Source organism: Salmo salar, chromosome 01, assembly GCF_965601325.2.
Source record: "Salmo salar chromosome 01, fSalSal1, whole genome shotgun sequence".
NCBI classification, from domain to species: domain Eukaryota; kingdom Metazoa; phylum Chordata; class Actinopteri; order Salmoniformes; family Salmonidae; genus Salmo; species Salmo salar.
In genome coordinates this window covers 89,091,146-89,210,408 of record NC_138291.1, presented here as the reverse complement: position 1 = coordinate 89,210,408, position 119,263 = coordinate 89,091,146, and the positions used below count along the sequence as shown (strand labels likewise).

At 43.3% G+C, this 119,263-nt stretch overlaps 3 protein-coding genes, 1 long non-coding RNA gene, 1 other non-coding gene and 1 pseudogene across 8 annotated transcripts; 3 read left to right on the top strand and 3 right to left on the bottom strand.

The window, feature by feature from the left end:
• The first annotated feature begins 10,182 nt into the window (after nucleotides 1-10,182).
• LOC106609006 (eukaryotic elongation factor 2 kinase) lies at nucleotides 10,183-38,210 on the top strand. The gene is made up of 18 exons (XM_014207331.3): nucleotides 10,183-11,201; nucleotides 11,679-11,962; nucleotides 12,502-12,570; nucleotides 17,928-18,028; nucleotides 25,051-25,111; nucleotides 25,290-25,327; nucleotides 26,080-26,251; nucleotides 32,175-32,324; nucleotides 32,576-32,708; nucleotides 32,832-32,959; nucleotides 33,212-33,434; nucleotides 33,767-33,831; nucleotides 33,932-34,045; nucleotides 35,111-35,245; nucleotides 35,323-35,511; nucleotides 35,609-35,733; nucleotides 35,946-36,124; nucleotides 36,244-38,210. Exons 2-18 carry the CDS (start codon nucleotides 11,714-11,716, stop codon nucleotides 36,351-36,353), a joined length of 2,241 nt encoding a protein of 746 aa, XP_014062806.1. The 5' UTR covers nucleotides 10,183-11,201; nucleotides 11,679-11,713; the 3' UTR covers nucleotides 36,354-38,210.
• Nucleotides 38,211-46,522: 8,312 nt separating this feature from the next.
• LOC145880044 (uncharacterized) lies at nucleotides 46,523-54,385 on the bottom strand. Its single transcript, XR_014392943.1, has 2 exons — nucleotides 54,292-54,385; nucleotides 46,523-47,608 (listed from the first exon to the last, which is right to left on the bottom strand). It is a non-coding gene; the product is annotated as an uncharacterized LOC145880044 (long non-coding RNA).
• Nucleotides 53,105-80,479, top strand: LOC106609017 (RNA polymerase III subunit E). Of its 3 annotated transcripts, none has more exons than XM_014207354.3 (20): nucleotides 53,105-53,341; nucleotides 61,759-61,856; nucleotides 61,996-62,046; nucleotides 62,158-62,235; nucleotides 64,839-64,954; nucleotides 66,925-67,007; nucleotides 67,144-67,301; nucleotides 67,439-67,558; nucleotides 67,654-67,739; nucleotides 69,321-69,365; nucleotides 69,455-69,546; nucleotides 69,730-69,850; nucleotides 70,057-70,138; nucleotides 70,326-70,385; nucleotides 72,331-72,488; nucleotides 72,602-72,663; nucleotides 72,749-73,230; nucleotides 75,023-75,100; nucleotides 78,700-78,825; nucleotides 79,065-80,479. In XM_014207354.3, exons 2-20 carry the CDS (start codon nucleotides 61,818-61,820, stop codon nucleotides 79,119-79,121), a joined length of 2,094 nt encoding a protein of 697 aa, XP_014062829.3. In that variant the 5' UTR covers nucleotides 53,105-53,341; nucleotides 61,759-61,817; the 3' UTR covers nucleotides 79,122-80,479. The 3 variants fall into 3 exon arrangements, with proteins under 3 accessions (XP_014062829.3, XP_014062821.3, XP_014062836.3); XM_014207346.3 differs by lacking the exon at nucleotides 53,105-53,341 and adding an exon at nucleotides 53,368-53,650; XM_014207361.3 differs by lacking the exon at nucleotides 53,105-53,341 and adding an exon at nucleotides 53,410-53,650 and having other exon boundaries at nucleotides 61,764-61,856.
• Nucleotides 53,213-53,294, top strand: trnal-aag (transfer RNA leucine (anticodon AAG)). The gene has a single exon. It is a non-coding gene; the product is annotated as a tRNA-Leu (tRNA).
• A 2,795-nt stretch (nucleotides 80,480-83,274) lies between the features above and the next one.
• On the bottom strand, nucleotides 83,275-98,427 carry LOC123744633 (protein NLRC3-like; annotated as a pseudogene). The gene is made up of 6 exons (XR_014382622.1): nucleotides 98,401-98,427; nucleotides 96,210-96,408; nucleotides 90,456-90,628; nucleotides 88,293-90,328; nucleotides 85,396-85,442; nucleotides 83,275-83,582 (listed from the first exon to the last, which is right to left on the bottom strand). The product of XR_014382622.1 is annotated as a protein NLRC3-like (transcript).
• A 165-nt stretch (nucleotides 98,428-98,592) lies between these two features.
• On the bottom strand, nucleotides 98,593-108,063 carry LOC106609027 (cerebellar degeneration-related protein 2). Its single transcript, XM_014207370.3, has 6 exons — nucleotides 107,678-108,063; nucleotides 105,938-106,050; nucleotides 103,708-103,856; nucleotides 103,280-103,450; nucleotides 101,987-102,212; nucleotides 98,593-101,848 (listed from the first exon to the last, which is right to left on the bottom strand). The coding sequence occupies exons 1-6, from the start codon at nucleotides 107,757-107,759 to the stop codon at nucleotides 101,183-101,185; spliced, it is 1,407 nt and encodes a 468-aa protein (XP_014062845.1). The 5' UTR covers nucleotides 107,760-108,063; the 3' UTR covers nucleotides 98,593-101,182.
• Between the last annotated feature and the right edge of the window lie 11,200 nt (nucleotides 108,064-119,263).

The following is a 119,263-nucleotide window of genomic DNA, read 5'->3' as shown; positions in this document are numbered from 1 at the left end:
ACCACTCCTCCCCCTTAACCAATCTTCCTCTACTTTCTTCACTGCCTCAGCATATGACAACTTCTGCACTACTCTAACCCTGGAAACCTCAACCTGCCTCTCTCGCACAGGATATTTCTGATCCCCAGCTCCATGGGCACCCCTACAATTAACATATTCCACTACTTTCCCAATACTACACATTCCTTTGTCTCATGCCCTTCTGCACATTTCTCACACCTTGGACCCTCCCTCCTACACACTGCTGCCACATGCCCATAAGCTTGACACTTGTAACATCGTAATATATTCCGCACATACGCTCGTACAGGATAACTTATATATCCTAATATTACTTTGTCGGGCAAAGACTCAACTTCAAAACTCAAAAGAACAGACAATGAATCTCCTGTTTCCCCAGTCTCGCCACCCTGTCTGTATCGCATCAAACGACGATCATCACATACACCGGGAATCTTTCCCCTCAGCTGGTCAACTTTTATATTTACCGCTACCCCAGTTATCACTCCTTTCATTGGTGCCCTTTTCTTGAGAACGAAACAATTCACTTTTCTTGCCCCCATTCGTTTTACTCCAAGCGCATTCTCCCTCTGACCAGCAGAAACACAAACAATTATCACAAGACCACTTCTGGTTACCCTCACCGATTCCACATGACCCAACTCTTTTTTCACCCACCGTGAAACCACAAATGGATCAGCCAAAAGGCAAGAGTCCACTTTTTCCATAAACTTCACTCCTACTGTCACAGACTCTTCTTTTCCTGATCTTGGAGCATACCTCAGTCTCCGATAACTTCACTGCACCTACCACCTCCGATACTTCACCCTTCTCCTGTCTTCAGCTCCCTCCGCTTACACTTTCTACCATTCTTCTTTAACAAACCATCTCCCTTTTTTTCCACCATTTTTATCCAACTCAAGCTCACCTGCATCTTCCCTCTCTCTCTTAGACCTCTTCTCCCTCTCTTTTTCCCTCCATTCCTCCTCCGTTTTCCAAGTATACGTCTCCTTATGATAATACTGCTGCCCCACTCCTGACACCCATCTAGTTTGTGCTTTCTCTAGGGACTCCATTTCCACCTCCTGGAAACACAAACAGGTTTTACTACTGAAAAGTGTCATAGCTCTCATTAGCCCACGCACCGTTTCTTCCCAGCTGAGCAGCTAATTTACTAACTTTAGTACTAGCTAACTTTCTAGCTCGTTCACTCGGTTGGTCATCAGTAGTCTGAGGATTTTGCCTCAGAATTCTGTTATCCTCCTTGCCAGTTGTTGCATCCTAAGGTACTGGACCGTGGTAAAAACAGTTTCAGGTTGGATATTCAACGGATATGCGAGCTTTCAAACCACTTGAGCCACAGACTCCAAATATGATGATGTTTGAAAAATTGCGCACAACATTACACAGGTCTTATTTTCACAATTTGGACATTAATTTGCTTTCCAAAGCTAATAAACATGTGGAAATGTGAGCAGCATTGTGTATTCCTAGTTTAATTAGTTAGGGAGTATAAACAACGTACAAACATTTTTTTACATTCAAATTTCAATAGCTCCTTGATCATGTGACCTACTTGACTCAAACAAGGTTCAGATGTCCACTGCCTATCCTTCTATACTGCACACTCTTTAGTTTGTCCATTTTCATCTCACACGATTTTACATGAATGTTTCAAAATGTTACATTTCAATAGCCCCTTGGTCATGTGACCTACTGACTTCAAACAAGGTTTGGAATGTCCACTGATTACCTTTCTATATTGCACACCCTTTGGTTTGTCCATTTTCATCTCACAGGTTTTTACATACATTTTAAAAATGTTCTCATTTTAATAGCGCCTTGGTCATATGACCTACTTGACTCAAACAAGGTTCTGAATGTACACTTAGTGGGCCTACACATTGCACATGCGTTAGTTTGTCCATTTTCATCTCACACATTTTTACATTACTTTTTAAAACGTTCTAATTTCAACAGCTCCTTGGTCATGTGACCTACTGGACTCAAACAAGGTTCTGAATGTTCACTGACTACCCTTCTATATTTCACAGCCTTTGGTTTGTCTATTTTCATCTCACATGATTTTACATACATTTTTCAAACTTTCAAATTTCAAAAGCTCCTTGGTCATGTGACCTACTGACCTCAAACAAGGTTCAGAATGTACACTCAGTTGGCCTACACATTGCACACCTTTTAGTTTGTCCATTTTCATCTCAGGTGATTTCACATGAATTTTGTAAACTTTAGAATTTCAATAGCTCCTTGGTCATGTGACCTACTGAGCTCAAACAAGGTTCAGAATGTACACTCATTGGGCCTACACATTGCATACCCTTTAGTTTGTCCTTTCCTCCACACGCCCTTCGCCAGAGCGAGAGGCCACAGTTCACGGAGCAGAAAGGTTTGAGGTTGAAATGAAATGAAAGTGTCGCTACGGCGGCGGTGGAGACATTAAACCCCCGGGCGCAGAGCAGTTAGCTAGGTACCCGGAGCCACACAAGTGTCCTGGGCGAGACCTAAGCGCTTGATGTTGGATACCAGAAGACCCGGTTCACCCTGATCCCCTTCGGACACGGCCAATGCACCTGCCCACATGTGCACCGTGCAGCCGTGCCTAGCTGGGAAAGGGGGGTGTTGCCGGTCGGAGCCGAAGCCACCCTCCCGGCCAAGAACTCCATGCAGAGGGAAGGGAGAGGCGGGGGCGTGAGCCCCCTGCTCTACCCAGCCCACAGCAGATTTTTGTTTTTGGAGCACAGCCCCGCGCCGGCGGCTGGCAACCCGTTAATGATCCTTCACCTATGGAAACCTTGTTACGACGTTTTACTTTTACAAATCCCCCAACCCTCGGTACATCTTTAAACGTTAATATCTCGAAAACTAAAAGTCCAATCGGGATGCACGCCAAGACGCGCATTTCCATGCAATCAAAACAGTATTGGATAATCGTGTCAGAAGGTGATGAAAAAAAGTACTGGGGGTGGGGGGGAGGGGCTTCCGGGTGGGCTAGGTCCGGTTCGACCACAGGTAACTGTAGCCCATCACCAGAGAGGGTACCAGTCCAAATTTGGGTACTTTTAATCACTTTTAATAACTTTTTTAAAAATGGTCCCATTGCGTAAGTCCAACTTTTGCTCCAGTGACAAAATCCAGCCGTGCACAGGGTGACGAAGCGTACTTATAATAAACGGAACAGATGTATTTAATGTTCTCCTTAACACATTACAGTCGACTACTCTCTACAGTGTCTTCAGCCCAACTCTCCCATACATCATTGAACTTTTACCGCCCTTGCATCTCATAATCCAATCACTTCAATGCAAGAATGGAAACTCCATTGTCATTTGATAATTCAAATAACTCAAACCCTGCATAAAAATCCCATTGGCTATTTGCAACTACTTTAAACTCATTAACACATAATACATTTCTCAATACACCACAAAGTCCACTTGAATTCCAGTTTTGATTGTGGGTCAAGAAATGGCCGTAAATGATAAAGAAAAAGCTTGTTGGGGAAGACATTTGCTAGGGTACATAGTGGGGTTACTTTGGATGAAGTATATAAGCAACGCAGGTATGAGATTTTAAATGCTCATGTTAATGTGTATAAGAAAAGGGATAGTGTTGACTCTTCATTGGATGCTGATTTTACCTTACATGAGATGCGTTCAGCCTTAATAGGCTGTGGATATACAGCCCCAGGTCATGATCAGTTGTGCTATGAAATGTTTAAGCATCTACCTGATGAGGTCATTCAGTACATGTTCTCCTGGGATTATTTAAAAAGATTTGGAGTGAGGGGGTTATACCTTCTGGTTGTAAACGTGCAGTAATATTACCTTTTGTAAAGCCTGGTAAGGACCCATCATGTGCTGATAGTTATAGACCAATAGCACTGACCTCTAACTTTTGTAAACTGATGGAAAAGATGATAGTCAATAGATTGTTGTATTTCCTGGAACATAGAGGTTTATTGAGTCAATGTCGAAGTGGATTCCGTAAAGGTAGATCTACTTTGGATGCATTAGTAAAGGTGAGCAATGAAGTTGAAAAAACTTTGGTCATAAAAGAAGTAATGGCTATTGTATTTTTTGACATTGAAAAGGCTTGTGACACTATGTGGAGAGAAGGCCTACTGATTAAGATGGAAAGACTTGGTATTGGTGGGAGATTATATAACTGGGTTGTGGCCTTCTTATTTAAATCTCTCTTTTTGAGTTAAAATAGGATCCTTTTTATCTGATGCCTATGGATTTGACAATGGTATTCTTCAAGGCAGCGCTATCAGTCCTATTTTGTTCAACATTATGAATAACGATGTGTTTTTGAATGTAGGTAGGGGTATTGAGGCTTCCCTATATGCTGATGATGCTGATGCTGATGACATGTTACTTTTATATAAAACAGTCACATAACAATAATACATTCCCAAACATAAACTCTTTAATCCCAACCCTCAGCCATTCTCAGCCCATCCCACCTATCACCATAGACCACCCTCGTTTCGTTTCCATGTGCCATATATTTTTCAATTGTGCTGTGATGTTTTACATCATTTTTTAACCTTTCTAATCGTATAGTATCCACAGATTGTGAGCTCAAGATGAAAACCTTTCCTACGAGTATTATTATATTATTGATTGACTGACTATGGCTTTCCAAATCGCCCAACACTGCTATTCGTAAGGTTCATTTTAAGTGTATGTTGTGATTTTTAACCATTGCTGAACCTGTGACTAGAAACAAGCTACATAGGGCCAATACCAGAACAAATGATCTAATGATTCTGTCTCTTCGCAGCAAAATCGACAGCGCTGAGATTGTTGTATGCCCCATATATATAGCATTCTGTTAGTGGCAAGAATTTGATATAATAATTTAAATTGAAAAACTAAGTGTTGAATCAAGTGTAGTTTTTTGTACCAGTTCATAAACCATGTGCCATGGAATTGGTACATCAAAAATCTCTTCCCATTTATTTTGCAACCTGTACAGCACAGCTGTCAACATTTTCATCCTCAAATTTCTTTAACCTTTATTTAACTAGGCAAGTCAGTTAAAAACAAATTCTTATCTTCAATGACAGCCTAGGAACAGTGGGTAAACTGCCTTGTTCAGGGGCAGAACGACAGATTTTTACCTTGTCAGCTCGCGGATTTGATTTTGCAACCTTTCGGTTACTAGTCCAACACTAGGCTACCTGCCGCCACAAATTATGGCAGTTCCTTTCAGCCAATTAGTATCTTTAATATATGGCACGCAAAAAAGTTCCCTACTTTCTCCCTTTTCCACTTGCCTATTCCATTTGTGTGGTAATGCTGCAATCAGTTGGTTGTAGGTTTGGCTTGAGCAGATATAACCATATATTTTCGATAGCTGCATATGTGACATAAGTCCTCCGTTTCTATAAATAATATCATTAATAAATATAATACAATTTTAAAACATTTTTTTCCATAATTTTTTTTTATTAATCAGTATATTTGAGTTCAACCATAACATTTGTTGTAATATTTGTTCTATATTTTCTGGAGGATAAAACTGAAATTGTAACCAGCTTTGTATGGCTTGTTTAAGAAAGGACGATACTTTAAACAACATTTCCTTTTCAATTAGTCGGAAATGAGAAGTTGTAATCTGTATAAAGACAAAAGGGCCATTTTTGAACAACGGATGAGCCTTTCTTAATCTACTGGAGAACCATTTTGGGTTTAAGTATAATTTATGTATGAGTGAAGCTTTTAGTGTGAGTTTGTTAGCTTTAATATTTTATAATTTTAGCCCCCCAAACTCATATTCATTATATAAATAGGCTTAGCATTCCAAATAAAATGAAATATTTTTTGCTCATATGATTTAGTAGGCAGTGCCATTAGTAAGTAAGTAAACTGTGATAGGACCAAAGAGTTAATCAATGTGATTTTTCCATAAATAGGCAAGTATTTACCTCTCCATTGTTGCAGAATCTTATCTATTTTTGCTAACTTACTATTGAAATTGATTGTGGTAAGTTAATTTATATTTTTTGTGATGTGAATACCAAGTATGTCTACCTCACCATCTGCCCATTTTATTGGTAAACTACAAGGTAGTGTAAACACTGTATTTTTTAACGTTCCAATACATGATATGGTACACTTGTCATAATTAGGTTTTAATCCAGAGAGGCTAGAAAAGTGATCAAGATCTTAAATGAGACTGTGCAGGGTGACAATTGATTACAGGTGTATAGTTTATGGAACACTCTTCGTGAAGAGAGGACCAAGGCGCAGAGGGTTGCATGTTCATCATTATTATTTATTAAATAAATGTGAACACGGGAAAAAAAAAAAATAATAAAAAAAAAAATAATAATAATAATAATAATAATAATAATAATAATAATAAACAAAGCGAACGACAGTTTCACAGACTACTACAACTAGCAGTGCGAAATACAACTACCCACAATTAACAAACAAAACACATCCCTATATATAGGACTCTCAATCAAAGGCAACTACAAACACCTGCCTCCAATTGAGAGTCCAACACACAATTACCTAACATAGAAAATACTAAACTAGAAAGAACATAGAAATACAAAAACATAGAACATAACCCAAAACCCGGAAATAATAAATCAAACACCCTTCTAAACAAACCACCACCCCGAACCACATAAAACAAATACCCTCTGCCACGTCCTGACCAAACTACAATAACAAATAACCCCTATACTGGTCAGGACGTGACAACAGCACCGAAGACTTGGCTTCAGAAGCTGGACAGAATCCAGTATAAAGCTTTAAGGATATGTATTGATGCATTTAAATCAACATCTGTATGTGCCTTACTAGTGGAGGCAGGTGAGATGCCTTTGGATATAACCTATAAAAAATGTTCATTATCTTATTGGGTTAGGTTGAAAAGCTGTGAGGTTGAGCATCCCACTACTACTGTTCTAGATGACTGTTGGGAATATACTAGTAGACAAGGCAATGATTTTGGTTGGACAGTTGGAAAGCTTGCTGATGAGAGTGGTTTGAGGGAGTTAGAGGTTTGCCCTTCTGTGGTGATAGGGGATGTTCCTCCATGGTTAGTCCCAGATCCTGTTCTTTATCTAACCTTTGTAGAGAAAAGGAAAGATTGGTCAGAAGTCAGTGATATCGGGAAACTGGTTGACAATTACATTGGTAGAAGTTTTTATGCTTTTTTTACCGCTTTTCACAGATGGATCCAAGGCACAGGAGCAGGTGTTTACGTTTCTGAATTTGATGTGCAGAAGACTAACAGATTAACTGTTGGCGATAATAGCAGGGCAGCAACGTTTCACATAGTATGTGCTATAATAAACCTGAATGGCGCCGAAGAAGATGGCTGCCGTTTTACGATCCCGTAACCAATTGTGCTATTGTGTATGTTTTTTCACATTACTTGTAACTTATTTTGTACATAATGTTTCTGCCACCTTTGTCTTATGACCGAAAAGAGCTTCTAGATTTCAGGACAGCAATTATTCACCCCGTACTGGAGGAATAATTTTTCTTCAACGAGTCGGCCGGGAAGGATTTACTTCAGATGCCCGATAAGGCCCTCATCCCTGTCATTCACAGGAGAAAGAGACGGAGGTATCGAAGACGAAGGTCCGGGTGCCTTGTAAGGATCCGTCGCCGAGAGGGTAATCTACCTTTACCATCGGTCCTATTAGCCAACGTACAATCAATCGATAATAAAATAGACGAACTACGATCACGTATATCCTACCAACAAGACATTAAAAACTGCAATATCTTATGTTTCACCGAGTCATGGCTGAATGACGACATCAATAACATACAGCGGGCGGGTTTTAAGCTTTCCCAGCAGGATAGAACAGCAGCCTCTGGTAAGACAAGGGGTGGCGGTCTATGTATATTTCTAAACAACAGCTGGTGCACGAAATCTAAGGAAGTCTTGAGGTTTTGCTCGCCTGAGATAGAGTATCTCATGATAAGCTGTAGACCACACTATTTACCAAGAGAGTTTTCATCTGTATTTTGTGTAGCTGTCTGTATACAACCACAAACCAATGCTGGCACTAAGACAGCACTCAATGAGCTGTATACGGCCATAAGCAAACAGGAAAACGCTCATCCAGAGGCAGCGCTCCTAGTGGCCAGGGACTTTAATGAGGGAAACTCAAATCCGTTTTACCTCATTTCTACCAGCATGTTAAATGTGCAACCAGAGGGAAAAAAACTCCAGACCACTTTTACTCCACACACAGAGACGCGTACAAAGCTCTCCCTCGCCCTCCATTTGGCAAATCTGACCATAATTCTATCCTCCTGATTCCTGCTAACAAGCAAAAACTAAAGCAGAAAGCACCAGCGACTCGGTCAATAAGAAAGTGGTCAGATGAAGCAGATGCTAAGCTACAGGACTGTTTTGCTAGCACAGACTGGAATATGTTCAGGGATTCTTCTGATGACATGGAGGAGTACACCACATCAGACACCAATAAGTGCATCGATGAGGTAGTCCCCACAGTGACCATACGTACATACCTCAACCAGAAGCCATGGATTAAAGGCAACATCCGCACTGAGCTAAAGGGTAGAACTGCTGTTTTCAAGGAATGGGACTCTAACCCGGAAGTTTATAAGAAATCCCGCTATACCCTTCGACGAACCATCAAACAGGCATAGTGTCAATACAGGACTAAGATTGAATCATACAACACTGGCTCCGACGCTCATCGGATGTGGCAGGGCTTGCAAACTACTACAGACTCCAAAGGGAAGCACAGCCCAGAGCTGCCCAGTGACACGAGCCTACCAGATGAGCTAAATTACTTCTATGCTCGCTTCGAGGCAAGTAACACTGAAGCATGCATGAGAGCATCAGTTGTTCCGGACGACTGTGTGATCACGCTCTCCGTAGCCGATATGAGTAAGACCTTTAAACAGGTCAACATTCACAAGGCCGCAGGGCCAGATGGATTACCAGGACGTGTATTCCGAGCATGGGCTGACCAACTGGCAAGTGTCTTCACTGACATTTTCAACCTGTCCCTGACTTTCTGTAATACCAACATGTTTCAAGCAGACCACCATAGTCCCTGTGCCCAAGAACACTAAGGTAACGTGCCTAAATGACTACAGACCCGTAGCACTCACATCTGTAGCCATGAAGGGCTTTGAAAGGCTGGTCATGGCTCACATCAACACCATTATCCCAGAAACCTTAGACCCACCTAATTTGCATACCGCCCCAACAGATCCATAGGTGATGCAATCTCTATTGCACTCAACACTGCCCTTTCCCACCTGGACAAAAGGAACACCTATGTGAGAATGCTGTTCATTGACTAGAGATCAGCATTCAACACCACAGTGCCCTCAAAGCTCCTCACTAAGCTAAGGACCCTGGGACTAAACACCTCCCTCTGCAACTGGATCCTAGACTTCCTGATGGGCCGACCCCAGGTGGTAAGGGTAGGTAACAACACATCTGCCACGCTGATCCTCAACATGGGGGCCCCTCAGGGGTGCGTGCTCAGTTTCCTCCTCTACTCCCTGTTCACTCATGACTGCATGGCCAAACACGACTCCAACACCATCAAGTTTGCCGATGACACAACAGTAGTAGGCCTGATCACCAACAACAATGAGACAGCCTATAGGGAGGAGGTCAGAGACCGACAACAACTTCTCCCTCAACGTGATCAATCCAGCAACCTTTCAGTTACTGGCCCAACGCTCTAACCATTAGGCTACCTGCAGCCCATAAATTATACATTGTACATTTAACTTGTCATTACATCTGGTTGGCAAGCATGTGAATGGTTTGTGTCTGGAGTGTGTGGTCGATGAAATGGTGGAGCATGTGTTGTTATATTGTTGTAAGTATGTTGAAGAGAGGGAAAGATTGAAGTATAGGGTCATTGAGGTTGGACTGGTTGGGGGGAGGTTGGAAGGGATTTGGGGGATGGGGGAGGGTCTATTAGAAGTTAGTAGGGCTCTTTTATATTCTCAGAAGTACTGAGTTAGATATGAGGATTTAAAAATGTTGTAAACTGTGATTGACTATACACTCCAGCACAGTAGGTGGCGGCATGCACCTTTAATGTTGGTTTGCGGACAGCCATTATATCATAGAAGAAGAAGAAGAAGAAGAAGAAGAAGAAGAAGAAGAAGAAGAAGAAAAAAATAAAAAAGAAAAAGAAAAAAGCGTTAATAGTACTGTTTGTCTATTTCGATACGCCATAGTTAGTATACACTTCCTCCAGTCAGAATTAATTTAAACATAACTCAAGAAATCTGTCATTAATTTTGACGTTTTTGCCTAGGATATCTTAGTCCAGCAATTTTACATCTAGCTAATATGTTTGGTGCAGTATTTCAAAAGGAAAACATTTGCTTGATACGAGTCTTCTCTCGTTGAACGACAACAAATACTTCACAGAAGAATCCCTACTATTGACCAATCAGCGACGAAGGGGCGTAGACTTCGGCTCCGAACTTCGCCTTGCCTCTCGAAAAAATCCCGTGTGCCCTCACAGATTTCCAAAACTTCACAAAATGTCGTCATGATATGTGCACGAACTCTTCCGGATGGGAAGCATGCGGACTCTGAAGCTTTTTTTGGTTGCAACCCAGTCTATATTGAGTTGCTGGTTAGGGTAGGGACGTCCCAATGAGCCCGAGTAGCACTAACCGTTTCATCTGTCGCACTGCTACCTGCTTGAGAGTGACTTTCAACAGTTTGCTAGATTTTGGACCTGAACTTTCACCACGTGGCATCGTCTGTATTTTTCATGCAAAAGTGACAAACTGTACTAATTTCATTTTAGTGTTTGTGACCACTCACAGTGGCCATACAAATACATATGCACAGTATTTTTTTGGCTCGCTGCCTAAAGGGGTGCGGCTGTCCGAGACTGTAAACGATACGTGTACGCCGCCAACCTGGACGGGTGAACCAGGGAACATACAAAACTACAGAGAGAAGAGGGACTCGCCGTGGACCTTCTGGCCACCTCGGAGAGTCAGAATCCACCACAGTCCAGCAGCGACCCTCTGACTTGGAATAACAGCTATCAAGCTAGCTAGCAAGGCAACTCAACTCCTTGAAAACGTTGCATATACCGCCAGACAGAGGAAGTTGTTGGAGGATTATCAAGGCATGCATATTTTCATAAAGTAGTGTCTGTACACCCTTGATCAGATTAGGTAAATAGCCGCAGTACTGTCTGTTTGTCTTTGTCTACACTCATGTCCTGTAAATGCACTGCAGAAAATGTTTTTTTTGTAAGCCCCCAACTCTTTACAAAACATTGAAAAGGTGAATTGACAGGTGGATTGATGGGTGAGCCATGAGCCTTCCTCACTACTGTTAAGCTGCAGTTGTTGCTCAATGGTAATACGTGTAGTAATAATTATTACTTTATAAAATAGTTGTACTAGTTGGATGTCTGAACAAGTGTTCCTGTATGCAATGTAATACTAAACCAAATACTGTCATCCACATGTGAGTTGGTTGCATTTGTGATTGATTGAATAGGCCACAATTAAACACAGCTAGATTATCATTATTATTTTTTGTTTTTTATTGAACCTTTATTTAACTAGGCAATACAGCCATCTGTTGGTCTAGCTCTGTGTGCACATGCATATTCGCATCTTTGTGTTTCTGTTGCATTTCCCCAGCCCAGTACTCATCACACACACCCCTACAAGCCACCATGGAGGATGACCTGATGTTTAGTATGGAGGAGGTGGGCAGTGCTCAGCATAACTCAGGGAAACAGAGGACCCCAGGTCAACGTGCTCCATCCCTTAGCGAAGCTAATGATAGCGGTGAGGACGACTACTACATCTGTCCCATCACAGACGACCCTGTCAGCCAGGCCAAAGACATCTGTGTCTATCTGAAGAACCTGGTCCACAGCAATCAGTTGTCCAACTCCCCCCAAAACTCCTTCATGTACAAGGTGAGCAGCAGCAGTAGTGTAGGTGCAATATTACCAGGGTTCAGAAGATTCTTTAAGTACCAGCTGACTGGCAACATGTTGCCATGTACTGTATTGCTCTGTCAGTATGCAAAATGCTGAGCTCTTGCTCACACTGCTAGAAAGGAGAATGCCCTCTCTGTGTGTGTGTGCGCATTGCTGTGGCTGACAGCAGGTCAGCTCCCTCTCGTCTCTACTCTCAGAACAGAAAGTACCCAGAGAGCAGCTCTCACCTCACATGATGTCGTCATATGTAAACAACCCTTTCACAGCACGAGTCGCAACCTTTGGCCTTTTGATCCAGTAGGCCAGCCTGTAGAGTGGGGAGTAATTAATAGCCCTCCCTCAGAGTTCGGCAGACTGTTTGACATGTAGAATTTATGGGTCGCAATGTTGGAAGCAAGTTTTCATGGAATGTTCAACACCGACATAGTCAACCAATCGCATATCTTTTGCTCTGCTCCTCATATATGGTTAAGTTGCTAATATTAAGCAGTTAATTTCTCTACCTCTCCACATAGAATGAAACCGAGAAAGAAGCTCCACAACAACGGTCGGTCGAGTTTGGGGCGTTATCTGACAATGCACGGGTACGTTACTCACCACGTTGTTTCATTTCCCCCTCTTTTTGCATCAGTGACTGCCTCCTTTTTCCTCACCTTCCTGTCATTAATTCAATCTTTAAATCATTTCTTTCTTCCTTCCATTGTACTTGCATGACCTGTTTAATCTAGACTATTAATTCCTTAGTTGTAATTTTATCTTCCCTAACCCGTGCAGGAGTCCTCAGGAATATATCAACAGTTAGGCTAATGCAAATCTAATAAGCACATGATGATAATGGTTGAAACAGGGTATTGTTTCTTATTCTAAATGTAATTTTCAGCTCTACTGCGGTGCAAACTGTTTGAGAAAAGCGACAGGCTGTTTATACTGTACCATAGCTTACCACTACCGTGTCTTATATCTGGTGGTGCAGTTTTGTGAGAAGATAGTGTCTGATCACAAGGGTACAACCACAGATGTACTGTATATGATATCATTGAGGGTACAACCACAGCTATGCTGTATATAGTGTCATTGGGGACGTGTGAAGGGACACAAACTGCAGGTGACCAGGGACTGACGTGCAATGCCCGGTGTGTGTTTCTCACCAACCAGACGTGGCTTTCTGCCTGTTAAAAACATGACCTTCGTATATCAATGTAAATAGTTCAGGCTAAATAAATATACACTAGGCTTGATGGATGTCAATTGCCACGTACTGCTTATTAGGCGCTGCATTATGGTTGCCCTCAGCTCCAGCTTCTACAACCTAATGTGTGTGTATATCTGGGGTGGGCGGTTGGATTAAAAGCAGAAGATACATTTCCATCTCTTAGAGTAACGATATATTTTATCTAAATTGCAGAGTGTGTGTGGCAGAGTGAGTAGGTCACGCCGTAAATCCACTAAATACTCTTTCGTCTTTCCATGTTGTTTTAGCAGATGTCTAGTCGGATTTGCTGTACTTGACGCACATGTGCTTTGCAAGGCTGCAGAAAGGTTTCAGCATGGAGGTCATTTTCGCTGTCTCTTGGTTCCCTGCCGTGTTCGACCAAAGCGCCGATTGTTACCGGGACCTCCATGCAAAAAAATCTGCATCTAGACACATTGCCAATACGATTGGATTACCTGGTCAGTTGAAGGTGAAATAATTCGCTGGAAAGTGGAAGCTAGGTGCTGGCAATTTCTTAGCTAAGCTATCTAGCAAAGTGATTGCTTTGTAGTTTGATAGCTAGCTAACCAGCTTGACTGTTTATGACTTTATCTTTGTAATTTACCAACACACGAGTTGAAAATATTGAACACGTGATACACAGAACGGACTGCAGCCTAGTGCGACATCCCCAACGCAGCGGTGCGGACTGCTCCATTGACAATGAATGACTTGCGACAAACTCATTGCGTTCCGAGGGAACTGGTGGACATGACCGGCTGACTACACTGCTTGCGACGCGTGCGCGAGTGTTGCAAAATAAATTTAGAATTCTATATTATTCAATTATTGCACCCACACTGCTCGCGCGCTCCAACGAGCGTCTGCGTTGCCATCTGGTGACAGCACGTTAATGATCTATGTTATTGTGCAATGTAGGGCTCTTGGGTGACTTTCAGATAGGACAGCTAATGTGAGACGTTTTATCCTCCTAGTAGGTCAATAGAAAGACTCCTATTTCTACATTGATACTTATATATCATAGGGCCAAGAGTTTTCCATGGTCAGGTAATGTGGTCAGGAAAAACTCTTGGCCCTGCATCATATCTCAAGATTCATGACGATTATCTTTTGCTGAAAGTTCCTGAAGCAAACTTCTCATGATCCTCTGTTGATTTGTCTGCTTGTCATATCTCTCCCTGTATTGTTTTCCTCTATCAATTCAAAAGAGGGATTTTGAGCACATACAGTTAACCATACCTACTCACCTGACAGACAGGGCAGGTGTGCATCAGTGCTGCAGTCTTCTCGTTCGCAGCTGCTCCCGTCTTAGCAGCCGCTGCCTTGGCATCAGTCAACAAGTTCAACTTCAACTTGAGAGTGGAGCATTACAAATCATAGCCTATCACTGTGATTCGCTATATTGATTATTTAAGTAAGGTGTTTGAGCTGGGCTAGGACAAACCCCTTTACACACTCCTGCTCTTCATGACTTCCTGCAATGACTGAAACAGGCCAAAGCAGGAGAATAATGTTCCAGGTTGAAACAGTGTACCTAGTTGAGAGGTGATAAGATTTGGGCACTCCCAATGGTTCTGGAAAACAAAAGGTGAAAATAAGGTTTGCAATTTGGCATCAATAACATGACAGTTTTTCTACCTAAAAAAAAACAAACGTGTGAATACCAATGAATTTAAAGACCCACCATAGCAGGTAGGACTTATTAAGGTTACACACTGTAACCTGGCCTACTAGCTATACTAATGATCTGCTGTCCAGAGGGTAACAGCAAACATATTGTTTTCCCGCAGTAAAGTAAGCACACTGACTGGAGAGAATGCTAATCAGTCCTTCTCTGAAACCTCAAAAAGCCAGACTAAAATAATACAGCTAGCTGGGGTAGCTACAAGTGAAGTAGGCTACTCACCCACAGACACAAACAAACATTATCAAGAATGCCTAGTCCTAGCTTCACCATCTAAGTTAGCAAGCTAGACTGTTGGTTTATAAAAGCCAAAGAAAGCTAAACTTGTTTTTATACATTTTTCATGCATTTAAATGACTAGACAAATAGACAGCAAATGTAGCCATCTAGCCAGGCTAATGTTGTTAACTAGCTAGCCATGAGCTAGCTAGCTAGATAACATGCATTTTCAATTTAGAACTTGCCCACGGACAGTACACAGAATTGTCAATTTAAACAACTTTAGCCAATTTATTAATTACTAAATGTAGCTAATATTAACATAACATGTAGCTAACATTAACATGCCTGTCCTGTCCAGATCATCATGGCCTTGGTGAGTGATGTGAATCTTGAGACAGAAATTTGTAGTTCTGTATGATAGCCACATTAGCAGCTAATTTAGCATTTAATTTTTTGGGGGGGTAAATACAGGCTAATATTGATGAAGGTCACCTTGTCTGAGAGCGATTTACACATTTACACGAGCAGGTTTTCATCAAGGATCTCTCTGTACTTTGCTCTGTTCATCGTTCCCTCGACCCTGACTAGTCTCGCAGTCCCTGCCGCTGAAAAACATCCCCACAGCATGATGCTGCCACCACCATGCTTCACCGTAGGGATGGTATTGGCCAGGTGATGAGCGGTGCCTGGTTTCCTCCAGACACGACGCTTGGCATTCGGCCAAAGAGTTCATTCTTGGTTTCATCAGACCTGAGAATTTTGTTTCTCATGGTCAGAGTTCTTTAGGTGCTTTATGGCAAACTCCAAGCGGGCTGTCGTGCCTTTTACTGAGGAGTGGCTTCCGTCTGGCCACTCTACCTTAAAGGCCTGATTGGTAGAGTGCTGCAGAGATGGCTGTCCTTCTGGAAGGTTCTCCCATCTCCACAGAGGATCTCTGGAGCTCTGTCAGTGACCATCGGGTTCTTGGTCACCACCATGACCAAGGCCCTTCTCCCCCGATTGCTCAGTTAGGCTGGGCCGGCCAGCTCTAGGAAGATTCTTGGTGGTTCCCAACTTCTTCCATTTTAAGAATGATAGAGGCCACTGTGTTCTTTGGGACCTTCAATGCTGCATACATTTTCTGGTACCCTTACTCAGATCTGTGCCTCGACACAATCTTGTCTCGGAGCTCTACGGACAATTCCTTCGACCTCATTGCTTAGTTTTTTCTCTGACATGCACTGTCAACTGTTGAACTTTATATAGACAGGTGTGTGCCTTTCCAAATCATGTCCAATCAATTGGATTTACCACAAGTGGACTCCAATCAAGTTGTAGAAACATCTCAAGGATGATCAATGGAAACAGGATGTACTTGAGCTCCATTTCGAGTCTCATAGCAAAGGGTCTGAATAATTATGTAAATAAGGTATTTAGGTTTTTCATTTTTAATACATTTGCAAACATTTCTAATAACCTGTTTTCGCTGTATCATTATGGGGTATTGTGTGTAGATTGATTAGGAAAATGTTTTATTTAATCAATTTTACAATAAGGCTGTAAAATAACAAAATGTGGAAAAAGTGAAGGGGTCTGAATACTTTCCGAATGCACTATATTAGCATATTTCCGCAAGAAAACGCCTACTCTGAAGTGTGCGTGTGCAATAACTCAATTTGCCCTTGCACGCCTTCTAAACAATGCTTTTTTTTTTAACTTTGGCAATGGGTAAATTCTACATAACAGTCCACTCTGTTCGCAACAAATTCTAGTTTTGGGAACTGAAAACTGTATTGAGATTAAACAATTTATCGTTTAGAAAATGTGCATAATGTCGGCCAAAATCCATCTCGCTCCATCTTCTCCCGCTGCCGGCCACTGGGCTTCCTCTCATCACCATATTTGGTAGTGAGTGGAAACGCCAACCAGATGCATCAGGGAAATATCTGGTTCATTGTTCTATCTGTGATGGTGCTCTCCCACGTGGGTCACTGCTATCCGAGATCCTTGGGACGTTCCTATCCTAACCTTAAAGCTGCAATATGTAACTTTCTGTGCTACCTGACCAAATTCGCATAGAAATGTGAGTTGTGTAGATCTGTCATTCTCATTGAAAGAAAGTCTAAGAAGCTATGTGTGCTATTTCTATGCTTCCCATTAGGTTTTGTTTTAGCGTCTTTTACTTTGGGTTTTGTTCACCAGCTTCAAACCGCTGGAAATTCAATATTTTGGGTTATGGAAAATATATTTCACAGGGGTTTAGATGGTACAATGATTCTCTACACAATGACAGCTTGTTTTGTCACAAACTGAAATTAGGCAAACTATTAGAATTTTAGCAAACAGGAAATGGACTAGTCGACTGCTCTTTACCAACTTCATTCTGCAGCCATCGCCTGCATTGTAAGAAGATCTATTGTCAACCAATATTTAGGGTGTTTTTGTTTGACCCATGCGAACGTAACCAAAGACATGACTGAAACAGGAACCAACTTTCCTGCAATTCATGTATAAATTATAAAGAAAAAACGTATAAACAATGGCAACGTTGCCATGTTGATCTGAGCCTTGCTGTCGGAAAACCACATTAGTGTCCGACTCCCTGCAGCACATGCAGTCTGGAGCGGAGGAGAGGAGAAAATGTGCGCCTTAAAAAAAAATACAAATGATTTGTTTTTGTTTTTTTGGGCTGACCAATAAATCAACCAGAATTCCATGACTGTCACATCCCTAATCTATGTGTTTAATTTATGTATCCCCAGTGTCTGTAGCTTCCCTTAGCATAAGCTGTGATACAATGTGATAGTTATCTAAAAGATAAGTCTTGTTTCCCATTGTCCCAGGCGGCATGGAATAGAGCCTTAGAGAAGGCCAAGGCCATGCCTGATCTCTGGGCTGAGTTTCACCTGGAGGAAGTCAAGACAGAGCCATGCATACGATACAGGTACATATTCGGTGTGTGTGGTGTGTGTGTGTGTGTGTGTGTGGGGCAGTTGTTGACAAATACACATCATCCCCACACCCCTGCCCTTTCTGTAGGTACAGTACATTTATATTTATATAAACATCACTGCATTTCCTATGGCCCTTACAAGTTTTTCTTGGCCTGTGCACAAATTTCCCTTGTGGCAGATATCTGGGCTGTCTGCCTGCTCACGCCAAAACACTTAGGCTGAAGCCAAAAGGGATGTAAACAAATTTGTGCACAAATTTCCCTTGTGGCAGATATCTGGGCTGTCTGCCTGCTCACGCCAAAACACTTAGGCTGAAGCCAAAAGGGATGTAAACAAATTTGTGCACAAAATTTGAGAGAATTAAGCTTTTTGTACATTTGGAACATTTCTGGATTTTTTTTATTTCAGCTCATGAACATTACTATTTATTTTAGGCAGGTCTAAGGAAACATGATTTGAAGAAAATGTAGCCCATTTCAGAAGAACAGAATAGCATATTCTGATCTGGCTGGCTGTGAGCTACACTAGTTCATTTAGCAGACAAGATTTGCTCATCATTCCTGTTACATTATTTTACAGTTAGAAAATAAAATAGAAAGGATATTTTTCCCAAATGATTTCTGAGGGAGTGTACACTTGCGGCTCTTCTGTATTGAGCGGTTAACAAGGTGATAATTTGAAACAGGTCCCCCTATATGGTTAATTTAGTTATTCATGCAATTTTAGCAGTGATACAAACCTTAAGCTGTGTTTTGATTTCTAATACATTCTAAGGCTGGATGATGTGACGAATGATGATTTGAGAAAAGTCACATGAAAGTCATGTACTCGGCTCTGTTTCTTGTGCAGGCTGCACACTCTTCATCAGTCATTCACAATTTGACAACCCCTTGATAATATTCTCACCCATCAGAGTATTCTCAATTTAATCTGGTCTTTACATATAGCCTGATAATGTGTGTGAGTAATGTTTTATTTAGAATAGCCCAAAAAAAGAACATCATCCGTAGCCTGCGCTTGAATAGCGAATGGAGGATGCGCTTCCCGCGGTTACGTTTTTATTATGCCAGGTAGTCTCTACCGGTTGTAAAGCGGATCCATGTGCTTAATTTTAAGAATTGAGCAATGAATATAGCAGCACCAGAAAGATGGGATCCTCTTTTAAAAACTGCCAACTGGCCAGCCAAAACTCTGCGATTGCCAAGTGACTAGGTTTATAAGGAACATATGTTTCACTAGGCTCTCTGTAGGCTATAGGCTCTCCAATCCTGTTCCAGGGGTCCTAGGCCTATAGGCTAAACTTAGTTATTTGGCCACATTAGTTGTGATTTAAACCTTATCAAGACATATAGGCCTATGGGCAAGACATGATGAATGTGACTATGATTTGAAATAGTTGCAACAAAAAAATGCATGTGCTGTTTCTTGCCTTAGAATATTCTCTCACCCATCAGACTATTCTCAATTGAATCTTGTCTTTACATATTCTAAATCATATATGTGTGAAAATAGTTTTGATTTAGAATGGACCATTATCATGCATCTGTCAGAACAGGGGCAGGGGGGAAAAGATATGTCATCCGTATGCACTTGAATAGCGAATAAGGGACTATTTTCCCGCGGTTCATTTTCATGCCAACCAGGTAGGCTACTCCTGTTGTAAATGTGCTTAATATTAGGGAAGTTGAGAAATAAATATACAGTGAGGGGGAAAAAGTACTAGATCCCCTGCTGATTTTGTACGTTTGCCCACTGACAAAGAAATGATCAGTCTATAATTTTAATGGTAGGTTTATTTGAACAGTGAGACAGAATAACAACAAAAAAATCCAGAAAAACGCATGTCAAAAATTTTATAAAATGATTTGCATTTTAATCAAAATCAAATCAAATGTATTTATATAGCCCTTCGTACATCAGCTGATATCTCAAAGTGCTGTACAGAAACCCAGCCTAAAACCCCAAACAGCAAGCAATGCATGTGAAAGAAGCACGGTGGCTAGGAAAAACTCCCTAGGAAGAAACCTAGAGAGGAACCAGGCTATGAGGGGTGGCCAGTCCTCTTCTGGCTGTGCCGGGTGGATATTATAACAGAACATGGTCAAGATGTTAAAATGTTCATAAATGACCAGCATGGTCAAATAATAATAATCATAGTAGTTGTCGAAGGTGCAACAAGTCAGCAACTCAAGAGTAACTGTCAGTTGGCTTTTTCATAGCCGATCTTTGAGAGTATCTCTACCGCTCCTGCTGTCTCTAGAGAGTTGAGAACAGCAGGTCGGGGACAGGTAGCACGTCCGGTGAACAGGTCAGGGTTCCATAGCCGTAGGCAGAACAGTTGAAACTGGAGCAGCAGCACGGCCAGGTTGACTGGGGACAGCAAGGAGTCATCATGCCAGGTAGTCCTGAGGCATGGTCCTAGGGCTCAGGTCCTCCGAGAGAAAGAAAGAAGAGAGAATTAGAGAGGGCATATTTAAATTCACACAGGACACCGGCTAAGACGAGAAATACTCCAGATGTAACAGACTGACCCTAGCCCCCCGACACAAACTACTGCAGCATAAATACTGCAGGCTGAGACAGGAGGGGTCAGGAGACACTGTGGCCCCATCCGATTTAATGAGGGAAATAAGTATTTGACCCCTCTGCAAAACATGACTTAGTACTTGGTGGCAAAACCCTTGTTGGCAATCAGAGGTCAGACGTTTCTTGTAGTTGGCCAACAGGTTTGCACACATCTCAGAAGGGATTTTGTCCCACTCCTCTTTGCAGATCTTCTCCAAGTCATTAAGGTTTCGAGGCTGACGTTTGGCAACTCGAACCTTCAGCTCCCTCCACAGATTTTCTATGGGATTAAGGTCTGGAGACTGGCTAGGCCACTCTAGGACCTAATGTGCTACTTCTTGAGCCACTACTTTGTTGCCTTGGCCGTGTGTTTTGGGTCATTGTCATGCTGGAATACCCATCCACGACCCATTTTCAATGCCCTGGCTGAGGGAAGGAGGTTCTCACCCAAGATTTGACGGTACATGGCCCCGTCCATCGTCCCTTTGATGCGGTGAAGTTGTCCTGTCCCCTTAGCAGAAAAACACCCCCAAAGCATAATGTTTCCACATACATGTTTGACGGTGGAGATGGTGTTCTTGGGGTCATAGGCAGCATTCCTCCTCCTCCAAACACGGCGAGTTGAGTTGATGCCAAAGAGCTCCATTTTGGTCTCATCTGACCACAACACTTTCACCCAGTTGTCCTCTGAATCATTCAATGTTCATTGGCAAACTTCAGACGGGCATGTATATGTGCTTTCTTGAGCAGGGGGATGTTGCGGGCGCTGCAGGATTTCAGTCCTTCATGGCATAGTGTGTTACCAATTATTTTCTTGGTGACTATGGTCCCAGCTGCCTTGAGATCATTGACAAGATCCTCCCGTGTAGTTCTGGGCTGATTCCTCAACGTTGTCATGATCATTGCAACTCCACGAGGTGAGATCTTGCATGGAGCCCCAGGCCGAGGGATATTGACAGTTCTTTTGTGTTTCTTCCATTTGCGAATAATCGCACAAACTGTTGTCACCTTCTCACCAAGCTGCTTGGCGATGGTCTTGTAGCCCATTCCAGCCTTGTGTAGGTCTACAATCTTGTCCCTGACATCCTTGGAGAGCTCTTTGGTCTTGGCCATGGTGGAGAGTTTGGAATCTGATTGATTGATTGCTTCTGTGGACAGGAGTCTTTTATACAGGTAACAAGCTGAGATTAGGAGCACTCCCTTTAAGAGTGTGCTCCTAATCTCAGCTCGTTACCTGTATAAAAGACACCTGGGAGCCAGAAATCTTTCTGATTGAGAGGGGGTCAAATACTTATTTCCCTCATTAAAATGCAAATCAATTTATAACGTTTTTTCTGGATATTTTTGTTGTTATTCTGTCTCTCACTGTTCAAATAAACCTACCATTAAAATTATAGACTCATCATTTCTTTGTCAGTGGGCAAATGTTCAAAATCAGCAGGGGATCAAATACTTTTTTCCCTCACTGTAGTAGGCCTAGCCTATAGAAAGCTGATGGATCCTCCTCATTTTTAGAGGCTATCAAAACACTTATTTCATATTTCATTTATTTCACCTTTATTTAACCAGATGGGCCAGTTGAGAACAAGTTCTCATTTACAACTGCAGCCTGGCCAAGATAAAGCAAAGCAGTGCGACAAAAACAACACAGAGTTACACATGGAATAAACAAACGTACAGTCAATAACACAATAGGGGAAAAAATCTATATACAGTGTGTGCAAATGAGGTAAGATTAGGGAGGTAAGGCAATAAATAGGCCGTAGTGGAAAAGTAATTAAATCAAATGTATTTATAAAGCCGTTCTTACATCAGCTGATATCTCAGTGCTGTACAGAAACACAGCCTAAAACCCCAAACAGCAAGCAATGCAGGTGTCGAAGCACGGTGGCTAGGAAAAACTCCCTAGAAAGGCCAGAACCTAGGAAGAAATCGAGAGAGGAACCAGGCTATGAGGGGTGGCCAGTCCTCTTCTGGCTGTGCCGGGTGGAGATTATAACAGAACATGTCCAAGATGTTCAAATGTTCATAGATGACCAGCCGGGTCAAATAATAATAATAATAATAATAATAATAATCAGAGTGGTTGTCAAGGGTGCAACAGGTTAGTACCTCAGGACTAAATGTTAGTTGGCTTTTCATAGCCGATCATTCAGAGTATCTCTACCGCTCCTGCTGTCTCTAGAGAGTTGAAAACAGTAGGTCTGGGACAGGTAGCACGTCCGGTGAACAGGTCAGGGTTCCATAGCTGCAGGCAGAACAGTTGGAACTGGAGCAGCAGCACGGCCAGGTGAACTGGGGACAGCAAGGAGTCATCAAGCCAGGTAGTCCTGAGGCATGGTCCTAGGGCTCAGGTCCTCCGAGAGAGAGAGAGAAATAAAGAATTAGAGAGAGCATACTTAAATTCACACAGGAAACCGGATAAGACAGGAGAAATACTCCAGATATAACAGACTGACCCTATCCCCCCGAACATAAACTACTGCAGCATACATACTGGAGGCTGAGACGGGAGGGGTTGGGAGACACTGTGGCCCCGTCCGAGGACTCCCCCGGACAGGGTCAAATAGGCAGGATATAACCCCACCCACTTTGTCAAAGCACAGCCCCCACACCACTAGAGGGATAATTTCAACCACCAACTCACCATCCTGAGACAAGGCCGAGTATAGCCCACAAAGATCTCCGCCACGGCACAACCCATGGGGGGGGGGCGCCAACCCAGACAGGAAGATCACGTCAGTGACTCAACCCACTCAAGTGACTCACCCCTCCTAGGGACGGCATGGAAGAGCACCAGTAAGCCAGTGACTCAGCCCCTGTAATAGGGTTAGAGGCAGAGAATCCCAGTGGAGAGAATTACAATTTAACAATTAAACACTGGAGTGATAGATGTGCAGAATATGAATGTGCAAGTAGAGTTACTGGGGTGAAAAGGAGCAAAACATAAATAACAATATGGGGATGAGGTAGTTGGATAGGCTATTTACAGATGGGCTATGTACAGATACAGTGATCTGTGAGCTGCTCTGACAGCTGATGCTTAAAGTTATTATGATGCTTAAAGATATGAGTCTCCAGCTTCAGTGAATTTTGCAATTAGTTCCGGTCATTGGCAGCAGAGAACTGCGGCCAAAGGAGGAATAGGCTTTGGGGGTTGCCAGTGCCAAGGGTGGGTGCTGCTATGGTGACCAGTGAGCTAAGGCGGAGCTTTACCTAGCAAAGCCCTATAGATGACCTGGAGCCAGTGGGTTTGGCGACGAATTTGAAGCGAGGGCCAGCCAACTAGTGCATACAGGTCGCAGTGGTGGGGTAGTATATGGGGCTTTGGTGACAAAACGGATGGCACTGTGATAGACTGCATCCAATTTGCTGAGTAGAGTGTTGGAGGCTATTTTGTTAATGACATCGCCGAAGTCGTTGTGCCAAAGGTGATCCTATTCTGCTCAAACTCCAGGGCTCTCATGTAGTGTTTGATTTGGTAGAGGGATTAGAGGGACAGTAGGGCACTGAGTACCAGGCCATTAGAAAGTTTGGTAGGCTACTAATGACCATCAGCGGCATCAGAGCACAGTTTTGGAGAAGCCTAGTTACCATGGACAGAAACGGTCATGTGAAATTTGGTTGTGGCCATGACTCGTGGCTGCCGGACAACTCTAGTCGTAACCTCACTCTACCTAAGCCTCTCTGGTCTCTTAGCCAATGGCATGGTGCCATCTTCTTGTCCCATGCCCCCAATAGCAGTGGCTGACTCCTGACTGGAATAAAAACCCTGGTACACAGAGTTCTAGGCAGAGACATATGCTTGGCAGAACAGACTGTGTAAATATTTTGCCTCTGGGTCTGCTATATGTCTTATCAGTGTGTATGGCTGACCGTCTCAGACCAGCCAAGCATTCATAATCTGTACATACAGTGTGTTTGAAATTCTCCCCCTAGGATCGGATCCAGCGTAGAGAAGGAACCCTACAAACTGTTAATGGTCCCAATGGTGAGAATTGATTGTGACATGTAATGTCAAGTTCACATGGGTGATAAATGCATTCCCACATGGTCTTTGGGTCTGGGCTCTGACATTGAACATCACCAAACCAAGGGAATATCTCACAACCCTTTTTAATCCTGGGGGACGTGACATCATAGATTAGACTATTTTCAGGTTATGGATGACTATATTTGGACTATTTGAGGATAAGCAGAGTGGGTCCTGGTTAGAACAAATCCAAGTACTCTAATGTTTGTCAGTTTTTGTTTTCAGTCCCCTTGTACTAACCCCGACCCCTTCAGTATATGGAGCATTGTGGCCAATGTTACATTTTCTACTTTCTAGTCATCACCATATTGCTAAAACAAGTCCAGAATTCTGGCCCATATAGAATGGAATAATAATGTTTGATCAATGTTTGGTGAATGTTATTTGCTTGATCTATGCTGCTATTCTCCACAGGTACAAGGCTATCACGGCGGAGTGGTCTCAAGACACAGTGCACATCAAGATGTCTGGCCAGGTATGCCTCAGCTCCTAAATCAGCAGTAATCTATGTTGTTATTCATCAGAGCATTGTTGGACTTGTGGATATGTATGTGGAATGTAGTAACACTGTTTACATGAATGTGAAAGTTTTCAAAAGCTTGGTGAGTTGAGTTTCTCAGCAATTATTGATTTGTCTTTTTGGTTTCTCACAGCCTTTTGGACGCGGTGCCATGAGGGAATGCTTCAGAACGTAAGTGTCACACACCCTATCTTTAATAATGTTCTCCATACGGCCTGGTCTCTTATTGGCCTTTTGTGTCTTGCTAGTTTCAGAGCTGTGTGATCTTTCCTCTTCATGCAGTGTAAACAAAATGACAAGACGGTACGAGCTGCTCAGGTCCCCAATCCACATTCCACAAATATCTCTCTGACCCATTTAGTCCAGTTTAGAGCCATAGATAGATCCCTAGACAGAAACAAACATTCCATGACTACAACATTCTAATTCACATTCTCAATTCTCAAACTTTTCATGACAACATGGCACCAAGTGGAGTTCTCTATCTCAAACTGAGTTTGCTGAACTCTGTATATAGGAAATTACTCTGGTCTAGCCTGATGTTCACAACTGGGATATTATTAATATTGTGATGTTATTATGATGCGATCTCTTTCTGTGGGAACAGTGTAGGGGAGGCAATGAGGCATCCATCCTGTCTATATCAGACCACTGGCAGTCCAATAAATAAACCCTCACCCACTAACAAGCTCACACACAGGTTCTCACCATAGAAAACATGTTTATGGTTTATCAGCAAAAATACACAATTCCCAAGAGATACGCCACTCAAACCCTTAGGAGTATTTCACCTTAGTTTGTCATTCTGATACTCAACTAACATTCTTCTGGATTTACTCATTTAAATGTTCCTGTCATTTTAGTACAATGCCATTCTTCTAATCTTTGTCATTTTTCCATATTTCCTTTCCATCTTTCTGCAGGAAGAAGCTGTCTAACTTCTCCCACAGTAGTAACTGGAAGAGTGCGTGTAACTATGTGACGAAGCGCTACATGGAGCCTGTGGACAGGGATGTGTACTTTGAGGATGTCAGGCTGCAGATGGAGGCCAAACTCTGGGGAGAAGAGTACAACCGCCACAGGCCACCCAAACAGGTATGGATGGAACATTTAATTAACCAATGAGTCATCCAGTTGATTGGTCAATTGATTGATTAGATCAGCCTTTCTTAAAGTATGGGTGGGTCGCGGACCTGTTAATGGTGGGTCGCAACGTGTTAGAGTAAAAGTGTGATTTCATTCATTACTGGAATTTATTTGGCCAAGTGTAAATGGACTCTATTCATTGCGCTCTGTGCTTAGCAGCCGTGTCAGTTTGGCAGCTGCGTGAGTGGGAGGAGATGCCCGTGTGCTTCGCAGTTTACCGGATCTTTTTTCTGCAGTTTTCTTGAAGATCACTCTGCGACCCACACGACGCAGCGCTGTCGTTTAGCAGCAGATGATGCGCTGTCAGCCAATGACTTGTCATTCTCACTCGCCTTAACTCAGCGATGTCATCAAATGGAGTCACGTTTGCCACAAGTTCTGACAGCTCAATCGTCATGAAACGCAAATACAGCGATGAGTTTCTCTCTCTTGGTTTAATACAAACTTTGAGAAATAACGAGGGGCGCCCACAATGTATTTGGTGCGGGGAAGTGCTTAGTAATGAGTCTCGCCTTCCCTGTGGCTCAGTTGGTAGAGCATGGTGTTTGCAATGCCAGCATGGTGTGTGCAACGCCAGGGTTGTGGGTTCGATTCCCACGGGGGACCAGTACAAAAAACAAAACAAAAAAATGCATGAAATGAAATGTATGTGTTCACTACTGTAAGTTGCTCTGGATAAGAGTGTCTGCTAAATGACTAAATGTAAATATCAAAACAAACAAATTAAAACAACACATTCTGACCAACATCCACAGCATGACGGTAAACCCAGGGAGTTTTTTCAGAACAGGGCAGAATGCTTCAGGAAACAGTGAGTAAGTCAACTAGCAAGGCATTGTTATGATTTTATAACAGGTGATAAGCATAAATAAGGGAATACTATCTCTCAAAGTAGATGTGAGTTTCTCTTTCATACAATTCCCTTGTACACCGCTATTAACGTTAGTTAGATTGCTAATATTAGCCCAAGCAAGCTAGCTACTGATATTGCAACACTAAGTTACAGTACATATGAAGATAAAATGATCAGGCCTACTGTACATCTTACTGTAGAAAGGATTGTTGAAAACAAGTTTAGGTTGGAACTGTTGCTGTTAAAATACAAGTAATAATTTTTATTCTGAACTGGAATAAACTGACTGAAGCAAGATGCTTTTTGAGGCAAACCCACACATAGTTCTGGGTTGCTCATCTACAGCAGGAAGCGGTCTCCTGCCTGGCTGAGAAAGCAGTAGATGTTCTGATCCAGTTTGGCACCACATACCTATGAGTCAGGGTTCTCAACTCTGGCGTACTTAAAAAAACAAGTACAGAAACAGACTCCATGCTGAGCATGACCTCTGGTTTGTACTGTTAAAACTGAGCCCAGAATATAAATGCTTGTGTAACCGATGTGAAATGGCTAGTTAGTTAGCGGTAGTGCGCGCTAATAGCGTTTCAATCAGTGACGTCACTCGCTCTGAGACCTGAAGTGGTTGTTCCCCTTGCTCGGCAAGGGCCGTGGCTTTTGTGTCGCGATGGGTAACGATGCTTCGTGGGTCTCAGTTGTTGATGTGTGCAAGGGTCCCTGGTTCGAGCCCGGGTTGGGGCGAAGAGAGGGATGGAACCTACACTGTTACACTTGTTGAAAGCTTCAACCAGCCACACACCTCATAAGCACTGTGTTTTCTGGTCTACATCTGTGTGATGTGCTCAATCAGTGTATTCCAATTCAGAATGCAAATTATTTATTGTATTTTAACCACAGTTCCAACTTAGATTTTTTTTCAATAATAGTTTATACAGTAAGATGTACAGTAGGCCTGATCATGTTTCTTCTGTACTGTTACTTAGGGTTGCTCTATCAAAAACTGAGCCTGTGTGTGTGCTTTCTGGTCTACTTCTGTGTGCTTTCTGGTCTACTTCTGTGTGCTTTCTGGTCTACTTCTGTGTGCTTTCTGGTCTACTTCTGTGTGCTTTCTGGTCTACTTCTGTGTGCTTTCTGGTCTACTTCTGTGTGCTTTCTGGTCTACTTCTGTGTGCTTTCTGGTCTACTTCTGTGTGCTTTCTGGTCTACTTCTGTGTGCTTTCTGGTCTACTTCTGTGTGCTTTCTGGTCTACTTCTGTGTGCTTTCTGGTCTACTTCTGTGTGATGTGATCAGTCAGCTTATTCCAGTTTAGAATGAAAATGTTTTCTTATTATAACAGCAACAGTTCCAACCTAGGCAGATGAGTACAATGCATTCATAAAGTATTGAGACCCCTTCCCTTTTCCCACATTTTGTTACGTTAGTCTTTTTATTTTTTATTGAACCTTTATTTAACTAGGCAAGTCATTTTAAGAACAAATGTTTCTTTACAATGACGGCCAAACCTGGACGACGCTGGGCCAATTGTACGCCGCCCTATGGGACTCCCAATCACGGCCGGTTGTGATACAGCCTGGAATCGAACCAGACTGTCTGTAGTGACACCACTAGCACTAAGATGCAGTGCTTAGACAGCTGCGCCACTCGGGAGCCTGGATTTAAAAAAAAATAAACATCATCAATCTATACACAATACCCCATAATTACAAAGCAAATACAGGTTTTTATAAATGTTTGCAAAAAATGGAAATACCTTATTTGCGTAAGTATTCAGACCCTTTTCTATGAGACTCGAAATTGAGCTCAGGTGCATCCTGTTTCCACTGATCATCCTTAGGATGTTTCTACAACTTGGAGTCCACCTGTGGTAAATTCAATTGATTGATTGATTGAGAGGCGAAAGAAATGCACACTTATTTAGGCGAGGTGCTGGCTAGCGGAGTAGAACACTTGAAAAATTTAAAGGAGAGCCGCACACTCTTGGGAGTTTGTCTGTCGAAACGTTGGATATTAGGTTATTCAATTAATTTATTGCATCTGAGCTCCTAGAGTGTGCGGCTCTCCTTTAAAATTCAATTGATTGGACATGATTTGGAAAGGCACACACCTGTCTATAAAACGTCCTACAGTGCATGTCAGAGCAAAAACCAAGCCACGAGGTCAAAGGAATTGTCCGTAGAGCTCCGAGACAGGATTGTGTCGAGGCACAGATCTGGGGAAGGGTAGCAAAACATTTTTGCAGCAGTGAAGGTCCCCAAGAACACATTGGCCTCCATCATTCTTAAATGGAAGAAGCTTGGAACCACCAAGACTCTTCCTAGAGCTGGCCACCCGACCAAACGGGGGAGAAGGGCTTTGGTCAGGGAGGTGAACAAGAACCCGATGATCACTGACAGAGCTTCAGAGTTTCTCTGTGGAGACGGGAGAACCTTCCAGAAGGACAACTATCTCTGCAGCTCTCCACCAGGGGCGAAAATCTGATATCAACTTTGGAGGGGACAATTACGTGAAATTTTCTCGAGCAATTCCTGAGGGGGACACCAAAAGTAGTGCTGTAACACATAGCCTACATTGTAATATGGTAAATGTATATTGAGGAACCAAAGAAATAAGGTGTTTGCCGTACTCCTAACTACCGGTACCCAAAACTACACAACTAATCACAACAGCAATACCATTGCCTTTAACAAATCTTAGTTCAGTCACCAGTTTAAGTTGAGAGTGGAGGTATCCATGGCATTTTCCAATGATGTTCCTATTTTACAAGTCAAAAAAATGGAGAACCTTTCATAATGTTGCCAAACAAAGACTCAACAAACTTACCTGAGACTCCATGTCTCTGCCAGTCTGTCCCTGCATATCTGTCCCCAACTCTGCTGTCTGTGTGCCATCTGTTGCCTGCTCTGCCTAATGACATCATTGTGAAACATTTCCATTAGAATTAAATTTCTTTCTTATGAACATTTTATCAACTAGTCTTTGAGATATTAGGCTACTAGGGTTCTTACTATGCGTTTTGGTGTACTGAAAAATACTCTGATGTCCGTCTTTTATTTTTCTGCCATTTTTCTACCTGGCTGGCTGGCTACACACACACACAGTGTGTAGGTTATTTACAGTAGGAGATGGGCTTCTATCATCTTATCTTTTATCATTCTATTTGGGCTTCGATCTAAAAGGTAGCTAGCAAATGTGAAACGGATTAAAATGACAAGAGTTGACAGCTGTATGAGTTCACCATTTACACAACATATGCTGCAACCTTTTGTAATTTTAATAGTTTCTTTCATATTGGCTGGCTTCCAACAATAGCTGAATTTGCAAAGCTAGCGAGCACCAATTCCATTTCAGTGGTGTTTGCTATAATCTTTGCTACCCGGGTTAAATAAAGGTGAAATAAAATAAATAAAAGTTCCCTTGCGACAATTTAACTTTTGCAACGAGACCATTAAATATATTTAAGACAATGGTAGAAGAGAGTGTAGTTCAGTTTGTACTTCAGTTTATCGCTAACCTTATCACAGGGACTTTGAAGCACTAACTTACATCATCTGCATGCTGATTCCATCTTTGACGACGCCACATAAATGGAATAGGTCTAGCTAGCTTAATAGTTAATATTTGCGCGCTAGCTCTGCATATTCAGCTAGTGTGTGTGCGCGATTGACTAGATTAACCTCACGTCAGTTACTTTCATTGAGTGCCTTTCAGACAGTAGACACGACCCCTCTGTTACCTTGCCAACTAAGGAACTGGCAGTGGATCAAACCATTGAGGCAAAGGGTGGGGGGGTTGCAATCTTTTGAAACTTAAAAACGTGCTATTAAGTGTCTATAATCAGCACAATTGCTTTCATTGCGTATTATTAATATTATTTAAATTACATAGTTATGTTTCAGTGATATATTGGGGGGGACAAATCATATTTTTCCCAGGATGGGGGGGGGGTCGTGTGTGTCCCCCCGTCCCCCCGGGATTTCCGCCCCTGCTCTCCACCAATCAGGCCTTTATGGTAGAGTGGCCAGATGGAAGGCACTCCTTGGTAAATTGCACATGACATCCCGCTTGGAGTTTGCCTAAAGGCACCTAAAGGTTTCTCAGACCATGAGAAACAACACTCTGTTTTTCAGTGGAAGGGACTGTGAGACTAGTCAGGATTGAGGCAAAGATGAACAAAGCAAAGTGCAGAGATCCTTGATGAAAACCTACTCCAGAGCGCTCAGGACCTCAGACTGGGGCCAAGGTTCACCTTCCAACAAGACAACGACCCTAAGCACACAGCCAAGACAACGCAGGAGTGGCTTCGGTACAAGTCTCTGAATGTCCTTGCGTGGCCCAGCCAGAGCCCTGACTTGAACCTGATCGAACATCTCTGGAGAGACCTGAAAATAGCGGTGCAGCGACGCTCCCCATCCAACCTGACAGAGCTTGAGAGGATCTGCAGAGAAGAATGGGAGAAACTCCCCAAATACAGGCGTGCCAAGCTTGTAGCGTCATACACAAGAAGACTCAAGGCTGTAATCGCTGCCAAAGGTGCTTCAATGAAGTACTGAGTAAAGGGTCTGAATGTTTGTTAATTTGACATTTGCAAACATTTCTAAAAGCCTATTAGTGCTTTGTCATTATGGGGTATTGTGTGTAGATTGATGAGAGAGAAAAAAACCTATTTAATCCATTTTAGAATAAGGCTGTAATGTAACAATGTGGAAAAAGTCAAGGTGTCTGAATACTTTCCAAATGCACTGTAAGAGTGTTTTTAATGAGGTAAAATAAACATGAATAGCTATTTATATTATATTTCATTGTTATTTGTCTATATTGCATTTGTTTGAGGCATAAGGGCAATGAAAAGTACTGATATTTATGTATAGTTGCAGGTGTCAAGAGGGGCTCCCAGGAAAATACAGAATTTCTCATTTGGGTCCCAGGCTGAAAAAGTTTAAGAACCCCTGGATTAGATGATTGATTGTGGATTTTCCACGATTTTCTAACAATTAAAACTAACCATTCCCACTCTCTCCCAGGTGGACATCATGCAGATGTGTGTGATTGAGATGATGCAGCGTCCAGGTAAACCTCTGTACCACCTGGAACACTACATCGAGGGGAAGTACACCAAATACAACTCTAACTCCGGCTTCGTCAAGGACGACAACATCAGGCTCACTCCACAGGTACTTCTTCGTCAAGGACGACAACATCAGGCTGTTACTGCTGTAAATGTGTTGGCCAACTTCATGGATTACTCCTGAGCTGCAGAACCCAACAATGCATCTTCATCTTTATTATGAATTGAAGATGCTAGATTTTTCAATTTAATCCTTTTTCTTTGTTCTGTGTGTGAACTTCCAACCTATCAAAATTCCTGTAAACCACCATATTCTCGTTGTCTGCTGGTAACTAGTGATTTTCTGTCTGCCTGCAGGCATTTAGTCACTTCTCGTTTGAGCGTTCGGCCCACCAGCTGATCGTGGTGGACATCCAGGGGGTGGGGGACCTCTACACGGACCCCCAGATCCACACAGAGAAGGGCAAAGACTTCGGAAACGGAAACCTGGGTACGGCTTTCTCTCACACAGTCACACTGTTAGCAAAACAAAGGTAGACTGACATTTTCAGTTGTGACCCACCTAGCGAAAGACTTTCAAATAGATTGCAACATACTTGTGTGTGTATTACAGGTGTGCGGGGCATGGCGCTGTTCTTCCACTCCCACCTGTGTAATAAGATCTGTAAGAGTATGGGCCTCACAGACTTTGACCTCTCCACTGCAGAGAAAAGCCAGCTGGACTGCACCAACAGACTGCTGGTGAGACCATAGAAATATATTGAAGTAGAATCAAAGTGTGTGAGACCGATGACACATAGCATCACATATCATCCTAGTTGTAGCCACAGGCATCGTATTACCACAGAAATTATATTAGCACATCAGACAGGATTTGACCTCGGAAATTACTTCAACACAGGCCCAAGACATCATGCAACTTTTATGCAGCTATTTAGAATTGTCTTTTAGTCCTCATATATAACAATATTTTCAACCCTCCCCTCCAATCAGAGGTCGGCCCAGACGGTACTGAGGGGTAGTGAGGAACAGTGTGGTTCAGCTCGTGTTCGTACCATCTCAGTGGGCCGTGCGCCCCCACTTCTCTCCCGTCTGTCAGAGACCTCGACTGGGGACAACACTATAAGTGACTCCATCACCTGCTCGCCCCTCGCCTTCCCTGGCTCCCCCCTAGGACAGCACTTCTCTATGGGCTCCATGGGCAAGTCTCCTCTGGGTAGGAACAGAGCTTAGAGGTTATAGTTCACCCAAATAACACATTTGTCTAATTTTATGATAATCTAGAAGGTTATCTGTGGGCCTGTAAAGTCAGTGACCCAACATCTGGGTTTGTTTTATTAGCTGCAGCCCAGCATTAGCATGACATTCCAAATAGCATGCCTAAAGCCCCATAAAAACAAACTAAACGGTGTTGTTATTTGATACCCTAGATTGAGGTTGAATGAACAAGGGCTCCGTTTGAGATATAGTTGAACTACTTCAACTCTTAAATTTAAAAAAAAAAAATCTGCCATTCTTCTAATCTAACATCTGGTTTCCCACACTCAGGTTGGTCTTTCGTAAATGAGATGGATGAATGGGAGAAACACAACAGCCACAGCCCAGAACACAAGGTCAGTGAATGCTTTGTGGAAATGGCTCTGACGATCCTGATCACAAGAATGACATTAGTTGTGGTTGACATAAACTGAGGCCTGTGCTTGTTTTCTGTAGGACTCAGAGAATGGAGAAGACAGTGGGTGTCCAAGTGAGAGGAAGAGTGAAGGGGACCCCAACGACCATGCAGACGGGGGACATTACTCTTCTCTACACCAACACTCAGTTTTGGTGAGCCTGTCAGTCATAAATACTTTATGGAAACAGTCAACTACTTCCTCTTTAGTCTTGTATTGTTTATAGCTGACACCAAAGTTATTGTTAATTTTTGCTCACCATTTACATTTTAGTAATTGAGCAGACGCTCTTATCCAGAGCGACTTACAGTAGTGAGTGCATACATTTTCATACTGGTCCCCCATGGGAATCGAACCCATAACCCTGGCATTGGAAGTGCCTTGCTCTACCAACTGAGCCACACTGGACCACCATGACATGGATTCTGACGCCCCAACATCAAAAGCTATTAAACTATTACTCTCTGTGTAGCCATGTGAGTGTGAACCTGGCCTTCTCTTTAGCTCCGTTTATGTCACTGTGTAGACCCGCCCCACCTCTACAGCAGTCGGATGGGTAAACAAAATAAATGACCATCATCAAAGCCACCTTCACTATAATCAAATAACCCCTTGCTCATCTCTGTCACCCAATATCCTTTGCTCACTAGTGCAGTGTTCCTGCTGTCTAATCTATGGCTCCATTCCATGGGATAACTGACAGCTAACTGGGTTTTTGCTGCTGTGTCTGTCTCCTTGCTAGAGAAAGGTTCCTAGCAGATCCTCCCTTAACCCAAACCTAAATTCTCTTGCTGTAAATGTCTCCAACAGCCAACAGCCCTGGCCTCTGCATGAAGGGGTCTAACCCAGCACTGATGTTGCACTGTGTCAGCTGATGATTTGACACATGCTTTGTTTTCTAGGGATGTATGCTTAGTAGGGGCAAAAGTTTTATTGCACCCAAGAAAAGGAATGCAAACTCAGCAGCCGCCCTGTGTTTTGGTCTTATTTTATGTGTGACCTTGTTTGGCCTCCATGTCAACATGTTCACCTGCCCCCTCCCTGATCAAATCACCTAACCAATCAATAAGTCGAACTGCCTGTTCCGTCTCTCACTGCATACCTGGAGTATGATTAGCATTAGTGTTAAATCAGATATGTACAAGTTGAGGCTTGAGTACTATGAACATGCATACATACAGTGCTTCATTGACCTTTTCTATGCTCTCTGTCTGTCTAGCTGACAGATGAGAAATGGAGTGTCTACCACTCTTCTCGTTCTCACGTCCACCGGCCATCCTGTGTTGCTGTGGAGATGGAGAGACTCGACTCTATGATCCTGGAGAGGAAGATCGGGAAGTCCATCCTGGGGAAAGTGAGTGGCTGGAACACACACACACACACGTGCGTACACACTAAAAACACACAAATCTCCTTTTGTCTCTTCCCCAGGTCCACATGGCGATGGTGAATTACCACGAGGGTGGTCGGTTCTGTGAAAAGGAGGAGCAGTGGGACCAGGACTCAGCCATGTACCACCTGGAGACAGCAGCCATGTGTGGGGAACTAGAGGCTATCGTTGCCCTGGGACAGTGTTACCTACAGCTGCCACACCATATACTGTCAGAGATGGAGCTAGAGGTATCTCTTTCTATCTCTCTACCTCTCTAATACACAATGTGTCTTTTGACTCCTCTATGTTCTAATTCCATGCTGTATGTTGTTTTCTTGTGATCAGGACAACTCAGGGAACCGTATGAAGGGTTTTAAGTTCCTGCTGCAGGCTGCTGAGGCAGGAGACAGACCCTGTATGATCCTGGTGGCCAGGGCCTTCGACACCGGCATCAACCTCTCACCAGAGAGGTCAGAGACTGGGGGGACATAAGATATCAACTAATGATGGGACCATCTATGATGAGAAGCTATCAACCCAGAACTATACAGATTACACAAATAAAACTAATAAAGAGCAGTCCAAGACAGACTATATCAGGACTGTGAAATGGATGTTAAATGAAAAGCGCTTCTTCATAAAAAATAAAAAATAACGAAAAAAAAACCTCTGTGGTTCTTAGGTCCCAGGACTGGAAGGAGGCGGTGAGCTGGTACGACTGTGCCCTGAACATGACGGACTATGACGAGGGGGGCGAGTTTGACGGCATGCAGGACAAGCCTCCCTACCTGCTGCTGGCCAGAGAGGCTGAGATGTACCAGGAGGGGGGCCATGGCCTGGACCGAGACCCACAGAGAGCAGGCAAGACAGCAGAGAGAAACACAGCTGAACTTAAACTAGAACCCTAACTTGAGCCCTCAGTGTGATAACCTCTGTTGTACTTAGAGTAACTAACCACAGACTCTCTCTCTCTGGCCCAGGTGATCTGTTCACACAGGCAGCAGATGCAGCCATGGAAGCAATGAAAGGCCGACTGGCCAACCAGTACTATATGAAAGCAGAGGAGGCCTGGGGCATGATGGAGGAGTAGGAGACAGACGGGACCTCACTCTGCAAGGCCAAAGGAATCTGCTAATGTAGTGATGGATACTTCTCCTTAATGTTTTAAAGTTTACAGACACTTTTACTGTTATGTCCTAAATGCATGATCTGTGTGTGACCATTTATGCAGCTGTCCTCTGGCCTAGCTATGTTTCTTGGTGATAACCGAAGGAATTGTCTTTATTTTACACTCTTTCTGTTTGAAGCTGGTCTTTGTCTTTTCATCCATTTTCCCCTTTTCTATTCCTGTCCCCATTGCCCTTTTGGATATACAGTGTATTCAGACATCTTGACTTTTTCCACATTTTGTTACGTTACAGCCTTATTCTAAAATGTATTATTTTATTTGTATCTTCTCATCAATCTACATACAACCCCATAATAACAAAGCATAAACAGGTTTAGATTTTTTTTTTTCAAATTTATAAAAAATTTAAAATTGAATTATCACATTAACTTCTTATGGCTTGAATCCCATTAGCGGGATAGATATGACAACAGCCAGTGAAAGTGCAGGGCGCCAAATTCAAAACAACAAAAATCTCATAATTAAAATTCCTCAAACATACAAGTATTATACACCATTTTAAAGCTTTACGGCGAAAGCAAACCATATGATTGTTAGGTCAGCGCCTATACACAAAAAAAACAGCCATTTTCCAGCGAAAGAGGGGAGTCACAAAAAGCAGAAATAGAGAAAACTAATCACTAACCTTTGATGATCATCAGATGACACTCATAGGACTTCATGTTACACAATACATCTATGTTTTGTTTGATAAAGTTCATATTTATATCCAAAAATCTGTTTACATTGGTGTGTTATGTTCAGTAATGTTTTGCCTCCAAACCATCTGGTGATTTTGCAGAGAGCCACATCAATTTACAGAAATACTCATAAATGTTGTATTTATCAAGTGTTATGCATGGAACTTTAGATAAACTTCTCCTTAATGAACCGCTGTGTCAGATTTCAAAAAAGCTTTATTGAAAAAGCACACCATGCAATAATCTGAGTACGGCACTCAGACACAAAAACATGCCATACAATATCCGCCATGTTGGAGTCAACAATAGTCAGAAATAGCATTATAAATATTCACTTACCTTTGATGATCTTCATCAGAATGCACTCCCTGACCAAGGTACCCTTCCCCAGATCTGTGCCTGGACACAATCCTGTCCCGGAGCTCTAAGGACAATTCCTTCGACCTCATGCCTTGCTCTGACATGTACTGTCAACTGTGGGACCTTATGTAGACAGGTATGTGCCATGTCAAATCAATTGAATTTACCACAGGTGGACTCCAATCAAGTTGTAGAAACATCAAGGATGATCAATGTAAACAGGATGCACCTGAGCTCAATTCCAGAGTCTCATAGCAAAGGGTCTGAATACTTATGTAAATACGTTTTTATATATATATATACATACACACATTTGCAAACAATTCTGAAAACCTTTTTTCACTTTGTCATTATGGGGTATTGTGTGGACATAGATGAGGAAAAACAATGCATTTTAGAATAAGGTTGTAACAAAATGTGTTAAGTCAAGGAGTCTGAATACTTTCTGAATACACTGTATGAATGTGGTTACAATTTAGAAACAAATTACCAAACTGAAAAAAAGAAGCTATTTGAAGTTTGATTTGTAAAATGAACATTTCATGAACAAATTGTTTTTGTTGACTTTGTTGGTTTTGCCTAACACTTCTGTATGTTAGTAATAGACTTATTGAGTGCACTTGTTGCATTGTTTGCATGCTTGTGTATAAATTAATGCATGGAAGTAGCTATATGTAAATGTATCTTTGGAATAAATAAACGTCTATTGCATTGTAAATTTGAGAATATACAGTACCAGTGAAAAGTTAGGACACCTCCCCATTCAAGGGTTTCTTTACTTTTACTATTTTCTACATTGTAGAATAATAGTTTTGATATCTTCACTATGAAATAACACATATGGAATCATGTAGTAACCCCCCAAAAAAAGTGTAAATATATTTTAGATTCTTCAAAGTAGCCACCCTTTGCCTTGACGACAACTTTGCACACTCTTGGCATTCTCTCAACCAGCTTCATGAGGAATGATTTTCCAACAGTCTTGAAGGAGTTCCCACATGCTGAGCACTTGTTGGTTGCTTTTACTTCACTCTGCAGTCCAACTCATCCCAAACCATCTCAATTGGATTGAGGTCGGGGGATTGTGGAGGCCAAGTCATCTGATTCAGCACTTCATCACTCTCCTTGGTCAAATATCCCTTACACAGCCTGGAGGTGTGTTTTGGGTCATTGTCCTGTTGAAAAACAAATGACAGTCCCACTAAGCACAAACCAGATGGGATGGTGTATCGCTGCGGTAGCCATGCTGGTTAAGTGTGCCTTGAATACTAAATAAACCACTGACAGTGTCATCAGCAAAGCACCCCCACACTATCACACCTCCATGCTTCACGGTGGGAATCACACATGCCGATATCATCCGTTCACCTACTCTCCATCTCACAAAGACACGGCGTTGGAACCAAAAATGTCTAATTTGGACTCATCAGACCAAAGGACAGATTTCCACTGGTCTAATGGCCATTGCTTGTGTTTCTTGGCCCAAGCAAGTCTCTTCTTATTGGTGTCATTTAGTAGTGGTTTCTTTGCAGCAATTCGACCATGAAGGCCTGATTCACACAGTCTCCTCTGAACAGTTGATCAAATCACATTTTATTGGTCACATACACATGGTTAGCAGATGTTATTGTGAGTGTAGCGAAATGCTTACGTATGTTGAGATGTGTCTGTTTCTTGAACTCTGTGAAGCATTTATTTGGGCTGCAATCTGAGGGGCAGTTAACTCTAATGAACTTATCCTCTGCAGGAGAGGTAACTCTGGGTCTTCCTTTCCTGTGGCGGTCCTCATGAGAGCCAGTTTCATCATAGCGCTTGATGGTTTTTGCAACTGCACTTGAAGAAACTTTCAAAGTTCTTGACATTTTCCAGATTGACTGACTTTCATGTCTTTAAAGTAATGATGGACTGTCATTTCTCTTAGCTTATTTGAGTTGTTCTTGCCATAATATGGACTTGGTCTTCTACCGAATAGGGCTATCTTCTGTATACCACCCCTACCTTGTCACAACACAACTGATTGTCTGAAATGCATAAAGAAGGAAAGAAATTCCACAAATTAACTTTTAACAAGGCACACCTGTTAATTGAAATGCATTCCAGGTGACTACATCGTGAAGCTGGTTGAAAGAATGCCAAGCATGTGTAAAGCTGTCATCAAGGCAAATTGCCAGTTGGCCTGGACCCCTTTTACTGCCGATACGGAGCCTCGCCGATCCATCACGACTGGACGTAATCTGCCCGAGGGGGTTTTTCAACAGGCTCCTCCGTGGCGACGTCACCTGAATGGCCATCTGCTAGCCTGCTAGCCGTGGCCTGCTATCTGTCTACAGCATATCGGACTGTTAGCTTAAGAGGACCATCAGCCATTTTCTTTGGACACTATACCTATTTTGCCAATTGGCCTGGACCCCTTTTACTACACGGAGCCCTGCTGAACCATCACGACTGGTCTGCCGACGTAACTGCACTTGCTATCCCCGGCCCGCTAGCTGTCTGAATCGCCGTGTCTCCAGCCCGCCTAGCTACTCACTGGACCCCTATGATCACTCGGCTACGCATGCCTCTCCCTAATGTCAATATGCCTTGTCCATTGCTGTTTTGGTTAGTGATTATTGTCTTATTTCACTGTCGAGCCTCTAGCCCTGCTCAATATGCCTTAGCTAACCCTTTAGTTCCACCTCCCACACATGCGGTGACCTCACTTGGTTTAAATGAAGTTTCTAGAGACAATATCTCTCTCATCATCACTCAATGCCTAGGTTTACCTCCACTGTATTCACATCCTACCATACCTTTGTCTGTACATTATGCCTTGAATCTATTCTACCATGCCGAGAAACCTGCTCCTTTTACTCTCTGTTCCGAACGTACTAGACGACCAGTTCTTATAGCCTTTAGCCATACCCTTATCCTACTCCTCCTCTGTTCCTCTGGTGATGTAGAGGTTAATCCAGGCCCAGCAGTGCCTAGCTCCACTCCCATTCCCCAGGCGCTCTCATTTGTTGACTTCTGTAACTGTAAAAGCCTTGGTTTCATGCATGTTAACATTAGAAGCCTCCTCCCTAAGTTTGTTTTAGTCACTGCTTTAGCACACTCTGCCAACCCGAATGTCCTAGCCGCGTCTGAATCCTGGCTTAGGAAGACCACCAAAACCCCAGAAATGTCCATCCCTAACCGTAACATTTTCCGACAAGATAGAACTGCCAAGGGGGGCGGAGTTGCAAATTACTGCAGAGATAGCCGGCAGAGTTCTGTCTTATTATCCAGGTCTGTGCTCAAATAATTTGAGCTTCTACTTTTAAAAATCCACCTTTCCAGAAACAAGTCTCTCACCATTGCCGCTTGCTATAGACCACCTTCTGCCCCAGCTGTGCCCTGGACACCATATGTGAATTGATTGCCCCCCTTCAGAGCTCGTGCTGTTAGGTGACCTAAACTGGGACATGCTTAACACCCCAGCCATCCTACAATCTAAGCTTGAATCCCTCCATCTCACACAAATTATCAATGAACCTACCAGGTACAACCCCAAATCCGTAAACACGGGCACCCTCATAGATATCATCCTAAACAACCTGCCCTCCAAATACACTTCTGCTGTCTGCAACCAGGATCTCAGCGATCACTGCCTCATTGCCTGCGTCCGTAATGGGTCTGCGGTCAAACAACCACCCCTCATCACTGTCAAATGCTCCCTAAAACACTTCAGCGAGCATGCCTTTCTAATCGACCTGGCCAAGGTATCCTGGAAGGATATTGATCTCATTCCATCAGTAGCGGACGCCTGGTTATTCTTTAAAAGTGCTTTCCTCACCATCTTAAATAAGCATGCCCCATTCAAAAAATGTTGAACCAGGAACAGATATAGCCCTTGGTTCAATCCAGACCTGACTGCCCTTGACCAGCACAAAAACATCCTGTGGCGTACTGCATTAGCATCGAATACACCTCGCGATATGCAACTTTTCAGGGAAGTTAGGAAGCAATATACACAGGCAGTTAGGAAAGCAAAGGCTAGCTTTTACAAACAGAAATTTGCATCCTGTAGCACAAACTCCAAAAACTTCTGGGACACTGTAAAGTCCATGGAGAATAAGAGCACCTCCTCCCAGCTGCCCATTGCACTGAGGCTAGGAAACAATGTCACCACCGATAAATCCACGATAATTGAGAATTTCAAGAAGCATTTCTCTACGGCTGGCCATGCTTTCCACCTGGCTACCCCTACCCCGGTCAACAGCCCTGCACCCCCCACAGCAACTTGCCCAAGCCTTCCCCATTTCTCCTTCACCCAAATCCAGATAGCTGATGTTCTGAAAGAGCTGCAAAATCTGGACCCCTACAAATCAGCCGGGCTCGACAATCTGGACCCTCTCTTTCTAAAATGATCCGCCGAAATTGTTGCAAGCCCTATTACTAGCCTGTTCAACCTTTCTTTCGTATCGTCTGAGATCCCCAAAGATTGTAAAGCTGCCGCGGTCATCCTCCTCTTCAAAGGGGGAGAAATTCTAGACCCAAACTGCTACAGACCTATATCTATCCTACCCTGCCTTTCTAAGGTCTTCGAAAGCCAAGTGAACAAACATGTCACCGACTATTTCGAATCCCACCGTACCTTCTCCGCTATGCAATCTGGTTTCCGAGCTGGTCATGGGTGCACCTCAGCCACGCTCAAGGACCTAAACGATATCATAACCGCCATCGATAAGAGACAATACTGTGCAGCTGTATTCATCGACCTGGCCAAGGCTTTCGACTCTGTCAATTACCGCATTCTTATCGGCAGACTCAACAGCCATGGTTTCTCAAATGAGTGCCTCGCCTGGTTCACCAACTACTTCTCAGACAGAGTTCAGTGTGTCAAATCGGAGGGCCTGTTGTCCGGACCTCTGGCAGTCTCTATGGGGGTGCCACAGGGTTCAATTCTCGGACAGACTCTCTTCTCTGTATACATCAATGATGTCGCTCTTGCTGCTGTTGATTCTCTGATCCACCTCTACGCAGATGACACCATTCTGTATACTTCTTGCCCTTCTTTGGACACTGTGTTAACTAACCTCCAGACGAGCTTCAATGCCATACAACTCTCCTTCCGTGGCCTCCAACTGCTCTTAAATACTAGTAAAAGCGAAATGCATGCTCTTCAACCGATCACTGCCCGCACCTACCCGCCCGTCCAGCATCACTACTCTGGACGGTTCTGACTTAGAATATGTGGACAACTACAAATACCTAGGTGTCTGGCTAGACTGTAAACTCTCCTTCCAGACTCACATTAAGCATCTCCAATCCAAAATTAAATCTAGAATTGGCTTCCTATTCCGCAACAAAGTATCCTTCACTCATGCTGCCAAACATACCCTCATGAAACTGACTATCCTACCGATCGTTGACTTTGGCGCTGTGTTTTACAAAATAGCCTCCAACACTCTACTCAGCAAATTGGATGCAGTCTATCACAGTGCCATCCGTTTTGTCACCAAAGCCCCATTTATTACCCACCACTGCAACCTGTATGCTCTCGTTAGCTCTCGTTGGCCCTCACTTCATATTCGTCGCCAAACCCACTGGCTCCAGGTCATCTATAAATCTTTGCTAGGTAAAGCCCTGCCTTATCTCAGCTCCTGGTCACCATAGCAGCACCCACCCGTAGCACGCGCTCCAGCAGGTATATTTCACTGGTCACCCCCAAAGCCAATTCCTCCTTTGGCCGCCTTTCCTTCCAGTTCTCTGCTGCCAATGACTGGAACGAACTGCAAAAATCACTGAAGCTGGAAACTCATATCTCCCTCACTAACTTTAAGCACCAGCTGTCAGAGCAGCTCACAGATCACTGCACATAGCCCATCTGTAAATAGCCCATCCAACTACCTCATCCCCATACTGTTATTTATTTATTTGGCTCCTTTGCACCCCAGTATCTCTACTTGCACATCCATCTTCTGCACATCTATCACTCCTGTGTTTAATTGCTATATTGTAATTATTTCACCACTGTGGCCTATTTATTGCCTTACCTTATCCTACCTCAATTGCACACACTGTATATAGACTTTTTCTATTGTATTATTGACTATATGTTTGTTTATTCCATGTGTATCTCTGTGTTGTTTGTGTCGCACTGCTTTGCTTTATCTTGGCCAGGTCGCAGTTGTAAATGAAAACTTGTTCTCAACTAGCCTACCTGGTTAAATAAAGGTGAAATAAAAAAATGCAAATAAAAAGGGTGGCTACTTTGAAGAATCTCAAATATTAAATATATTTTGATTTATTTAACACTTTTTTGGTGACTACACCATTCCATGTGTTATTTCATAGTTTTGATGTCTTAACTATTATTCTACAATGTTGAAAAACCGTTGAATGAGTAGGTGTGTCTAAACTTTTGACTGGTACTGTATATTTTTTATAATATATATTAGTATTGTGTGCCAGATTCATGGAAGATCAAATCTCCTTAATGACTAGCCTAGGCAGCCAGTAGCAACCGCTAGATAGTGCAGATCCAGAGGTCACTATCGGCTGCCAAGGCTACTGAATGACGATGGAGGGGAATGAACACTGGGGTTATGAATGGGCCAGAGTAGCCTGGACTATTTAAGCAATAAAGCCCAAGGAGGTATGGTATATGGCCAATGGTATATGGCCACAGCTAAGAGCTGTTCGAAGGTGCAACGCGGAGTGCCTGGACATAACCCTTAGCTGTGGTATATCTGCCATACATCACAAACCGCCGAGGTACCTTATTGCTATTGTAAACTGGTTATCAATGTAAGTAGAGCAGTAAAAGTAAATGTTTTATCATACCTTTGGTATACGGTCTGATATACCATGACTGTCAGCCAATCAGCATTGAGGGCTCGAACCACCACACTCCAAAAAGCAAGTTCTGCAGGCTCTAGTTTTGTCTAATCTTGATTATTGTGCAGTCGTGTGGTCCAGTGCTGCAAGGAAAGACCTAGTTAAGCTTCAGCTGGCCCAGAACAGAGCGGCACATTTTGCTCTTAATTGTAATCAGAGGGCTGATATAAATACTATGCATGCCAGTCTCTCTTGGCTAAGAGTTGAGGAGAGACTGACTGCAGCACTTCTTTTTATAAAAAACATTATTGTGTTGAAAATCCCAAATTGTTTGCATAGTCAACTTACACACAGCTCTGACACACACACTTACCCCACCAGACATGCCACAAGGGGTCTTCTCACAGTCCCCAAATCCAGAACAAATTCAAGAAAACATACAGTATTGCTCAAATAAACAGCAAACCTGGTTTCAAAAAACAGATAAAGCAACACCTCGTGGCACAACGCCTCTCCCTTATTTGACCTAGTTTGTGTGTATGCATTGATATGTAGGCTACGTGTCTTTTTAAAAATGTATGTAGTTCTGTCCTTGAGCTGTTCTTGTCTAATGATGTTCTGTATTATGTCATTCTGTATTATGTTTCATGTTTTGTGTGGACCCCAGAAAGAGTAGCTGCTGCTTTTGCAACAGCTAATGGGGATCCTAATAAAATACCAAATACCACCCAACATACACTTAGTATTACTTTCTTACCTACAGTATACATATCTCCCTGGCATATTACATCACTTATGCAGCAGCATACTAGACCTATTTGTTATGCTGTGCTCACTTGAACAGGAAGTTGGCACGGCGGTCCTTCTTGTGGGCAAACTTCTCAATCACTTTGTCATCAAAGTCTGGCATTCTCTGGATGAAGTCATGCTGGATTGACAGCAAGGCCAATGCATTTAACTTTTTCTAGCCCATAGAGTTGCGTATGAAGATTTTTATCCTTTTAAGGGTGGAAAAGTTTCTCTCTGACTCGACGGTTGTCATCGGAGTGGTGATGATGATTTTGAGAAGAGAGACCATCTCAGACAAGGCCTCCTGCAGGTTGTTCTCGTATAGTGATTTCAATAAAGAAAGTGCTATCTTTCCAGTGTGCAGCTCAGGATGCCGGTAGCCAGTGAACAGCTCCCTTTTCAACTTCTCTTGGTTGCCCACAGGTCATAGCTTGGTAGCACACTGGAGTCCTGTGGTCGGAAAGGAATCCTTCAGTAGCGTCTGGACACCACATACATTACCACTCAACACCGCTACCCTGTCGAAGGTTTGTGCAACCAGCTTCTTTTTGATATTCAGTGGCACTAGGACTTGTTTGATGGTGTTGGAGAGGCCAACACCAGTTTTGTCCTTCACCTCCACAAAAACCTCTCACACACACTGTGTTCTGGTAACATGTAGCGCAGCACTATTACCATGTGTGATTTACAGGAGACGTCAGTGGTCTTGTCTGCTGTACAGATACAAAAGGAGTCTCAGACACCTCCTTTGCTATAGCTTTAGCTAAAGCACAATTCTCATGCTTTGAGACCCTTTCCACAGCTCTATTAAATCCTTAAACCCAGACTTAAACCACACACCCTCTCCACTGAATAGCAGGTAGGGGAAGCAAAATAGTGATTGCTTTGAGATACTTGCAGTTAGCCACTTCTTCCTTCCAAACCACTCATGTTTGAATTTGCAATTTCCGACTTGTGTAATGTTTATGTCCAATGGCCGATGAGCACAGAGACATTTTATCTCTAATTTCTCTTCATATGACAAGGATTGAAACGGATTTGCTAGTAGATTGTCAACTTGATTCATGATGATCACTGCTAGCTTGCTAGCTAAGATTTTGAAAGTATAATGCTTACATGATCAGTCCAATCAAAGCTACTGTAGATATGTCATTTTATCTGTGGCCAATGACTTTGAGCCTTCTTGTATGGGCACTTCTAATGTAACTCTATGGCAGCACCCAAGGGGCTTGAATTTTCAAGCTCTTCCCGTAGATTTTGTGGTGACGTAGTGTCCCCATGAGTAACAGAACACTGAACCAATCACGGCGCAACTAGAGAACATTACCAACCCGTACACTGTGTATTTCCGCTGGCTGCCCCACCACAGAAAGCACTGATCTAGGCTGAAACACCTGCATTTTGGAGATGCCTTACTCAAGAAAGCAAAAAAAGAGACCATACTTGTATGCGGCTTTATTAACTCAATATTGTTTGTTTTTTTACATTGTTTGCAAACTGATATGTATTAAAAAAATACCACACCTCCTCAGGCCTTATTGCTTAATTATACACAGGTGGGTCTAATCCTGGACGCTGATTGGTTAAAACTGCATTCCAGCCGGTGTCTATTCCACAAATTACCTGCTAAATTCCTATTTACTCTGTTCCATCTCACTGTGCTATCCAGTATCATCAACCTAGCCAGACAATGTATAAACTTAATCTCCACTGTAAAAAGCATCTAGACATTATCTCCTATTTCTTTTATTTTTTATTTAACCATTATTGAACTAGGCAAGGCAGTTAAGAACAAATTCTTAATTACAATGATGGCCTACCCCGGCCAAACCCGGACGACGCTGGGCCAATTGTACGCCGCCCTATGGGACTCCCAATCACGGCCGGATGAGATATCAAATCAAAACAAATGTATTTATATAGCCCTTCTTACATCAGCTGATATCTCAAAGTGCTGTACAAAAACCCAGCCTAAAACCCCAAACAGCAAGCAATGCAGGTGTAGAAGCACGGTGGCTAGGAAAAACTCCCTAGAAAGGCCAAAACCTAGGAAGAAACCTAGAGAGGAACCAGGCTATGAGGGGTGGCCAGTCCTCTTCTGGCTGTGCCAGGTGGAGATTATAACAGCACATGGCCAAGATGTTCAAATGTTCATAAATGACCAGCATGGTCAAATAATAATAATCATAGTAGTTGTCGAGGGTGCAACAAGTCAGTAACACAAGAGTAAGTGTCAGTTGGCTTTTTCATAGCCGATCTTTGAGAGTATCTCTACCACTCCTGCTGTCTCTAGAGAGTTGAAAACAGCAGGTCTGGGACAGGTAGCACGTCCGGTGAACAGGTCAGGGTTCCAGCAGGTCTGGGACAGCAGGTCTGGGACAGGTAGCACGTCCGGTGAACAGGTCAGGGTTCCATAGCTGCAGGCAGAACAGTTGGAACTGGAGCAGCAGCACGGCCAGGTGAACTGGGGATAGCAAGGACTCATCAAGCCAGGTAGTCCTGAGGCATGGTCCTAGGGCTCAGGTCCTCCGAGAGAGAGAAAGAAAGAAAGAGAGAAAGAGAGAATTAGAGAGAGCATATTTAAATTCACACAGGACACCGGAAAAGACAACAGAAATACTCCAGATGTGACAGACTGACCCTAGCCCCCCGACACATAAACTACTGCAGCATAAATACTGGAGGCTGAGACAGGAGGGGTCAGGAGACACTGTGGCCCCATCCGATGAAACCCCCGGACAGGGCCAAACAGGTAGGATATAACCCCACCCACTTTGCCAAAGCACAGCCTCCACACCACTGGAGGGATATCTCCAACCACCAACATACCATCCCGGGACAAGGCCGAGTATAGCCCACAAAGATCTCCGCCATGGCACAACCCAAGGGGGGGCGCCAACCCAGACAGGAAGACCACGTCAGTGACTCAACCCACTCAAGTGACGCACCCCTCCCAGGGACGGCATGGAAGAACACCAGTAAGCCAGTGACTCAGCCCCCGTAATAGGGGTAGAGGCAGAGAATCCCAGTGGAAAGAGGGGAAACCGGCCAGGCAGAGACAGCAAGGGCGGTTCGTTGCTCCAGCCTTTCCGTTCACCTTCACACCCCTGGGCCAGACTACACTTAATCATAGGACCTACTGAAAAGATGTGTCTTCAGTAAAGACTTAAAGGTTGAGACGGAGTCTGCGTCTCTCACATGGGTAGGCAGACTATTCCATAAAATGGAGCTCTATAGGAGAAAGCCCTGCCTCCAGCTGTTTGCTTAGAAATTCTAGGAACAATTAGGAGGCCCGCGTCTTGTGACCGTAGCGTACGTGTAGGTATGTACGGCAGGACCAAATCAGAAAGATAGGTAGGAGCAAGCCCATGTAATGCTTTGTAGGTTAGCAGTAAAACCTTGAAATCAGCCCTTGCCTTAACAGGAAGCCAGTGTAGGGAGGCTAGCACTGGAGTAATATGATCAAATTTTTTGGTTCTAGTCAGGATTCTAGCAGCCGTATTTAGCACTAACTGAAGTTTATTTAGTACTTTATCCGGGTAGCCGGAAAGTAGAGCATTGCAGTAGTCCAACCTAGAAGTAACAAAGGCATGGATTAATTTTTCTGCGTCATTTTTGGACAGAAAGTTTCTGATTTTTGCAATGTTACGTAGATGGAAAAAAGCTGTCCTTGAAACAGTTTTGATATGTTCTTCAAAAGAGAGATCAGGGTCCAGAGTAACGCCGAGGTCCTTCACAGTTTTATTTGAGACGACTGTACAACCATCCAGATTAATTGTCAGATTCAACAGAAGATCTCTTTGTTTCTTGGGACCTAGAACAAGCATCTCTGTTTTGTCCGAGTTTAAAAGTAGAAAGTTTGCAGCCATCCACTTCCTTATTTTTGAGACACAGGCTTCTAGCGAGGGCAATTTTGGGGCTTCACCATGTTTCTTTGAAATGTACAGCTGTGTGTCATCCGCATAGCAGTGAAATTTAACATTATGTTTTCGAATGACATCCCCAAGAGGTAAAATATATAGTGAAAACAATAGTGGTCCTAAAACGGAACCTTGAGGAACACCGAAATTTACAGTTGATTTGTCAGAGGACAAACCATTCACAGAGACAAACTGATATCTTTCCGACAGATAAGACCTAAACCAGGCCAGAACTTGTCCATGTAGACCAATTTGTGTTTCCAATCTCTCCAAAAGAATGTGGTGATCGATGGTATCAAAAGCAGCACTAGGTCAGACGCCATTAAAAGGTCATTTACCACCTTCACAAGTGCAGTCTCAGTGCTATGATGGGGTCTAAAACCAGACTGAAGCGTTTCGTATACATTGTTTGTCTTCAGGAAGGCAGTGAGTTGCTGCGCAACAGCCTTTTCTAACATTTTTGAGAAGAATGGAAGATTCAATATAGTTTTTTATAATTTATGGGTCAAGATTTGGCTTTTTCAAGAGAGGCTTTATTACTGCCACTTTTAGTGAGTTTGATACACATCCGGTGGATAGAGAGCCGTTTATTATGTTCAACATAGGAGGGCCAAGCACAGAAAGCAGCTCTTTCAGTAGTTTAGTTGGAATAGGGTCCAGTATGCAGCTTGAAGGTTTAGAGGCCATGATTATTTTCATCATTGTGTCAAGAGATATAGCACTAAAACACTTTAATGGCTCCCTTGATCCTAGGTCCTGATACAGCCTGGATTCGAACCAGGGACTATAGTGCCACACTGTAGTGATACACTTTTAGACTAGCAATTGGTTTTTAATAGTGGAGATTTGTATAAACCTTGCTGTCTGCCTCTCTTGATGAGTTGGTTATTTGAATCAGCTGTGTAGTGCTAAGACAAAAAACCTTTGGGAAATCCTGCCAGACAGACAGGCAGCTTTTCTCAGCCAGTCAATAATGAATCAGCATAATTTGTATCTATCAAAATACATACTCAGCAAAAAAATAAACGGCCTCTCACTGTCAAATGTGTTTATTTTCAACAAACTTAACATGTGTAAATATTTGTATGAACATAACAAGATTCAACAATTGAGACGTAAACTGAACAAGTTCCACAGACATGTGACTAACATAAATTGAATAATGTGTCCCTGAACAAAGGAGGGGTCAAAATCAAAAGTAACAGTCAGTATCTGGTGTGGCCACCAGCTGCATTAAGTACTGCAGTGCATCTACTCCTCATGGACTGCACCAGATTTGCCAGTTCTTGCTGTGAGATGTTACCCCACTCTTCCACCAAGGCACCTGCAAGTTCCCAGACATTTCTGGGGGGAATGACCCTAGCCCTCACCCTCCGATTCAACAGGTCCCAGACGTGCTCAATGGGCTTGAGATCCAGGCTCTTCGCTGGCCATGGCAGAACACTGACATTCCTGTCTTGCAGGAAATCACGCACAGAACGAGCAGTATGGTTGGTGGCATTGTCATGCTGGAGGGTCATGTCAGGATGAGCCTGCAGGAAGGGTACCACATGAGGGAGGAGGATGTCTTCCCTGTAACGCACAGCGTTGAGATTGCCTGCAATGACAACAAGCTCAGTCCGATGATGCTGTGACACACCGCCCCAGACCATGACGGGCCCTCCACCTCAAATCAAATCCAATTTTATTGGTCACATACACATGGTTAGCAGATGTTAATGTGAGTGTAGCGAAATGCTTGTGCTTCTAGTTCCGACTATGCAGTAATATCTAACAAGTAATCTAACAAATTCACAACAACTACCAAAATACACAAATGTAAAGGGATGAATAGAATACGTACATATAAATATATGGATGAGCGATGGCGTGTGGCATAGGCAAGATGCAGTAGATGGTATAGAATACAGTATATACACATATGGGATGAGTAATGTAGGATACGTAAACATTATTAAAGTGGCGTTATTAAAAGTGACTAGTGGTACCTTTATTAAGTCCATTTATTTAAGTGGCCAGAGATTTGAGTCTGTATGTTGGCAGCAGCCTCTCTATGTTAGTGATGGCTGTTTAACAGTCTCATGGCCTTGAGATAGAAGCTGTTTTTCAGTCTCTTGGTCCCAGCTTGATGCACCTATACTGACCTCGCCTTCTGGATGATAGAGGGGTGAACAGGCAGTGGCACGGGTGGTTGTTGTCCTTGATGATCTTTTTGGCCTTCCTGTGACATCGGGTGCTGTAGGTGTCCTGGAGGGCAGGTAGTTTGCCCCCGGTGATGCGTTGTGCAGACCGCACTACCCTCTGGAGAGCCTTGCAATTGCAGTACCAGGTGGTGATACAGCCCGACAGGATGCTCTCGATTGTGCAACTGTAAAAGTTTGTGAGTGTTTTAGATGACAAGCCAAATTTCTTCAGCCTCCTGAGGTTGAAGAGCCACTGTTGCGCCTTCTTCACCAGACTGTCTGTGTGGGTGGACCATTTCAGTTTGTCCGTGATGTGTACGCCGAGAAACTTAAACTTTCCACCTCCTCCACTACTGTCGATGTGGATGGGGGGTGCTCACGCTGCTGTTTCCTGTAGTCCACGATCATCTCCTTTGTTTTGTTGACGTTGAGTGAGAGGTTATTTTCCTGACACCACACTCCGAGGGCCGTCACCTCCTCCCTGTAGACCGTCTCGTCATTATTGGTAATCAGGCCTACCACTGTAGAGTTGTCTGCAAACTTGATGATTGAGTTGGAAGCGTGCATGGCCACGCAGTCATGGGTGAACAGGGAGTACAGGAGAGGGCTGAGAATGCACCCTTGCGGGGCCCCAGTGTTGAGGATCAGCGGGATGGAGATGCGGTTTCCTACCTTCACCACCTCGGGGCAGCCCGTCAGAAGGTCCAGGACCCAGTTGCACAGTGCGGGGTCGAGACCCAGGGCCCCCGAGCTTAATGATGAGCTTGGAGGGTACTATGGTGTTAAATGCTGAGCTGTAGTCAATGAACAGCATTCTTACATAGGTATTCCTCTTGTCCAGATGGGATAGGGGAGTGTGCAGTGTGATGGCGATTGCATCGTCAGTGGACCTATTGGGGCGGTAAACAAATTGGAGTGGGTCTAGGGTATCAGGTAGGGTGGAGTTGATATGATCCTTGACTAGTCTCTCAAAGCACTTCATGATGACAGAAGTGAGTGCATTAGGGCGATAGTCATTTAGTTCAGTTACCTTAGCTTTCTTGTGAACAGGAACAATGGTGGCCATCTTGAAGCATGTGGAGACAACAGACTGGATAGGGATTGGTTGAATATGTCCGTAAACACACCAGCCATCCTCCAAATCGATCCTGCTCCAGAGTACAGGCTTCGGTGTAATGCTCATTCCTTCGACGATAAACGCGAATCCGACCATCACCACTGGTGAGACAAAACCGCTACTCGTCGGTGAAGAGCACTTTTTGCCAGTCCTGTCTGGTCCAGCGACGGTGGGTTTTAGGGCCGATTTAATTAGGGCCGATTTCTAGTTTTCATAACAATCGGTAATCTGCATTTTTGGCCCCGATTATGGCCGATTATATTGCAATCCACGAGGAGACTGTGCGGCAGGCTGACCACCTGTTACGTGAGTGCAGGCAGCAAGGAGCCATGGTAAGTTGCTAGCGAGTATTAAACTTATGTTATAAAAAAACAATCAATCTTAACATAATCACTAGTTAAATACACATGGTTGATGATATTACTAGTTTAACTTTATATTAAACATTGAAGAGGGAGTAAAATGTAGGCAAGCAATAAACATTTCAGAACAACTTCTAGTCGAATAAGACATGGAAGATGACGAATTTTAGCAAAGATATTTATTTATACTAATACACTTGAAACAAATAGCCAAATCGAAAACCTCAGACATTACCGGTGCCTCCCCGCGATCAAACCGACATAAATAATTAAATGAAACGCAGGCTAACGTGTTCAGAAATTTGAGTGCGTGCGCGTTCACGCGAAAGGGGGCGGGGTTCTTGCAGGGGGAGCTTTTCGGCACAACCCGGCCATCGACCGGTGCCAATACATCCTCCAAACACATGCTTTTCCGGCAGTATCACTTAAATACCATAACCATACTTAGCGGACTGATGCGATGTGTCATGTCACATCTTTGGAACTGCTGACTCGAAGTCATTTTACAACATTTATGAATCTTGTCATATTCAGAATTACTGGTACATGATAGCGTGGCCGAGCGGTCTAAGGCGCTGGATTAAGGCTCCAGTCTCTTCGGGGGCGTGGGTTCGAATCCCACCGCTGTCAGGAACATTTTTCGGATCGCGGGCTATCTACTTTGGCAATCCAGTCCAGTGAGTTGGAAATCGCGACAAGGGCATAAATCTTTATGGATTATATGAAACATTTTAACAAAATCTCATGTTAAACGCTTTTGCGACATTTGTAGGCTAAAACGAAAACCTTTTATCGCTTTGCATTGTGGGAATCCAAATAGCAGCTCCTCCCCACGTGTCTCTGTGGAGCCAAGCAACGACATGGCAGCGCTCAGATAGCCACCGCTACTCACTTCTTTAAAGCTCGATCACCTGAAGTATTTCAACATAGCAAAACCATTAACATACGTCAATGAAATAAACTGAGGGGAACGGTGAAGTGTGCAGGTGAGATCTAGCCCTTTTATTGAAATAACGGGAAAACTCACCAAATCGAGGCCTGGCAAATGACTTCCAATTATATTTGATAGCTTGCAAGCTAGAGTTTCGAGCATACGTTAGCCAACACAACCGGGGTAAATTGCTAGCCAGTACTTAAGTAAACAGCCATATCTAAAGATGTAGCTGGTTAGCCATATCTTGATATAGCTAGTTAGCCATAATTACTTAACGTTATAGATATTTTACCTGTTACTGATTATTTTACGGATTATTTTTGTTTTTAGTGATGGTTTGGCTCAAACGGTTTGATCGAATGAGTAGCTCACCAACACAGCCGCTATGCTAAGTAGTTACCTATTAGTAGCCTCAAGCAGATGACTTGTCATGTTGTCAATGTAAATTAGCTAACTAATGTATGGTTGCTAGTTAATTTAGCGACCTTAAACTTACAATGAACTGCGATGACTACTCACGATGATAAAATGTATTACTTGGTTGTGGGCTGTTACATGAATGATAACGTAAGCTTTCTTCAAGACGATCGATCAGAGAGAGGAGTTGTTTTTTACATTTTGTGCATATGTATTTCTTATAAACATATCAGTTTGTTGGCAATGTCAATATTTACATTTTTTCAAAATACTTACTTTTATTTTCGCTAGTTGGACAGGCAAACGCCGCAGAGTACTAAACTGTAAAACCGACCAACTCGTAATTTCATGGTACGTTACTATCACAGATAGAACAGAGAGACAGATTTCACCGGATGTATAATTGTGAAGCATCCGCTTGGCGTTTCCATTCGCTACCAAATATGGGAGAAGATGGAAGAGGTGGATTTTGGCCAACATTCTGCACATTTTCTCACCGATGAAACATTTGATCTACAGTTTTCTGTTCCCAAAACTATAATATGTTACGAACAGAATGGACTTTACCATTTGTCAAAGTTTAAAAAAATGTGTTTAGGAGTACCAAGGCAAATTGAGTTAGTTATTGCACACGCTCACTTCAGAGTAGGCGTTCCATAACATAAATATGCAAATAGTTGTAGAATGCGCAAATAGGATCTTGCTAGCTCATGCTTGGCTCTGCCCACCTTGCTTGGTCTACCAACTATGACTCAAATGACCCATTTGGAACAACGGGCTGGGGTCTCTTGGCTTAAGTATGACACATCTTTGGTATTAGTTCTGCTGATCACATCTGCCAATCACGTTATCCGTATTTAGGTAGTAGACAGATCTACGTCAGACAAACTGTTATCAATTAGATTACAACAAGAAAAATACTAACTATTTAGTTACAGAAACGTATATTTTTTTTTTTAAATGTCACCTTTATTTAACCAGGTAGGCCAATTGAGAGCAAGTTCTCATTTACAACTGCGACCTGGCCAAGATAAAGCAAAGCAGTGTGACAAAAACAACACAGAGTTACACTTGGGATAAACAAAAGTACAGTCAATAACACAATTAAAAAAATCTGTATACAGTGTGTGCAAATGAGGTAAGGAAGTAAGGCAATAAATAGGCCAATAGTGGTGAAGTAATTACAATTTAGCAATTAACACTGGAGTGATAGATATGCAGATGAGAATGTGCAAGTAGAAATACTGATGTGCAAAAGAGCAGAAAAACAAATATGGGGATGAGGTAGGTAGGTAGTTGATTGGATGGGCTCTGTACAGCTGCAGCGATCGGTAAGCTGCTCAGATAGCTGATTCTTAAAGTTAGAGAGGGAGATATGTCTCCAACTTCAGCAATTATTATTATTTTTTTAATTTTGCAATTCGTTCCAGTCATTGGCAGCAGAGAACTGGAAGGAAAGGTGGCCAAAGGAGGTGTTGGCTTTGGGGATAACCAGTGAAATATACCTGCTGGAGCTCGTGCTATGGGTGGGTGCTGCTATGGTGACCAGTGAGCTGAGATAAGGTGGAGCTTTACCTAGCAAAGACTTATAGATGACCTGGAGCCAGTGGGTTTGGCGACGAATACGTAGCGAGGACCAGCCAACGAGAGCATACAGGTCGCAGTGGTGGGTAGTATATGGGGCTTTGGTGACAAACGGATGGCATTGTGATAGACTGCATCCAGTTTGCTGAGTAGTGTGTTGGGAGGTTATTTTGTAAATGACATCGCCAAAGTCAAGGATCGGTAGGATATTCAGTTTTACGAAGGTATGTTTGCAGGCGTGAGTGAAGGAGGCTTTGTTGCAAAATAGGAAGCCGATTCTAGATATAATTTTTGGATTGGAGATGCTTAATATGAGTCTGGAAGGAGAGTTTACAGTCTAGCCAGACACCTAGGTATTTGTAGTTGTCCACATATTCTAAGTCAGAACCGTCCAGAGTAGTGATGCTAGTCGGGCGGGGCGGGCAGCGATCGGTTGAAGAGCATGCATTTCATTTTACTAGCATTTAAGAGCAGTTGGAGGCCACGGAAGGAGTGTTGTATGGCGTTGAAGCTCGTCTGGAGGTTTGTTAACACAGTGTCCAAAGAAGGGCCAGATGTATACAGAATGGTGTCGTCTGCATAGAGGTGTATCGAATCACCCGCAGCAAGAGCGACATCATTGACGTATACAGAGAAGAGAGTTGGCCCGAGAATTGAACCCTTTGGCACCCCCATAGAGACTGCCAGAGGTCCGGACAACAGGCCCTCCGATTTGACACACTGAACTCTGTCTGAGAAGTAGTTGGTGAACCAGGCGAGGCAGTCATTTGAGAAACCAAGGCTGTTGAGTCTGCGGATAAGAATGCAGTGATTGACAGAGTCGAAAGCCTTGGCCAGGTCGATGAAGACGGCTGCACAGTATTGTCTCTTATCGATGGCGGTTATGATATTGATACCATCAATGCAAGCTATAAAATCACTCCCAATTTAGAACACAGCAACCGTAGTTATTTAGCTAGCTTGCTACTTAACTAGCTAGTTCCAACAAGTATATCAGTTGCTTGCAAGCAGGAGCAGATGGCTGTATCACTAGCTAATGTCATTCTGGGGCAAGGAGCGTTTTAGCTATCAGTGTATTCCAAGTAATAATTTAGGACTACAAAAATCTAATGGACAAGTAGTGTAAATCTCATAGTCATCAAGGCAGGACCCACTCATTTAATTCAGACTGACAAATAAGAAATGACACATTATCCCTGTCAATAGTTGGAGTAGGATGATTGCGGAGCACCCTGCCTCAGACTGTCAGGAGGTTCAATTTCTAGCTCACAATTTACATTCCTTTTCTGTGATTTCTTTTATTCATTCTTGTCTTGCACTTTTGTCTCACATGATCTATTCAGCTTCCATGTGTCCTGCTCCCAGAGATCAACCAAGTGCTGTTCACCAAGCTTGGGCTGGTTCACTCGCATGTGAGAACCATCCTACTGCATTTTGAACTAGGCTTTCCATCATTAGACATTGAGACCATATATGCATTTGCCTGTTGTCTTTTGTTTGTGCGTTTAGTTTTAGACAGTCTAATGCATTTTAGAGTTGAATAACTCCAACTACAAATATACGTGCTTGTTTGAGCATCTCAAAGACTAAATTCATTATTGAATCAGTTTAGCAGGTGACAGATTATTTTACTATTGTAACATGCAGTGGAGAGAATTCTATTGTTCCTGTCAGGAGCCCAGGCTTTTGAAATAGATCAGGAGTGTAAAACTCATTCCACAGAGGGCCTAGTATCTGTGTGTTTTTGTTTTCAATTAAGACCTAGACAACCAGGCGAGGGGAGTTCTTTATTAATTAGTGACCTTAATTCATCAAGGGAGGAGCGAAAACCCACAGACACTCAGCCCTCCATGGAATGAGTTTGACATGGGCCATAGATGAGAGTTCTCGTCTCTGGACCACACACGGCTTAGATTGCATTCTGCTAGGGCACTTGTCGCTCTCTACATCGGTCAGTTACATTAGTGACCAGGGGGGATCCTTCCGATACGCCTTTGGGGCCTGGGCACACAACATGCTCCTGGAGAGAAAGGGTTGCATGAGTTGATGACAGTTTGATGGTCTCCATCAGAAGTCCAGGCTTTTGGCGTAGATTGTAAAGCGCTCATTTATGGACTGCAGTATTGTAAGATTGTGCCTCCCATGGCACTTGATATACACTGAGTGTACAAACATGAACACCTGCTCTCTCCATGACAGACTGACCAGGTGAATCCAGTTGATTATTGATGCCACTTGTTAAATCCACTTCAATCAGTGTAGATGTAGGGGAGGAGACAGTTTAAAGAAGGATTTTAAAGCCTTGAGACAATTGAGACATGGCTTGTGTATGTGTGCCATTCAGAGGGTAAATGGGCAAAACAACAGATTTAAGTGCCATTGAATGGGATATTGTAGTAGGTGACAAGCGCACCGGTTTGTTTGTCAAGAACTGCAACACTGCTGGGTTGTCATGCTCAACCGTTTCCTGTGTGTATCAAGAATGTTCCACCACCTAAAGGACATCCATCCAACTTGACAAAACTGGGAAGCGTTGGAGTCAACATGGGCCAACTTTTGTCACCTTGAAGAGTCCATGCCCCGACAAATTGAGGCTGTTCTGAGGGCAAAAGGGGTGCAACTTAATATTAGGTTCACTATATTTCGATATTTAAAATACTGCCTGAGACACCTTTGCTATTTGTCTTTCTGATGGTGATGGTGGTGTTATTTGTTTGAATTCATATGCATGAAACGTACATGATGGAAAACCTGTCTCACACTGTCATGATTAGTAGAATAATGAATGGATTGGCAAGACTTTGGCACTGACAACTTTTAGGTTAGTAGGAAAGTTAATAATTTAAACACTTAAATATACTCACATTTAGCATTTAGTATTTCACATTCCTTTCCCAACTGCTTTTTCTATAATCCTACAGGCTCTTTATTATTCCCCATACCTTATATTCCAGTGCATCCAACATTATGCATGCCACTCATCTGGTTTAGAACACTCATTATCTTATTACAGAGCACTTTGTACAACTGTTTTTAGAGAAGTTTATATTGCAAGGTATGCTATATGTGTAGGCTATGCCATCTGTATTGGCTAATATGCACATGACACCCCCCCCCCCTTTCTATCTACATGCATTTATTTGGGTTTCTATGAAAAGTACAGTGTCTTCGGAAAGTAATCAGGCCCCTTGACCTTTTTCCACATGTTGTTACGTTGACAGCCTTATTCTAAAATGGATTAAATAAATACAAATCCTCAGCAATCTCCACACAATACCCCATAATCACAAAGCCAAAAGTTTATTTAATTTTCGCAAATGTAATAAAAATTAACATACCTTATTTACATAAGTATTCAGATCCTTTGCTATGATAATTGAGCTCAGGTGGATCCTGTTTCCATTGATCATCCTTGATGTTTCTATAACTTGATTGGAGTTCATGTGTGGTAAATTCAATTGATTGGACATGATTTGGAAAGGAACACACCTGTCTATATAAGGTCTCACAGTTGTCAGAGCAAAAACCAAGTCATGAGGTCGAATGATTTGTCCGTAGAGCAGCGAGACATGATTGTGTCGAGGCACAGATCTGGGGAAGGGTAGCAAAACATTTTTGCAGCATTTAAGGTCCCCAAGAACACATTGGCCTCCATCATCCTTAAATGGAAGAAGATTGGAACCACCTAGACTCTTCCTAGAGCTGGCTGTCAGGCCAAACTGAGCAATCAGGGGAGAAGGGCCTTAGTCAGGGAGGTGACCAAGAACCTGATGGTCACTCTGACAGAGCTCCAGAGTTCCTCTGGAGATGGGAGAACCTTCTAGGAGGACAACCATCTCTGCAGCACTCCACCAATCAGGCCTTTATGGTAAAGTGGCCAGACAGAAGCCACTCCTCAGTAAAAGACACATGACAGCAGCTTGGAGTTTGCCAAAAGGCACCTAAAGGACTCTCAGACCATGAGAAACAAGATTCTCTGGTCTGATGGAACCAAGATTGAACTCTTTGGCCTGAATGCCAAGCGTCATGTCTGGAGGAAACCTGGCACCATCCCTACTGTGAAGCATGTTGGTGGCAGTATCATGCTGTGGGGATGTTTTTCATCTGCATGAACTGGAAGACATGTCAGGATTGAGGCAAAGAAGAACCGAGCAAAGTACAGAGAGATCCTTTATGAAAACCTGCCCCAGAGCGCTCAGGACCTCAGACTGGGGTGAAGGTTCACCTTCCAACAGGACAACAACCCTAAGCAAACAGCCAAGACAATGCAGGAGTGGCTTCAGGACAAGTCCATGCATGTCCTTGAGTGGCCCAGCCAGAGCCTGGACTTAAACCTGATTGAACATCTCTGGAGAGACCTGAAAATGGCTGTGCGTAGACGCTCCCCATCCAACCTGACAGAGTTTGATAGGATCTCCAGAGAAGAATGGGAGAAACTCCCCAAATACAGGTGTGCCAAGCTTGTAGCGCAATACCCAAGAGGACTCTGATGCTGTAATCACTGCCAAAGGTGCTTCAACAAAGTACTGAGTAAAGGCTCTGAATTCTTATGTAAATGTGATATTTCAGTTTTTTATTTTAAATAAATTTGGAAGAATTTCTAAAAACCTGTTTTTGCTTTGTCATTACGGGGTAGTGTGTGTGGATTGATGGGGGGAAAACAATTGAATACATTTTAGATTGAGGCTGTAACGTAACAAAATGTGGAAGAAGTCAACGGGTCTGAATACTTTCTGAAGGCACTGTATATGATTGAATGTTTCTTTAAGCCTGCTGGTACAGTTCATTCGGAAAATTTTCAGACCCCTTTTTCCAAATTCTGTTCTAAATGGATTAAATGGTTTTTTTTCTTCGTCAAACTAAACACAATGCCCTATAATGACAAAGCAAAAAAAATGTTTTTTACATAAGTATTCAAAGGCCTGATTGGTTGAGTGCTGCTGAGGTTTCTACAAGGTTCTCGAATGTCCACAGAGGTCCTCAGGAGCTCTGTCAGTGACCTTCGGGTTCTTGGTCACCAGCCTGACCAAGACCCTTCTCCCCCGATTGCTCTAGGAGTCTTGGTGGTTCCAGACGTCTTCCATATAAGAATGATGGAGGCCACTGTGTTCTTCTGGGCCTTCAATGCTGCAGACATTTGTTTGGTACCCTTCCCCAGATCTTTGCCTCAACAGAACCATGATTCAAAAATGTAATTTACTGACAGAGATGGCTAATGAAACACATTGACATTTACCATAGCTGGCTAGGCTAGTCAAACTGACTTTTTGCTAGCTTTCAATAAATTGGCTAAGTGGTCAAGACAATTTGTATTGCATGCTGCATATTTCAAGTGCACTCAAACAGATATTTATCTTATTTCAGTCTGGGAGCTTCCTCTTCATCAGACAGCAGCTTGCGTTTTCAGAAGAAGCTGTTTACGTTTTAGATTGAAGCAGGCTATTGGCTGCCTTCATCCCGGGGTGTATGTACAGGATTTATGATTGGTTCCAAGTTTAGCTGTTAGGCAAATTTGCCTGAGCAGACAGTGTTGAAATATACTTTATGTGCAAGAATTTAAGGTGCCAACAAATTGTATAGTCATCATAAGAATGTTTTACTGTCATATACCAACAAAATGTGCTCCTCCCTTGACGGGGTTCGATCAACTATACGTTTTTCAGCTTCGGCCCACCACTTATACACGTTACATCATTGCACAAGTTTTAGCTAGCAAGCTAGATGGCTAAAATAGCCATGTTTCTGATGTGATGTGTCTGTCTAACGAGCTCGATGGTACTGGAATGTCGGAGTTTTGAATGATGTATTGACTGCTAGCTCGATACCCAGTGTCACTGTTTCTGGCTCATGTAACGTTAGCTATTATCCATTCCTTTAACGTTAGATTTACTTACTGTCCTATTAGGTCACCATATTTTGGCAGCATCACTCGGTCACACACTCACATCAGACAATAGTCACAAGCAGAGTTATAAAAACGAGCTGTGTGTGAGGTACGTAGGCTGATGTGATTGGTCAAAAGACCAAGTAGTGAATAATTGCTCAGAATTGGGCAACCTGGCTCAACACAGCCATAGTAATGGGTAGTGACACTGTATTACGTTGTTAATTTTCTACCCCTGTTAGTTTGTCGGTCACTCAGCATCACTGTTATCCTAGGTTAGCTCTCCGGAGGTCTCCTGCTGCTCTTCTGTGACATCTCCCCCAGCCCCCTCACCATGGCCAGTGGGGAGGACGATGACCCCATCATACAAGAGGTGAGTGACCAGTTTCTCCAGCACTCTTGTTTACCGGTGTGTTTCTTCCCAAACCTAGGTTTTATCGTCTTTGCGAGAAAGAGATGAGTGATGGAAAGAATATGAACCCAAGATTCCTCTCTCTTTCTGTGTCTTTTAGATTGATGTATACCTGGCCAAAAGCCTTGCGGACAAGCTCTATCTGTTCCAGGTAAGTTCTGCATCTACTCTGCAACAAGCTGTATGGATTTGATATGTTCCTGGTTAAGATTTTGTACAGTTATCTAATCTTCATTTCTCTTGTTTTTTCTCTCCTTCATAGTATCCAGTACGCCCTTCCTCTATGACCTATGATGATATCACTCATCTGTCTGCCAAGATCAAGCCCAAGCAGCAGAAGGTGTGACGGGGATCCCTTGTTTAAGAGATTTCCATCTCATATGGATATCCATCTCATTTGGACACACCTACTCATTCCAGTTGTTTTTCTTCATTTTTACTATTTTCTACATTGTAGAATAATAGTGAAGACATCAACATTATGAAATAACACATGGAGTCATGTAGTTACCAAAAAAGTGTTAAACAAATCTAAATGTATTTTCTATTTGAGATTCTTCAAAGTAGCCCCCCTTGATGACCGCTTTGTCAACCAGCTTCATGAGGTAGACATTTCAATTAACAGGTGTGCCTTGTTAAAAGTACATTTTCAATGCGTTTGAGCCAATCAGTTGTTGGTAAAAGACCAAGTCCATTTTATGGCAAGAACGTCTCAAATGATTATAATTTCTTCTTTTTTTATTTAACCTTTTATTTAACTAGGCTAGTCAGTTAAGAACAAATTCTTATTTACAATGACAGCCTACCGGGGAACAGTGGGCCTTGTTCAGGGCCAGAACGACAGATTTTTACCTTGTCAGCTCGGTGATTCAATCCAGCAACCTTTCGGTTACTCCCAACACTCTAACCAATAGGCTACCTGCTGCCCCAAATAAGCAAAGAGAAACGACAGTCCATCATTACTTTATGACATGAAGGTCAGTCAATGAGGAAAATGTAAGAACTTTGAAAGTTTCTTGAAGTTCAGTAGCAAAAACCATCAAGCGCTATGATGAAACTGGATCTCATGAGGACCGCCACAGGAAAGGAAGACCCAGAGTTACCTCTGCTGCAGAGGATAAGTTCATTAGAGTTACCAGCCTCAGAAATTGCAGCCCAAATAAATGCTTCAGAGTTCAAGTAACAGACACATCTCAACATTAATTGTTCAGAGGAGACTGCGGGAACCAGGCCTTCATGGTCGAATTGCTGCAAAGAAACCATGACTAAAGGACACCGATAAGAAGATTTGCTTGGGCCATGAAACATGAGCAATGGGCATTAGACCGGTGGAAATCTGTCCTTTAGTGAAATCAAATTTATTTATATAGCCCTTCGTACATCAGCTGATATCTCAAAGTGCTGTACAGAAACCCAGCCTAAAACCCCAAACAGCAAGCAATGCATGTGAAAGAAGCACGGTGGCTAGGAAAAACTCCCTAGGAAAAACTCCCTAGGAAGAAACCTAGAGAGGAACCAGGCTATGAGGGGTGGCCAGTCCTCTTCTGGCTGTGCCGGGTGGATATTATAACAGAACATGGTCAAGATGTTAAAATGTTCATAAATGACCAGCATGGTCAAATAATAATAATCATAGCAGTTGTCGAGGGTGCAACAAGCATGTCCGGTGAACAGGTCAGGGTTCCATAGCCGCAGGCAGAACAGTTGAAACTGGAGCAGCAGCACGGCCAGGTGGACTGGGAACAGCAAGGAGTCATCATGCCAGGTAGTCCTGAGGCATGGTCCTAGGGCTCAGGTCCTCCGAGAGAGAGAAAGAGAGAATTAGAGAGAGCATATTTAAATTCACACAGGACACCGGATAAGACAAGAGAAATACTCCAGATGTAACAGACTGACCCTAGCCCCCCGACACATAAACTACTGCAGCATAAATACTGGAGGCTGAGACAGGAGGGATCAGAAGACACTGTGGCCCCATCCGATGATACCCCCGGACAGGGCCAAACAGGCAGGATATAACCCCACCCACTTTGCCAAAGCACAGCCCCCACACCACTAGAGGGATGTCTCCAACCACCAACTTACTGTCCTAAGACAAGGCCGAGTATAGCCCACAAAGATCTCCGCCACGGCACAACCCAAGGGGGGTTTAGTCTGATGAGTTCAAATGTGAGATTTTTGGTTCCAACCACCGTGTCTTTGTGAGACGCAGAGTAGGTGAACGGATGATCGCTGCATGTGTGGTTCCCACTGTGAAGCATGGAGGAGGAGGTGTGGTGGTGCTTTGCTGATGACACTGTCAGTGATTTATTTAGAATTCAAGGCACACATAACCAGCATGGTGACCACAGCATTTTTCAGCGATACGCCATCTCATCTGGTTTCCGCTTAGTGGAATTATAATTTGTTTTTCAACAGGACAATGACCCAACACCTCCAGACTGTGTAAGGGCTATTTGACCAAGAGTGATGGAGTGCTGCATCAGATGATCTGGCCTCAACCCAATTGAAATGGTTTGGGATGTGTTGGACTGCAGAGTGAAGGAAAAGCAGCCAACAAGTGCTCAGCATATGTGGGAACTCCTTCAAGGCTGTTGGAAAAGCATTCCAGGTGAAGCTGGTTGACAGAATGCCAAGAGAGTGCAAATCTGTCATCAAGGCAAATGGTGGCTACTTTGAAGAATCTAAAATCAAAAATATATTTTGATTTGTTTAACACTTTTTTGGTTACTACATAATTCCATGTGTTGTTTCATAGTTTTTGATGTCTTCACTATTATTGTACACTGTAGAAAATAGTAAAAATAAAGAAAAACCCTTGAATTAGTAGGTGTTCAAACTTTTGATTGGTACTGTATAAAGGACAAACCATATTATCCATCTTCCCTAGCCTGTCCTATTATTAAACAATATTCTCAGTTTATCATTTGTGTCTTTGTGTAGGTGGAGTTGGAGATAGCCATCAACACTCTGAGTCCTAACTACTGTCGAAGTAAAGGCGAGCAGATCGCCCTCAATGTGGACGGAACCACCTCAGAGGACTCCAACACCTACTCTGTGTGAGTGCACTACATACAGTGGTTGCTCCACTGAAAGTTTTGCAATTATGCTGTGGTACTTAAGAGGTAATTTGTGGTTTAGTACGGTACCCTGCGTCACCACTTCATTGCTCCAGACCAGCACAAGGGGGAGTTGGAGCACTGAATATGCTTTTGGGTCCTACTGTGTCTCTAACTGACAATGAATGGGCGATATAAACCTAAATAGAAACTGATAATTGTGCACAACTTCAGTATTACTTACTAAAAACTGTTGTTACACTAAGGTAACAAGGTAATACAAATAATAAGGTTTTTTATTATTATTTTGTTCTTACTGTAGTACTGTAGACCACTCCCGACCGGTCACGTTATACAGCACCTGAGTGGTGCAACGGTCTAAGACACAACATAGCAGTGCAAGCTGTGTTGCTACAGATGCTGGTTCAATACCTGTGCCGGCCTCGACTGGGAGACCCATGAGATGACTGTAGGTTTTTGGTTTCTCTCCCTCTAAAAACAGAAATGAATCATTCTAAAAAACAAACTGTTATGTTCAAGAATGGCCTTTTTCTCGCTCATTTTACGTTATTTGAAAATAAAATCATCTCCAAAATATACGTTTTTTAAACAAAGCGATTCATTATTCATTTAGAATTATCTAAAAGCCTGTTGGATATTCTCACAGATACATTATTAACTCTGGTATTAGCAGGACAATATATATTGGTCATGGCTTCTGAGAATAAGTCCCGACATTCTTTCTGATAGTCTTTAATAAATGCATGTTATGGTTATCCTGACCTGGACACCATGTACAGTATTATAATAGCCCGTTATGGGCTATTAGAAGGACAATGTACCTTTACCAACACCTCTCTGTATTTTGATACTTTGTGGATGGGGCCTCTACTGCTACAGATACCCGTGCCGGCCGCCACTGGGAGACCCATGAGGCGGCTTTTCGTTTTAATTTAGAATCCTCCAATCCTCTATATGTAATTATTGGCGGAGAGTCACGTCATATTTTTCAATATACTGTAGGCCTACTGTAGGCCTACTGTAGGTGACATGAGTCTCGCTAGTGTTGAGTAATGTGCTGTTAAAAGTGGTGTCGGTCGTATTTATTTAACGAGTATATTGAAGTTAGAAGCAATAGCCTACAACTGTTTTATCACCGTTTCGCGCTGCTCTGAGACGAGCATGGGGACGGGTCTTGATAAATCAATTAGATTTTTATTTTGTCTGAATCTCCGTTTGGGTGTTGGTTAGACTAAAATGATGGTGTATAAATGTTATGCTCTTAGTGTAACCTTTATTTAACTAGGCAAGTCAGTTAAGAACAAATTCTTATTTAGAAGGACAGCCTAGCCCTTCCTCACTGCCAGGGAATAGAACCCCGGTCTCCCGCATGACACAGGGATCATTTAGCTCAATAGCCCAGCACTGTAGCCTACTCCCGACCATCACGTTGTACAGCACCATATTTTATGTTCCATCCTAACGGAAACCCAGAGGGTTTTTCGTTTTTCTTGGAGTAGAAACAACATAATATTAATCAAATGAATTAAGCAAAATTTCTTATCAGTCCCATATACTATGTATATAAATGTAAATCTCCCGCGGGCCAGATTGAATTGGCTCATATGCTGCCCACCCATGATTTAGATTTACATTTTAGTCATTTAGCAGACGCTCTTATCCAGAGCGACTTTACAGTAGTGAATACATACATTTCATTTTCATTTCATGCATTTAAAAAAAAATGTTTTGTACTGGCCCCCCGTGGGTATCGAACCCACAACCCTGGCGTTGCACACACCATGCTGGCGTTGCAAACACCATGCGCTACCAACTGAGCCACAGGGAAGGCGACTTTGTACACTTTGTGTTGGTCCACTTCTCAGTACTCTGTGTTAGTCTCATTTGTGTATGTCATCTGTCATATGCTGTGTCTGTGACACGCTGGTCATTGATCAATCTCCTTGCAGGAAGATGATGGACAAGCAGACGTTCACATCCATCCAGTCCACGACCAACACCTCCAGATACGCTGCTGCCATCTTCAGGAAAGGTAGCTGTGTTTCTGTACATTCATATCCATCAGCACTGTCATTGCTCTCCTGCTTGTGTTCATGTTAGTCTTGATATTTAAATGTTTGTCTCTGACTCGGTGTGATGTCACTGACGGGTGTTGATGATGTCATCAGGTGAGCTCCATATCACGCCGCTGCAGGGCATCCTCCAGATGCGACCCAGCTTCTCCTATCTGGACAAGGCTGACTGCAAACACAGAGAGCGGGAGGCCGCTAACGAGGGGGGAGACTCCTCTCAGGATGAGGCAGAGGAAGATGTCAAGGCCGTCACTGTAAGGAAACACACACACACACACACACACACACACAATCACAGTTCACACAAAATGGCCGTCGTAAATCAATTGTTGAGCTCTGTTTTCTTTGTCAGTATTGGGATGGTCGAATTAAACCTGTCTCTTTCCTCTAGGTGAGGTTTTCCCGTCCTGAGTCGGAGCAGGCTCGTCAGAGGCGTATCCAGTCGTATGACTTCCTTCAGAAGAAACAGGCAGAGGAATCCTGGGTCTACCTGCACTACCACGGCCTCAATGTAAGGGGGCGCTCTCACACACTGTTTTATGTGACCTCTGTTCATCCAAGTCACAGCCAATCTCAACTCAACACCTACTTTGTGTGTGTGTTTAGGATGGGCGTTCGGACCACGAGAGGCAATACCTGTACTGCCAGGCTATGGGAGGTTCCGAGAACACAGAACTGGTGAAAACTCCAAAGTGAGTACTAACACGTAGTGTCCCTATTTGAAAGTGAGTACTAACACGTAGTGTCCCTATTTGAAAGTGAGTACTAACAGGTAGTGTCCCTATTTGAAAGTGAGTACTAACAGGTAGTGTCCCTATTTGAAAGTGAGTACTAACAGGTAGTGTCCCTATTTGAAAGTGAGTACTAACAGGTAGTGTCCCTATTTGAAAGTGAGTACTAACACGTAGTGTCCCTATTTGAAAGTGAGTACTAACACGTAGTGTCCCTATTTGAAAGTGAGTACTAACAGGTAGTGTCCCTATTTGAAAGTGAGTACTAACAGGTAGTGTCCCTATTTGAAAGTGAGTACTAACAGGTAGTGTCCCTATTTGAAAGTGAGTACTAACAGGTAGTGTCCCTATTTGAAAGTGAGTACTAACACGTAGTGTCCCTATTTGAAAGTGAGTACTAACACGTAGTGTCCCTATTTGAAAGTGAGTACTAACAGGTAGTGTCCCTATTTGAAAGTGAGTACTAACAGGTAGTGTCCCTATTTGAAAGTGAGTACTAACACGTAGTGTCCCTATTTGAAAGTGAGCACTAACAGGTAGTGTCCCTATTTGAAAGTGAGCACTAACACGTAGTGTCCCTATTTGAAAGTGAGCACTAACACGTAGTGTCCCTATTTGAAAGTGAGTACTAACAGGTAGTGTCCCTATTTGAAAGTGAGTACTAACACGTAGTGTCCCTATTTGAAAGTGAGTACTAACACGTAGTGTCCCTATTTGAAAGTGAGTACTAACACGTAGTGTCCCTATTTGAAAGTGAGCACTAACAGGTAGTGTCCCTTTTTGAAAGTGAGCACTAACAGGTAGTGTCCCTATTTGAAAGTGAGCACTAACAGGTAGTGTCCCTATTTGAAAGTGAGCACTAACAGGTAGTGTCCCTATTTGAAAGTGAGCACTAACAGGTAGTGTCCCTATTTGAAATTGAGTACTAACAGGTAGTGTCCCTATTTGAAAGTGAGTACTAACAGGTAGTGTCCCTATTTGAAAGTGAGTACTAACAGGTAGTGTCCCTATTTGAAAGTGAGTACTAACAGGTAGTGTCCCTATTTGAAAGTGAGTACTAACAGGTAGTGTCCCTATTTGAAAGTGAGTACTAACAGGTAGTGTCCCTATTTGAAAGTGAGTACTAACAGGTAGTGTCCCTATTTGAAAGTGAGTACTAACAGGTAGTGTCCCTATTTGAAAGTGAGTACTAACAGGTAGTGTCCCTATTTGAAAGTGAGTACTAACAGGTAGTGTCCCTATTTGAAAGTGAGTACTAACAGGTAGTGTCCCTATTTGAAAGTGGCTTCTTCTGTTTCATTTTTGTGCCGATTTCTGTTTTGTTTTTTTGGATTGTCGGGTTGCTTTTGTGTCATTCCTTCTGTCTCTTCCTTCTCCTGCTCCCTTTATTCATCCCTCTCTTTTCTCCTGCTCCCTTTATTCATCCCTCTCTTTTCTCCTGCTCCCTTTATTCATCCCTCTCTTTTCTCCTGCTCCCTTTATTCATCCCTCTCTTTTCTCCTGCTCCCTTTATTCATCCCTCTCCCTCTTTTCTCCCCCCAGGGAGTACCTGGCAATGCTCATGCCTCCTGTCGCAGAGGAGAAGATGTAAGTCAAACCTGCATGGTGTGTAATGTATTAAGCCATGTTGTAACATTTCAGGTATGAAACTGATGAGTCCTTTGTGTGTGTATCAGTGTGAGGCCCGTAGGTCCCAGTAACATGCTGTCCATGGCTCAGCTCCGGACGCTGCCGCTCGGTGACCAGATCAAGACCCTGATGAAGAACGGTACACTAACCTTTTTACTTTTGCTCCAATAAATCTTCATTTTTCCCAAGGGAAATGTTTTCAAATCAAATTTATTTGTCACATGTGCCGAATACAACTGGTGTAGACATAACTGTGAAATTGTTGCTTACGAGCCCATGTACTACATATTATTCTTTCCATCATTTCTCTCTTCCCCTCTAGTTAAGGTGATGCCGTTTGCCAACCTGATGGGTTTGCTGACCCCTGGGACAGACTCCACTGCAGTGCTGCGCTGCATCCAGCAGGTGGCGCTACTGGTGCAGGGCAACTGGGTGGTCAAAAGGTGAGACAAGCGGAGTAGTATTGTGGCAGACCAGGTTCACAGATCCAGATGAAATAGATCCAAAAAAGTCTTCTTACTTCTGGTTTAATTATTCAAGATCTAAATGTGTGATTTCATGAACAAAGATTATGCTTGGATACTTAAAAAAAATGAAATATTTCAGGTCATGTCCCTGAAAGCAGTTGAACACTCTTTTGTTCCCTCAGTGACGTACTGTATCCTAAGAACAGCTGTAGTCCCCACAGTGGTGTGCCTGCTGAGGTGCTGTGTCGAGGAAGAGACTTTGTGGTGAGTCACACTTTTTATACCCCTACCATATCTCCGAGGAGATCTTCCTGCACAGGTCCACAGTACAATTGTGCATGTTCATTGACAAGAGGTTCCAAATTTCAAGACTTCATGGTGAAATTTAAACAGGAATAAAAACATGTTTTGTATATATATGTGTGTTTTATGTTCTTGTTTCTCTTCTCAGATGTGGAGATTCACTCAGGATCGCTCGGTGATGAGGAAGGAGATTGCAGCCATCATCAAGGTAATCATCAACATCAACTGTTTAAACAGTTCACTGCACCAGGAAGTGCTACTGAAGCCACCTGTAGTGTCTCACACCTGGCCAAAGATGCCCTATTCAAATACCACTTTATTTAAACTATATGGTGTAACACACTTCACAAGTGTTCCTCTAAGTCAATCAATCAAATGTATTTATAAAGCCCTTCTTACATCAGCTTATGTCACAAAGTGCTGTTCAGAAACCCAGCCTAAAACCTCAAACAGCAAGCAATGCAGGTGAAGAAGCATGGTGGCTAGGAAGAACTCCCTAGAAAGGCCAAAACCTAGGAAGAAACCTAGAGAGGAACCAGGCTATGAGGGGTGGCCAGTCCTCTTTTGGCTGTGCCGGGTGGAGATTATAACAGAACATGGCCAAGATGTTCAAATGTTCATAGATGACCAGCAGGGTCAAATAATAATAATCACAGTGGTTGTCAAGGGTGCAACAGGTCAGCACCTCAGGAGTAAATGTTAGTTGGCTTTTCATAGCCGATCATTCAGAGTATCTCTACCGCTCCTGCTGTCTCTAGAGAGTTGAAAACAGTAAGTCTGGGACAGGTAGCACGTCCGGTGAACAGGTCAGGGTTCCATAGCCACAGGTAGAACAGTTGAAACTGGAGCAGCAGCACGGCCAGGTGGACTGGGGACAGCAAGGAGTCATCAGGCCAGGTAGTCCTGAGGCATGGTCCTAGTGCACAGGTCCTCCGAGAGAGAGAAAGAAAGAATTAGAGAGAGCATACTTAAATTCACACAGGAAACCGGATAAGACAGGAGAAATACTCCAGATATAACAGACTGACCCTAGCCCCCCGAGACATAAACTACTGCAGCATAAATACTGGAGGCTGAGACAGGAGGGGTCGGGAGACACTGTGGCCCCGTCTGACGAAACCCCCGGACAGGGCCAAACAGGCAGGATATAACCCCACCCACTTTGCCAAAGCACAGCCCCCACACCACTAGAGGGATATCTTCAACCACCAACTTACCATCCTGAGACAAGGCCGAGTATAGCCCACAAAGATCTCCGCCACGGCACAACCCAAGGGGAGTTGCCAACCCGGACAGGAAGATCACGTCAGGGACTCAACCCACTCAAGTTTAAGTTTGTTCCTCCCCTCACTAACAGTTACCACCAGAGGGTGTTACTTAAATGTCTGTCCCCCCCTCAATAAGTTACCTCCAGAGGGTGTTACTAAACGTCTGTCCCCCCCTCAATAAGTTACCTCCAGAGGGTGTTACTAAACGTCTGTCCCCCCCTCAATAAGTTACCTCCAGAGGGTGTTACTAAACGTCCCCCCCCCCCCCCCCCCCAATAAGTTACCTCCAGAGGGTGTTACTAAACGTCCCCGTCCCCCCCCTCAATAAGTTACCTCCAGAGGGTGTTACCAAACGTCTGTCCCCCCCCAATAAGTTACCTCCAGAGGGTGTTACTAAACGTCTGTCCCCCCCTCAATAAGTTACCTCCAGAGGGTGTTACTAAACGTCTGTCCCCCCCCTCAATAAGTTACCTCCAGAGGGTGTTACTAAACGTCTGTCCCCCCCTCAATAAGTTACCTCCAGAGGGTGTTACTAAACGTCTGTCCCCCCCAATAAGTTACCTCCAGAGGGTGTTACTAAACGTCTGTCCCCCCCCCAATAAGTTACCTCCAGAGGGTGTTACTAAAAGTCTGCCCCCCCCCCCCCCCAATAAGTTTCTCCAGAGCAGTTGAAGCTGGTGGGAGGAGCTATAGGGGGATGGGCTCATTGTAATGGCTGGAATGGAATTATGGAACGGTATCAAACACATGGAAACCACATGTTTGGCTTTGTTCCATTTATTCCACTCCACCATTACAATGAGACTGTCCTCCTATAGCTCCTCCCACCAGCCTCCTCTGCTCCAGAGGGTGTTGCTAACTATTTGTCCTCCCTGTTATTTCCAGCTCCCCCCGGAGGACGTGAAGGACTTCCTGGAACATATGGCGGTGCCTCGTATCAACCGTGGCTGGGAGTTCCTGTTGCCAAGCGACGGTGCCTTCATCAAGAAGCACCCTGACGTGGCCCAGCGGCAGCACATGCTGTGGATGGGGATACAGAGCAAGTAAGACATGACATACGCAAACACACACACATTATCACTCACTGTTTGCCTTGGTAAGGTAACAAGGACAGAGACGGTTGATTTTATTTTTTTCATGTTTTGTTTTTTTGCAGATTGGAGAAGGTCTTCAACTTCTCTAAGGATGACCTGGTATCCAAAAAGGACCTAGAAACAGGTTTGTGTGCTTGTAGCAGCGTCTTTCTGGCATAATGTGTTTTATAATTGTCTCTAGCTGAAAACTGTTTCTCTGTCCGTTACAGAAACTGTGCACGTGAGTGGCGAGCAGCGGCTGAAGGCTGCCCATGAACGTGCACGGCATAACCAGCCCTCTCTAGAGAAGGACCTGAGTGCTCGTCGACAGGGTGGAGCCGGGGCGAGTGGCGAAACTGGGGTTCGGGTCAAAGAAGAACCCGTCAGTGAAGATGAACCCATGGACTCGTGCTCATCCGTGCACCCTAATGGTTTGGTTAACGGTTACCCCTCATCCTCCGCTACCTGCCCCGCCTCGAACCCTCATAACGGGCACGGCGGGACCCCCACTCCCTCACCGTCCCCTGAGCTGAGGGACTTTGTGTGGAACACGTTCAAGAAGCAGCACGTGCTGACGCTGAGCGAAGTCAAGAGGCTGTTCAACCTCCACCTGGCCTCCCTGTCTCCCGGACACAGCCTGTTCCACTCTATCTCAGACCGCCTGCTACAGGATACTATACTGATGAGCCAATGCAAACAGATACTGGTGCCTGTGAGTATTAGACCCTATCCCTGCTGCATGACTACCGTCCCACCAGGGCCACCCTTGGGTTTTGGGTTTTGAAACTGGCATGAGATGGGGATAGGGGGTTGGGGTCAGTTCCCCTGGAAAACAGACAACCCCCTGTGGTACTGGAGAATTTCAGTTAAAGACCGGCCCATTCTTCCACCCGGTGAGTAAGTCTGGATATCCACAGATAAAGATCCTCTCCTTGGACTAAAGAGATCAGCTTTTGGCTCCCGGCCAGATTAAATTCAGCCTGCCCGGGTTCTCTTCTCCACTGCAATGATGGTCTCTTGCTTGACTCAGGAGGGATGCTATCACCTTTCCTAAACAGAACAACAAACTAACGGTGTTTTTTTTGTGTGATCTGTCCCTGTAGCAGCACACCGGCTTTACTCTTGAGGGTAGGAAGTAGGAAGTAGAGTGAGAGCAGTGAGGCGATGGAGGATTGGCCTTCTCAGGTTCAGCTCTCTGAATAGAGCCTGATGGCTGTGTGATTGTAGAATCTAACTGTTCAATTCTATTACACCCCACCAGCCTGCACTGTACCTTAGGTGAAGCCTACATTTTCCTATGAGGTGTGGCTCTTTTAAACGTTGCTCTCATGGTTGTCTTAATGCCATAGTACGCATCAGAGAAGTAGTTGAATGAACATTGTTAGCATTAATACCCATGACACTGCTACCTATTGTATTCAGGTCTGAGACACTGCTACCTATTGTATTCAGGTCTGAGACACTGCTACCTATTGTATTCAGGTCTGAGACACTGCTACCTATTGTATTCAGGTCTGAGACACTGCTACCTATTGTATTCAGGTCTGAGACACTGCTACCTATTGTATTCAGGTCTGAGACACTGCTACCTATTGTATTCAGGTCTGAGACACTGCTACCTATTGTATTCAGGTCTGAGACACTGCTACCTATTGTATTCAGGTCTGAGACACTGCTACCTATTGTATTCAGGTCTGAGACACTGCTACCTATTGTATTCAGGTCTGAGACACTGCTACCTATTGTATTCAGGTCTGAGACACTGCTACCTATTGTGTGGATAAGGAGCTAGTCTCCTCCCTCTGAGTATCAAATCCCCTTTTTAACCTGGCTTAGGTTCTTATCCCACCTTGCGCTCCTCGGGATGTTGTAGGATTTAGATCCTGGAAGGAGGAATGAGGTAGGGAGGTATGAGGAGGGGTTGGACGGAGGAAACTGTCCACTGTTAAATAGCTTCTATTATTGGCTGTGAGCACAAAGCCTATTACCGTTCCTGGAGGAGTTAACCATTAAGCCCTGTGTAGAATTTGCCTGTACACACACATCTAGGATCAGATCCCACTCCCCAAATACTGACTAAACAATAGTCAGATGAACGCAAAACTGACTTTGGATCAGCTTCGAGGGGCAACTTTATCCTATCCCAGCAGAGGTTAATGCTTTCTGGGAGTGGAGAGGGTTGAATCAGGGATTTACTTAATGGTCTTGGGATGGATTAGAGATCCCGTTACATTTACATGTTGGTCATTTAGCAGATGCTCTTATCAAGAGTGACTTAGTCATCTTCTTATCACAGCACGCCTGTTTTGTTTTGTTGAGATTGGGAATAACTTAATCCAAAGTGTAGTTTCTTGTAATATAAGGTATCCTGTGTATGTAAAGCCCAGTACTATAAGACTCTGGGTCACTGCAGTAGTTTCACTCCTGTCCCCTCTCCTGCAGTTTCATCAGTTGTCTTTCTCTTCATGTCATTTCATCGGTTTGGTCTCTCTTTTTCCCTGTAGTTTCCAGCCCAGAGCACGGCAGCTGCGGATGAGCAGAAGGTGTTTGTTGCGTGGGAGACAGGAGAGACCTTCGACAAGGTAACAACACCTGGGGTCAGGGTTCTTCTTCTAGTCAAGTCTGTAATAATTTTGTTTTCCTTTTCACTCATCATTCCACATGCCCACTGCACCCACTGGATCACTTGGAGTGTGTATGTAACCTGTGTTTTGAAATCATGCAGAAATACTCTGATCACAACAAGTCTGCATGTCTGGGCCTGTACAGTGGCTTGCAAAAATATTCACCCCCTTGGCATTTTTCCTATTTTGTTGCCTTACAACCTGGAATAAAATTGTATTTGGGGGGTGGGGGGTTTGTATCATTTGATTTACACAACATGCCTACCACTTTGAAGATGCAAAATATTTTTTTATTCTGAAACAAACAAGAAATAAGACAAACTGAACTTGTTCGCATAACTATTCACCCCCTCCAAAATCAATACTTTGTAGAGCCACCTTTTGCAGCAATTATAGCTGTATGTCTCTATAAGCTTGGCACATCTAGTCACTGGGATTTTTGCCCATTCTTCAAGGCAAAACTGCTCCAGCTCCTTCAAGTTGGATTGGTTCCGCTTGTGTACAGCAATCTTTAAGGCATACCACAGATTCTCAGCTGGATTGAGGTCTGGGCTTTTACTAGGCCATTCCAAGACATTTAAATGTTTCCCCTTAAACCACTCAAGTGTTGCTTTTGCAGTATGCTTAGGGTCATTGTCCTGCTGGAAGGTGAACCTCTGTCCTAGTCTCAAATCTCTGGAAGACTGAAACAGGTTTCCTTCAAGAATTTCCCTGTATTTAACCCCATCCATCATTCAGTTCTGACCAGTTTCCCAGTCCCTGCTGATGGAAAAACAGCCCCACAGCATGATGCTGCCACCACCATGCTTCACTGTGGGGATGGTAATCTCTGGGTGACGAGAGGTGTTGGGTTTGCGCCAGACAGCATTTTCCTTGATGGCCAAAAAGCTCAATTGTAGTCTATTCTGACCAGAGTACCTTCTTCCATATGTTTGGGGAGTCTCCCACATGTCTTTTGGCGAACACCAAACGTGTTTACTTATTTTTTTCTTTAACTGCAAGCGTCCCACCCTAGTCAACAGCCAGTGGAATCGCGTGGCGCGAAATACAAATACCTCAAAAATGCTATAACTTCAATTTCTCAAACATATGACTATTTTACACCATTTTAAAGACAAGACTCTCGTTAATCTAACCACATTGTCCGATTTCAAAAAGGCTTTACAGCGAAAGCAAAACATTAGATTGTCAGGAGAGTACCCTGCCAAAAATAATCACACAGCCATTTTCAAAGCAAGCATATAATGTCACAAAAAACAAAACCACAGCTAAATGCAGCACTAACCTTTAATCTTCATCAGATGACACTCCTAGGACATTATGTTATACAATACATGCATGTTTTGTTCAATCAAGTTCATATTTATATCAAAACCCAGCTTTTTACATTAGCATGTGATGTTCAGAACTAGCATACCCACCGCAAACTTCCGGTGAATTTACTAAATTACTCATGATTAACGTTCACAAAATACATAATTATTTTAAGAATTATAGATACAGAACTCCTTTATGCAATCGCGGTGTCAGATTTTAAAATAGCTTTTCAGCGAAAGCACATTCTGCAATATTCTGACTACATAGCCCGGCCATCATGGCTAGCTAATTTGACACCCACCAAGTTTGGCCCTCACCAAACTCGGATTTACTATAAGAAAAATTGGATTACCTTTGCTGTTCTTTGTCAGAATGCACTCCCAGGACTTCTACTTAAACAACAAATGTTGTTTTGGTTCCAAATAATCCATAGTTATATCCAAATAGCTCTGTTTTGTTTGTGCGTTCAAGTCACTATCTGAAGGGTGACACGCGAGCGCATTTTGTGACAAAAAATTTCAAAATATTCCATTACTGTACTTCGAAGCATGTCAAACGCTGTTTAAAATCAATGTTTATGCTATTTTTCTCGTAAAATAGCGATAATATTCCAACCAGGCGACGTTGTATTCATTCAAAGGCTGAAAGAAAAAAATTGAGAATTCTCATGAACGTGCATCTCCAGTGTCACTGTTCCCAGCCTGACCACTCACAAAATCTCCTGCTGTTCTTCGCCCAGAGACAGGAGACACGTCATTCCACTTTCTGGCGCCTTCTGAGAGCCAATGGGAGCCTTAAATGTCATGTTACAGCAGAGATGCTGTATTTTCGATAGAAATGCAACAGAAGGATAACACATTGTCAGACAGGGCACTTCCTGTATGGAATCTTCTCAGGTTTTGGCCTGCCATATGAGTTCTGTTATACTCACAGACACCATTCAAACAGTTTTAGAAACTTTGGAGTGTTTTCTATCCAAAGCTAATAATTATATGCATATTCTAGTTTCTAGGCAGGAGTAGTAACCAGTTTAAATCGGTACGTTTTTTTATCCGGCCGTGCAAATACTGCCCCCTAGCACCAACAGGTTAAGCAATGGCTTTTTTCTGGCCACTCTTCCGTGAAACCCAGCTCTGTGGAGTGTACGGCTTAGTGGTTCTATGGACAGATACTCCAATCTCCGCTTTGGAGCTTTGCAGCTCCTTCAGGGTTGTCTTTGGTCTTTTTTTATTTTTTTGTTTTATTTTGCATTTTCCAATTAAGAACATTCAAATCAAAAATGAAAAGATATTAGACAACAATATGTAAAAGTGACAGTAACAGACGAGCATTTAAAAAATTATATATACAAAAATACAATAAATAAGTCATAATAAAAATTATTAAAATAAACATAATGAGACATTGGATCCGTCACCTACGTATTAGACAATATCTTTTGTCTCTTTGTTGCCTCTGATTAATGCCTTCCTTGCCTGGTCTGTGAGTTTTGTTGGGCGGCCCTCTCTTGGCAGGTGTGTTGTGGTGCCATATTCTTTCCATTTTTTAATAATGGATTTAACGGTGCTCCGTGGGATGTTTAAAAGTTTCTGATATTTTTTTATAACCCAACCCTGATCTGTACTTCTCTACAACTTTGTCCCTGACCTGTTTGGAGAGCTCCTTGGTCTTCATGGTGTCGCTTGCTTAGTTGTGTTGCAGACTCTGGGGCCTTTCAGAACAGGTGTGTGTATATTTAGAGATCATGTGACACTTAGATTGCACACCAATTTGGACATGTCCGTTACGTGAAATCGAGAATAAAAATCAATTTAAATTACAGGTTGTAATGCAACAAAATGGGCTCCCGAGTGGCGCAAGACACTGCATCTCAGTGCAAGAGGCGTCACTGCAGTACCTGGTTCGAATCCAGGCTGTATCACATCCGGCCATGATTGGGAGTCCCATAGGGTGGCGCGCAATTGGCCTAGCGTCGTCCGGGTTTGGCCGGGGTAGGCCATCATTGTAAATAAGAATTTGTTCTTAACTGACTTACCTTTATTTAACTAGGCATTTTATTATTTTTTTACTCTTTTTAAAAATAAAAAATTGGAAAAACGCCAAGGGGATGAATACGTTTGCAAGACACTGTATGCCTTCCCTTACTTAGTTTCAGAAATGTGGATGTATTTGAGCTCCCTTTTCGTTTTTCTGCCTCTACATTTTAAAAGATCTTCATATTGTTGCGTTATCCCCCCCAGCACCGTCAGGTCCTGTATGAGATCTTCATGAAGAACTACCGGGTAAGGAGGAACGTGATCCAGACCAGGCTGACGCAGGAGCTGGGAGACCAGACTACCAAGGCCGACATGGACCGCCTGCTCAAGGTACGACAGGCCTCAGAACAAAGTGTAGAACAGACTGCTGAACAGTATCTAGAACTGGCTTTAGAATGGTCTGTTAACCAACTTTAGAATAGGTTCTGGAACCATCTTCAGAACGGGTTCTGGAATCTGCTCTAGAGCTGGCATTGAGTAGCTGAGTGGGCTGTAGGAACACAATTTAGAACTGTCTGAAGAATCAGATGTGGTAATGTTAACCTGTCTGTTTGGTCCTGTCTTATTAGGAGTGCTGTGTGAGCTTAGGAGGGATGTGGTACCTCAAGGGTACCCTACAGTCCTGACATCATTGAGGACACGCCCCTGTGGCCACCATCACCCAACCAAACCCACTCCCCCAGAGCCTAGTGGGAGGGCTCTGTACGGGGAGGCAGGGCAGTCGGACACAAGAACCAATCGCAGCCCTCCTGCCCCCAGCTCTCAGGACCGGGATTGGAGGACTGAGACGTCCATCATCTGCTCCTGTCAGAACATAATGCTTGTTGTTATTGTTGCTGAATAAGTCACTTGAGCATGGTCCAAATGGAGGCGGCCTGGTGGACAGGAGACCTTCCATATTCACAAGGGCTGGAGCTGGAGCACAGATGTCTGTGTATTCAAGTGAGACAATACTGAAAAAATAGATTTACTATGCTATTATTTCCCAATCTGTACTTTAGTACCCCAAGAACAGCTCATTGTGCTCTCGCCCAGAACAGGTAAACTTGATTCAACTAATGTGGGTGGGCTGGTTAAGGGCTGAGCACAAATGTGCAGTCCTGGAGGTACTCAAAGAATGGATTAGGGAACACTGTACTATGCCATTGAGAACTAGACTATATTTTGAATTCATAAACTGACGCTTTATTTAGGTTTTTGAATTACATTTATTTTACCAGACTGAGGGTAGTGTTCGTCTAAAGAGTTCAGTCCTATAGTTTTATCCTGACGGTGGCCTTTGGGGGGGAAAAAATAAACACATTTGAGTCCTTTTACCATTCAGTTTAAGGCCTTAAAACTAGGGTAGCACATTGCTAGTTTGAGTTGAGTTTTTTCTATTCTTGTTCCTCTTTTCTTGACTTTCATTCAGGGAGAAGGGAGGAATGATAACTTTGGTTTGATATTCACTCCACGCTCTGTCACTGATAAAGGCCATACAGAGCAGGACAACACCACATCGTGTTGAAGGTTATTTAACAGCTTGTGTTTCACAGCGATCAATCAATAGCTGGATCAACCTATATAGCTACAGGCACGTTAAACACTTTAAACTACTGTTGTGAGGGAACTAAAAGCAGGAGTTTGCTGAGGGTTATTACAATACAGGAGTGAATTGATGTTGAAGTGATCGCAATCATTTAAAACAACTGTTTTGACCTGAGGTTTTTTGTGCAAATCCTTGAAACTGTTAACCCAAAGTTTTACCACATTTTACTTTCACACTTTCATTTTATATTTGATACAGTTGAAAACTAGACAGTCAGGGCGGATAAGGCCTGTTTCGAGTTGCAGAGAAGCACTTGGAAGTGGAACCTCATGGAAAATGTGAATAAAAACTATTGAGAATGATTGGTTTGCGGTTATTGAATGTCTGGGAGATGAATTAATTTTAAGTTTTGTTGAATTCAAAGGATGCTAATACAATAAAAGTTAAAATGTTGGACATAGTTTCTGGCTGTGGAATGTTGTCCTACTCTTCAATGGCTGTGCGAAGTTGCTGGATATTCCAGAAATTGTGTACGGATCCTTGCGACATGATTGCTGGATTGCTTTCTGTAGCCTAAATCAAAGCTGAAACTCAAACTTCAGTTTCACACCGTAGCCTTCAACTGGACAATATTTATTTGTGTAAATATTCTCCGGTTCACATACATTTGATACTGCCATCCCACATTGTTTATGAAAATGTATAACACTCCAAAATATACCGTAATCCTAAAGATCTTTATTTATTAAATGCATTTAAGTTATGCTGAAACATGATGGTGGTGGATGAATGGCACAACAATGGTCCTCAGGATCTCATCACGGTATCTCTGAATTAAAATTATGTTCATTGTCCGTAGCTTATGCCTGCCCGTACCATAACCCCGCTGCCACCTTGGGGCGCACTGTTCACAATGTTGACATCAGCAAACTGCTCGCCCACATGAAGCTATCTGCCCAGTACAGTTAAAACCGGGATTCATCCGTGAAGAGCACACTTCTCCAGCGTGCCATCGAAGGTGAGCATATGCCCACTGAAGTAGGTTACAACGCGGAACAGCAGTCAAGTCAAGACCCTGGTGAGGATGACAAACACGCAGATGAGCTTCCCTGATGTTTTTTGACAGTTTCCGCAGAAATGTTTTGGTTGTGCAAACCCACAGTTTCATCATTTGTCCAGGTGGCTGGTCTCAGATGATCCCGCAGGTGAAGAAGCCGGATCTGGAGGTCCTGGGCTGGCGTGGTTACAGTGTGCGGTTGTGAGGCCGGTTGTACGTACTGCCAAATTCTCTACAACGAAATTATGGTAAAGAAATTAACATTAAATTCTATGGCAACAGCTCTGGCAGACATTCCTGCAGTCAGCATGCCAATTGCACACTTTTTACATCTGTGGCGTTGTGTGACAAAACTGCACATTTTAGTGTGGCCTTTCATTGCCCCCAGCGCAAGGTACACCTGTGTAACGATCATGCTGTTTAATCCGCTTCTTGACATCACACACCTGTCAAGTGGATGGATTATCTTGGCAAAGGAGAAATGCTCACTAACAGGAATGTATACAAATGTGTGCACAAAATGAGAAAAATATACTTTTTGTGCATATGGAATCTTTTATTTCAGCACATGAAACATGGGACCAACAATTTACATTTTCCTTTTATATTTTTGTTCAGTGTAGTATAATAAAAAGTATGAGCTGGCGCATACATAGTCAGCACTTCTACACAAAATAATTTTCTCTAACGGTGAATAAACTGTAAGCTACAAAAACAGTCGCACACTCCATATATAACCTCCCAGTAATTTATTGTGTAAAAATGAAATGTTTAGGCATCACTGTCTTCAGGTTCACCGAAACGTCAGTGACGGTGGTTTTTTACCCAGTAAATTACTGTTGAGGTTATATATATGGAGTGTGCTACTCTGTTTTTATAGCTTACTGTTCAGTGTAGTATAACAGGCCAAATTAGACAAAAGTTATGTTTTTCTGACAGATGCTTTTGTTGATGTTGAAAAGAGCCATTTGGCATTTCATGAAGACTTGAACAATCAGTGTAACCATCTCTGAAGAATTCCACTACTTTCTGGCCATACAATGTTCAGGATTTTCAGGTGAATATATTTTATCAATCATCTCAAGAGGACTTTATTTGGACATCAGTTATTTTTTGTGGTTGTTGTATTGCTCAATGAAGATTGCAATAATGGAAAACCTGTTCTGGCTGATTTGTCACAAACACACGAGTGGATGAACTTATGTCAGGATTACATGCCCATTGATGTACAGATATTGATGTGACATGAGACGCATGTTTTAATGAGAAACGGCATAGACAAACAGGACATCAGAGGGAAACAGGATCTTACACCTGTGATCAATAATTCACTGAACCACCCATGTTACAAATGGAGAGACCACAGCACCTCTCATCTACCATTCTGTCTTTCTGTGGCCAGTTCCATTTTTAGACCTGCACGATTAAAGACCTTTGACCTGAATAAAGTTGACACTGGTCTAAGGTCAGTTCTTTTTTTTGGGGGGGGGGGGGGTCAGAGGTGAGTCAGCGGGACAGGAGCGGTGCCATGGCAGCCCCCAGTTTATACTATACTTGATAGATAAAAAGCATTATGTAATGTAAACCAACGTGTACAAGCCTTATCAACAACCTGTGCCAGCCAAAGTATTTTTAAATACAACAGCTTCTAATCTTCACTCAAAGATCCAAAGTGTGATGATGGAGTTTTACACCATAAGAATTGAGAGTCCAACACAATGATGGTTGTTGTTCAGACAAACCCAGTTTTAATATTAATTCAAGATATGGAAAACTACAGCAAAGGCAATATAAAACAGAAGTTAATCATCTACAGAATAGCATTAATCATAAACATTGCACATTATTTAGATTTAAGCTACTGCTTCAATAGCACTTTATATACACAAAAGTGTCTAGCTATTTGAGAAGCCATGTTCCACACAAGGATGGATTAACAACAGTAAAGCATGTGAAACCTGAAGGGTGTTCCAAGACACTAAAGGCTGTTTCACCTGGAGCACAGGGACACAGAGGAGCCATCCCAAAGAGTAAATACTGGCTAGAGCGGCTCAGCAAATGTGGTACGGAAGGTGTACAGGTGGGTCAATCCAGCAGAGACAACTCTGTAGAAGGACAGAGTGCCAGCCAGCCAGTCAAGATATACTCCTATTCTTTTAGAGAGAGAGGAGAGGACATGTATGCTAGTGCAATGTAGTTGTAATGAGAGCAGTTCAGTCTCCAGGACTTGGCATTGCATCCATGCCAGCTGACATCAAACTTGTCTTTTCTATTGATTCCTTTGTATGCCACTCCTATACCGACCCATTCCCTACTCCAGTCTGCCTCCCAGTAGCATCTCCCAAACAAACCCTCTACACAGCACTTGTTTTGAGTGGTCAAATCTTTCAGGATGGTCAGGATATGGCTTCTCCTCCCTCACCCTTGTCACCTTTCTGTTCCCTTCAGACAGCAAGAGCAGTCTTTGTGCTGTGTTCGGCTCCAGTGTGAGCTCACAGTGATCTGATTGAAAATATGAACTTGGTTTAGAAAAAAAACACCATTCACAGAACGTCTATCAGTTTTTCCACTCAACCCTGCACTGAATGTTAACTCTAATATGTATCGTTTTCCACAAGGGGAAAAAAATTGTCTTGTAAAATACACTGCTCAAAAAAATAAAGGGAACACTTAAACAACAATGTAACTCCAAGTCAATCACACTTCTGTGAAATCAAACTGTCCACTTAGGAAGCAACACTGATTGACAATACATTTCACATGCTGTTGTGCAAATAAAATAGACAACAGGTGGAAATTATAGGCAATAAGCAAGACACCCCCAATAAAGGAGTGGTTCAGCAGGTGGTGACCACAGACCACTTCTCAATTCCTATGCTTCCTGGCTGATGTTTTGGTCACTTTTGAATGCTGGCGGTGCTTTCACTCTAGTGGTAGCATGAGACGGAGTCTACAACCCACACAAGTGGCTCAGGTAGTGCAGCTCATCCAGGATGGCACATCAATGCGAGCTGTGGCAAGAAGGTTTGCTGTGTCTGTCAGCGTAATGTCCAGAGCATGGAGGCGCTACCAGGAGACAGGCCAGTACATCAGGAGACGTGGAGGAGGCCGTAGGAGGGCAACAACCCAGCAGCAGGACCGCTACCTCCGCCTTTGTGCAAGGAGGAGCAGGAGGAGCACTGCCAGAGCCCTGCAAAATGACCTCCAGCAGGCCACAAGTGTGCATGTTTCTGCTCAAACGGTCAGAAACAGACTCCATGAGGGTGGTATGAGGGCCCGACGTCCACAGGTGGGGGTTGTGCTTACAGCCCAACACCGTGCAGGATGTTTGGCATTTGCCAGAGAACACCAAGATTGGCAAATTCGCCACTGGCGCCCTGTTCTCTTCACAGATGAAAGCAGGTTCACACTGAGCATGTGACAGACGTGACAGAGTCTGGAGACGCCGTGGAGAACATTCTGCTGCCTGCAACATCCTCCAGCATGACCGGTTTAGCGGTGGGTCAGTCATGGTGTGGGGTGGCATTTCTTTGGGGGGCCGCACAGCCCTCCATGTGCTCGCCAGAGGTAGCCTGACTGCCATTAGGTACCGAGATGAGATCCTCAGACCCCTTGTGAGACCATATGCTGGTGCGGTTGGCCCTGGGTTCCTCCTAATGCAAGACAATGCTAGACCTCATGTGGCTGGAGTGTGTCAGCAGTTCCTGCAAGAGGAAGGCATTGATGCTATGGACTGGCCCGCCCGTTCCCCAGACCTGAATCCAATTGAGCACATCTGGGACATCATGTCTCGCTCCATCCACCAACGCCACGTTGCACCACAGACTGTCCAGGAGTTGGCGGATGCTTTAGTCCAGGTCTGGGAGGAGATCCCTCAGGAGACCATCCGCCACATCATCAGGAGCATGCCCAGGCGTTGTAGGGAGGTCATACAGGCACGTGGAGGCCACACACACTACTGAGCCTCATTTTGACTTGTTTTAAGGACATTACATCAAAGTTGGACCAGCCTGTAGTGTGGTTTTCCACTTTAATTTTGAGTGTGACTCCAAATCCAGACCTCCATGGGTTGATAAATTGGATTTCCATTGATTATTTTTGTGTGATTTTGTTGTCAGCACATTCAACTATGTAAAGAAAAAAGTATTTCATAAGATTATTTCTTTCATTCAGATCTAGGATGTGTTGTTTAAGTGTTCCCTTTATTTTTTTGAGCAGTGTATGTTAGTTTTCTGATATTCAACCAAATTGGTTCTGTTTGTACTATTGTTTTGCTGACTTCACAGCCATATTGTCCACATCAGTCATGACTTACATTTCCTAAGCCCGAAGTTGAGCCTGCTCTCTTCAGCAATGTCCATTCTGTTGAAAAACAGACAATGATTTATTGGCACATGCAACCGGAATGGGAAATATATTATGTTACAAAAATCAAATTCATTCACCCAACCACATATTGATTTTTACTTTAGTTTTTCCAGTTTACAGCGTGGATTATCCAGTAAAGCTGAGAACAGATTCACTCCTGAGTCTCAAATCAAATCAAAGTTTATTTGTCACGTGCGCCGAATACAACAGTGAAATGCTTACTTAACCAATAGTGCGAAAAAAAATGTGTGTGTGTGTAGGTAGGTAAAGAAATAAAACAGTAAAAAGACATTTGAAAATAACAGTAGCAAGGCTATTTACAGACACAGGTTAGTCAGGCTTATTGAGGTAGTATGTACATGTAGGTATAGTTAAAGTGACTATGCATATATGATGAACAGAGAGTAGCAGAAGCGTAAAAAGAGGGGGTGGTGGGTGACGAGACACAATGCAGATAGCCCGGTTAGTCAATGTGCGGGAGCACTGGTTGGTCGGCCCAATTGAGGTAGTATGTACATGAATGCATAGTTAAAGTGACTATGCATATATGGTAAACAGAGAGTAGCAGCAGCGTAAAAAGAGGGGTTGGGGGGGGGGGGCACACAATGCAAATAGTCCGGGTAACCATTTGATTACCTGTTCAGGAGTCTTATGGCTTGGAGGTAAAAACTGTTGAGAAGCCTTTTTGTCCTAGACTTGGTACTCAGGTACCACTTGCCATGCGGTAGTAGAGAGAACAGTCTATGACTGGGGTGGCTGGGGTCTTTGACAATTTTTAGGTCGTTCCTCTGACACCGCCTGGTGTAGAGGTCCCAGTGATGTACTGGGCCGTACGCACTACCCTCTGAAGTGCCTTGCGGTCGGAGGCCGAGCAATTGCCGTACCAGGCAGTGATGCAACCAGTCAGGATGCTCTCGATATTGCAGCTGTAGAACCTTTTGAGGATCTCAGGACCCATGCCAAATCTTTTTAGTTTCCTGAGGGGAAATAGGCTTTGTCGTGCCCTCTTCACGACTGTCTTGGTGTGTTTGAACCATTCTAGTTTGTTGTTGATGTGGACACCAAGGAACTTGAAGCTCTCAACCTGCTCCACTACAACCCCATCGATGAGAATGGGGGTGTGCTCGGTGCTCCTTTTCCTGTAGTCCACAATCATCTCCTTAGTCTTGGTTACGTTGAGGGATAGGTTGTTATTCTGGCACCACCCGCCCAGGTCTCTGATCTCCTCCCTACAGGCTGTCTCATTGTTGTCGGCGATCAGGTCTACCACTGTTGTGTCGTCTGCAAACGTAATGATGGTGTTGGAGTCGTGCCTGGCCATGCAGTCGTGAGTGAACAGGGAGTTCAGGAGGGGACTGAGCACGCACCCCTGGGGAGCTCCAGTGCTGAGGATCAGCGTGGCAGATGTGTTGCGACCTACCCTCACCACCTGGCGGCGGCCCGTCAGGAAGTCCAGGATCCAGTTGCAGAGGGAGGTGTTTAGTCCCAGGTTCCTTAGCTTAGTGATAAGCTATGAGGGTACTATGGTGTTGAACGCTGAACTGTAGTCAATAAATAGAATTCTCACATAGGTGTTCCTTTTGTCCAGGTGGGAAAGGGCAGTGTGGAGTGCAATAGAGATTGCATCATCTGTGGATCTGTTTGGGCGGTATGCAAATTGGAGTGGGTCTAGGGTTTCTGGGATAATGGTGTTGATGTGAGCCATTACCAGCCTTTCAAAGCACTTCATGGCTACGGACGTGAGTGCTACAGGTCTGTAGTCATTTAGGCAGGTTGCTTTTGTGTTCTTGGACACAGGGACTATGGTAGTATGCTTGAAACATGTTGGTATTACAGACTCAATCAGGGACATGTTGAAAATGTCAGTGAAGACACCTGCCAGTTGGTCAGCACATGCCCGGAGCACACGTACGGGTAATCCGTCTGGCCCCGCAGCCTTGTGTATGTTAACTTGTTTAAAGGTCTTACTCACGTCGGCTACGGAGAGCGTGATCACACAGTCGTCCAGAACAGCTGCTGGTCTCATGCATGCCTCAGTGTTGCTTGCCTCGAAGCGAGCATAGAAGTGATTTAGCTCGTCTGGTAGGCTCGTGTCACTGGGCAGTTCGCGGCTGTGCTTCCCTTTGTCGTCTGTAATTGTTTGCAAGCCCTGCCACATCCGACGAGCGTTGGAGCCGGTGTAGTATGATTCAATCTTAGCCCTGTATTGACGCTTTGCCTGTTTGATGGTTCGTCACAGGCATAGCGGGATTTCTTGTAAGCTTCCGGGTTAGAGTACCGCACCTTGAAAGCTGCAGCTCTACCCTTTAGCTCAGTGCGAATGTTGCCTGTAATACATGGCTTCTGGTTGGGGTATGTACGTACAGTCACTTTGGGGATGACGACCTCGATGCACTTATTGATAAAGCCAGTGACTGATGTGGTGTATTCCTAAATGTCATCGGAATGAATCCCGGAACATGTTCTAGTCTGTGATAGCAATAACAGTCCTGTAGTTTAGCATCTGCTTCATCTGACCACTTTTTTTATAGACCGAGTCACTGGTGCTTCCTGCTTTCATTTTTGCTTGTAAGCAGGAATCAGGAGGATAGAGTTGTGGTCGGATTTACCAAATGGAGGGCGAGGGAGAGCTTTGTACGCGTCTCTGTGTGTGGGTAATTGAAGCTCAGGTCCAGCTCTCTTAGTTGCGAAGGGTTTGAATTGAGAGCTGAAGCCAGAAAAGTACAGCCTTCTTCTATAATATTGCAACATGTCAACCTGCAAGAGGTAAAACAATCTGTAAAACTAATATTCCCTAAAAGCAAGACCAGCTCAGTTAGAGTGTATCTTAGAGTGTGTGCTGACCTCAGAGTCTTCAGTTGACAGTGTAGATTTTCCAGTCCAGCAGAGAGCAGCTGAGGTCATTGTGACTCAGGTCCAGCTCTCTCAAGTGTGAGGAGTTTGAGCTGAGAGCTGAGGCCAACGCTTCACAGCATCTGTCTGTGATGTAGCATCGATTCACCCTAAAATACAAAATAGTTGATGAAATGTTTTTCACTGTTAAAATGACCATGATATTGTAAAAATAATGATCTATCCCAGAACTGAATGAATATTGACCGTAGTATCTGTAGTTTACAGTGTGGATTCCCCAGTCCAAAACAAAGCAGCTTCACTCCTGAATCCAGCAGGTTACTGTGACTCAGGTCCAGCTCTCTCAGGTATGAGGAGTTTGAGCTGAGCGCTGAGGCCAGCTCTTCACAGCATCTCTCTGTGAGGTTACACTGATTCAGACTAAAATACAAAATAGTGTTGAACAACAAACACATTGGGTTACTCAATCTGAGCAAGTAATTAAAACACCAGTATCATTTCATTTCATTTTCTGTGATTTTGATCTGGTACTTTCAGAGCTGTTCTGGATGCTTTGACTACTGGCAGCAGCCTTAGAAGACCCTCCTCTGATGTAGAGTATTACCTCAGGTCAAACACATCTAGCTCCCTTTCTGAAGAAAGCAAAACAAACAACAGAGCTGACCACTGTGCAGGTGAGAGTTTGCCTTCTGAGAGACTTCCTGATCTCAGGTAGCATTGGATCTCTTCCTCTAGAGAATAGTAATTCAGCTCATTTAGACAGTGGAACTGATTGGTGTACCTATCTGGAGAGAGATTCTTTCTGATCTTCTCTTTGATTCACTTGACTGTTCCCTCCATGCTGGTTGAGCTGCTTCCTGATTCTGTCAGTAGACCGCATAGGATAGTCTGATTAGACTCCAGCGAGAGGCCAAGAAGGAAGTGGAGGAATAGGTCCATATCTCCATTCTCACTCTGTAAGGCCTGATCAACTGCACTCCTGTGTAAGTTGGTCAAAGTTTTGTGTCCAAATGATGATTTTCTGAGTTTACTGGATAAGGATTTCTGTTGGACCGGTGGACTTTTGTCGCCATTCTTGAAAGTGAGAAACACATACAGAGCAGCAAGCAACTCCTGGATGCTCAAATGCACAAAGCAGTACACCTTCCCCTGGTACAGTCCAGACTCCTCTCTGAAGATCTGTGTGCACAATCCTGAGTAGATTGATGCTTCTCTGATATCAATTCCACACTCGTTTAGATCTTCCTCGTAGAATATTAGATTGCCTTTCTCTAGTTGCTGGAATGGCAGTTTTCCCAGCGACAGGATGCTCTCTCTTATCCGCAGAGGATCTCCACTTCGCTCTCCAACGTACTTCTGATTCCATTGTTTGGTCTGAAAAATCAGGAAGTGCGTGCACATTTGAGTCAGAGTTTTGGGGATGTCGGCACTCACTGCTTCATCCAAAATTCTCTCTAGAACTGTGGCAGAGATCCAACAGAACACTGGTATGTGGCACATGATAAAAAGGCTCCTTAATGACTTCATGTGAGTGATGACTCTATTGGCCAGGTTCTCATCATTGATTCTCTTCCGGAAGTACTCCTCCTTCTGAGGGTTGTTGAATCTTCGTACCTCTGTCAGCAGGTCAATATACTGAGAATGGATCTGATTGACTGCTGCAGGTCGGGAGGTTATCCACATAAGAGCAAAAGGAAGCAGATTCCCCTTGAGGTTTGTAAGCAGCACGTCTACCGAGGTGGACTGTGACGTCACAACAGCTCTTATTGTTCTGGAAGTCTAGAGGAAGTCTGCACTCATCCACACCATCTAAGACAAACAAAACTTTGCACTTGCCATAGTCAGAGGAATCAACGCTTTTCATCCCCATGATAAAATGACCAAGAAGCTCAATCAAACTGCTTGTTTCCTTTCATCAAATTCAGCTCCCGAAAAGGGAACGGGAATATGAACTGGATGTCTTGATTTGCTTTTCCTTCAGCCCAGTCCAGAATGAACTTCTGCACAGAGACTTTTTCCAATGCAAGCTACTCCCTTGGTCATCACACGTCTGATTGGTGTGTCTTGTCCGGGTAACGATTTAAAGATATTGTTGTATTTCATTGTTGTCTCTTGTGTTGCTGGTCTCCTGGATGTTGTCTCGATCTGTCTCACTTCATGTTCACTGTTGACCTCTCCACTTTCACCCTCTGTGATGTAGAGGTCTGTGTAGATCTGGTTGAGACGTCTTGTTGGATTTCCTTGATCCCCGATTCCCTCAAATACATGTTCAAACTTCTTCTTCAAGGTAGATTTTAGTTTCTCTCGCCAGACCATAGCAAGCTCATCTAAATAAACAAACAAGTCATAAAACATTTAGGCTACATGTCAAAAGATATTTTATATGGTGGTTAAGGCTGCTCCAATCACAGATGTATAGCGACTGTTAGTAACTCTTCTCATCTGTGGAACCACATGGACAAGGTCAGGGGTTCCCAAACTGGTTTGCACCAGGGACCTCTTTTGTGATAGCAAATTCATCAGGGACCCCCTCATAATATCAAAACACAACTACTTTAGAGTGAGATAAAAAGCAGTTTTACTATGACTTCTGCGGTGCACGTCTGGACATATCAAGTCTCGGGCCCTGGTAAAGAACATTTTCAAGGCCCTCTCTGGAATCAGAAAGAAAACGTTGCAGTTTTAAAGACAATTTCCTGAAATTGTCTTAATTTGCCTTGGGGAAGAGAACATTTTGCAGTTTTAATGCTAATTTCTTGTAATTATAAACATTTTGCCATGGGGAAGAAAAAAAATATTGTTCAAAACAACCTTTTGGGTGATTACAAGAAAAAGGTTGTGTATGGAGTACTGTGGATACCAATATCCCATGAGCCAGGCTTATGTTGTGCATATACAGTGCTTCGGAATGTATTCAGACCCCTTGACTTTTTTAACATTTTGTTACAGCCTTATTCTAAAATTGATTAAATACACACAATACCCCATTATGAAAAGGCTAAAAAAAAGTAGTTTTTTTGAAAATGGTTGCTAATTTGTTAAAAATGAAAAACACTAAAATTGTATTTATATAAATGCTCAGACCCTTTGCTATAAGACGCGAAATTGACCTCAGGTGCATCCTGTTTCCATTGATCATCCTTGAGATGTTTCTACAACTTGATTGGATTCCACCTGTGGTAAGTTCAATTGATTGGATATGATTTGCAAAAGCACACACCTGTCTATATAAGGTCCCAGAATTGACAGTGCAGGTCAGACCAAAAACCAAGCCATGAGGTCGAAGAAATTGTCCGTAGAGCTCCGAGACAGGATTGTGTCGAGGCACAGATCTGGAGAAGGTTAGCAAAACATGTCTGCAGCATTGAAGGTCCCCAAGAACACAGTGGCCTCCATCATTGTTAAATGGAAGAAGTTTAGAACCCCCAAGACTCTTCCTAGAGCTCGCCGCCCGGCTAAACTGAGCAATCGGGGGAGAAGGGCCTCGGTCAGGGAGGTGATCAAGAACCCGATGGTCACTCTGACAGAGCTCCAGAGTTCCTCTGTTGAGATGGGAGAACCTTCCAGAAGGACAACCATCTCTGCAGCACTCCACCAATCAGGCATTTATGGTAGAGTGGCCAGACGGAAGCCATTCCTCAGTAAAAGACACATGACAGCAGCTTAGAGTTTGCCAAAAGGCACCTAAAGGACTCTCAGACCATGAGAAACAAGGTTCTCTGGTCTGATGGAACCAAGATTGAACTCTTTGGCCTGAATGCCAAGCGTCACTTCTGGAAGAAACCTGGCACCATCCCTACAGTGAAGCATGTGTAACAGTGTAGGTTCCGTCCCTCTCTTCGCCCCAACCTGGGCTCGAACCAGGGACCCTTGCACACATCGACAACAGTCACCCACGAAGCATCGTTACCCATCGCGCCACAAAAGCCACGGCCCTTGCAACGCAAGGGGAAACCCTACTTCAAGTCTCAGAGCGAGTGACGTCACTGATTGAAACGCTATTAGCGCGCACCACCGCTAACTAACTAGCCATTTCACATCGGTTTCACATGGTGGTGGCAGCATCATGCTGTGGGGATGTTTTTCAGCGGCAGGGACTGGGAGACTAGTCAGGATCGAGGGAAAGATGAACGGAGCAAAGTGCAGAGAGATCCTTTATGAAAACCTGCTCCAGAGTGCTCAGGACCTCAGACTGGGAAGAAGGTTCCCCTTCCAACAGGACAACATCCCTAAGCAAACAGCCAAGACAACGCAGGAGTGGCTTCGGGACAAGTCTCTGCATGTCCTTGAGTGGCCCAGCCAGAGCCTGGACTTGAACTCGATCGAACACCTCTGGAGAGACCTGAAAATAGCTGTGCAGCGATGCTTGCCATCAGACCTGAGAGCTTGAGAGGATCTGCAGAGAAGAATGGGAGAAACTCCCCAAATACAGGTGTGCCAAGCTTGTAACGTCATACCCAATAAGACTCAAGGCTGTAATTGCTGCCAAAGGTGCTTCAACAAAGTACTGAGTAAAGGGTCTGAATACCTATATAAATGTGATATTTCAGTTTTTTTATGTGTAATACATTTGCAAACATTTCTAAAAACCTGTTTTTGCTTTATCATTATGGGGTATTGTGTGTAGATTGATGAGGGGAATTTTTTTTTTAAATTCATTTTAGAATAAGGCTGTAACGTAACAAAATGTGGAAAAAGTCAAGGGGTCTGAATACTTTCCGAATGCACTGTAAGCCCTTTTGTTGGCCCGCAGAACAATGTCCCCAAAATTTTTTAAAATACAATTATAATTGGAGGTGGCTCATTCATCACTTAACCCACTGATGCCAACTACTTTAATGATTGGCAAGGTTAGCTCACTTAGGCATGACATGCCAACAACAAATTCTGAACCCACTCAACCATGCATAACTGACCAAATTATGAAAGACAAGTATTGTAATTTGGAATTCAGGAAGGTGAGTGTGGAAGAGGTGAAACATTTATTGTTGTCTATCAACAATAACAAAACACCTGGGTCTGACAACTTGGATGGAAAATTACTGAGGATGATAGCGGATGATATTGCCACTCCTATATGCCATCTCTTCAATTTAAGCATACAAGAAAGTGTGTTCCCTCAGGCCTTAAGGGCAGCAAAAGTCATTATTCTACCCAAGAATAGCAAAGCACCCTTTACTGTCTTGAACAGCTGACCAATCAGCCTGTTACCAACCCTTAGTAAACTGTGGAAAAAAATGTGTTTGACCAGATACAATGTTATTTCACAGTAAACAAATTAACAGATTTTCAGCATGCTTATAGGGAAGGGCATTCAACATGTACATCAACATGTACAGCACTTACACAAATGACTGATGATTGTCTGAGAAAAATGTGTAATAAAAACATTGTGGAAGCTATTGTGTTTGACTTCAGTGTAGCTTTTGGCATTATTGATCATAATCTGCTGCTGGAAAAATGTATGTGTTATGGCTTTACATCCCCTGCTATATTGTGGATTGAGAGTTACAGATGGTATTCTTTAATGGAAGACTCTCCAACATAATCCAGGTAGAGTCAGGCATTCTCCAGGGCAGCTGTCTAAGCCCCTTACTTTTTTCAATCTTTACTAATGACCTGCCACTGGCTCTGAATAAAGCCTGTGTGTCTTTGTATGCTGATGACTCAACACTATTCATGTCAGCTACCACAGCAAGTGAAATCACTGCAACACCTAACAAAGAGATGCAGTCAGTTTCAGAATGGGTGGCAAGATTTACACTGAAGAAAAATATCAACGCAGCATGTAAAGTGTTGGTCCCATGTTTCATGAGCTGAAATAAAAGATCCCAGAAATGTTCCATATGCACAAAAAGCGTATTTTTCTCAAATTTTGTGAACAAATCAGTTTACATCCCTCTTAGTGACCATTTCTCCTTTTCTAATATAATCTATCCACCTGACAGGTATGGCATATCAAGAAGCTGATTAAACAGCATGACAATTTGGCAGTACGTCCAACCGGCCTCACAACCACTGTAAAGAGAGGGGACCAAAGCGCAGCGTGTTGAGTGCTCATGATGAAATTTATTTTAACTCAAAAACACTAAAGACAAAATAACAAAGAGTAAAACGAAAGCGCACAGTTCTGTCAGGTACATAGACTAAACAGAATACAACTACCCACAAATACAGGTGGAAAAAAACCCTACTTAAGTATGATCTCCAATTAGAGACAATGAGGACCAGCTGCCTCTAATTGGAGATCATCCCAAAAAAACAACATAGAAATAGAAAACTAGAACTAAACATTGATAGAAAAACACAAAACACCCCCTGTCACGCCCTGACCTACTCTACCATAAAAAATAACATCTTACTACGGTCAGGACATGACAACCGCAGACCAAGTGTACTGCATGGCATTGTGTGGGCAAGTGGTTTGCTGATGTCAACGTTGTGAACAGAGTCCCCCATGGTGGCGGTGGGGTTATGGTATGGGCAGGCATAAACTACGGACAACGAACACAATTGCATTTTATTGATAGCAATTTGAATGCACATAAATACTGTGACGACATCCTGAAGCCCATTGTGAGGCCGATTTTTTAAAGGTGTCTATGACCAACAGATGCTATCTATATTCCCAGTCATGTGAAATCCATAGATTAGGGCCTAATGAATTGATTTGGCTGATTTCCTCATATGAACTGTAACTCAGTAAAATCTTTTAAATTGTTACATATTAAGTTTAGATTTTTGTTCAGTATAGTTGGTCCTAATTATTTCAAAAACTAAAAGCATTGTATTTGGGACAAATCATTCACTAAAACATTAAACCTCAAATAAATCTAGTAATTAATAATGTGGAAATTGAGCAAGTTGAGGAGACTGAACTTCTTATGCATAACCATGGATTGTAAACTGACATGGTCAGATGTAACAGTAGCGAAGATGGGGAAAGGTTTGTCCATAATAAAGCACTACTCTTGCCTTCTTAACAACGCTATAAACAAGGAAGGTCCTAAAGGCCTTAGTTTGGTCGCACCTGGACTACTGTCCAGTCGTGTGGTCAGGTGCCACAAAGAGGGATTTAGGAAAATTCCAATTGGCCCAGAACAGGGCAGCACGGCTGGCCCTAAAATGTACAGGGAGAGCTAACATTATCAATCTCACCTGGCTCAAAGTAGAGGAGAGATTGACTTCATCACTACTTGTATTTGTGAGAGGTTTTGACTTGTTAAATGCACCGAGCTGTCTGTTTAAACTACTAGCACACAGCTCAGACACTCAGGCATACCCCACAAGACATGCCACCAGAGATCTCTTCACTGTCCAAGTCCAGAACAGACTATGGGAGGCGCAGAGTGCTACATAGAGCCATGACTACACAGAACTCTATTCCACATTAAGTAACTAATGCAAGCAGTAAAATCATACAACAAAAAACATTTGTTTTTAAATGTATGGAACAGCGGACTGTGAAACAACACAAACATAGGCACAGACACATGCATATACACACATGAAAACATATGCACTATACACACATGGATTTTGTGTTGTAAATATGTGGTAGTAGAGTAACGTTAGTGGCCTGAGGGAACACACTTAATGTGTTGTGATATCTGTTGTTAATGTATTGTAATGTTTTTAAAATTGTGTAACTGCCTTAATTTTGTTGGACCCCAGGAAGAGTAGCTGATGCCTTGGCAGCAGCTAATGGGAATCCATAATAAATACAAATACAACCCCTCTGAATCAGAGGTGCGGGGGCTGCCTTAATCTACGTTCACGTCATCGGCGCCAGAGGAGCAGTTGTTGTTGGGGGTTAACTGCCTCAAGGGAAGAACCGCAGATGCATCAGATGTTCTGCTGTAGGTAAAGAGGATCTAGCCTCCAAGCAACAAAGACTTGAATCGTTACGTTTCTCCAGCGAGGAGTCAGCCAGCTCCTTCTGGTTCATGTTCCTCAGAATGTGCAGTGTGATCTTCAGAGCCCCTTCTCTGGCGCTGCTCTCCTGCTTCTCATTCTCAGTATGTTTATCTGTGTAATCTTTACAAAGAATCCTCTGGAACCTCTTCAATTCATTCTTCACAAAAGTGATGACATTGCATTCAAGCAACTGCAACAAACAATTCAAAAGGACATAGAGAACTAAGTCGCAATAGTCTTGGAGGTAAGAATCGAGGTTTCAAAGCCATTTTCCAGCACGAGCAAATTAAGACAGCCCACCTTAAATATGGAGAACAGGTCCATTTCATGACTTGGGGCAGACTAACCATTTGGAATTTCTGACTGATTTCTCATATTGGTCTCTGGGAACTCTGTGTAGGAACAAGGCAAGTACCATTGCTAAGCTTTTTTTCTCTGGAAATCACACTCAGATTTCTTAAAATGACAACACAAGACTTCTTACTCTTGTTTTGGAGGAAAGTCTTCACTCCGGAATTCTATAGGCTCTCTCTTTGACTGTTCACTCTTCATGGATATACCACTGGGTACAGTGGAGTCTGGTCTCTCCTGCTGGACCCTGTTAAACACCAGAACAGACATCTCCAATCAGGAGACAGTAGACTTACTTTTTAAACGGGTCTGTGTTAGTATGTCAACATTTTGAGAGAGACAACCTGGTCCTGAAGCACTTACCTTTGGTCAGTTTGAAAAGGTCCTTCTCTGAATTCTATAGGTTCTCTAATGGACTGGTTACTCTTCATGGAAACACAGCTAGGTACAGGGGAGTTGGATCGATCCCTGTCAAAAGCATAATATCGATATCTGTTCAGCAATCAAGCTACAAAATATCAACAAAATAAAAACGAGAAAATACAGGGTATTAAAATGTTTCCAAACCAAACTACTTTCCCATTTTTAGGAGTGAATGGTCTAAATTCTATAGGTTCTCTCAGGTGAGTCTGGTCTCTCTGGTTGGATTTTGCTTTGATACAACACAGAAACCCTATTGATCACAAATGTATTTCCCATGATGATAAATAGTGAAGGATAGGGTACTTGGGGATGTTATTAATGCATAGAAAACATGCTATAAACTCAATTGAATCCAGCATTTATGATTCATCACAATCAAAAACACTCCTCTCCCCCATGGGTTTATGAGAGTTGTTCTCCCCAGAAATACTCATTTTGGAGGCAGGGTTTCTCTCCTCTCCTCCCCCAGAGAGACTCCTGCTATTAGCAGCCTACAGTAAGCACATGAGTACAAACATGAAGACTAAAAAGTCAATGAATGGTTTTCCAGAAAGTTAACCTGCAGTCATATTTCACTCCTTAAGCAAAAAGTGACACTCTGAAGTTCACCATTTGTTTATTTGCACCAAATTTGCTTATCAAATATGGTGCAAATGGGGTGGCAGGTAGCCTAGTGGTTAGAGCGTTGGGCCAGTAACCGAAAGGTTGCTAGATCGAATCCCTGAGCTGACAATGTAAAAATCAGTCGTTCTGCACCTGAACAAGGCAGTTTACCCACTGTTCCTAGGCTGTCATTGTAAATAAGAATTTGTTCTTAAATGACTTGCCTAGTTAAATAAAATACTTTTTTTTTTTCATGCAGTTGATTTCTCAGAGAGAAACCGTATCTTGTTCACCAACAAGTTTGTCAACATTCCATTCAGTCCCATCATTAGTAAGCATAAAAAAAAAACATGACACCATGAGGAAATACCTTTGTATTAGTGTAAGTCCAGTTTCCTTGAATTTACCTTGAACCCCATCCCCCACTCTCAAGAAGACTACATTTTAGTCATTTAGCAGACGCTCTTATCCAGAGCGACTCACAGTAGTGAATGCATACATTTCATTTCATGCATTTTTTTTGGGTACTGGCCCCCCGTGGGAATCGAACCCACAACCCTGGTGTTACACACACCATGCTCTACCAACTGCGCCACAGGGAAGACTAATTACCATATTTATGTACTGGTAGAAATCTAAGTGTAAATTCAATTCGTAATAGCATTTTTAGACAGAGGATGATTGCTTTGTGTGGTTGTTTGTAGGCCTATGCCATCAAACAATGATAAGTACTTGTATAAGGTGCCTAACCTGTGAATCAGTCACTAATATGTAGACAAAAACACACATACAAACAAAAACTTACTGTCTCCCACCCTGCTGTGCTCTCCATTATGTCCCTGTCGCAAAGTGAGTATTGTGTCCCGGTCTTGTGATGATGATGCTCCTAGGACCCTGTATGAACCGCTTTGTTCAGATTACATAGATAATAACAGCTACCACCTTGACAAACCACGTGACTTTGCAGTTAGAATAATGGACCAATAGAGACACGGAATCCTCTGAGTTTGCATTTATCACAAAGATTACACATGTACTGTGTGTATTTACAGTACCAATCCAAAGTTTGGACACACCTACTCAGTCAAGTGTTTATTTTTACTATTCTCTACATTGTAGAATAATAGTGGACATCAAAACTATGAAATAACACATACGGAATCATGTAGTAACCAAAAAGTGTTCAATAAATCAAAATATATTTTAGATTCTCCAAAGTAGCCACCCTTTGCCTTGATGACAGCTTTGCACACTCTTGGCAGTCTCTCAACCAGCTTCATGAGGAATGCTTTTCCAACAGGGAGTTCCCATATGCTGAGCACTTGTTGGCTGCTTTTCCTTCACTCTGCGGTCCAACTCATCCCAAACCATCTCAATTGGGTTGAGGTCGGGTGATTGTGGAGGCCAGGTCATCTGATGCAGCACTCCATCACTCCTTCTTGGTCAAATAGCCTTTACACAGCCTGGAGGTATGTTGGGTCATTGTCCTGTTGAAAAACAACTGATAGGCCCACAAAGCATAAACCCGATGGGATGGGGAATCACAGCAGAATGCTGTGTTGGCAATGCTGGTTAAGTGTGCCTCGATTTCTAAATAAATCACTGACAGTGTCACCAGCAAAGCACCCCCACAACGTCACACCTCCTCCTCCTCCTCCATGCTTCCTGGTGCAAACAACACATGCAGAGATCATCCATTCACTTTCTGTACTCTGCGTCTTTGCGTAGGTTGGAACCAATAATCTAAAATTTGGCCTCATCAGACCAAATGACAGATTTCCACTGGTCTAATGTCCATTGCTCGTGTTTCTTGGCCTAAGCAAGTATCGTCTTCTTATTGGTGTCCTTTAGTTGTTTATTTGCAGCAATTTGACCATGGCCTAATTCACAGTCTCCTCTGAACAGTTCGTGTTGAGATGTGTCTGTTACTTGAATTCGGTAAAGCATTTATTTGGGCTGCAATCGGAGGTGCAGTTTACTCTAACGAATTTATCCTCTGGGTCTTCCTTTCCTGTGGCGGTCCTCATGAGAGCCAGTTTCATCATAGCACTCAATGGTTTTTGCGACTGCACTTGAACTTTTAAGTTCTTGATGTTTTCCGCATTGACTGACCTTCATGTCTTAACGTAATGATGGACTGTCATTACTCTTTGCTTATTTGAGCTGTTCTTGCCATAATATGGACTTGGTCTTTTACCAAATAGAGCTATCTTCTGTATACCACCCCTACCTTGTCACAACACAACTGATTGGCTCAAACGCATTAAGAAGGAAAGAAATTCCACAAATGAACAAGGCATACCTGTTAATTGAAACGCATTCCAGGTGACTACCTCATGAAGCTGGGTCAGAGAATGCCAAGAGTGTGCAAAGCTGTCATCAAGGCAAAGGGTGGCTACTTTGAAGAACCTCAAATGTAAGTTTAACACTTTTTAGTTACTACTTGATTCCGTATGTGTTATTTCGTAGTTTTGATGTCTTCAATATTATTCTACACTGTAAAAAAAAAATGTTTTACAAATAAAGAAAAACCCTTGAATGAGTAGGTGTCCAAACTTTTGACTGGTACTACATCTAATACATTGAACAGGAATTATTAACAGCACTTCTTATACAGTACAGTGGCTAGCTACATAAAGTGTCAGAAAATAACATCCCTGTGCAAGTCTAAAGTGCATCTCATTACAATGTGATTTTACAGTGATGTCAACTAAGGGGGTGTTTATCATGGTACATTAGGATAGCATGAGTTAGGCAGCAAAAACAATTAACGGGACCGTTTGACAAACCATCGGAAAAACAGTTACTTTGTGAAATGTCATCATTGTATTTGGAAAGCACAGTAATATCATAACACATAGCCGAGTTCTGGTATAGCCTCATTAGATTATATTGCTAACTACAACATCAATCCTGTACATACAACTCAGTCTTCATACCCAAATACTTTCGTGTTTAAATTTTAGGATCATGCTAACTTTTTTGAAGACATACAGTACAATTCTGAGATGTAAATTCACATAATTTGTCTTTACTCATCACCAAGAGTAAGAAACAGTGGCGTTTGAGGCACAAAGATGATACAAAGTTACCGTTTTGACCTTCAGGCTCAGACTGTCACTTTAAAAGGATATGTAGCTTTTGATTGAACAGTGCATAGAGGTACCATGGAAAAGCACTAATCCACAGAAAGTTTCCAGAGGTTCTTGGTTCCTGAGAGTAGAAGAACATTGCCCCTAGACGCTAATCTAAGGGCAACAAAGATCGAGTAGGGCTGGTTGATTGAGGCAGAATGATGTAGACTGAATGTTAGGCACTGTTCGTTCCATGCCAAAGACCTGGTGTATCAGCTGATGTTGCCTTTCTCTGGCTGCTCCAGCATCCATAGATAGAGATGAGCCCTTAGAGATGGTAATCGATTCAGCTGCAGTTCCACCAGATACAGACACAGTACATCAGTTACCAGGCCTTACAAACAATTTGTAAGGTGCTTGCTTAATAGCTAGCATGTTCACCTCCAACAAGAAACAACTGCATGTCCAGCGCAAAAGCAGAGCCATTTTTGCTTGTTTACTACGAAAGCCATACTACGCCAACTGCCAGGGTTTTCTTCTGTTCTCACTCAGGTCCTCTTTTGTTTTCTGGATGCAGTTAAATATTTCCTTGAACAGGGCCTTGTACTCAGGCTGGTTAAGTTCATCCTCCTGGCCCTTCATGTCTGTGCCTGCAGCCTTGCGAATGGAGGCTGGGGCTGGGCTTTGTGGGCAGTCCGAGGGGGCTACGATGGGTGTCTGGACCTCCTTGTGGTTGTGCTGCTGGTTTGGGTACAGCTCCCCCTGGTGGCAGAGTCGCAGCAGCGCATCATATTTTACCTGCAGGGCACTGTACTGAGCGTCAACCTCGTTGAGGAGGGAGATCCCACGCTGCTTCACCACCTCTGAATGGCGGACGCACGAACGCTCTTGGCTCTCGTCTACCTCTGACCCATCACCCCGCGGTGACCTCAGCTGCTTCTCGCTGTTGCATCTCTTCAAGATGACACAACCTTTCGGGTTGGAAAGGAAGCTGACGTCCATCACGTCTTCCTCGCTCTCTCCATCCTCCCCCATCCCACTCTCCTGGTTCAGGGGGAAGAAGAGGGTATTGGGCAGCATTGTCAGGCTGACCCTTGACCTCCAAGCTTTGGTGGCATTGTTGGCTCTCCACAGCTGACGAAGCTCCTCAGCCTCACACTCCAGCTCCGCTAGTCTGGCCTAGACAGAGTCAGAGTCAGAGAGAGACAGAGAGGATTCAGTAATGTAACTCTTAACTACCATTTCACTACATAGGAGGAGAAAACAGATTGCATTGGCTTAAAATTATGCTCTGTGTGAGTTGCTCCTCTTCCTCACCTGGCACCCCGCCATCATTCCCAAGCGCTGCTCCAGCACCACATTGTCATTGGCTAGCAGGTCTGCATCTCGCTCCGCCCCCTCCCTCCGAGCACGTTCATTGGCCAGCTGGGTCTGTAGAGAGCGGAGCGATTGCCGTAGCGACTCCTGCTCCTCCTCTAGCAACGAGAGGTCAGAGGGAGACCAGCAGTCATCAGATTGGTCGCCAGAGTTGTAACTCGAGTACCTGAGAGGGGTCAGAGGAAAATCTAACTTTATATATTTTTTTTTTAAGTATTGGGAAACAACTTTTGTTTCAGTCCAGACCAGCACTTACACACCTAATTAGTCTTATTAAGTTACTGATAAACTGTCAACAAGTTATTCAAGCATGCGTTTGATGAATTGGTAGCAAGACATCCTGTATCAAACAGACTAATCAGAAGTGATCTTTCGTGCAGGGCAGAGATTAGTGTCCTTACGAGTGGACTATGACCTTTGGGTGACAACTGTGACCACGTTTCAGTGAAGTCAGTAGGGAGAGAGTACTATAGTCTGCTTGGCATGTGTTTTGATCAGTGACCTACGAGCTTTGGCCTGGATTAAAGGAGGGGCCAAACCCTAACTGGATTACACAGTCTGAAGTGCTATGGCCTCAGAGGGCAGGAAGAAGGCTAGAGTACTAGCAGTAGTACTAGTCTCCTTAACCAGTGTGAACGGCAAGAGAGGTAACACACAGAGAGAGCCAAATCACACCACTAGAGCAGGGCCAAGAGGGACTGTTGGAAGTCAAAGTGGAATTGAATGAATGCCATCTAGAGTAGGGTTTAGGGCCTTAGGCCATCTAGAACAGAACTAATGGCAACTTCGGGTGGGCTAGTCTTCTCTATGCATTTTCAACAAAAAACATGTTTTACCTACAGCTTAAAAACAATCAATAATGCACAAGCTATTGAGTTCTAAATGCATAAAATGTTAATCAATTTAGCATCCTTTTCCATTTGATGAATCTGACCTTATTGTGCCATGTCTATTTAACCCCATGCAGACCTGACTGATCTATATAGCTTTATATTACGTCAGAAGATTAGGTGAAGGAGAGGGTGTAGAGGACAGTTCAGACAGGAAGTAATAGAGAGCAGCCAGACACCAGCTCCAGTAAGAGGATAGCACAGATTCTATCTTCGACAGACCAGTGCTGGCCCACTTGTTAAAGTATGGGTCAATTCCAGCTCAAGGAACAATACAGATTGTCCAGATATTAACATCTGTGCGTTGAGTTATGTTTGTATTTCATGAGTGCAGTGATCTCACCTCTGTGTGGGTTGCAGGTCATTCAGGAAGTACACACTCTGCGCCCCGTAGGGCCGACATGCCTCTGTAAGGGGTTTCATATGGGGATTGGCAGGGGCGGTCTTCAGATCCTCTACCTGACATTGAAGATCCTCCACCTGGGTCTGTAGAGCTTCGATCATCTCAGTCAGCCTGAAGAGAGAGAAAATAATCCTCACACATTTAGCTCTCCTCTCACCAACACACGTTGTTTTCCATTCCATCTCTAATTATCTGGAGAATGACTGCGTCCCGATTCTCCAAACCGACATGGATTTAGATGAATAGGATTAGCATAAGCATTTGCTGGAGGGAGTTTCCACCATTGTTAGATCCATGTGAGAAAAGTGTGTGAGAAGGGTGAAGAACTGGGACACAGCCTCAGGCTTTAAACCCAACAACAGGCTTACCCCTGGATCTTGTGCTGGGCGACCCTGTTGTCCTGTACCAGGCGGGTGTTGCTCTGCTCCAGCTCTCTGGAAGACTGGTCAAGCTGCTCGTAGACCTTAGCATGCTGGTCATTCACATGCCTCAGGAGGTCCATCTGCTTAGTCAGGTACTGGAGAAGGAAGATGGAGTAGAAAACCAGAACTCAATATCATCACATAACCCACCTTCAACTTCACAATTTGACATTGAATCTAGATTACTCCATTGTACTTGTTCAAGTCAATATGATTAGTTTTAAGCCAAGGCATACACATGATTTATTTTGGTTGCTTATCGAACCATGAACGAGATCAAACTTGCAAGAATCAATGACAAGTACCTCCTGTCTGGGCGACTATTATTGCTTTGATAGCAACCTGTCTGTACTAGCCTCTGCAGGGCCAAATTAGTATTTGTAAGAGCGCAACACCTCTGGTGAGGAATATAGAACAGCACCAACACAAAGTTGTCTTATTAAGACAAGTTGATTCAGACTGAGGTGCTAAATACACGAGCACAGTGGTGCTGGGATAACATCACTTTCTTTCCATCTATCCCTCTCTTCTCTCGCTCAACCTGTTCTCAATGGAAAAGGGCAATCTTATCAGGGTAAAACAGGGAGAATGCCATAGACAATATAACTGTTCTATCAATGGAGAACGCTGTGAACCTTAAGCTCATTAAGATCCTGATCAGTCACAGAAAGTTAAACTAAAAACACCAATTCAAACCAATACTACTCACTAAATGGGAGCTGTACCTTATCTTGCAATGCTATTCAGTTACAGAACAACGTATTCTTTGGAATTCTGCATGTTAATCATACAATTATAAAAAAGTGGCAATTATCTATAGTGTTTTTTCCTAGAGTGAGAGAGGTCAATGTTCTCCTAAAGACAAGATAACATTATAATTTACAGCATCAGCTTCCTCCTGTGCTGTTTCTACATGCAGTCAGGTCATGAAATGGATGGCGACGTTAGAGAGATTCATTCTGTCAGTCAGCCGTTTCAAAGATGAGGGGAAGGATTTAGGAGTTGACCCTACTCAAGGAAATTAAATCCAGAGCTCATATGGAAGTGAGTGGCTGCTGCTGACCATACAAGATGGTTTCACTGGTGATATAACAGAGAAACCACAAAGTCTGAATGTGATATTTAAATACAACTGGTTAAATATTTAGATTCTCTAGCATTGAGAGGCTATTTAATCTCTAGTTACTATAAATCACAACAATTCAATGGTGGCTATGTGAGTGTGTCAAAGGTATGCCCCCCCCCCCACAAAAAAAAGAGGACAACTGATATGGGCCATCTTTATCTTTCCTGGTCCTCTGAAAGTTCACTGGACAAGGTGAAAAGCAATGAAGTATGTTGTTTTCAAAGGAGTGAGATCCCCACTGCTCCTCTACTGTTTGATAATGGTGGTGTTGTAATCCTGTACATGGAAAAACAAAATACTTATTCCCTGGGGCTTTACAGTATCGAAAGACTAGGATTCGTATATAGATTTTGCAGTCTTGACAAAAGTGTTTCAGTCAAAACGTCTGCATTATACATTTCACGTTCTATTCCATTACCTTTGTGCTTCTAGGGTCATACCCTACATGGACCCATGGTAAGCAACACGTCCAGCAGAGAGATTAAGTAATTCATCAGGATCCGACCCACTAATCTCTTCTTCAAAAGGAAGTTAATGGGGTGGCAGGTAGCCTAGTGGTTAGAGCGTTGGACTAGTAAACTAAAGGTTGAAGATCGAATCCCTGAGCTGACAAGGTAAAAATCTGTCATTCTGCCCCTGAACACTGTTCCTAGGCCGTCATTGAAAATAAGAATTTGTTCTTAACTGACTTGCCTAGTTCAATAAAGGTAAAACAAAAAATGGAAGCCTGTCTTTTGTAAATCTGGAACACTTAATTTTTTTTAGGAATTTTATTTAGGAATTAAAGGAGCACAAATCTGAGGTGAGTTTCTCTTGTTTTCAACATGCAAGGAACACACTGATGCCTAACGGAAAGGCCTCAGGTTTGCCAACTAGTGGATATTGTGTGCTACTGCTGGGCTGGAACAAAAGCCTGCAAACACTACAATAGCTCCCCGAAAGTGCCTTTAGCTGCAGTTAGGGACTGTGTGTCCACATACTTCTGATTGGTCAAACCGAGTTACCGCTACCCTGGTAGTTAGTTACAGCTTGATTGGTTAAAACTCTTACCTCTATCTCCTGTTGCTGTTCCTGATTGGTGGAGTACATCTGCTGATGACCCTGCTCCAGCTCTCTGTTCTTGTCCAGCAGGGTCTTCCCCAGCTCAGCAGCCAGGTGGAGGTCTGCATGGGAGGAAAGAGAGATCACAGAAGAGGCTCTATAAATAACTTCAAATTAAAGGTTGGGGAAAGATGAAGCCATTAGTGTGACAAGACCTGCAGAGACATCTAGTGCATCTACGGCTGTGTCTGTGCATGTGCCTCAATTCTCAATGTCAGGTGGGCAAACCGATCTTGCAGACATCCTACCTGCATTTGTGGGTCAAATACATGTTACTTGTGCTGTCCTTGATTAACAGTAGTTTGCTTACAATGGAACATGATCCCAAAAGGGATAAATCAAGCGCACCTCTAATATATTTGAGATATGTCAGAAAGGTAAAAAAATAATTATACCTTAATCACTGTGGCCTAATTCATGCGTTGTGAAATGGTCTCTCATTTACAGGATGTGTGCCGGGGAGTTTCTCTCTAAGCATGAAATATAAATTGAATATCTTCTAATCTAGAGAGCACCAGTATATATGCCCCGATTTCCTTTCCTTAGATTTCTATTCCAGAATTTGTTAATAAATGGTCAATAAAAGATCTTGAACTATGCAAATTAGTGGAACAAAACCTTATTATATGCAGAGTAATCTCTGCAGCATGCGTAAAAGAGTCTGCCCACATCTGGTTTTCAGCGGGAAAAGAAAGCTACTGTAGGTTGAAACTAGCTGCCTTGAAAACCGGATGCATCAGGTTGCTGGCAACGCCGCTAAGGGTGTGGTGTGTTAACCATAAATGATAGGACTCATCTTTGGATCTGTGCCATTATAGTGCCTGTGACAGCACCATTGAGGCAATCTTCATTTTGAAGTAGTCAATTTTCTTCACGCTTGTCTTATCCCTCCTGATGACCCAGTGGTCCATCTCCAACATGGTCACCAGGAGGGATCAGTCAATGAAGTTGGAAGTCCCAACCAGTTGACTACAATAAAATGGTGGAAGCCCTCAATGGTGCTGCCCATGCAAATATGGCATTTTGGCCACTAGATGCCTTTATCATTCTCTATGGCGGTAACCTAGAAGTAAAATCTCGCATAATTTGGTCAAGTGCATAATTAACTCCCTTGGTATACGGTCAGTGCTATACGGAATCATTGGGATGTCCCTACCCTAAACCATTTAACATTTCAACTGCAATAGGGTAGGGACGTCCCATGGGTCCCGGATAGCACGTACGCATGGTCTACATGCAGAATCTGCCCACGGGAGATTACATGCAGAGAAGAACATTGAAAATCTGTAGAACATTTAAGACAAAGGATGCATTGTTTCAAATGGTTGGTTACATCCGTGGCAGTGGAATGGTAGCCTCGGGTGTTCCAATTCTGCTTGAGATAACCTTGAAATATTTGGCTGAAGTCCGACAGTGTTTTCTGCCGCAGTACAGTAGCCTAGAGTTAAACCTACCAATGTGTCCTGTAAAATACATTCGTTAGTGACACCTGCACCTGCCCTATGAAAAAAGGGGTGCACCAGGCGCTCATTGATTCCACACCTGCTAGAAAATAATTTATTAGCCTAACGCTGCCGGAGTGTCAAATTGTGGTCACTGCCAGGTTGTAGCTGTCATTTGATACGCACAGCACAGGTGAGTCCGCGCTTTCACAGTCTCGGTCATCATGGATAGAATAATAATATTTACCATGCTCAAGGTCCTGGTTGTCATACCAAGGTTCTTCCTCCTTGATTTCGAATTCTTCAACCTCAATCATATCTGTAAGCATCTTCGTTCACAATAACTCACCGACATCAATAGCTTTCACTGGAATAGGAGGCTATTTTAGCGGAAAATGCATTAATCTGCCTTTGAGGTGTTCAAGTTTGCAACAAAGAATACACCAAGTGCGTTTCCCCTCATCAGCTGGCGCTGTCCAAAGCCGATGTCTACTCACCGGCTACAACTACAGTATCATGAAACTGCCTAACCATCCCACAGCACATATTACCACTCGGTGTGGTGAAACATCTCTGTCTTTCGGAACATGACGATACGAGCGTTTGTTTCAAAGAAAGCTCCGTAAGCCACGCCTTAGTGGGCAGAGCTAGGCATGTTCAACTGGGACACGTTTAAATAGGGAGAAAAGCCTCTCATTTTAAAATGTGTCCACGGTGGTTCTGTGTTGCCTAGTTATGCTAATATATTTGAGACCAATGTATTACAGTTAATTTTCGTCTTTGACTCAATAAGTAAAATATATTTTATTAGTAAACAGGGAAACAACGAGTCCCAGACAGTTCGCAATCTATATATAGATATATATATTTTAAGGTGCTTCAAGCAAAAGGTTCCTGGAGGCACCTTTAGTGGGTTCTGCCTGTGTTGCAATCTGAGGAATCCCTAAAGGTGCCTTAAGGAACGTTTCCTTTTTAAAGTGTAGACAATTCTGTGCTTCCAACTTTGTGGCAACAGTTTGGGGAAGGCCCTTTCCTGTTTCAGCATGACAAGGCTCGTGCACAAAGCGAGGTCCATACAGAAATGGTTTGTTGAGATCGGTGTGGAAGAACTTGACTGGCCTGCACAGAGCCTTGACCTCAACCCCATCGAACACCTTTGGGATGAATTGGAATGCCGACTGCGAGCCAGGCCGAATCGCCCAATATCAGTGCTCGACCTCACTAATGCTCTTGTGGATTAATGGAAGCAAGTCATCGCAGCAATGTTCCAACATCTATAGGAAATCCTTCCCAGAAGAGCTGTTATAGCAGCCAAGGGGGGACCAACTCCATGTTAATGCCCATGATTTTGGAAGGAGATGTTCAATGAGCAGGTGTCCACGTACTTTTGGTTACGTGGTGTAGCTACTCTGTCTAGCTTGACTTCCTCCACCCACTGCAAGGCCAACAGTACGGCCATCAGCTCCACCGTATATACAGCCAGGTGATCTGTAATTAGTTTGTTTTGGACCATCTGTGTAAATGGCCACAAAATCCTGATATACAGTATCCAAACGTCTATTAAACTACATGGAGGCAGGAGTAGCTATGGACAGACACATAGTAAAATGAAACATTTAATATTTTTAAAAAAATTCACCCCTTTTTCTTGTGATATCCAATTGGTAGTTACAGTGTTGTCCCATCACTGCAACTCCCGTACGGACTCGGTAAAGGCGAAGGTCGAGAGCCATGCTTCCTCCGGCTTTATTTGTATTAAAACGTGTTCCAGTGCAACATGCCTAGCTCTGCCCACTGGGGCGTGGCTTACTGAGCGCTCTTTGAAATAAGCGTTCGTATCGTCGTATTCCATCGGATCGGGTTATGCCACATTCACGTGCTAGTCGGAACTAGGAAACTTAGACATTTCCGACTTGCTAACTGGTTGAACGTGGCACGTGTGTAACTACAACCAGATAGCAAGTATCACATTTCCAAGTTCCGACTAGCACTTGAGCGCAGCATTATCTCACCAAATCAAATTTGATTGGTCACATACACATCTTTAGCAGATGTTATTGCGGGTGTAGCGAAATGCTTGTGTTTCTAGCTCCAACAGTGCAGTAATAATCTAACAAGTAATATCTAACAATATCACAACAATACACACACATTTTATGTATTGGCATGGAATTAAGAATATATAAATATTTGGACAAGCAATTTTGGAGCGGCGTAGACTAAAATACAGTTGAATAAAATACAGTATATACATATGAGATGAGGAATGTTGTAAACATTATTAAGGAATAATGTAAACATTATTAAAGTGACTAGTGTTCTAATTATTAAAGTGGCCAGTGATTTCAAGTCTATGTACATATGGCAGCAGCCTCTTAGGTCCTAGTGATAGCTATTTAATAGTCTGATGGCCTTGAGATGGCATACAACTCTCCTTACGTGGCCTCCAACTGCTCTTAAATGCAAGTAAAACTAAATGCATGCTCTTCAACCGATCATTGCCCGCACCTGCCCGCCCGTCCAGCATCACTACTCTGGACGGTTCTGACTTAGAATATGTGGACAACTACAAATACCTAGGTGTCTGGCTAGACTGTAAACTCTCCTTCCAGACTCACATTAAGCATCTCCAATCCAAAATGAAATCTAGAATCGGCTTCCTATTCCGCAACAAAGCATCCTCCACTCATGCTGCCAAGCATACCCTCGTAAAACTGACCATCCTACCGATCCTCGACTTCGGCGATGTCATTTATAAAATATCCTCCAACACTCTACTCAACAAATTGGATGCAGTCTATCACAGTGCCATCCATTTTGTCACCAAAGCCCCATATATTACCCACCACTGCGACCTGTACGCGCTCGTTGGCTGGCCCTCGCTTCATACTCGTTGCCAAACCCACTGGCTCCAGATCATCTACAAGTCTCTGCTAGGTAAAGCCCTGCCTTATCTCAGCTCACTGGTCACCATAGCAGCACCCACCCGTAGCACGCGCTCCAGCAGGTATATCTCACTGGTCACCCCCAAAGCCAATTTCTACTTTGGCCGCCTTTCCTTCCAGTTCTCTGCTGCCAATGACTGGAACGAACTGCAAAAATCTCTGAAGCTGGAGACTCATATCTCCCTCACTAGCTTTAAGCACCAGCTGTCAGAGCAGCTCACAGATCACAGCACCTGTACATAGCCCATCTGTAAACAGCCCATCCAACTACCTCATCCCCATACTGTATTTCTTTATTTATCTTGCTCTTTGCACCCCAGTATCTCTATTTGCACATTCATCTTCTGCACATCTACCATTCCAGTGTTTAATTGCTATATTGTAATTACTTCACCACCATAGCCTATTTATTGCCTTACCTCCCTTATCTTACCTCATTTGCACTCACTGTATATAGACTTTTCTTTTTTTCTACTGTATTATTGACTGTATGTTTTATTCCATGTGTAACTCTGTGTTGTTGTATGTGTCGAACTGCTGTGTTTTATCTTGGCCAGGTCGCAGTTGTAAATGAGAACTTGTTCTCAACTAGCCTACCTGGTTAAATAAAGGTGAATAAAAAAATAAAAAAAGATAGAAGCTGTTTTTCAGTCTCTCGGTCCCAGCTTTGATGCACCTGTACTGACTTCGCCTTCTGGATGATAACGGGGTGAAAAGGCAGTGGCTTGGGTGATTGTTGTCCTTGATGATCTTTTTGGCCTTCCTGTGACATCGGGTACTGCAGGTGTCCTGGAGGGCTGGTCGTTTTCTCCCGGTGATGCGTTGGGCAGACCGCACCACCCTCTGGAGAGCCCTGCGGTTGCGGGCGGTGCAGTTGCCGTACCAGGTGGTGATACAGCCCAACAGGATGCTCTCAATTGTGCAGCTGTAAAGGTTTGTGAGGGTTTTAGATGTCAAGCCAAATTTCTTCAGCCTCTTGAGGTTGAAGAGGTGCTGTTGCGCCTTCTTCACCACACTGTGTGTGCGGGTGGACCATTTCAGTTTGTCTATGATGTGTACGCCAAGGAACTTGAAGCTTTCCATATTCTCCACTGCGGTCCCTTCGATGTGGATGGGGGGGTGCTCCCTCTGCTGTTTCCTGAATTCCACGATCAGCTCCTTTGTTTTGTTGATGTTGAGTGAGAGGTTATTTTCCTGGGACCACACTCCCAGGGCCCTCACCTCCTCCCTATATGCTGTCTCATCATTGTTGGTAATCAGGCCTACTACTGTTGTGTCATCTGCAAACTTGATGATTGAGTTGGGTCAGCAAAGTGGAGGTGTTGTTTCCTACCTTCACCACCTGGCGGCGGCCCGTCAGGAAGTCCAGGACCCAGTTGCACAGGGCGGGGTTCAGACCCAGGGCCCCCGAGCTTAATGATGAGCTTGGAGGGTACTATGGTGTTGAATGCTGAAGCTAGTCAATGAACAGCATTCTTACATAGGTATTCCTCTTGTCCAGATGGGATAGGGCGGTGTGCAGTGCGATGGCGATTGCATCATCTGTGGATCTATTGGGGTGGTAAGCAAATAGAACTGGGTCTAGGGTGTCAGGTAAGGTCGATGTGATATGATCCTTGACTAATCTCTCAAAGCACTTGATGATGACAGAAGTGAGTGCTACGGCGATAGTCATTTAGTTAAGTTACCTTTCCTTTCTTGGGTACAGGAACAACGGTGGATATCTTGAAGCACGTGGGGTCAGCAGACTGGATAGGGAGAGATTGAATATGTTCGTAAACACTGGTCTGGTCTGCGCATGCTCTAAGGACGCAGCTATGGATGCTGTCTGGGCTGGCAGCCTTGCGAGGGTTAACACACTTAAATGTCTTACTCACGTCGGCCACGGAGAAGGAGAGCCAACAGTCCTTGGTAGCGGCCGCGTCGGTGGCACTGTGTTACCACACCTGCACCGTCAGTGTACTCACACCGCACACTCCCTTTTACACTTGCTAATGATTTGATGTGGCGTAGGTAGCCAAGATAAATACCTTTTCGCTATTGGATGATTTATAAGAGGACTATGGAGTATGAATAGTTGTGTCATCCTTGCAGACTACTGGACTATACACATTTTGTAGGGTCTGTGAAAACAAGTGCACATGATTATTTAATTGATGTCTATGTGGGTCATATGCATGAGAACAGGCCCGGGGCTCTCATAGGGACCAATTATAGCACAAAATGTTTTGGGTGTGATTGGCGGAAAAAACTATTCCATTGTAGAATATACTACACTATAGCATACCTATACTAGTCTAGTATCTATCTGACAGTAGCCTATATATAATACAGTGCTAGAGCCTTATCTTACTAACCCCTGAACATCTTGAACTTTGAACGCCACATTTGTGATGTGATGCTGCTGACAATCACTGTTCAATAACAGACGCTGCCCTCATTTTCTCTCCATTTTCTCTAACATACAAAACCCCCAAAATAAATAAATGGAAATATCGTTTTCACCATACGTTTCAGAATGTACAATTTATTCTGACTGACTGACAAAAACAAGGTACAGTATGTTCCAAAATCATGTTCCCATCCACTTACATTCAGTGAAATGTGGGTGAATGGATGATTGAGAAAGATTACCGACTCCCTCCAGCGGTGAATAGGGATCTGCAGCAAAATACACATGGTTTTATTTGAATGAGGATAGATAAAAACAAATACGTTGACTAAATCACCATCCGATTCGCTGCATCGGAGTGTTTATAGCTTGTATTATGTTCAACTCTTGTCCCTAAACGCATCGCAGGGATACCTATTCCCAGAAATGTTCTATTGTTTCTTAGATCATTTATTGTTTGGGCTCAAACAAACCAACAGCGTTTGCTGGCCGATAGTACTTAGCACCTCTAAACGTAATTTGCGCACCGATGTTGGCAATGGGACATCTACAGCTGGTGGTCCCTAAAAACACATCGCGCTGAACAGACGAACGCTAGACCCACATTCAGTGCGATGTGTAGGCGCCTTTAGACAGCGAACAACAATATTTCAGTTAAGATCCAGCAAAAGTGAAATCAAATAACATTTAATTGGTCGCATACACATGTTCTATTTGTTATCGCAGGTGTAGCGAAATGCTTATGTTTCTAGTTCCAACACTGCAGTAATACCTAACAATACAAAGAAAGGAATTCAATAATATTAGAACGAGCAATGTCAGAGCCCGGAAAATAAATATATACTCTAGAAAAATACAAATGTAGCATGCAACAATTTCAAAGATTTTACTGAGTTACAGTTCATATAAGGACATCAGTCAATTGAAATGAATATATTGGGCCCTAATCTATGGATATCACATGACTGGGAATACTGATATGCATCTGTTGGTCACAGATACCTTAAAAAAAAGGTATGGGTGTGGATCAGAAAACCAGTCTATCTGGTGTGACTACCACTCCCCTTATGCAGCGCAACACATCTCCTTCTCATAGAGTTGATCCTGCAGTTGATTGTGTTCTGTGAAATGTCCCACCCCTCTCCAATAGCTGTTCGAAGTTGCTGGACATTGGCGGGAACTGGAACACGCTGTCCTACCCGTCGATCCAGAGCATCCCAAACATGCTCAATGGGTGACATGTGTGGTGAGTATGCAAGCCATGGAAGAACTGGGACATTTTCAGCTTCCAGGAATTGTGTTAAAATTCTTGCGACATTGCGCCGTGCATTATTTTACTGAAACGAGGTGATGGCGGCAGATGAATGGCACGACAATGGGCCTCAGGATCTCGTCACAGCAATTTGAATGCGCAGAGATTCTATCAATAAAATTAAATTGTGTTCGTTGCCCGTAGCTTATGCCTGCCCATACCATAACCCCACCGCCACCATGGGGCAATCTGTTCAAAACGTGACATCAGCAAACCGCTCGCCCACATGACGCTATACATGTGGTCTGTGGTTGTGAGGCCGATTGGACGTACCGCCAAATTCTCTCAAATGACGTTGGAGACGGTTTGGTGGACACAGCTCTGGTGGACATTCCTGCAATCAGCATGTCAATTACACACTCCCTCAAAACTTGAGACATCTGTGGTCCCGTGTGGCTCAGTTGGTAGAGCATGGTGTTTGCAACGCCAGGGTTGTGGGTTCGATTCACACGGGGGACCAGTACGGAGAAGAAAAAAAATGAAATGTATGCATTCACTACTGTAAGTCGCTCTGGATAAGAGCGTCTGCTAAATGACTAAAATGTAAAAAATCTGTGGCATTGTGTTGTGACAAAACTGTACATTTTAGAGTGGCCTTTTACTGTACCCAGCACAAGGTGCACCTGTGTTATGATCATGCTGTTTAATCATATTCTTGATATGCCACACCGGTCAGGTGGATGGATTATATTGGCAAAGGAGAAATGCTCACTAACAGGGATGTAAACAAATTTGTGCACAACATTTGAGTGAAATACGATTTTTGAGTGTATGGAACATTTCTGGGATCTTTAATTTCAGCTCATGAAACATGGGACCAACACTTTACATGTTGTGTTTCTATTTTAGTTCAGTGTATATGTATATGATGGTGTATAGACAGTATATGAATAGTAAATGTGTACACAGCAGCAGCTATATAGGATGATCCTAGACTAGTTAAATAAAATAAGACTAGACTACAGTATATACAGTACATATGAAGTGGGTACAACAGTACTTAAACATTAAAGTGACCAGTGTTCAATGACTATGAACTGTACATAGGGCAGCAGTCTCTGAGGTGCAGGGTAGAGTATCGGGTGGTAGCCGGCTAGTAACAGTGACTAAGGTTTAGGGCAGGGTACTGGGTGGAGGCGGGCTGATGATGACTGTTTAACAGTCTGATGGCCTGAAGATAGAAGCTGTTTTTCAGTCTCTCGGTCCCAGCTTGGATGCACCTGTATTGTCTCAGCATTTCCCAAACTCAGTCCTCGGGACCCCAAGGGGTACATGTTTTGGTTTTTGCCTTAACACTACACAGCTGATTCAAATTATCAAAGCTTGATTATTAGTTGATTATTTGAATCAGCTGTGTAGTGCTAGGGTAAAAACCAAAACGTGCACCCCTTGAGGTCCCGAGGACTGAGTTTGGGAAATCCTGTTGTAGATGGTAGGGGGGTGAACAGGCCGTGGCTCAGGTGGCTGAGGTTCTTGATGATCTTCTTGACCTTCCTGTGACACCGGGTGCTGTAGATATCCTGAAGAGCAGGCAGTGTGCCCCCGGTGATGTGTTGGGCTGACTGAACCACAATCTGGAGAGCCCTGCGATTGCAGATGGTGATACAGCCCATCAGGATGCTCTCAATGGTGCATCTGTAGAAGTTTGTGAGGGTCTAAGGGGCCAGGCCAAACTTCTTCAGCCTCCTGAGGTTGAAGAGGCGCGGTTGCGCCTTGTACCCTACACTGTCTGTGTGGATGGACCATTTCAGGTTTTCAGTGATGTGCAAGCAGAGGAACTTGAAGCTTTTCACCCTTTCCACTGCGGCCCCATCGATGTGGATGGGGGCGTGGTCTCTCTGCTGTTTCCTGAAGTCCACGATCAGCTCCTTAGTTTTGTTGGCGTTGAGGGAGAGGTTATTTTCCTGGCACCACTCCATCAGGGCTCTCACCTCCAGGGCTCGTCTGCAAACACAATGATTGAGTTGGAGACGTGTGTGGGACAAAATGTTTAACTAACATCTATAGGCAAAAACTTCAAGGCTAAAATATTAATCTTGACTTGAATTTGCTCAGTGTTCTTTCCTGTCATGTGCTTTCAAAAGTTCTGTCCGACTGAAAGCTTTCTCGCATCTTAAACATTTGTAGGGCTTCTCTCCCGTGTGAGTCATCATGTGTCTTTTCCGTACCCTTAAGTCAGAAAAGTTTCTCCCACAGACAGAACACGGATACGGCTTCTCCCCCGGTTCGCATGTGTCGAGTGATATAACAGTTTTGAGTAAAACCCTTCCCACAGATTTTACACTGAAAAGGCTGCTCTCCAGTATGATATCTCATGTGTACCTTCACTTCAGATTTCGATTTGAAACTTTTGCCGCACTCTGACTCTGTGCATTTAAAAGGCCTCTCCTGAGTGTGAATCAGGTCATGCCTTGTCAATGAGGACATGCTAAGAAACAGCTTATGTGCATGGATAACGCACCCCAGCATGATGTCTCGCCACATGGCCTTGTAACGTCCTTTGTAACGCGTAAGGTTTGTCACACTGGGAGCAGGAGAAGTGTTTATCTTCAGGTTTTCTGTGAGCACATAGCATGTGCATTTTCAGTTTTGCATTGTTGATAAAGCCCTTTCCACACTCCCAGCAAAGGCATGGTTTCTCTCCTGTGTGTATTCTCTCGTGTTCAACAACAACCTCTGATAAGTTGAACTTCCTTGGACAGTAGGAGCACTGGTATGGGAGGTCTCCGGTGTGAGTCCTCTCGTGTCTGAGGAGAGCTGGTAAATCAATCTAGCTTTTCTCACAGTAGGTGCAGAGGAATGGCCCGCTGAATTTATGGACATCCAGATAGTGTTTCTTGATGGGCTTGACACCGTTGAAGCGGTTTTCACACATGGTGCATTTCAAGGGCTTGTGCACCAATTTATGCCTGTCTAGCTTTTCTGGGTCTGCAAACATCATACTGCACTCAGTGCAATGGAGAGGGCTGTGGGTGAGTGCATGTACTTGGGCCTCTTCAGACTCAGCTCGCAGCACCTTGCACACTATCTTTACAATGTGCTTTCTCATATCATTGATGTTCTTGAACATCTGCCCACAATGAGGACATTTATGAGGGCGCAGATCTGAGTGGGATCTCATGTGATCTTGCATGCTGTAAGATTTTGGCAAAAGTTTTTTACAAATGCAGCAGACTTTTGACTGTTTGCGTTTTTCAGTCTGGCTAGGTTCGTAAGATGGGTCTTGGGGTGTACTGGTGGAGGACGAGTCACTGTCCTCAGGTGTTGCCTCAAGAGGAGATCCACTGGCCGGCTCTGTGTCACCTCCCTCAGGTTTCTGGACTGTTTCGCTGGACATCTCAGAGTCCTTCTCATTACTAGCTGGAGATCTGCTACGCCTTTTCTTAGAGTTTTCTTTCACATTTTAGCCTCGGTTTCTCCAAGCTCTGTGGGTCCTTGTAACTCTTATGACACTTATTCAACATTTCAGGTCTTTCGTCATTTCCTTTGAGCTGCTTTTGTGTTTTACCTTTAGGTTTTGACACAACTACTTTACACATATTTTGCTGATGTCTCGTCAGATCAAAATGGCACTGGAAGCACTTCCTACACTGGAGATACGGAAATGGGCGCTCCCCTGTGTGTATTTTCTGGTGCCGCGTCATGTCTGCACTGCTCTTTAATATTTTTTTCTTCAGTCAGTTCTGTTTCGGTTTGTTTACATTCTCGTGCTAGCAATGTTTTCATCTTACGCCCCCTGTTTTGTCTAACTGGTCTACAGGGCAACATCAGGTTAGTAGTGTCAATCCTTTGTAGCTTCACTAAAGGCTTGTGAAGCATGGAGGATATGATCGCATCAGACACGTCTCTGCTTGTAATTTGTTCTCCATGACTTCCCCTGGCTTTATGTGTCTTTATTTTAGGCTTTCTGAAAGATCTCTTCCTTTTGACACTTACATCTTCATAAGTCTGCGCCACCCCATCTGCCCCAATAACCATCACTGTTTCGTACCTGGAGTCCACCTCTTCAACAATATCTTCCGTCTCATCTTTTACTGGTCCAATCCACACAACCTTCTCTTCTTCATTACCGGCATGAACCTCCATGTCCTCATGGTCCACAAGGTCAGCAAACTCTATAGATAGTTTGTTGTTTCTCTCACATTCCACCCTCTCCTCTCTTTCTACTACATCCATACTTGTCCCCGGTTCCATCTCTGTGTACTCTGTCAATGTTGCAGAGTCCACCTCCAACTCTTTGGTGAATGTATCCATGAAGACATTCAAGGATGATACTGGTGTTTCTGACTCTGTCTGTTCTGTTGCAATCACCACCCTTTCTACAGGAGGGAGACAGAGAGCAGAGAGAATGCAGTCCCCGTCGGTGGAAGACAGAGTATCTAGAAAAGGAAGAGGATAAATTAAAGACAATGGTTAAATAAATAATATATTTTAATGTCCTCTACTGAAGAAAAGCTAGCATCTACATGGGTCCTGTGAGAGATGCCTACCATGGTTGTCCAGCTGGCCGAGGTCTCTGTGATACTGAAGTAGGGTTTTCAGCTGCTGAGGGTGAGACATGGACTCAACACATTCCTCCAGAACAGAGGGGACATCACTGAGCAGGAATGCAGCCTGACACAGAAGGAAAATAGATAGGATTTAGGGATGATTCAAAAGATACTATAAGAAACTTTGTGAATAGTGATCCTTCACTGAATTGATTAAGGTATTATTCTAATTTCAGTACCTGTTGAAAATTTGATACTGGAAGTAGCTTCTCAAGTCTTGAAAGAAACTGACACATGAGTTTCTCTATTGCGGCATCATACTTGGGACCAAATTCCACAGGAAAAACATCCTAATAGAGAATAAGAAATTAGTATAAAAGAAAACCCATTTGGTATAAGAAAAAGTGTAATCTGCAACTCACATGGAAGCATAAAGCCGTAAACAGAATAAAAGGAGACCTTGGAAAAAGGTCAACATTGGTCAGCATTGTTTATAAATAAGATCAATGTTCACCAACCGGTCGATAGCGACTGGTCAATCTCAAAGGCATTCTTAGTCGATAACCAAACATTTCTGTAAAAAAAAAACAGCGATAAAGCCTTGAGTTGTTGACGGTAGGTGCACTTGATTCAGCAGCCCTAGCGCCGGGAAGGTAAAGTGTTCCCTTTTTTAACCATTTCCTGTGTCTGAAGG

Bases quoted from the DNA above. Each gene is read 5' to 3' on its own strand.
- LOC106609006 (XM_014207331.3), top strand. From the start codon at position 11,714: ATGGAGGATGACCTGATGTTTAGTATGGAGGAGGTGGGCAGTGCTCAG. The intron at 11,963-12,501 runs GTGAGCAGCAGC...CTCTCCACATAG, and splicing joins AAAACTCCTTCATGTACAAG to AATGAAACCGAGAAAGAAGC. The intron at 35,734-35,945 runs GTCAGAGACTGG...TGTGGTTCTTAG, and splicing joins ATCAACCTCTCACCAGAGAG to GTCCCAGGACTGGAAGGAGG.
- LOC106609017 (XM_014207354.3), top strand. From the start codon at position 61,818: ATGGCCAGTGGGGAGGACGATGACCCCATCATACAAGAG. The intron at 64,955-66,924 runs GTGAGTGCACTA...ATCTCCTTGCAG, and splicing joins GACTCCAACACCTACTCTGT to GAAGATGATGGACAAGCAGA. The intron at 67,302-67,438 runs GTAAGGAAACAC...TCTTTCCTCTAG, and splicing joins AAGATGTCAAGGCCGTCACT to GTGAGGTTTTCCCGTCCTGA.
- LOC106609027 (XM_014207370.3), bottom strand. From the start codon at position 107,759: ATGCTTACAGATATGATTGAGGTTGAAGAATTCGAAATCAAGGAGGAA. The intron at 103,451-103,707 runs GTAAGCCTGTTG...CTCTCTCTTCAG, and splicing joins GCCCAGCACAAGATCCAGGG to GCTGACTGAGATGATCGAAG. The intron at 102,213-103,279 runs GTGAGATCACTG...GACCCCTCTCAG, and splicing joins GACCTGCAACCCACACAGAG to GTACTCGAGTTACAACTCTG.